Genomic DNA, 113,793 nt, shown 5'->3' on the forward strand with positions numbered 1-113,793 from the left:
GCACTGCTCCAACCAACCTCGTCCTCGCTCCACCCTCTCAACCTGGAAACCCTTTCTTAAAGGGCCTGTGTCTACCAATCATGGCGAATTGTGCCCAAATACTCCACCACATACGTCCCCCCAGAATTCACCATAACAAAAAAGTCAACGTGGAGGGGGGCGGATGGCCCGGCCACAATGGCTTCGCCGAACAGGTGCAGAGGCTGGGGTGCCTACAGGAGGGGCCTTAAGAACCCTGCGGTGGCGTGACTATGATTAAGACGGTTACCTGTAGGCCATTAATGTGGCCAAATGAATGAGTTTAACAATGTAGATGAGAACTGCTATGTGTTTCAGACTGTTTACATTAATGGATTTATCTGAAGGACTCTAAATGACTGTTCTGTCTTTAAAACCATTTACACTGGGTACACTATGTATGTATTTTAAAGATTGTGAATGAGTGTTATAGCTTTGATACTGTTTGCACTAAGCACATCAATGAATTTATTTGAACTTGAACTAAGACAACGTAACATTTGAATTTTAAATTCTATGTTGAGTTGTGATTGAGAATTAATATTGCTATAGCAGATAGTAGGGGAATCAGTTATGTCTAAGACCTTATAACCTGTTTGGGAAGACAATGGTGTTAATCATTTGAAAAAAAGGGAGTGATGTAATGTTTATGGATATGTACAACATTACAGTGATTAATATTTACGACAGTGACATATTGCCGTCATGTGCAGTCATACATTACATGAGTCAGACAGTAATTCACAGTACGGCTGTATGCATTGAACCTGAGCTTCACCAGTAAAGTCCCGCGTTTGCTTAATAAGTTGCCTATTTCTATTACACACGAGAACATCACACTACAGACTCATGCATTACTGTCATTGAAAAAAATATATATGAATTTCACTTTAGTACCCTGAAAGGATTTCACTGAAATGTTCCTAAATTTATACATACAGGCTAACTATAACACTAATTGATTAATCTTACATTTGCAGTTATGACTGTTTCAAAGTAGATGGCCTTGAATCCATTATATCTTTGCATCCGAAGTAATTGCCTGTTGCAGCAGGGTATTTATTTCTGATGGCGTGCTCTTCATCACAACACAAGAGCACGGCTCTCCCCAGCGTTCTACCGTCAAAAACCACTCAAGGGCGATGCAATATGCCACCAGCCTGTTTTGACTAAAACACAAATAAAACATAATTCGTGTAAGGTAAAGAAAATACAAACCAATTGGCCATCACGATTGTATTTACTGTTCCATTATAAACTATGGACTAGTTTAGCACATTTTATCTCCCAAGTTTAGCTTCATAGATAACTTTTTTTTTTTTTACAAATACAGCTTTACAAATAATTTTTCTTATGTCTATGAATGTTCTCATTCATCCAGGTCATGGTTATCCAAAGGAGTTGAATCAAGTGTAACTGGACTTGGCATACACTACCGTTCAAAAGTTTGGGATCACCCAAACAATTTTGTGTTTTCCATGAAAAGTCACACTTATTCACCACCATATGTTGTGAAATGAATAGAAAATAGAGTCAAGACATTGACAAGGTTAGAAATAATGATTTGTATTTGAAATAAGATTTTTTTTACATCAAACTTTGCTTTCGTCAAAGAATCCTCCATTTGCAGCAATTACAGCATTGCAGACCTTTGGCATTCTAGCTGTTAATTTGTTGAGGTAATCTGGAGAAATTGCACCCCACGCTTCCAGAAGCAGCTCCCACAAGTTGGATTGGTTGGATGGGCACTTCTTTGAGCAGATTGAGTTTCTGGAGCATCACATTTGTGGGGTCAATTAAACGCTCAAAATGGCCAGAAAAAGAGAAGTTTCATCTGAAACTCGACAGTCTATTCTTGTTCTTAGAAATGAAGGCTATTCCATGCGAGAAATTGCTAAGAAATTGAAGATTTCCTACACCGGTGTGTACTACTCCCTTCAGAGGACAGCACAAACAGGCTCTAACCAGAGTAGAAAAAGAAGTGGGAGGCCGCGTTGCACAACTGAGCAAGAAGATAAGTACATTAGAGTCTCTAGTTTGAGAAACAGACGCCTCACAGGTCCCCAACTGGCATCTTCATTAAATAGTACCTGTTAGAGCCTGTTTGTGCTGTCCTCTGAAGGGAGTAGTACACACCGGTGTAGGAAATCTTCAATTTCTTAGCAATTTCTCACATGGAATAGCCTTCATTTCTAAGAACAAGAATAGACTGTCGAGTTTCAGATGAAACTTCTCTTTTTCTGGCCATTTTGAGCGTTTAATTGACCCCACAAATGTGATGCTCCAGAAACTCAATCTGCTCAAAGAAGTGCCCATCCAACCAATCCAACTTGTGGGAGCTGCTTCTGGAAGCGTGGGGTGCAATTTCTCCAGATTACCTCAACAAATTAACAGCTAGAATGCCAAAGGTCTGCAATGCTGTAATTGCTGCAAATGGAGGATTCTTTGACGAAAGCAAAGTTTGATGTAAAAAAAATCTTATTTCAAATACAAATCATTATTTCTAACCTTGTCAATGTCTTGACTCTATTTTCTATTCATTTCACAACATATGGTGGTGAATAAGTGTGACTTTTCATGGAAAACACAAAATTGTTTGGGTGATCCCAAACTTTTGAACGGTAGTGTATATCCGTAAATCACGGATTTAAAAAAAATATTTTTAATATATTGCAGCGAATTCGGGGGACAACGCAACCACAGGAACTGCCGCGGCCGGGAAGCGAACCCGTATCGCCCGCACTGCAGGAGACATCACTAACCGCTCGAATGAAGGGTCAGATTCACCAGCTAGCGGCCAGCGTGTCTTCTTATCCATGCACGTTACACTACATTTGGTACTTTTCTTGTGAACATTTCATATGGCGTTTTCTTAGTTCTCCTATTGTAACACCTGTTTCTTATGTATGCTGCCGTCTGCATAGCATACTTCCATAAGTAATTCGACAAACCACTTTCAATAAGTAGGCATCTGATCACCTAGGGTTCCCCACCCTCGCTCCGCTGTGCCGTTCTGGTGAGGGGAGTACGGCGTAGATGTTTCGTGCCTGATCTTATTTTTGGTCATGAACCCTCTGAATTCCTTACTTGTAAATTCAGTACCATTGTTTGACCGAATACATTTAATTTCACCGTAAGGTTACAAAATTTACAAATATATTTACAAATATTTTTTTAAATATCGTTAATGTTACAATAAGTTATATGCGGAGAAAAGCTAGTACGGTTTCATTTTTTCCCCCATAATGGTTATTACTGGAAAAGTTATGGTGTGGAGTTAGAAAACAACGAGACAGGAGACGTGAGAGTAGACGTAGTCGAGGTAGTTTACTAGCTCCAACTTTACATGTCATATATTCGACAACGACACTGAACTCTCTCTGGACCGGAAGCGGAAGTGCATTCTCTCTTAAGTGAATGTCTCTAGTTATATAGATGTGGGTCACCACACAGGCCCCCCCAGAATTCACCTACACAAAACAATGTAAAACAGCAAAAGTGCAAGTCATGGACATAAAAATAGACTCTACAACAGAACAGTCAATGACATAGTGCAAAGTCACGGGGAAAACAGGTGACGAGTCGGAGGGCGGACCCTGCGGCCATAACGGCTGCGCTTCACAGGAGGGGAAACAGATGGGGCCGAAACCCGGGCCATAGGCGGGGCCGAAGCAGGAACAGAGGCAGGTGCCGGGGCCGACCTAGGAGGCGCCCCCGCCGCGGGGGTAGGGCCAATTGCATTGGCTCCCCAATGTCCAAGTGAGCGGGCTTGAGACGGTCTATAGCGACCCGCTCCGGCCTGCCCCCCATGTCCACCACAAAGTTCTTATCCCCCGCCTCCAGGACGCGGAAGGGCCCGTCGTATGGGGGCTGCAGCGGGGACCGATGGCTGTCGTGCCTAATGAAGACGTACCTCGCCGATGGCAGATCCTTGGGGACGTAGGACCAGGGGAGGCAGTGTTGAGACATCGGAACGGGAGCGAAGGCACCGGCAGCGCTCCGGGACGCACTGAGGTGAGAGGCGGCCGACCAGGGAGTCGTAGCATCCGGAAGAAACTCCCCCGGAACTCGCAGGGGCTGGCCATACACCAGCTCAGCGGAGGAGGTCTGGAGGTCTTCCTTCGGGGCCGAACGCAGGCCGAGCATGACCCATGGGAGCCGGTCCATCCAGTCGCAGCCAGTGAGGCTTGCCCGCAGAGCGGCTTTCATGTCCCGATGGAACCGCTCACAAAGTCCGTTGCTCTGCGGGTTGTACGCCGTAGTGCGGTGGATCTTCATCCCCAGGTGCTCAGCGACCGCCGTCCAGAGCTCCGAGGTAAACTGGGAGCCCCGGTCGCTCGTGATGTCACCCGGTGTGCCGAAACGGGCCACCCAGCAGCCGATGAACGCCCGTGCTACCTCTGCTGCCGTCGTGGAGGACAAGGGAATAGCCTCTGGCCACCTGGTGGCCCTGTCCACAATAGTGAGGAGGAACGTATAACCACGGGAGGGGGGCAGGGGACCCACCAGGTCAACATTGACGTGGTCAAACCGCCTCTCTGGAACCACAAACGGCGCCAAAGGGGCCTTGGTATGGCGGTGCACCTTGGCGCGTTGGCACGCCACACAAGAGCCGGCCCAGGCTCTAACATCCTTACGGAGCCCAGGCCAAACAAACTTGACGCTCACCAATTTGGTCGAGGCCTTCACTCCCGGGTGGGAAAGGCCGTGGACGGTGTCGAAAACTCGGCGCCGCCAGGAAGTAGGCACCAGGGGGCGCGGTTGACCGGTGGAGATGTCACAGAGGAGGGTGGTGTTGGCCGCGTCGAACGTCACGTCCTCCAGCCGTAGCGCCGTAGGGGTCGACCGGTAGTCTTGAACGGTCGCGTCCTTGGCTTGGTCCGCTGCCATAGCGGCGTAGTCGAGTCCCAAGTGAACGGCGTTAACAACCGCCCGTGAAAGGCAGTCGGCGACGGAGTTATCCTTGCCCGACACGTGTTGTATGTCCGTGGTAAACTCGGAAACCGCCGCGAGATGACGCTGCTGACGCCCAGACCACGGTTCTGAGGTTTTGGCCATACAGAACGTCAGCGGTTTGTGGTCCACGAAAGCGGTGAACTGTCGGCCCTCCAATAGGAACCTAAAGTGTCTGGTTGCGAGGAAGAGACCCAGTAGCTCCCTATCAAAGGTGCTGTATTTGCGCTCGCTCTCACGGAGTTGTTTACTGAAGAACGCCAACGGCTGCCAGCCCCCCCCCCACCCACTGCTCACACACGGCCCCCACGGCGTAGTCGGAGGCATCCGTTGTAAGGGCTATGGGGGCGGCAGGCGACGGGTGAGCTAGCAGCGCAGCGTTGGCCAGCGCGGTCTTGGCGGCCACAAAAGCCTCGTCCATCCCCGAAGACCAGTGCAGCTCGTCCTTAGACTTCTTACCCCGCAGGGCCTCATACAGGGGACGCATGATGTGGGCGGCACGGGGCAGGAAACGGTTATAAAAGTTCACCATGCCCAGGAATTCCTGCAGCGACTGTACAGTGCGGGGGCGGGGGAACATGGTGACAGCCTCAACCCTGGCAGGGAGGGGAACGGCCCCCTGTGGAGTGATGTGGTGCCCGAGGAAGGTGATGGACGACTCCCCGAACTGACACTTAGCTGGGTTGATGATGAGGCCGTGTTCGCTGAGCCTGTCAAACAGCTGTCTGAGGTGCGTCATGTGTTCCTCCGCCGACGCGCTGGCCACGAGGATGTCGTCTAAGTACACAAACAAAAATGGCATGTCACGGAGCACAGAATCCATAAGGCGCTGAAACGTCTGCGCCGCCCCTTTAAGGCCGAAAGGCATACGTAAAAACTCAAAGAGCCCAAAGGGTGTGATGACAGCCGTTTTTGGGACATCCAGTGGGTGGACCGGCACTTGGTGATACCCCCGCACTAAGTCGATTTTGGAATAGATGGCAGCGCCCGCCAGGTGGGTAGAGAAATCTTTTATGTGCGGTATGGGGTACCGGTCGGGGGTCGTGGCATTGTTTAGGCGACGGTAGTCCCCGCACGGGCGCCAACCCCCGTTGGCCTTAGTAACCATGTGAAGAGGGGAAGCCCACGGGCTGTCAGAACGGCGGACAATGCCGAGGCGCTCCATAGTCGAAAACTCCTCCCTGGCTATTGCGAGCTTGGCCGAGTCGAGGCGTCGGGCCCGGGCGTAAACTGGGGGCCCCACTGTGGTGATATGATGTTCCACGCCGTGCTTGGCCACCGCCGAGGAGAAGGTGGGTGTGGTCAGCTCGGGGAAATTTGCGAGCAGGCGTTGGTATGGATCCCCGGTGGAGAGTGTGTTAGCGAGGCACAGCGCTCCAGCGCCCCCAAGCGTGCAGGGGTATGACGCAAAAGAGACGGCATCAATCACGCGACAGTTTTTAACATCCACCAGCAGGTTGAAAGCACAGAGGAAATCCGCACCTAGGAGCGGGGTGGATACAGCAGCCATCACAAAGTCCCAGCCGAAACGTCGGCCGCCAAAACACACGTCCACATGTCTGATACCGTACGTCCGAATGGACGTGCCGTTGGCGGCGTCCATCTGGGGGCCGTGACTGTCGGTCATCGTGTCCACAGCTTGTGCTGGTAGTATGCTGCGTTGAGCGCCAGAGTCAACCAGCAGCCGCCGGCCCGACAAGGAGTCTCTGATGAACAACAGCTTGCAGTCACGGCCGGCGCCCATAGCCGTTAACAAGCGCCGGCCTTGGCGTTTCCCTGAACCCTGTAACTGCAGGGTTTGCGACACCGTTTTGCTTTTGCCCCAAACCTGGCATGGTAATAACAGAGCCCGTCGTCAGGTTGGCGGCGGGCTGTCACCGCAGCCGCGGTGTCCATATAGTCGTACCCAGGTGGTGGTGGGGCGGTCTGGTGGGGTAGCAGGGCATGCACAAACTGTTGCCGGTTGGCCAGGAAAACCCTGTCTGCTTCAGCAGCCAGAGAACGGTAGTCCTTGGAGGCGGCGAGAGGAGAACTGGCCAGTGCTGTGCGTACAGGTGCGGGGAGCTGCCTCAGAAAAATGTGTGTGAAAAGAAAGGCCGGATCAGCCGATCCCAGCACAGACAGCATTTTTTCCATTAAATCAGACGGTTTGCCGTCGCCGAGGCCATTCGGGGACAGTAAACGGTCTGCCTTCTCCAGCTCCGACAGTTCAAATAGTTTCAGGAGGAATGTCTTTATAGCATTGTACTTGCCAGCAGCTGGCGGAGCTTCCAACAGTGTCATTGCTCGCGCCGTTGTCGATGCGTCTAACGCCGCCACTACGTGGAAGTACTGCGTTGCATCCTGCGTTATCCCTCTCAGCTGGAACTGGGCTTCCACATGTTGAAACCACGGCCGTGGATTATGCTGCCAAAAGTCGGGTAGCTTCACAGTAGCGGTGTAAATGCTAGCGTTAGCAATAGCCATGTTGTTAGCACCGGCGTCGTCGTTGTCAAACATACTCGTATTAGTAGTTCGATCACGTCGGGGTCACCAATGTGGAGTTAGAAAACAACGAGACAGGAGACGTGAGAGTAGACGTAGTCGAGGTAGTTTACTAGCTCCAACTTTACATGTCATATATTCGACAACGACACTGAACTCTCTCTGGACCGGAAGCGGAAGTGCATTCTCTCTTAGGTGAATGTCTCTAGTTATATAGATGTGGGTCACCACAATGGTCAGAAATAAGTGCTGAGACCCTAAAGCAAGTACGTCATTCAAAGAAGGCTTAATCAGTTCATTTGTTGTCTGACATTCTTGTGTAAGAAATCGGGTTGTTGTTGTAGAGTTATTAAATCTAATTCCAAGGCAGCAATTTAATGTTTAAATTACTTTATTAACTTATTCAGCTTCTACGCTTGGCAATCGTAACTATCTAAAACCATTCTACAGTTTCGGGGTTTTTCTTCTTCTTTTGTTCAACCCACAACCACTTACAATACAATGAACCAAGGGCGCCCCTCGAGGAATAAAATGAAACAACATCAAATTACAACACAAGAAACATCACATGCATTATAAACCATAAACATTACAGCCCTCTTTTCCTTATTTTTTCCCAACAATAACTGTTAGCCAGTCCAACTCTAATCTTTCCTTTGCATTATATCTTTCAGCCCGTTCACAATTCAAAATCAGTGAGGTATGACGGGGGTCCTCTGTTTACTCTGACTGGGTATCTACGAACAGGTGACTGCGACTCAGAGGGTTCAGGGGCTAAGGGTTTTGGGGTTTGTTCAGGATGGATTTCAGTCCAGCCCATGACATCTTGCCCGCCATCCTTGACTTTCAACCCATATGACGGAAAGTGATGATTTTTAACCACCGGTAAAGTCTTAAAGTGAGACGAGTTTCTGGCGTTGACATGGTCATTGCATTTGGCTGTCACCAAGTAACCTTTAACAGCAATGACCTGGTATGGGCGGTGACTGTAGGCAGGGCATAGCTTCCCTTCCCTCTTTTGACGACATAGCACCATGTCGCCCACTTGGCATAGCATCCTGGTCGCCAGTGTAGATGTAACGGGGGCAGTCCTATGCTGTTCTTTGCTGGTCAGCCTGCTGCATGCCCGTCACTCTCATCATTAGCTCTGCGTTGTGTTCTATTTTCGGTGGGGTCCCAGGTGTTGTGGGGGGCCCTCAGTCTCTCATCATCATCATCATCATCATGATCAAGGAAGGATGGGGGACACACAGGACTCTATTTGGCCCACCTTGCCATTTATTTTGGTTTCAAACCCTTCGACAAACGTCCAGTCCTCCAGCGGGAGCGGTGTTTCTTACGGACGTGGGGGTCGAAGTTCAACCACTGCCCGGACTTCACGCGTGTGCATTAGAAGGAGAAACCGTCCACGGGACTCCAATGTAAGAAAGGATAAACAAGTATTTTATCCCACAGCTTGCAGTATCTTCTTACAGGGATACTCAAGGTTACGTTCTCCTCAACCAGCAAAACTGTCCTACCGTAAGAAACACGCGTGGTTCGGCTCGATCGCTGCTTGACACTCCTCCCACAAAACAAAAAATGGCCTCTCCCGCGTTCCCTCTTCCGTGTACCCACAAGACCTCTCTCTTAAAGCGACAGTACACGTATATGACGGTCGTTATAAAACATACATAAAAGTAAATAATGACATAAAATAAAATGTAGTAAACACAAATAACAGCACACAGACAGGATTTGGTGATATTTCATACTCAAACAAAATAAAATAAAAACATTCATTTTAACCTGGTTACATTCACCCCTCCTGAAATTCACCAACATCCTGACAGCAGGATAAAAAGAGAAAGAGGAAAGGAAAAGCCCGTCACTGACTACTGGCACAAGTGAAAAAAAGGACCTAGTCCTCCAGTCAACTTAGGAGCTACCTCAGTTACGAGGTTGAGAAAATAATGAGGTTGATCAAGTCTCAGTATTCCCCTAGATCAATGTGACGCCTGATACGCCACACCATGCACTTGGCCCAAAACAACCCTGTCTGATAGACACCTAATAACTCACATTAAACTAGTTTGAATGACTCCAACCTCCATCAAAGTTCAAACCCTCACACTCCGTAGAAATGGCATCTGAGCCATAGATTCTATTAACCTGTTCACTGACCTCACCACCCTCCCTGTGCGTGTCCTAACCCGACCACCGCTCTCTACTTGTGTGCGTGAGACAGTGCGAGCTGCAACATCTGTATCGAGTGAGTGTGGTGCTTCTGTGTGCGAATCAGTGTGAGATATAACACCAACATCGAGTGAGTGTGATGCCTCTATGTGTGGTGCATGTGTGTTGTGTGGTGCGTGTGTGTTGGGTGGAGTCTGAGCAGTGGCCCCCACAGGACTGACTACCAGACTAGACGGAATGAACTCTTCCGCTTCCGCCCACTCAGGTCTAGGCGAGTCTCCAAGTGATGAGACTGCTAGCCCCACTGCATCCCCTGAAACCGTCAGGCCATCTGCACTGTCCTCCTCATCGGACTCTGCGCAGTCAAGCAACTGACTGGTTGTACTGGACTCCTCACCCTGATCTAACTCAGGAAGGGGCAAGAAGTTGACCTCCAACAAACGGTTCCTGTGCACCACCCTGGTGTGCCCCTCTGCATCCTGAATCTTGTAGACATGGATATTGGGGTTGACACCGACAACCGTGTACACTCCGTTCTCCCATTTGTCAGCCAACTTTCTCTTCCCTCGCTCACTCTGGTTCGCAACCAAAACACGATCCCCGACAGACAGGACAGTGCCCTTGGCGTGTCTGTTGTACTGTCGTGCCTGATGCTGCTGCTCAGCCGTGGAGTGCTTCTGAGCGATCTCCATTGCACTCCTTAGACAGGAAAGCAGAGAGTGAGCATAAGAGTCATAGTCAACAACGTGAGGATCATGCAAAACCTGCCTGAACATAACATCCACCGGCAGTCTTGGGACACGCCCATACATCAGGAAGAAAGGCGCATAACCCGTGGTCTCGTGAACAGTGGCATTGTACGCGAGCGTGAGAGAATGGATCTGCTGAGGCCACTGTTGCTTCTGCTGAAGCGGAAGGGAACGGAGCATATTCCCCATCGTGCGATTAAAACGCTCTGTCCCGCCATTACCCATAGGATGGTAGGCCGTCGTGTGGGACTTCGCTACACCCGCCAACTTGAGAAGCTCTGCAATCAGGTTGCTCTCAAAGTTTGTGCCCTGGTTAGAATGTATTCTCTCCGGAAACCCGTAAACACAGAATACATGATCCCAGAGTTTCTTGGCGACCTGCTTCGCTGTCTGATTGGTGCAGGGGAATGCGTGAGCAAGCTTAGTGAAGTGGTCAGTAACCACTAAGACATCGACTGACCGCTGCTTACTGTCCTCAGCGGACCAGAAATCCATACACACAAGCTGCATCGGTGCGGAAGTTTTAATGCTCTCCAGGGGCGCGCAAGCAGCTGGCTCTGGGGTCTTCCCAAACACACATCTCTGACAGCATCTGACATATGCTCTGATATCCCTCTCCATGTCAGGCCAATAAAAACGCTGCCTTGCAAGAGAGAGAGTACGGTCCTGGCCCTGATGACCAGCGTGATCGTGGATGCCAGACAGTGCCTTGTCTTTCAGACTCAGAGGTAAAACATACTGAGACCTCCTCTGCTTGGACACTGGGTCCTTTGTCACCCTGTACAAGACACCATCATTGACTTCCAACTTCTCCCTCTGTTTCAACAGCCTGAGGACCTTCTGGTCAGCACCATGCCTCTCACGTCTCGATGGCCGCTTCCGAACAGCGACAAAGGGCAACACCTTGGAGATGCAGGGGTCCTGCTCCTGACTCAACCTGAGCTCCTCGGTGGATAACATTGACAGTGTATCCTGACCAACCGACAGATGCTGAACGTGCTGGACCAAACTGAGTGCTGTGAATACTGATGCATCAGGCCAGTCACATTTGGCTTGACAAAAAGCCCTGACCTCAGCTGCATCACAAGCAAACCCAGATCGCGCACTACTCACTGTTTGGGACTGGCAACTGAGTCTGAAAACATCCTGAACAGAGTCCCCCTCAACCCCGTCGGCTTCCTGAACAAGGGCCGGGTAGGGCTCCCTAAGTAGCCTCTGACTGACGGGCTTGGAAAAAAGGGTCGCGACTCAAGGCATCCGCCACCACGTTTTTCTTCCCTGGCAGGTGTTTGAGATCAAAAGTGTAAGACGCCAACTTAGACACCCAGCGGATCTCACACGCGTCAAGCTTCGGCTTCGTTAGGAGATAAGTCAGCGGATTATTATCTGTCCAAACGGTGAAGCTTTGACCCTTCAGCCAGTGGCTGAACTTTTCACAAACACTCCACTTCAGCGCCATGAACTCCAATCTATGAGCTGGATACTTCCGCTGTGAGGCACTGAGGGACTTGCTTGCAAAACCAACAGGTCTGGCCTTGGACTCTCCTCGGGGCACTTGAGACAGCACCGCGCCGAGTCCGTCCAAAGACGCATCGACCGACAAAATGAAAGGCACCTCAAAGTCTGGATGGGCAAGCACCACACACTCCAGTAACATCGTCTTCAACAGATCAAATGCTTCCCCACATTCCACCGTCCAGTCTGCGGAGGTAAGCTTACGGAAGCTGCCATGGGGCTTCTTATCCTTAGCCGACCTCCCCCTCCTCTTTTGTCCAGCTGTAAGGGCGAACAGGGGCTTAGCCACGGAGGAGCAGTTCGGGAGGAAATGCTGGTAGTAAAATACCATACCAAGGAAAGATTTGATCCTACGAACAGAAGGCGTGCACCCATCACCTTCCATGAGATCCTGCACTGTCATGTTGGAGATGACCTCTACTTTGGAGGGATCGACAGACACACCTCCGCCATCAACCACGTGGCCCAAAAACCGCACCCGCTTCTGCAGCAGATGACACTTTTTCGGAGCCAGTTTCAAGTTGTTCTCCCTCAACCTCTGAAACACAGTGCGGAGCCTCAACAGAGCCTCAACCTCTGACGGCGCGAAGACAAGAAGATCATCAAGATAGCACAAAAGCTTCGTGAAGTTCAGATCCCCAAAGATCCCAATCATCATTCTCATGAAGGCTGCAGGGCTATTACAAAGGCCCTGTGGCATGCGATTGTATTCATGCAACCCAAGGGGAGTCGTGAAAGCAGTGTACTTCTTGTCATCTTCATGCATTGGGATGTTGAAGAAGCCAGAGGTGAGGTCCATCGTACTAAAGAGGCAGTTACCACCCAGCGCGGCAAGACAGTCCGACTGGTGTGGCAAGGGATGAGCGTCTTTCAAGGTCCGAGCATTCAGCCATCTGAAATCAGTGCAGATCCGAAGCCCGCCATCCTTCTTCCACACCATAACCAGCGGTGAAGCGTAAGCGCTCGAGGACTTCCGGATAATCCCTTTCTCCTCCATATCAGTGAGAACCTGTCTCAACTTCTGATAGTGGGCTGGGGGAACCCTCCTGTAGGGCAAGCGAAAGGGGTGCTCATCCACCAGATGGATGCGATGTGTGTATCCTGTGACCTCGCCACAGTCCAGAGAGTCCCTGGAGAAGATGTCATGGTACTCAGTGAGCAGCTGAGTGAGCTGGGACTTGCATGCCTCACTAACCTGGCAGGAGCTGAGGTCAATGTCACTGAGTCCGAGCTCTGACAAACTCCTAGCCGGCTGGACAGGCGGACAGGCACTATCTGTGGCGTTGGACTCATGCCTCCCTGCAACTGATTGCAGTCCCTGGAAAACATTAGAGTCCTCAATCGCCAAGCATGGAAACACATCAGCCAACTTGCAGTTCCTTTTCAGCGTGATGGCTTTGTCAGATGGATTGACAACAGTCATGGGTACCCACCTATCACCCCAGAGCGGTGTGACAAGTCGACCTACGAGTACACTGCGTGGCATGGCCTTGGAGTCTGTCGGCTCCACAACAACAGTGCTTCCAGCTGACATAGGCACCTTAGCAGGAAGTCTGCCCCAGACTAAGTGCTCGTGCCTCGGTAAGAGTGTCACGGCCTGGGTGAGCTTAACAGTACCTATCTTCTCAGGAACTGCACCACCCCTCCAGCGCTCTACATTCGTGAACATGGACAAGAACTGTTCAACGTCAGGACAAGACGGATGTTCCTGTCCGGACGCGATGTCCCAGTACTCAGTACCACTCTTGAGTACATGGGCCACATGTTTAATGACGTTTGTGCCGACTATCAGATCATCATGCTGACCGGGCACGACCAGAGTGGGTATGACAAAGGAAACACCATAAAGCTGCATGTTGAGGTCATAAAAACCATCAGGCCTAGTCTCCAGACCACCGCAGCCAATCAAGACAATGTTCTCTTCAGGCTGCTGCTTCTCAGGTAAAACACCCCCAGAGCGGAGCTTCTCTACTGCATTTTCACTGATACTGCATGACATAGAGCCAGTATCCAACATGCCATTAAGCTGCACACTCTGGTTGACAAGAACAGGAGCATAGAACAAGTCACTGAAAGCCTGAATCCTCTGTCGCCTGAATGACCATACGCGAACCCTGAGGTGCTTTGGCACACTTGTCTTCATACAAGTGAGCCAGGTCGGAGACATCAGTGAGGGATACATCTACTTTACCCACACCATCCCTCTCTAGGTGTGGGTTTAGTAGTTTAACGGACGAGACTGACGACCAGCTCTTCCACCAGGCTGAGAACGGAGCTGGTTGGGCGGCTGAGGGTGAGGACAGTCCCTCTTCCAATGACCAGGTGACAAACAGTTTATGCATCGGTTCTCCCGGCTGCAGTGGGAAAATGTGGAGTGATCCGGAGACTTACAAATCCTGCACAACCACTGTGGTGCGTCTGGCACCCGCCCTACGGCGTTAGCTGGCGGTTGAGTCAGCGTCGGTGTCCGGACTGCAGCGCTAACTGGAACCTGAGTCTGCACTGTGACCAAACGGTCTAGCAAGCTCACCAAACTCCTCATATAGTCATCACCGCCAGAGACAGGTGCGGGAGACGGTGCGGGAGACGGTGTAGGAGACCTTGCAAAAAATGGTATAGGAGATGACGCATGAGCCGGGACGGGAGATGGCACCACCGGCACGGTCGTGTTCAAGTCAGGAGCCATGTCGACTACAGGGACATGAACCTGTGAATGGAACCTATGCTCTACCGCGCCTGCTTCACGTTGTCCACCTGCAGCAACACGGGACTTCCTCTCCAGCATGTGCTCATCAAGCCTCTCCTGGATCTCGCTAGCAGACCATTTCCCTGCGGACTTGAACTTAAAAACATTGGCAAGAGACTGATCTGGACAGTGTTTGATAAACATCATGCTTACCTCGTGGCTTGGCTCTTCAATACTACGGCCCTGCCACTTCAAGCATTCGTCAGCCACCTCCACTGTCTTATTAAGCCTAATCCAATACTCCATAGCGTCCTCACCTGGCTTGGGCAGCGTACTGTAAAAGTCCACCAGGGGCATGCTCGAGTATGTGAAGTCACTAAAGTGTTGCTTCAGTACATCAAAAATAATGTGGGGGTTCGCTATGTGGTCGACAGATGTGTTGCGCAGCTTTATCCTCACCACGTCCCTTGCTTTCCCCATAAGCTTAGCGAGAATCTCATGTGACTGCTCACTAACTGGAATGGCTCGCTTCCTCAAATACAAAGTCATAAGGCTCTCCCACTCATGAACTGTAAACTTATCAGAGCTATCGCCCCTGAAAATAGGAGGCTCCCTAGCATCTGTCTGCAATACTACTCTAACACTAGGCACTGTCTCCGAACACTGTTCAGCAGACCTAGCACTGTCTGTGTGTGTGTTTCTAAGCATGTGTGTTTCCTGCAGCTTAGCAGTGATTGACTCTCCTATCTTCTCTGCTAACTGAGTAATGAGCATTGCTAACTCACCCACTGGCTGCTCGCTGTTACCTAGCACAGCCCCTTCGCTGATACCTGGCCTGGCCCGTTCTACGTAGCGTGTGGAGGTGAACTGAGGAGTGCCAAATGTGGTCAGGTCTCTAGGTCCTGGTGCTCTGGTGTCTGGTTCCCCGCCCTCTAAGAGCTGCCTGAAACTCCTACCTACACCTAGCCGTAAACCCCCACCCACATCTAACTGGTACCCCCTCTCCATAGCACACTGGCGATCCAAAAGATCCTGATCAGCAATGTTACCCCCACCTACGTACGAACCACCCTCTGCCATGTTCCTACCTCTAACACTCAGATAAAATAACAAATAAAATAAAAAAGTGAAAAGCTCAATTCATTTAAATAATTGAATCTAGAAATCACTAAGAGATTGAAACAATCACACACAATCAACAAATTCACCAATAGATTAATCACATATGCACATATCCAGTAGTTTACATCAATAGATTATTCACACGAGTCCTTCAATCACATCAACATTAACCTTTTTTCCTTTTTCGTGTGTTTTTCTTCCTTCAGTATATACAAATGTCCTGTTCACAAGCCCAGTCCATGGTAACCACAGCTATGACTGTCCAGTGTCCACACAGCTCAACTCCAGTCCACTGTAACATGAGCGTACAGTCTATAGAAATACCTGAGGACGTCTGGGGCTTGATGACGACAGCAGCCTCCCGCGGCGAGCAACTGATGTCACTCTCAGGATCCAGGAGGGTCACGGCACCAATGTAACGGGGGCAGTCCTATGCTGTTCTTTGCTGGTCAGCCTGCTGCACGCTCGTCACTCTCATCATTAGCTCTGCGTTGTGTTCTATTTTCGGTGGGGTCCCAGGTGCTGTGGGGGGCCCTCAGTCTCTCATCATCATCATCATCATCATCATCATGATCAAGGAAGGAGGGGGGACACACAGGACTCTATTTGGCCCACCTTGCCATTTATTTTGGTTTCAAACCCTTCGACAAACGTCCAGTCCTCCAGCGGGAGCGGTGTTTCTTACGGACGTGGGGGTCGAAGTTCAACCACTGCCCGGACTTCACTCGTGTGCATTAGAAGGAGAAACCGTCCACGGGACTCCAATGTAAGAAAGGATAAACAAGTATTTTATCCCACAGCTTGCAGTATCTTCTTACAGGGATACTCAAGGTTACGTTCTCCTCAACCAGCAAAACTGTCCTACAGTAAGAAACACGCGTGGCTCGGCTCGATCGCTGCTTGACACTCCTCCCACAAAACAAAAAATGGCCTCTCCCGCGTTCCCTCTTCCGTGTACCCACAAGACCTCTCTCTTAAAGCGACAGTACACGTATATGACGGTCGTTGTAAAACATACATAAAAGTAAATAATGACATAACATAAAATGTAGTAAACACAAATAACAGCACACAGACAGGATTTGGTGATATTTCATACTCAAACAAAATAAAATAAAAACATTAATTTTAACCTGGTTACATAGAGTGGATCTCATCTCATCTTCAGCCGCTTTTCCGGGGTCGGGTCGCAGTGGCAGCAAGCTAAGTAGGGCACTCCAGACGTCCCTCTCCCCAGCAACGCCCTCCAGCTCCTCCTGGGGGATCCCAAGGTGTTCCCAGGCCAGATTGGACTTGTAGTCCCTCCAGCACCTTCTGGTTCTACCCCGGGGTCTCCTCCAAGTTGGCCGTGCCGTAAACCCCCAAAGGAAGGCGCCCAGGAGGCATCCTAATCAGATGCCCGAACCACCTCAACTGGCTCCTTTCGACGCGAAGGAGCAGCGGCTCTATTCCGAGCACCCTCCGGATGCCCTAGCTCCTCATCCTATCTCTAAGGCTGAGCCAAGACACCCTACGGAGGAAACTAATTTCAGCTGCTTGTATCCGCGATCTCACCCTTTCGGTCACTACCCAAAGCTCATCACCATAGGTGAGGATTGGAACGAAGACTGACTGGTAAATTGAGAGCTTTGACTCCGGGCTCAGCTCATTCCTCACCACAACGGCCCGGCACACCGCAGGCGACAACGTTAACCATTCGACTAAAGGGTCCGACCCGTTAGCCAAGGGCTAACGTGTCTACTTATTCGTATACGTTACACTACCCCCCTCCTTCGGGAAACGCTTCCGATGGGCTCACGGTCCTTCACGATCTCACCATCCCACTTCTGACATCAATGTAGCGAATTCGGGGGGCAGCCCGGCCGGACCGTCACAGCCGGGTCGCGAACTCAGATTTCCCGCACCGCAGGCGACAACGTTAACCAGTCGAATAAAGCGTCCGACTCGTTAGCCAAGGGCTACCGAGCATATTCATCCGTGATCGTTACATTGCCCCCTTCCTTCGGGTAGGGCGTCCCCGGCCGGACCGTCACAGCCGGGGCGCGAACTCGTTTATTCCGCACCGCGGTCGACAACGTTAACCAGTGGGCTAAAGGGTTCGACCCATTAGCCAAGGGCAACAGCGCCTATTCATCCGTGATCGTTACAATATTATAGCGAATTCGGGGGCAGTCCGGAAGACCGTCGCCACAGCCGGGAAGCGAACCCATATCTCCCACTCCACAAGCGACAACGTTAACCAGTCTACTAAAGGTTCCGACCCATTAGTCAAGGACCAACGTGGCTACTTATCGATGCACGTTACACTATCCCCCTCTTTCGGTCGGCTCCCTCACGCCTCTGGGCGCACGCGCTTCCGATGACCTCACGGTCTCACCATCCCACTTCTGACACCAATGTAGCGAATTCGGGGGGCAGTTTGGGAGACCGTCGCCACAGACCGGGACGCGAACCGGGGTCTCTCACTCCGCAAGCGACAACGTTAACCAGTCGACTAAAGCATCCGACCCGTTAGTCAAAGACCAACGTGTCTACTTATCCATGCACGCTACAATATATACAAGTACGTCCAGCTGCAGCCGACAGTAAGGGACGAGGCTACAGGTTAGGGTTAGGGGGCTATACGTGTAGCCCCGCCCGGGGCCGCCCCATGTATAGCCCAGTCTCGTTCCATGAGCTGCAGCCGGGTCCTACTCTATAAATACGGTTGTACCAAATCCGACCGCTTCATGTTTTCTATTGCCACCCCCACCCCCCGTCTCAAAATTGTCATTGTGGTCAGACTATGAAACAGACCATTCATTCATTCTCCAAACCGCTTATCCTGCTCTTAAGGTCGCGGGGATGCTGGAGCCTGTCCCAGCAGCCAGTGGGCGGCAAGCGAGGAGACACCCTGGACAAGCCGTCAGGACATCACAGAACAGAAACAGACCATTCTTTGTGAAAATAATTTTGCAAAGAGTGAAATTATTAATAGGTTGCAGCATCCCCGCGACCCTGAGTAGGATAAGCGGTTTGGATAATGGATGGATGGATGGATGGATGGATATCAGTACCCGGTAGTCTCACCTACGTTACTGTTCATTCTCGTATTGGCGCGCCGGGAAGTTCCCGAGCATGCGCAGTGTCGTGTTTACGTAGGGATTGTTGCGTTAACGAGCAGTATATTTTACCAGTGGCTTAGTTTTCTTCCAGTTGCAAGTTGCACTCTTCTTTTTCAAATTTACCAGAATGGTCAATTTAAAATGTGCCTATCGGTCCTGTCAGAGCACCACGAAGCTGTTTTCATTCCCTACTGACTCTTCGCGGTCTCGCCGATGGCTGCAGATAGTGGGCTACCCAGAGGACACAAAAACAAGCAATTTGCGGGTTTGCGCTAACCATTTCTCACCCGAATGCTTCAGAAACTACACTGAGGTGCAAATGGGATATTCCGTCCGGCTTCGCCTGACCGACGACGCGGTTCCCAGTCCCCCAGAAGGACCTCCGGTGAGTAATGCGTAAAGGTGCATTGAGTGGAAAGACTGCTGTAGTTAGCGGATGAGCAGCATATATGCAAACGATTCAACGATTCACTGATGCTGCATTCAAGTCAACTCGGAACAACTCCACTTAGAAATTTCCGACGTCACGCGTTTACGCTGTTCATTCAAGAGAAAAAAAATCATGGATGTCTGTTGAACGGCTTTATATTTATATGAAAGAATATATTGGATGTATGCAGCATAGCGTACTTGTCTTCCGGAGATGCATTTGGTGCGTGGACATTTTTATTATAGATATAAATGTGTCATTCTGTTCTGTTCTTCTTCAACTATACAGAATGGACGGTTAAAGCGCTTGGAACTTGCTTACTTATGTCTTTATTCACATAAACAGACTGCACGTTACGTCCAGCTCCAGCCAGCTTACTCTTATAGTGTGTCACACTCAAATTGGTCCCCGGAACAACAAACTAGGAACAACAATACTATCGTTATAGCTTTTCTTTCTTTTTTTCCAGTCAAGTCCCTTACTCTTAACATATCACTTATTATCGGTGATCAATATTATCTTTAAACAAAAAAAACTTGCATGCTTAACATCATTACGGATATGAATTTCAGTATCACAACAAATAAAATCCTCTTTTCCAGAAACTACCCTGTCACTTAAATTATAAATACAGATACACATAACTAAACATTGTATTCAAATAAGCGGCATATACATTCCACTTTTTCTTTTTCCTTTTTTTTAAACTTGCTTACTTATGTCTTTATTCAGATAAACAGACTGCACGTTACATTCAGCTCAAGCCAGTTTACTCTTGTAGTGTGTCACACTCAAATTGGACCCCGGAACAACAATACTATTGTTACAATAAATTGTGTGTGGAGTTTGCATTTTCTCCCCGTGTCTGCGTGGGTTTCCTCCGGGTGCTCCGGTTTCCTCCCACAGCCCAAAGACATGTAGGTCAGGTGAATCGCCCGTACTAAATTGTCCCTAGGTGTGAATGTGTTGGCCCTGTGATGGCCTGGCGGCCTGTCCAGGGTGTCTCCCCGCCTGCCTCCCAATGACTGCTGGGATAGGCTCCAGCATCCCCGCGACCCTGAGAGCAGGATAAGCGGTCAGGATAATGGATGGATGGATGGATGGATAAAGTGTCACGTGACTGCAAGCTGCAGTTGTCGGGATCCAAGCACCTGTGCGTGATGTGGACCTTTGTGCAAGTGTGATCCCCGTGACTGCGGTGAAGTTGTTTTTATAGACATTCGGACTTGAGACAGATTTCTCCTCGATGCAACTAAAACGATCCAAATCAATGATATATTTATGATCCACTGGCGAAGGACAAAAGACTAAGTGTGTGTATTCCCCCGAATTAAGGTCGGCAATTCACCGATTGTTATGGATGTTGATATTGAGCACTTAATAAAGATTCATGAACTGAAACACCGATCTCCGTTAAGACCTATCCGACTCTCCGTCCAGACGCCAAGAGACCGTCTCAAAAAAGACACAAAGGAATATGGGGGGGGGGGGGTCAACTCACACTTAAAAAAAGACACACTCTAGTAGTTCTGTAACAAGTAGCCTAATGAAATACCTGAAAGTATACATGGTGAAAAAACCCAGAATAATTACGAAAACAAAAAACAATGCATTCCAATGGTTCCAACAGGTATGCAACAAAATGCACCCCGCTGACGTAAAGATTTTGTCAAATGAAAGTTCTGTCCTTCTATTATTGTTTGATTTTTGACTGGGTCTTTAGTAAAAGTGTAGTAAGGCACTTAATGAATACTATAGCCAGATATGAGAAAAGGAGCAAAGGTACACAACAATAACGGATACAGCCATGAAACAACTTTTCTACTGCTCCCAATACTCCCTTCTATCAGACACAGTCACTAGTTTTCTCAGTTTTTGCTTGTCTCATTATTACATGTGTATAAAGCACCAAATTAATACCATGGCCTATTGTGAGATAATGAGCAAAGGCAACGATAACAGATACAGTCATGAAAAATCTTTTGTACTACACAGAATGCTCCCTTCTCTTTGGCATGGTCTCTAGCAACGGCGTCTCTACATTAGGGGCCGGCACCAGATGTCACCAGTGCACGACATGATCAATTCAGTGTAACAAGTAATAAGAAGTTATATACACTACCGTTCAAAAGTTTGGGATCACCCAAACAATTTTGTGTTTTCCATGAAAAGTCACACTTATTCACCACCATATGTTGTGAAATGAATAGAAAATAGAGTCAAGACATTGACAAGGTTAGAAATAATGATTTGTATTTGAAATAAGATTTTTTTTACATCAAACTTTGCTTTCGTCAAAGAATCCTCCATTTGCAGCAATTACAGCATTGCAGACCTTTGGCATTCTAGCTGTTAATTTGTTGAGGTAATCTGGAGAAATTGCACCCCACGCTTCCAGAAGCAGCTCCCACAAGTTGGATTGGTTGGATGGGCACTTCTTGCGTACCATACGGTCAAGCTGCTCCCACAACAGCTCAATGGGGTTCAGATCTGGTGACTGCGCTGGCCACTCCATTACCGATAGAATACCAGCTGCCTGCTTCTGCTCTAAATAGTTCTTGCACAATTTGGAGGTGTGTTTAGGGTCATTGTCCTGTTGTAGGATGAAATTGGCTCCAATCAAGCGCTGTCCACTGGGTATGGCATGGCGTTGCAAAATGGAGTGATAGCCTTCCTTATTCAGAATCCCTTTTACCCTGTACAAATCTCCCACCTTACCAGCACCAAAGCAACCCCAGACCATCACATTACCTCCACCATGCTTAACAGATGGCGTCAGGCATTCTTCCAGCATCTTTTCATTTGTTCTGCGTCTCACAAACGTTCTTCTTTGTGATCCAAACACCTCAAACTTGGATTCATCCGTCCACAACACTTTTTTCCAGTCTTCCTCTGTCCAATGTCTGTGTTCTTTTGCCCATCTTAATCTTTTTCTTTTATTGGTCAGTCTCAGATATGGCTTTTTCTTTGCCACTCTGCCCTGAAGCCCAGAATCCCGCAGCCGCCTCTTCACTGTAGATGTTGACACTGGTGTTTTGCGGGTACTATTTAATGAAGATGCCAGTTGGGGACCTGTGAGGCGTCTGTTTCTCAAACTAGAGACTCTAATGTACTTATCTTCTTGCTTAGTTGTGCAACGCGGCCTCCCACTTCTTTTTCTACTCTGGTTAGAGCCTGTTTGTGCTGTCCTCTGAAGGGAGTAGTACACACCGGTGTAGGAAATCTTCAATTTCTTAGCAATTTCTCGCATGGAATAGCCTTCATTTCTAAGAACAAGAATAGACTGTCGAGTTTCAGATGAAAGTTCTCTTTTTCTGGCCATTTTGAGCGTTTAATTGACCCCACAAATGTGATGCTCCAGAAACTCAATCTGCTCAAAGGAAGGTCAGTTTTGTAGCTTCTGTAACAAGCTAAACTGTTTTCAGATGTGTGAACATGATTGCACAAGGGTTTTCTAATCATCAATTAGCCTTCTGAGCCAACGAGCAAACACATTGTACCATTAGAACACTGGAGTGATAGTTGCTTGAAATGGGCCTCTATACACCTATGTAGATATTGCACCAAAAACCAGACATTTGCAGCTAGAATAGTCATTTACCACATTAGCAATGTATAGAGTGTATTTCTTTAAAGTTAAGACTAGTTTAAAGTTATCTTCATTGAAAAGTACAGTGCTTTTCCTTCAAAAATATGGACATTTCAATGTGATCCCAAACTTTTGAACGGTAGTGTATATGTGTGTGTGTGCGTGTGTTTGTGTGTGTGTGTGTATTTGGTGGCACGGCGGTGCAGTGGTTAGCGTGGTCACCTCACAGCAAGAAGGTCCTGGGTTTGAGCCCTGGGGTAGTCCAACCTAGGTGGGTCATCCTGGGTCGTCCTCTGTGGGGAGTTTGCATGTTCTCCCCTTGTCTGTGTGGGTTTCCTCTGGGGGCTCCGGTTTCCTCCCACAGTCCAAAGACATGCAAGTCATTTGAACTGGCCATACTAAATTGTCCCTAGGAATGAAATGTGTGTGTGTGTGTGTGTGTGTGTGTGTGTGTGTGGGCCCAGTGTGGCCTGGCGGCCTGTCCAGGGTGTCTCCCCACCCGCCGCCCAATGACTTCTGGAATAGGCTCCAGCATCCCTGCGACCCTGAGAGCAGGATAAGTGGTTAAGATAATGGATGGATGGATGGATGGATATATATACACTACCGTTCAAAAGTTTGGGATCACCCAAACAATTTTGTGTTTTCCATGAAAAGTCACACGTATTCACCACCATATGTTGTGAAATGAATAGAAAATAGAGTCAAGACATTGACAAGGTTAGAAATAATGATTTTTATTTGAAATAAGATTTTTTTTACATCAAACTTTGCTTTCGTCAAAGAATCCTCCATTTGCAGCAATTACAGCATTGCAGACCTTTGGCATTCTAGCTGTTAATTTGTTGAGGTAATCTGGAGAAATTGCACCCCACGCTTCCAGAAGCAGCTCCCACAAGTTGGATTGGTTGGATGGGCACTTCTTTGAGCAGATTGAGTTTCTGGAGCATCACATTTGTGGGGTCAATTAAACGCTCAAAATGGCCAGAAAAAGAGAACTTTCATCTGAAACTCGACAGTCTATTCTTGTTCTTAGAAATGAAGGCTATTCCATGCGAGAAATTGCTAAGAAATTGAAGATTTCCTACACCGGTGTGTACTACTCCCTTCAGAGGACAGCACAAACAGGCTCTAACAGGTACTATTTAATGAAGATGCCAGTTGGGGACCTGTGAGGCGTCTGTTTCTCAAACTAGAGACTCTAATGTACTTATCTTCTTGCTCAGTTGTGCAACGCGGCCTCCCACTTCTTTTTCTACTCTGGTTAGAGCCTGTTTGTGCTGTCCTCTGAAGGGAGTAGTACACACCGGTGTAGGAAATCTTCAATTTCTTAGCAATTTCTCGCATGGAATAGCCTTCATTTCTAAGAACAAGAATAGACTGTCGAGTTTCAGATGAAAGTTCTCTTTTTCTGGCCATTTTGAGCGTTTAATTGACCCCACAAATGTGATGCTCCAGAAACTCAATCTGCTCAAAGAAGTGCCCATCCAACCAATCCAACTTGTGGGAGCTGCTTCTGGAAGCGTGGGGTGCAATTTCTCCAGATTACCTCAACAAATTAACAGCTAGAATGCCAAAGGTCTGCAATGCTGTAATTGCTGCAAATGGAGGATTCTTTGACGAAAGCAAAGTTTGATGTAAAAAAAATCTTATTTCAAATACAAATCATTATTTCTAACCTTGTCAATGTCTTGACTCTATTTTCTATTCATTTCACAACATATGGTGGTGAATAAGTGTGACTTTTCATGGAAAACACAAAATTGTTTGGGTGATCCCAAACTTTTGAACGGTAGTGTATATATTCTTCGTAATTAACATTATTGCGTGTTTATTGCCTATTACAATGATAGCGCTGTCCAATACATTCCAAATGTCTTCCTGTACCTGTTGCGTAAAGGTCAGTACTTCCCCTAACAGTCTTTGTTGATGAGTGTGGGGCCAGTCTGTCAGCATACGTTTAACCAAGTGAGTAGTTGAAAACACTGTGCACATGTTCAACACGCTTTCAATAATGAGCTGTGGGGCACAATCATGTTGGCCCCATGCTGAGAGCAGCCAGTAAAAATAATAGAATGACATAGTTTATGAAATGTCATTTACAGTATCAGCGTTGCTATGCAGCTACAAGCAACACCATCGGACAACAGAGGTTAAATGCACTTGCTGTGTTATCAGTTGAAGATTAATTCATTCATGGATGGTGGATTTAGAAAGAAAAGTTATTGACAAGTTTGCCCAGATGAAAGATTGTCATGCATCTTTTCTTTTCAAGCAATGAACGTCATTGGTAAATCTATTTTGCATGATTACAAGGCGTGTTATTTTGGCTGTAGGTCAAGGCCCGGAAAGCAATAGGTGAAATGTTGCTTTGAATGTTATTACAGTTGCAGACCACAGTGATCGTATACTGCTTGACAGGGATTAAATTGGGCCAGGGCTATCCATATCATGTCATCAGACGGAAAAAAAACAAAACTAAAACATCTTCCGTCAACAATTGATTTATTCATACATTTTACTCTGCCTTTATTGTTAAAAGAATACATATATTATATTATAGGAAAATGTCCTCACCATGGCAGGAGTGAGTATACCACGCAGTTCGTCTGATATTTCCACTAAACAATGTTTCTTCTATCAACATTGATTTTTTTTTTTTTTGCAAACTGCTGCAAACTTTGTTAGCTACAAACCAGCAACCGTGGTCATTCATTATATATCAGCAGCTGGGCAGCATGGTGGCCCAGTGGTTAGTGCAGTTGTCTCACAGCAAGAAGATCCTGGGTTCAAACTCCAGGCCGCCCCAGTTCCTTTCTGTGTGGAGTTTGCATGTTTTCCATGTGTCTGCATGGGTTTCCACTGGGTGTTGCAGTTTCCTCCCACCATCAAAGATCAGAGACATGCATGTTAGGGTTAATACTCCTGCCTGTGCCCTTGACCAAGGCAATAGGAAAAAAGAACTGGAGTTGGTCCCCAGGCTCTGCACTGTGGCTGCCCACTGCTCCTAGCATAGGATGGATGAAATGCAGAAAATGTTCGTTTTATTTATTTTTTTCGTTTCGCTTTACTTATCACTGTACATGCATACAACGAATTTCATTGTATGCATGTACAATGATAAAGTGTCGTTGTCTTCTTCTTCTTCTTCCTCTTCTTCTTTTACTTCACATCATTTTTCTTTTTTTTTAGTTTTAAATCAAGGCAAACTCAGATAAACAAGTAACGTATTTTAGCTAGCTAGATATGGGTAGTAATACGTATCAGTACACCGGCTAAGTTACTCTTCTACTGTATGCAGCCAGTGCCATTTTGCTAGGATTAATTTTGTAAACGTGTGTTGATATGAACCGTTCTATTAATTATGTTGGGCTGGAAGCCAGTATCTGGCGTAAGTGGATGGCCAGGTAGGAAGAAAAATAGGTGAGAAATTGGCAGGTTTGATAACAGACTGTGAATTGCTCTGATATTGTGCTAATACAATGATTTGAGTTTGTGGCAGGTTGCCTCCAATCTTTTGGTAGCCAACAATCTCTATCAGTGGGAGAGAAAGGTTTGGAAATTTGAAAAGGTGTTGATAGCCTGTGCATATTTGTAAGATGTAAATCAATTCCAGATTAATGATACTGTTAAAGAGTCTGTTCTATTCATATTACTTTGTATTATTATTTTCTCTAGTGGCACCAACAGCATTGATACAGATACGCAGGAGAGTGCACTTACAGAAATTTTTTTATCATCATCAGCTGTAGTGTGTTATATTTTATTTACAGTTTGTCAAATGATATCAATCAGATTTTATAGTCTATGTGCACCCATGGCAACCCTGAAACCACAGAACCCCCCACATAGCAAATCCCAATTTAATCCCTGCTGCTTGATAACTTTGGATTTGTAATTTGAGGCTGTATAACAAGGCAATATACCAGTTGTTTGTGATCAAATGCTGTTATTGAAGATGTCACTTATATCCCTGTCTCCACTTCCGCTAACTCCTGCACCATGATACGTTAATGTGCGATTTGTGATTTCATTCATGATGAGGTGCATTTGTATTTGGATTCACTGAGCAAGTAGGTTTGTGTGTAGTTTGATGAGTTGGATGCTGCCCATAAAGAGTTTATTGTGCTCCACCAGGCTTTCCATGCTAGAGACACCCTGATCACTAATTTTCTGTTTTTGCTTGTGTCATTATTACATGTGTATAAGGCACCCAATGACTAACGTAGCCTTTTATAGAAAAAGAGCAAAGTTATGCAACGATAATAGATATAGTCATGAAACAACTTCCCTACTGCTCAGAATACCCCCTTCTATCAGACAAGGTCCCTAGTTTTTGCTTGTGTCATTATTACACATATAAGGCACCCAATGAATAACATAGCCTATTATGAGAAAAAGAACAAAGGTATGCAACAATAATAAATAAATCATGAAACAACTTTTGCACTACTCATAATATTATCTTCTCTTGGACATGGTCCCTAGTTTGTTTGTTTTTTTTTAAAAGTTTGTTTTTTTAATTCATTGTTAATTATGTAATAAGTCACCAAATTAATATAGAAAATGAGCAATGGTATGCATTGGTAATTGCCAGAGAGCTTGGCAGAAAACTAGCACTATTATCACACTGACAGGCTAAATAAACTGGTCAATATAATGCCATAGAAGCAGAATAGATAGATCAATAATTTGTCCTCCATTGGAGGAAATTTGTTGCCAATAACGGGGACTTAGAAGAATACTTATTGTGTCAAACTACAATACCACAAAGAGCATCCTGCACAGCCTCTGGATCAGTCCCACAAATTGCTCCGGTGAAAGTTCTTCCCCCTTTAGAGCATATTATCACGTTGGTTGGAGTTCACACTCCAAGCTGGTCCTTTGCTACAGACACCTGCAGAAATCCTGATCTCGCTGTGCTACAAAGATATATGCACATGTATCTTGGTACATCAGAGTGGAATAGTATGTGTAATAAAGTTTGTTGTAATATGGTATCTTATAAACACACAAACAGGCCACAAATGGAAATATGATGTAACAGCCACTGTTAAAACATGTCTTAATGACTTTCCACTCCTTGTTACATGTGTACTTGGTCAGGTGTAGTCTGACCCCAACCACACTGCAAGACACATACTAAATAGATGTCTTTGAATGTTCAACAATCCAGGTAAGAAAATCAAAGAAAGTTGAATCCGTTCATCTGGACACATTGATTGACAGAAACCTTTCATCACTCATCTAAGTGACCTATTCAGTCTGGCCACACTGAAGGGGTCACTTAGATGAGTGATGAAATGTTTCTGTCAACATTGTGTCAACATGAACTGATTCAACTTTCTTTGATTCTAAATAGATGTTAGTGGTAATTATTGCAGCTTCATCTATGTACCATCACATTCACAGCTGCTTCAAACAGGCTCAGAAACCACACCCCAATACTACAGTATATAGATTCTTAATTAATGCATGAATTTCATGAAACTTATGACCTGTGTCAACTGGTAACACAATGCAATACATTGATATAATTTTTTTTATTGGCTTTGATCATCTAGGAAAATAAGACATGAAATTGTGTTACTATTCAGTATCTTCTACTGAGATTTATTTCCTAATAATAGATAAACGTTTAACAATGTATTAATTTGATTAACATAAAGGTAAAACTCAAAACATCATTAGCTTAACTGTGAGCATTTAAAGGCAATCATAGCCAATATGTGTCCATTTCTCACCTGTGCTATGTTCATTTAGCTAACAGAAATAACAACGCCAATGTGTTTCAGTCCGTTTCTCATATACGCTGTCTGACATGTTCATGCACTTCTTGTGGTACCATCGCTCACATTCATCAGAGCAAATCTGTTTAGAATAAGTATGAGTTATACAGTAGCTAACACCTTCACTCTAGCAGCTACACAGAGTACGATGAATTTAATATAGCCAAATAAAAATGAGTGACAGAAATTGTTATTTTTTGCATTATCTCAGCCCATAAGATTTTTCTTCATTTTGTAATAAGCTATGGGGGAAATTGACAAGGGAGCATAGCTTTTTGGTTTACCTTCTCAATGTTAATTTATTAATACAACAGGGTCCCTTCTAAGTCTAAATCCTGTTTTAAGTTAGAAATGAAATCTAACAAGAGTGTCACGAATTCCCCTAGCTATAAGTTATTTTCATCTGGGGTTTGTTCTCATGCCATGTCACTATGGGGTACTCACACTAGGCACAGTTGCCTTGTACTGTGCCCGAGCACGACTGTGCCCCTCCCCACTTCCCAGCTGGCCTGCACTCACATTGTGCTTAACGTTCCAGGCCTGGGCACGCTTACGTCATCACGATGGGACTTTTTGTGTCAAAGAGATGCGCTTTCACGTAGCACAATGGAGTTTATGATTTTATTTACCTTGTGGCTTATCGTTTTGGGCATGGTGAGACATGACCCTCTCACTTGTCTTATAGATTTATCAATTATGCAGTGCAACAATTTTCAGTAAATTGTGCTGCACGCATAAGGATGTTTTTTAAATGGGATTTTTGCATAATTGATGTTATAGCGTTCTGTGCTCTGACACGGTTAGCGATCACACTAGATGCATACCATGCCCGAGTCCAACTGAACCATGCCTGAGCCCACCTTTTCAAGCAGGCCATGGCACGGTATGGAACGATCACACTAGTCAAATAAACTGGACTTTGGGGTTCAAACGTGCTCAGGCACGGTATGGATCACCTAGTGTGAGTACACCTTAACGCTCATGTCAGTTCAGACCCTGTCATTCCCCCTTGCCATGCAGTCACCTCAAAGCCTTTGGCAAAGGCAAAGGAAAAGGCGTATGGTGAGTTGTATGAGAGGTTAGACACTAAGGAAGGAGAAAAGGTCTTGTACTGATTGGCTAGACAGAGGAACTGAGCTATTAAGGATGTGCAGCAGGTTAGGATGATCAAGGATAGAGATGGAAATGTGTTGACAAGCGAGGAGAGTGTGCTGAGAAGGTGGAAGGAATACTTTGAGGGGCTGATGAATGAAGAAAATGAGAGAGAGAGAAGGTTGGATGATGTAGGGATAGTGAATCAGGAAGAGTGGTGGATTAGCAAGGCGGAAGTGAGGTTAGCAATGAAGAGGATGAAGAGTGGAAAAGCAGTTGGTCCTGATGACATACCTGTGGAAGCATGGAGATGTTTAGGAGAGATGGCAGTGGATTTTTTAACTAGATTGTTTAACACAATCTTGGAAAGTGAGAGGATGCCTGAGGAGTGGAGAAGAAGCATACTGGTACCGATTTTCAAGAGTAAGGGCGATGTGCAGAGCTGTAGCAACTACAGAGGTAGTATAAAGTCAACCAGTCACAGCATGAAGATATGGGAAAGAGTAATAGAAGCTAGGTCAAGAGGAGAGGTGATGCTTAGCGAGCAGCAGTATGGTTTCATGCCACGAAAGAGCACCACAGATGCAATGTTTGCTTTGAGAATGTTGATTGAGAAGTATAGAGAAGGTCAGAAGGAGTTACATTGTGTCTTGTGGATTTAGAGAAAGCATATGACAGGGTGCTGAGAGAGGAGGTGTGGTATTGTATGAGGAAGTTGGGAGTTGCAGAGAAGTATGTAGGAGTGGTGCAGGATATGTATGAGGGAAGTGTGACAGTGGTGAGGTGTGCGGTTGGAATGACAGATGGGTTCAAGGTGGAGGTGGGATTACATCAAGGATTGGCTCTGAGCTCTTTCTTGTTTGCAATGGTGATGGACAGGTTGACTGATGAGACCAGGCAGCAGTCTCCGTGGCCTATGATGTTTGCGAATGACATTGTGATCTGTAGCGAGAGTAGGGTGCAGGTTGAGGAGAGCCTGGAGAGGTGGAGGTATGCACTGGTGAGAAGAGGAATGAAAGTCAGTAGGCGCAAGATGGAATACCTATGCGTGAATGAGAGGGAGGACAGTGGAATGGTCAGGATGCAAGGAGTAGGGGTGACGAAGGCATATGAGTTTAAATACTTGGGGTCAACTGTCCAAAGTAACGGTGAGTGCAGAAGAGAGTGCAGGCAGAGTGGAGTGGCTGGAGACGAGTGTCAGGAGTGCTTTGCAACAGAAGGGTACCAGCAAGACTTAAAGGGAAGGTTTACAATATGGTTGTGAGACCAGCTATGTTGTATGGTTTGTAGACAGTGGCATTGACAAAAAGACAGGAGGCGGAGCTGGAGGTGGCAGAGTTGAAGATGCTAAGATTTTCACTGGGAGTGACGAAGAAGGACAGGATTAGGAACGAGTATATTAGAGGGACAGCTCAGGTTGGACGGTTTGGAGACAAAGCAAGAGAGGCAAGATTGAGATGGCTTGGACATGTGTGGAGGAGAGATGCTGGGTATATTGGGAGAAGGATGCTGAATATGGAGCGGCCAGGGAAGAGGAAAAGAGGAAGACCAACAAGTAGGTTTATGGATGTGGTTAAAGAGGACACGCAGGTGGCTGGTGTGACAGAGGAAGATGCAGAGGACAGGAAGAAATGACAACGGACGATCCACTGTGGCAACCCCTAATGGGAGCAGCCAAAAGTAGTAGTAGTAGTAGTAGAAGATTTATTGAAAAATAGCCTATTCATCATAACACTGTGTCTGAATTTTTAAATTGAAACTCACCCAGTCTGCGTCCTCTAATATCCCAGTCACACAAGTCATACCACCGTGTGAGAAAAGCTCTTTCAGAGATTCTGTAAATTAATTGTTATGGGCATTTCCATATTCTAGTCTTGTTCTGCTTCTTTCGGCTTGTTCCCTTTTTTCCAGGGGTCGCCACAGCGGATTTGATAGTTTCCATTGGTACCCTGTGAGGGCACAGCACTGATGGCAGCCTTGTCAGTCTACATAATGATTGGGCAAAATTTTACGTCGGCTGCCCTTTCTGACACAACCACTAACCCTATTGCCGGGGGCACAGGTAAAGCCGTGGATGCCATATTTTAGTTTATATTCAAGTACTAGAATATGGAAATTTAAAATAATTTCCATATTCTGGTACTTGCATTAAATTATTATAGAGTACCTATACCTGTGCTGATATTCATAGATAGCAGTTACATCACTGCGTCCTGTCCAGAAAATGTAAACTTTTGATATAGAACAGGGTCAATTTACTTTTTTTTTTTTAATAGCAGGAAAAAAAATGCACTTACCCTATACGTTGAACAAATGCTGACATCCAAATCGAGTATTTGCAGTGGTGGGCATTCAGGGTTATCAGAGCCAACTCTGCTGGCCCTGTCAAAATCAAAATGTGTTTTTCATAGTTAAATTGATGTGTGCCTGAAATGTGTCTGAATTCAATTACTTGTTTTCTGGTGGGGCTGTGCAGGGATTTCCTATGTCATCTAAATGCATCACAGCACCTTGGACCAGCACTAGTAGTATTCATTGAAGCTCGAAGCTGTAAACTGATTACAATGACTGACCATATCATCAACCAATCAAATTTTTATGTGTAGTGACAAAATGCCCCGGGGGCCCTGCGATGTATTGGTGCTAGCCCCTGGTGTCATTATCAACTTTGAACCTGAGCGTTTGGCAGGTTGTGAGCAAACTAAGCACAATGGCTGCCGCATTCACAGCTACTGACGATCTTGTTGCCGATCTACTTTGTGTTATTTGCAGATCCGGGAGGATTGTCTGCATTTTTTACACGTTCTCCTAAATGAACTAAATTACTGGATGAATGTTGGATGAATTTTGAGTCTTTCAAGTGAGGTGGAACTTCAACTCCAGGTTGGTGTGCACATTTTTCTTATTGTACTGAAGGTGGTGCACTGACAATATTGTGGCTATAATTTATTGAATTTGTTGAAGTTGCGCAGTGACCACTACATCAGTTGTGGAAACATGTTTTTTTGTCATGTGGTGTGCATGTGCAACCTGGTTGCTGAGTGACATAAAGGAAGATCTGATAGTGATGCTGCAATAGCTGCTATAGTGCACAGTGGTGTGCGTTGTGGTTGTTGAAGATCAGCTGTCTTGTTGGTGTTGGTGGAGTAGTGCATATAGTGTGTGATAGTGTATTTTGTATGTGGCTGTGTTGGCTGTATCGCCACCCATATTAGAAATGTGTGTGTGTGCGTGTGTGTGTGTAGAAGGGGGGTACAGTTTGTTACTGAAGGCCCTGACTGAAACCCTACAGTACGCTACTGCAAGGACTCATGCCCATTCCTATAAATTAATGCATAACATTTTTAGGAAGTCAAGAGCAATTTATCATCTGCAGTAATGTGTTTTGAATGTAGTCACTTGATTACCTGAAATTGTTAGCCTCAATTACCAAACCCACTGCAAGGAAGCTGTTTTATGAGATTGCCACAGGTATAGTACTTAGGTTGCTTGTCCGGGAATGTCACAGCGAATGCCCTGGCTTTGTATATGGGAAACAAACAAAGTGACTCAAACTGAGCCACACAACACTATTACAGCCAATCAGCAACAGGGGGCGTATATGCTCATGCAAAGGATGCGTGTAGCGTTTTTCCAACCCACTTTAGATCAAAGGTCTGTGTGACAAAAGCTCTGATTGGCTAACTCTAACCCCACCATAACCTTAACCAATCAGAGGCAGGCATTCCTGGACCTTAACCAATCAGAGGCAGGTATTCCCAGTGTGGGTTATTAAAAAAAACCTCTTGCACACAGGACAGGGGGAAAGGGGGCAGTAGGAGCGAGAGGGACGGTAAATCTGGCACATGTTAACGAGCTAAACTCCACAACATAATTGTATTGTCAAGGAGAGATAGCCGAGCAACTGCCAAAGAAGAGAAGGTCAGAAGAACAAAAATTGAAAAAGAAGTGCTGTGATCAGGCAAGGGCGAAGAGCACTTTTTATTTTTAACAGCATTTAAAATAAAAACAAAGTACAGAACAAGAGGTCTTGCTTGTTATCATCCAACACCAAAGACAGATATACAGGTACAGGTCATCACACAGGGATTTCAGCAATGTTGCCTAGTGAGAAAGAAGAGAGGGGGGAAAAAAAACCCTGATCAACAACAGTTTCCTTTAAGTGGCAATCCCATTTTTGCAGTATTTTCCCCCTTTGTCTTTCTGTAGACGGAGGATGAAAGTCGTCTTTTCCATGGAGCATATATAATTGACAATTCCAGTAAAAAGGTCCGTATTTGGAGGATTTCTCTGCAGCCAACATTAGTGACAGCTTTTTTTAGATGCTACTAGGACATTTTTCAGACGATAGGCATCACCTTTACATAAGTTTTTTAGGGGGAACACCAAGATACAGAGAGGAAAACACACATCAGTATTAAAACCCAGGATCCTAGATATCAAATGTCCCACTTTTTCCCAAAAAGGTTGAATATGTGGACAGAACCAAAATATGTGGGCATGGTCCACTTGCATTGATCCACTCTCTCTCCAGCAAGGGTGCTGGGTCCCAGGAAACTTGGATGCATTAACATTGTTGAGGCTTTCCAACGGTGGAGAGACCTCCGAGAGTTGAAATGCATGAAGACAGATGCGGAGATTGTGCCGTTTCTGCTTGACAGGTGGTTAACATTAGTTTTGCCAATACTGCCAACTCTCAGGCATTGAGCGTGAGACTCATTCAATTTGCATAGATCTCACAATCTCATGCTACACATGCCTTTTTCACACTATTTGTTTTCACTTCCTCCGATGTAAAATTTGGGATTTTTAAGTGAAGGAACAGCAGTGTGTGCAACAACAAATTATTGTGATGCACATTCTGGTGGAGCAGCCAATCATAATGATTTTGTGGTTGAGCAACTGACCTTCTGATCATGAGTGGAGCAAGGCAGAAGGAAAAAATACACGAAGAAGGTAAGTGCAATGGTCATTTTTTGAATTTTATGAATTTGTCGGGTGTTACTCAAAGTTGTAAAGCTGGCCTACATGGAACAAGGTTAGCAAAGTTGTTGCAGCATTTACAGCACTTATGTGCATTGTTTTATGCTTAAAAACATGGTACCAGTCAAACATCTGGACATGCCCATGGGAGGAGATCCCAGGGTAGACCCAGAACTCGGTGGAAGGACTACATGTCCAATCTGGCCTGGGAATGCCTTGGGATCCCTCAGGAGGAGCTGGAGGGCGTTGATGGGGACAGGGATGTCTGGAGTGCCCTACTTATAGTGAGGGAAAGTTAGGAAAATCTGGGAAGTAAAGCATTACCAAGAAATTTCTTCATGAATGTGTTCATAGAGGTGTGTAATAACATGTATTAAAATGTTGAAATTCAACTCCAGGGGGAAACCCTGAAAAAACCTGATCAAAGTTGGGGTATTGATACCAGTATTTAAAAAAAATCAACTTCCGGTTTAGGAAAAAAGGCTACCAAAACATTTTTGTACATCATTTTCTGAACAAAAAAGTCTCTTGGGGTAAGTCTCTAACTCACTCGTGTGATTTTTTTATGATTTTTAAAAGATTTTTTATTTTTTATTCTTTTTATTTTTTTATCCCGTTCTTAAGGCCCTTTCCATCCACCCCCTCCCAGTGAGAGACCCTTGTTCTTTAATTCATCTATTCTTTTATTTTCATTTTTTGTTTTGAAAATATTGTGGTAAAATAGAGAGGAAGTAGGGGAGGGGGGGAGTCCGGGTGAGGGTGATTTTTTGAAAAAGATTTAGATAAATAATTTTTTATCATAACAAATCACAGCAATGCTGTAGAGACTTACTTTTGTTTTTTTTCACGATTCCGAGTTGATTGCTAGCATTTAATTTTCTCTAGATCTACTCCTTAGTGGAATAACTGCCATGCCAACTTTTGCATATATATTTTTTTGCATTTATTACAATAGTTGCAATAGTCAGAGAAAATCCATGTCAAATGCTTCACAAGTCAATGTCTGAGTCTTCTTCAAGACCATCATGAATACCATTCTTGCATGTAATGCCTTTACAAACTCCACATGCTGAGATGCACTTGACACCATTCTTCTTGCAGCTGCATCGCCTGTTGCTGCAATCTCCATTACAATTACAGCTTGTGAACTGGAGGAGCTCCTCAGGAGCCATTGGGTCTAGTGTTGGAACTGGCTCATAACCATGAACACCGAATGTCCATCCATAGTCACTGGGGTCCAGAGACATGCTCTGTAGAAAAATCCAGTCCCGGGTCTGTAGGTAGGCACGGAGAGAATGCTGTGCAGCCGCACCCTCTGTTGGAGGAAAAGTCTCTGGTTTGATCAGCCCAGCCGCTGCCTTCCGTGAGAACATGGTGTACCGAATTTCACCCAGAGTAGTACCTGGTCCATTGTAAATATATTGGAAGATCGCAGTTCCAGCCTGAACCACTGCACCCTTGGTAGCATGAATGTCCATGAAGATGTCCATATGTTTATCAATGTCCCCTGCACAAAACCTGAAAAAGTGCATTTCAAGGTTTTTTAAAGATATTTCAATATACAAATATTTCACTAAAATACAATTACTTTTATTATTATAGGCCTACTATTATTACCTGTCAAACAGAGTTGTTTTCCCATGGCCAGAAATAGCAGAAACTGTATCACACCCAGTGAACGCATGACAAAAGAGCAGGTAGCGTCTCTTTCTTTCTGAGAGAGCTTCCCGGATCTTCCTGACATCATAAGAGCCCTTGGATGTGGTTAAGAAGAGTGGGTGGTTGGTGCTCGAGCTATGGTGCACCAGCATTACCAGCACGTCTGCGTCTTCTGCTCGCAACTGTAAAGAGAGCATGTGAAAATATTTTTAAAAATCAAAACTCTTATTTTGAAATAGTTACGCAAATGAAAGTTAAATATCTACACAAACTACTGACCTCAACAGAGCCATCTTTAGCAGCAACCAATGCCTCTCTCACAATCGAAATGTCAGCATCATTGTCAGTCTGCTCCACAGTGATGTTAAGTTTTCTGAACGTTGAGGAGAGGAGGTGAAAGAGTTCACTCTTGTTATGGATGTTGTCCAATAACTTTGCTCTTGGTGTCCAGTGCATCATATCTGGTTGAATCTGGAGATCACAGCATGATTTCTTGCTACGTCGGATGTGGTCATGATCTTTTGGTGATCTGTTATAGCCATCAAAGACCACAATAATCCTTTGAGAGTTACAGCCAAGACGCTGCACGTACCTTAGGTAACTGTTGGCAATCTCCTGCCAAGTCTGGCCTTGTTCCCACTTCACCATGTAGAGAAGCCATCCTCCATCAACCACCAAAGTGGAACAGGGTTGGTTAGTGAGTTCAAGTGGATCAGTCAACTCCTTCAGGCTAGTTTTGGAAAACCCTGCCTTGTTTGCCTTGTTCATTTTGTGATCTTTGTTGCCTAAAAGGGACAATGGGATGGGAGTTAGCTCATTCTCCAAGCTTGTCTCAACTGTCATATCCCGTTGAGCAAAAATAATCAGTCGGTTCAACAACTTGAGTGAGTCAAGATGAATCTTCTTCTCATTGATCTTGGGAATCTTTCTGAGTGATGACAGGGCTTGTACGTTTTACTTCACCTCCATGGTTGATGTTGCTGACTGTCCATCCAGCTTTATCTGCATCTCTCTACCTACTTCAGCTGCTCTCTCCGCATTGACTGAGTCATCCCCCGTGTTTGTGAATCCTGTAGAGAAAGATACAAGCATATTCTTGTCTCGATCGTGGTCGAATGGGTTGTTCTCTTCAAACCATTGAAGGGCAAGTTCAACTGCTTCAGCATCCAGCTTCATCTGTGTTTTGCCAAGTGACTTAGGGTGAGCACCCAGCACTTGTGGCTTGAATTACTGTTTCTCATCCTCCCTCTGCTCAGTCCACCTTCTGATTTGGCTACCTTCATTAATGTTTGCTCGATGCAGATGTCACACCAGGTGCCAGACCAATCATGGCTTGAGTAACGTACAACATGGTTTCCATGGGCAGTGAAACTTTCAAAGGTCTCTTTGTAAGCAGGCAAAATTTCAAGTTCCTTCATAAGTTGACAGTACAGCTGTGCGCCTTTAGCATATTGATGATGGCCCGCAGCAGCAAAGATGTCCAGCATCTTGGTAGCAATGCAGGACAGGTGTCCGTTGTAGTCTGCAAGCTGCTCAGTCCGGATGAACATCTTGATCACATCTACCATGTGGTGGTACTGCACCCAGAGTGTGGGCGTTCTTCCTCCTTCAGCAAGTCTTTTGAACTTTTCTTCAAACCTCTGCTCAAACAGTGTCACTCGTGAATCTGTGTCTGGCTCCCATCTTCCCATCAGCAACCTTCTTAATTAAGATCCTCATTTCACCAAGCTCATCCTCGTTGAAGATATGTTTCATGGTGTGTTGATAGATGGCTGCATCAATGAGGAGGTGAGCACGGATTGCCTTGTCAAAACACCCTCCATCCAAGATGTGGCTGGCTGTCGTACTTCCTGGATAAATCAGCTGGACCAGTTCTAGTAATCCAGAATCTTCCATGATATTACCTATGGATCCAAGGTAGGACTTCAGCAGGTGAAATCCGCCCAGCCTCGGCATGACAGGTAGATTGGCCTGCTTTATGATGCCCACAGCCTTCAGCCAGATTGGAAGATCAAACGTCACAATAGTGACCCGGTCTGCAGAGAGTCGCATGCACTCTTTGAGTGTGGTGAAGATGGTGTTGTGGTCATTAGGGTCACCTTCAATGACTGGGAGGTAATCAATCTGTGTGCTCTGTTTAACATTGTCTGCATGGATACTCTTCATCCAGCCATTCCAGTTGGGGTGTGGGAAGTCAGGATGTTGAGCTTTGATCACCCACCCTGCTGCCCAGAGTGTATCACCTGGTGTGAGGAGAGGCTGGTTGTGCATCACAGAAGAGGAGAGCTCAGCAATGGAGAGAAGCGTGATGGAGCTGATTCCTTTCTGTTTCCTGCTGGTGAATGGGAGTATCTTCACTTGAGCTCCTTTCAGGATTTTAGCTTTCTCATGTGCCTTTAATTTCACCCTGTGGACAGCAGCTATAATATGCGGATCTGGCAAAGGTGGTGCTGGAGAGGTGACTTTGATCCAACCCATTGAATGAAACAGTGTGTTTCCACTGACAGAGACAATGTTTAAATCTATATTGTCCTCAACGAACTGAGTGACTGCATTGTTTGCTTCCGCAACCTCCATGGAGACCACCTGATTGTCACTTTCACTAGCGGTCGGAACCGTTGGATCCTCAAGTGCGGCATCAATCGCAGCCTCATCATTGATCTGGTCATCAGTTTCTTCTACAATGGTATCAAGTGTGCCAGATGTATCTGGGATGCCATCTCCATTCCTGTCATTGAGGAAGCAGTATTTGTAGTTTTGTGTCTCTGAGTAAGACTCAGTGTATCCTAGCTGGTGTAACTTGTCGATCATCCATTTTGACCCAAATCTATGATCAAGTTGTATGGCAAGCCCCATTTGGTATGGCAATGCTCCTGATCGAGGCCGACGAGCCTTGATAAAGTTCTGCCCCCAAACAGCTACTCTTTCATCGGTCTTCACTATTGGTCTCAAGAACATCTGGAGGCTCTCAGGAACAAGTGCCAGCTGACTCTGGATATCAACCATACTGTATGCAGTGGGGTATGACTTTGGATCTAGATTAATCATGGCGATGTCCTTGCATATGAACTTTAGTGCTGTCTTTATGATTTGTGTCTTCTCATCTCCTTGCTGAAGATTAGCATGATGCTCTCACAGAATGTTGCTTGTGTTACCTTTGAGGCAGAGTACATCTGACCTTTTCGACTGTGATGTGAAGTACAGTGTGTCATGATATTTCTCTTGAAGTTTCATCCTTAGCCATTTCTTTGAATAAGAGAGGCTCTTATCAGGTGACTGATCAAACTGCTGCATCTTTTCGTGGACTTGGTCAAGCGTCATCACCCCATGCTCGAGTTCTGTGTCTAGCCATTCGCATAATTCAATAAAAACAACCTCTCGCTCATCATCTATTTTCTTTTGTCCTCTCTTCCTTGGTCCTTCATCTGCAGTCTTGGAGTAAGGCCTACCCTTTTCAAAAAGAAGTTTGCAGTGCAAATGATACAAGGTTTCTTCTGCTACTAAGTCATTGATCCCTTCCAGATGTCCAAGGACTTCTGTGCCTCAGTCATCTCCACGACTCCTTGCTATCTTCAGCAAGCTTGCCTTTAGTCTATCTGCAGTCACATTATCAGGCACTCTATATTTCTTTCTAGCGTCTGCTAGTTTATGTTCGTAGAGATGAGCAGGGTTGCAAAGAATGCATACATTCTTGTACAGAAGCTGAACGGACCGTGAACTTGAAGAGGTGCATGCAGTTGATGCACTGAACTCAGAGCAAGTGCGCCTTCACTTCAGCTTTGCTGTCTCTTCCTCTGCCTTTGATGCTTGAGCTGACATCTTGGTGACCTTGACAAACTTGTTGTACAAATAATCTTTACACTTTATGTGGTATCTAAGTCTTCCTTCATTTTCATCCTTCTTCATATGCTCCAAAATTGTAGCATTTTCCATGGCTTCTGCGTGTTTCAATAAAGTAGCATAGCCTTTAGAAGTTCTCTCACCTGGCATTTCCAGGCCTTCACAGAAGAAGCACTTGAGCAGAGGTGGGTTCACATCGTCTTCCATATTAGCCTACTGAAGACCCATAGCCTACACAAAGTAGAATAAAGACCGAATCTGTCATCGAGGCATAGTTTCTGAAATATTGTACTGAGGTTTCAAAGAATAGATTTGCTTAACCGTAACAATAAATCAAAAAAAATTCTGAGGCAGTACAGGCTACACCACTTTAACCTAGCTAGGTAGTTAATGGAGCACACAGCTAGCATTTAACTAAATAAATAAATCAGATGTAGGTTTTGGAGTATAGTACACACATGAGAGTCAGACAACTTATGACAACTATGAGCCAGCTAACAAGTATTGTTAAGCTAGTAATGACAACTTTTAGTGGAAGTTAACATTTACGTTAGCCGATCATATTACTTTCTGTTAGCTAGCTAACAAGAACAAGCAAAGTTATACCTTTTATGTAACAAATGAGAATCATCAGTGTTGTGCAGAGAAACATTTCAGCTTGTTAGAAAAATTGTTGAGAATACGTACGTATCAGGTGTTGAAAGCAGTATATTCAGTCAGCCCGTGATCAATAGAGAAAAAGGATGTAAATGGCTTCAACATGCCGGGTGCCCTCTACGGCATGGGGGGGGCGGGGGGGAATGATGAGTGGGAAAGTGGATGTGAAAATTTTTCTACCAGGGTCTTGGTGAAAAATAAATGCTTGCAATCAACTTAGAATCATGACAAATTCCTAGTTTGACCCCTCAAACGTAAGTTAAGTCCAATTTAAGCTTTTTTCAATTTTCGAAAATCTGTTATCGGTACCCTGACTTTGAGCAATTTTTTCGGAGGTTACCCCCGGGAGTTGAATTTCAACATTTTAATACATGTTACTACACACCTTAAGAAACACATTGGTGAAGAAATTTATTGGTAACACTTCCCAGATTGGTCAAATTCCTGCTAACTTTCTCTCACTATTAGCTTGCTGCCACCACAACCCAACCCCAGCTGACGATGAGATGAGATGAGATGAGATATTAATTTTGATTAAAAAAAATTATCAATCGGCGTCCGGGTAGTATAGTGGTCTATTCCGTCGCCTACCAACATGGGGATCGCCGGTTTGAATCCCCGTGTTACCTCTGGCTTGGTCGGGTGTCCCTACAGACACAGTTGGCCGTATCTGTGGGTGGGAAGCCGGATGTAGGTATGTGTCCTGGTCGCTGCACCAGCGCCTCCTCTGGTCAGTCGGGGCGCCTGTTTGGGGGGAGGAGGAACTGGGGGGGAATAGCGTGATCCTCCCACGCGCTACGTCCCCCTGGTGAAACTCCTCACTGTCAGGTGAAAAGAAGCGGCTGACGACGCAACATGTATTGGAAGAGGTATGTGGTAGTCTGCAGCCCTCCCTGGATCAGCAGAGGGGGTGGAGCAGCGACCGGGACGGCTCGAAAGAGTGGGGTTATTTGGACGGATACAATTGGGGAGAAAAAGGGGGGAAAATAAAAACAATATATCCATCAAAAACTCATCACATAAGCATGTCCTGACTTCTGACTGGTCCTACAAAATTACAAATCAATTTTGCTTGTAGTTGATAGATAAATTTGACTTATCTGTTATAGTGTAGAGCCGAAGGAACGGAGAAGACCGTAGGTTCACACTTTGCCGTGTAGGCAACTTTCTTTAATCAATGGTAAATCAGAGAGACAACAAAACCACAGCTCGACTGAGCGGAGGTGGCAAGAATAATCAGAAAACTGGCTGAACAACCATGACTTAACCCTGCGTTAACCTGCCAGGGCAACCCTGACTTAACCCTTAGTTCCTGGGGGGAATTCTATCCCCAATACGTGTCCACCACATGAGCCCCCCCAGAATTCGCCCTAGTAATCAAAGTCAGGCAGGCGCGGGGGGATGACAGGCCGTCCGCGGCGGCTCCGGGTAACAGGGGCCGGAGTGTCTCTGGGAGGCATTGACGCGGGCCTGTGGAGGTCGGCCTGAGGAGCAGAAGAGGCAGCGCGGGCCTCCACGGGGGGAGGAGGCGGAGCCGGGGGACGACCGCGACAAGGAGGTTGGGCTAACTCCAACGGCTGCGTCAAGTCCAGGTGTGCGGGTTTAACTCGGTCCACTGAAACATGCTCGGCCGTGCCCCCAAAATCCACCACCAAGTGCTTAGTTCCCCGTTCCAGGACGTGGAAGGGGCCGTCATAAGGGGGTTGCAGTGGGGGGCGGTGTGCATTGTGACGGATGAACACGTAGTCCGCTGACTGCAGACCTGGGGGCACCTGGGACACCGGAGCGCCGTGTAGGGCGGTAGGGACGGGTGTGTAAGCTCTGATCCCGTCCAGCAAGGAGGCTCGTTGGTCCACAGCTGACCGGGGACGCGTTGCGTTGGGCATGAAATCGCCTGGGACTCGCAGCAGCGTGCCGTACACCAGCTCCGCAGAGGAGGCTTGTAGGTCTTCCTTCGGGGCGGTCCGCAGGCCCAGCATGACCCATGGGAGCTTGTCGACCCAGTTGCAGTCCTTGAGAGTAGCCCGAAATGCAGCCTTCATGGACCGGTGGAAGCGCTCACATAGGTCGTTCGCCTGAGGGTGGTAGGCGGTAGTGCGGTGAAGCTTGACGCCCAGAGCCTCACCCACAGCACTCCATAGCTCTGAGGTAAACTGTGGCCCGCGGTCAGATGAAAGGTCGGTAGGCATACCGAAACGTGAGACCCACGACCCAATAAAAGCCCGGGCCACATCAGCAGACGTCGTGGATGCCAGGGGAACAGCTTCAGGCCAGCGCGTAGTCCTGTCCACCACAATGAAGAGGTAGGTGAACCCATGGGAGGGGGGTAGGGGACCAACCAGGTCGACGTGGACATGGTCAAATCGTCTCTCCGGCCCTGCGAAGCATTCCAGGGGCGCCTTAATGTGGCAGTGTATCTTAGCCCGCTGACAGGCAACACACGAGTCGGCCCACGCTTTCACGTCTCTCTTAAGTCCCTCCCACACAAACTTAGCAGAGGTCAGGCGCACGGATGGCTTACCGCCTGGATGAGAGAGGCCGTGCACAGCTTCAAGCACGGGGCGTCTCCAGCTGTCCGGGACGATGGGCCTGGGCTGTCCTGTGGAGACGTCACACAGGAGGGTGACACCTGTGTCGCTGAAAGGAACGTCCTGCAGGCGGAGCCCCGTGTCGGAGGTCCGGACGGAGAATGCTCGTGTCCGTGACCTGGTCAGCGGCCATCTGTGCATAGTCCAGGCATAGGTGGACCGCTCCAATCACTGCCCTAGAGAGGCAGTCAGCTACCTGGTTAGACTTACCAGCGACGTGCTGGATGTCGTTAGTGAATTCCGAAATGTAGGAGAGTTGTCGCTGCTGGCGAGCGGACCACGGCTCGGCCATCTTGGACATGGCAAACGTGAGGGGCTTGTGGTCCACGTACGCAGTAAACTCGCAGCCCTCTAGCAGGAACCGGAAATGCCGGATGGCGAGCCAGAGACTGAGGAGTTCCCTGTCAAAAGTACTATACTTGCGCTCTCGGGGTGTAAGCTGGCGACTGAAAAAGGCCAAAGGCTGCCAAGCCCCCCCCACCCACTGCTCATGAACCGCACCAACAGCATAGTCCGATGCATCCGTGGTTATGGAAATAGGCGCTGTAGGTGAAGGATGCGCTAGCAGGGTAGCCTGGGAGAGCGCAGCTTTAGTCTCGGTGAACACACGGTCCCACTCTGCTGTCCAGTCGACCGCCTGGTTGGGGGACTTGCCTTTCAGCGCCTCATACAGTGGCCGGATGATAAAGGCGGCTTGGGGAATGAAGCGGTGGTAGAATGTCACCATCCCGATGAACTCCCTGAGCGCACGAGCTGTTTGGGGGTGCGGAAAGGCCGCCACCGCTTCCACCTTTGAGGGCAGGGGGACCGCCCGTCTCCAGTGATGCAGTGCCCGAGGAAATCAATGGCCGTCAGCCCGAACCGGCACTTCGCCGGGTTGACGATCAGCTCATGCTGGCTGCGGCGTGTGAAGAGGGCGTGAAGATGGGACAGGTGTTCTTCCTCGGAGGCGCTGGCGATGAGTATGTCGTCCAAATAGACGAAGAGGAAAGGAAGGCCACGGAGCACTGAATCCATCAGCCGCTGAAAGGACTGGGCCGCGTTTTTGAGTCCAAATGGCATTCGTAGGAATTCAAATAGGCTGAATGGGGTAGTCGCCGCTGTCTTGGGGATGTCCGAGGGGTGCACGGGAACTTGATGATAACCACGGACCAGGTCGACTTTTGAGAAGACGCGTTTGCCAGACAGGTTTGCAGAAAGGTCCTGGATATGCGGGACAGGATAGCGGTCAGGCGTGGTGGCGTCATTTAGTCGGCGGTAGTCCCCACATGGGTGCCAACCTCCATCAGGCTTAGCGACGATGTGGAGTGGGGACGCCCACGGGCTGTCAGAGCGGCAGATGATCCCCATGCGTTGCAGGTGCTCGAACTCAGACTTGGCAATGGCGAGTTTGGCGGGGTCGAGACGCCTGGCTCTGGCGTAGACCGGGGGCCCCTTCATAGCAATGTGATGCTCCACCCCATGCTTAGCGGTGGGTGCCGAGAAGGTAGGCTGGGTGAGGTCAGGGAACTCAGCGAGGAGGCGGTTGAACTTGTCTGCCTCTGAGAGAGAGTTGGCTAGACCTGCATAGGCCGCTTCCCCCCGCGTACATGCGAAGGAGGAGAAGGTTAAAGCGTCGACCAGACGGCTGTTTTGAATGTCCACTAGCAAACCGTAAGCGCACAAAAAATCAGCTCCGAGGAGGGGAAGCGTTACATTGGCCATGACAAACTCCCACGTGAAACGTTGTCCACCAAAACACAGTTCTACAGACCGCACGCCGTAGGTGTGGATAGGGCTGCCGTCAGCCGTCGCCAACTGGGGCCCCCGCTCCCCGCCCATGATGTCGACGTCAGTAGCAGGGAGCACGCTTCTCTGTGCGCCCATGTCACAGAGAAATCGCCGACCGGAGATGGTGTCAAGGATGAAGAGTAGCCTGCTCGTATCGCCAACACTCATGGCCACAACTGAGTGTTGGCCCTCTCGTTTCCCGTCGGCCTGTAGTTGCAGGGGGAACGGCACCGTTTAGCTTTCGCACCAAATCGAGCGTGGTACATACAGAGTCCAGAGGGCTTGTAGCGGTCTGAAGCTGTGGCACCACCGTCGGGCCACGCCCGCGATGTCGGCGGGGGGCCAGTGAAGGTAGGAGCCATCACCCCGGCATGGGAGGAACGTTGTGTAGCGACGAAGAATCGGTCAGCCTCCTTTGCCAGCTCACGGGGATCAGTGATGGTGGAGTTAGCGAGCGCAGTCTGGACGTGGGGCGGCATGTTGCGCGGAAACAGCTCCATGAACAGGAAACATGGCTTTTCTTGACCCAGTAGGTTTAACATCCTGCTCATTAGCTCCGATGGTTTGCCATCTCCCAAGCCCTGAATTGCGAAGAGGCGTCGTGCTCTCTCCGTTGTTGACAGTTCAAAAGTTTCAAGGAGGAGATTTTTAAGTGCGGCGTATTTACCATCGGCCGGTGGGTTGGTTATGAAACCGCTTATCCTGGAAGCCGTAGCACACCCCAGCGCCGCCACTACGTAGTAGTACCTGGTCTCGTCTGCTGTTATGTCTCTGAGCGCGAACTGTGCCTCAGCCTGCGCGAACCATGTAGTCGCGGAAGACTCCCAAAACTCCGGCAGTTTAATTGCAACGGCGTTCGTAGCCATAATGTGATTGGTTTCAGAAAACTTATCCGAAAACCGACGTCGGGGTCACCAGTGTAGAGCCGAAGGAACGGAGAAGACCGTAGGTTCACACTTTAGCCGTGTAGGCAACTTTCTTTAATCAATGGTAAATCAGAGAGACAACAAAACCACAGCTCGACTGAGCGGAGGCGGCAAGAATAATCAGAAAACTGGCTGAACAACCATGACTTAACCCTGCGTTAACCTGCCAGGGCAACCCTGACTTAACCCTTAGTTCCTGGGGTGATTTCTATCCCCAATACGTGTCCACCACAATAGGATGTTTTCCAAAGTGTCAGGGACAGCTGCAGGGAAGAAAAGGACTCTTTTCTCAATGTGAGCAGCTAATGTGCCCCCCAAGAATTCCTGTGACCTTGAAGCAGATCTGCAGTATGAAAAGACACAAGAGGAAGAACCAGAAAGTCTACCACTGACAGAAAATCCTGAGATGTTAGAGCAGATGGAGATAGATGATCTCTTGGCTCGAATACGCTAAATTTGTTTTGCTTCAACCAAGAGAAAGAGACATACACTTCCACGCTATGTGAGGCTGGAACGTCTAGACCAGGGGTGCCCACAATTTTTTGACTCGTGAGCTACTTTTAATATGACCAGGTCAAAATGATCTACTCATATTAAAAATAATAATAAAAATACTCAATACATGTTTGACATATATATATATATATATATATATGAACATTTATATGCAGTGTGTGTGTTTATATACATGTTGTGTTACATATACAGTATTGCAATGGATTTGCATTTATATTGAACCTTACACAGGCAATAATCATACCAAGCATTTGCTACTACACTATGTTGAAATTGCATCACTGCAAGAACCTTTACAGCTGTGTTAAATAGATTTGTGATCTCTACCTCTCTACTCTGAGGATGACCTGCACTGGAGGGAGTCAGACAGGGTTGCATAGTTCGGACAGTAGCTGCTGGTAGCCAGCCTCAAGCAGGCCTCCAAATGATCATCTGTCATGGTGGAACGGTATTTGGACTTGACAATCTTCATGTGAGAAAAGGCTGACTCACACAAATAAGTAGAGCTGAATAATGTCGTCAAGGAGGTTGCGCATTTCCTCATGTTTGGGTACTTGTCCTCTGTAAGTAAGTTCCAAAACTCTCCATGCGCCCTGGACTTAAGCTGAATGTCAGCCTGTACTGTCAGCATCTCATCCTCCACTGCAGACGAGTTCAGGTGAAACAGTGTTGCCATTTTTGAGGCGAGGGAATCCACCTCTGTATCTTCCCCAAATGGGTAGCACATAAATGTAGCGATTGGCTCGAGCAAAGCAAAGTCTTGAAACCGTTTGTCAAAGTCTGACCGGACATTTTCAATCTGCTCTGTGTAGCGTGCACTGTCAAGTTGTGCACATGCCCTCCCTTGCTTCTCCAGCTCTGCTGCGAGGTTTCGCAAGTTTCCCAAATCACGGCGCTGCAACTTTGAGGACAGAAGTTGCATTTTCCGTTTGAAAGCGTTAACTGAGCTGATCATGTTTACCACGCTTTTGTCTTTTCCTTGCAGCTCTAAAGTAAGCTCGTTCAACATGTTGGTTAAATCAGTTAAAAACACCAAGTCTAGCAGCCACTGATTCTCATTGAGTTGCTTGTGTTCCGCATGTTTAGTGATACGGAGAAACTCCTTAATCTCCGGACAGAGCTCTCGAAATCTCTGCAAGAATCTCCCTCTACTAAGCCATCTCACGTCAGTGTGTAGCAAGAGGTCAGAGTAGTTACAGTCGGCCTCTTCCAAATGTGTACCAAACAACCATCTTTGAAGAGACCTCGCTCGAGTAGAACAGGCGGGTTTGGTTGCCACATCCATGATCTCTTTCATGTTTAGCATTTTTGCGCATAATGCTTGTTGCTGTATTATGCAATGGTAATTAAGGAAGTCAGGGAAAGCATCGTCCTCCCTGCACTTGGCAATAAATCCATTCTAGCGGCCCACCATAGCAGGCACACCGTCCGTGGTGATTGACACCAGTTTACACACTGGGAGCTGGATTTTAGCCACAAAGTTTTTGAAGATCTGAAAAATGTCCTCTCCCCGCGTGTCTTCCTTCATGGGTAGTATTGTTAACAGCTCCTCTTTTGCGGTCATATCTTGAAACACCACCCGAATGAAAATGCACAATTGGGCCGTATCACTTATGTCCGTAGACTCGTCCAATTGTAGTGAGAAACACTCGCAGTCCACGATGTCCCTCCAAAGCTGCTGTGTCAAATCATCGCCCATCACTTCACAGCGCCTTGTGACGGAATCTCTTGATAACTGGAGAGCTTTGATGAAGATATTATTTCTGATTTGTTTTTAAAGTCCCGAAACAACGAATCTGCTGCCTGAAGGAAGGCCTCTTTCATCATCTCTCCACCTTGGAAGGCCTTCTTATGCTTAATGATGGAGTGACTCACCCGTAAAGATGCTTCGGTGGCTGCCTTTGCCTTTGAATTCGGCTGTGTGAAAAGTGACTGCTGCACGATTAACTGCGATTTTAGTTCCCTCACCTTTCTCTTTCTCAGCTCGCTTTTCGGAGGGAAGTCATTGTCATAGTTTTTATGAACAGTTCGAAAGTGCCTCTCCACATTTCCTTTCTTTGGGATAGCAATGCTGGACTGACAGATGAGACAAACGCATTTGGAATAAGACATGGTGAAAAAAAGTCCTCCTCCCATTCCACATGGAAATGGTACGTTTTTTGTTTCTTGCTAGGTCCGGCTCCCCCACTCCTTTTTGTTTTGTTTCACTTTTTAGTAGAGTTTTTTTTTTAGAGATTTGAACTAGCTAGCTCGATACAGTTCTGCGTTAGCTCACGTTGTGGGCATGTGAACTTCAAGGTACGTTAGAGAAGGGCTCTGGTTGTTATGGTAACCTAATGTAACAAAGTTTTAGGTTCCGCTCTAGAAACTTTGGTTTTAGGCAACAGCAGACTGGCCGTCCTTTACGTCAATCAAAAGGCAAATGCCAAATGGAGGACAGATGATAGACTAACGTCTTGAAGAAAAAAAAAAGTTTTTTTGGAATGTCATGGAGATCTACCAGCACTGCCTTCGCGATCTACTGGTCGATCGCGATCGACGTAGTGGGCACCCCTGGTCTAGACCATCTCTACAACCTGTGTCGAGCGTTGGCTCTCATTCTTCATCCAAAAGGTGACATAAACAGTTCCTATTAGATTTGGCTTTTGATTCCTCTTTATATGACCGCTTTAACCTCACAATCTGTTCAAAGTAACAGATTTGTTACATGGTCTATAGTGTTATTTAGAGAACAGAACATGCTGAAGTGTGGGCCCGAGTATTAAAGGATGAAAGGCAAGAGAAAAAAAATAATAATAAATAATTATAGAAATAGATTCTCTTCATTATGCCGATTTCTTTTAAGAACACAAACAATGGCTTATATTTCTCCCCCTCAATACTGAATAAAATTTTAAGATTAAATACTCCCACCCCAAATGTCTTGAGTTCCTCCTTCAGCTTTTCTCTATGTGTTGAGTATTTCTGGCAGTGACAAATAACATGCTCAACAATTTCTTCTGATCCACATTCACAAAGTCCTGATGGATGCTTCCCTAATAGGTGCATGGACAGATGCACACTGTTATATACGCACAGACCACATGTCAATCTCAGCGCATTTCATTGGCGGTTATCATTGTCCATCATCCAGTACCCGCATGTACTCATTAAGTTTGCCTGTGTTAATACAAAAACATAGATTTACTTCTACAGCTGAGAGCATGCTTATTTCTGCTAGCCTGGTAATTAGCAGCTTGCTGAGACAAGAGACCGAGGGTGTAAGAGGTGTCCCAAAAGAGGGGGAGGGGGGCATTCAGATTTTAACTTGATATCTAGCTGTGAAAATGCTATCTAGCTAAATAATGTCAGCTACCATTAGCTTGCATTGTTTATTTACCTATTTCATTTTGTGTTCAGTGACTAATGTTAGCTGACACATCACATAACAAGACAAGGTTACAAAATAAAATTCGATATTACTAACTAGTTAAATAGCCGTTTCATACCTCTGATCTGTTATTCCCTAATACTTTGTCACAGCCAGCAGCGAATGACAGAAGCACAATTTCTGACTGCACGTAACTTCCCCGCACTTCAATTTACTCTTGCCTGGCCGGGTGGGTTGGTCAAATGGCTGTGATTGGCTGGATGGCCGTTCAATCAATCTAACATGTCCAATAGGTTTTCACGTATGGGGAACTCAGTTTTGTTTAATCAACGACTACCTCAAGAAAAAGTGTGTGGGGTACGTCTTGGGATCCCCCTGGAGGAGCTGGGGGCGTTGGTGGGGAGAGATGTCTGAAGTGCCCTACTTAGCTTGCTGCCACCGCGACACGACTCCGGAGAAGCGGCTGATGATGAGATGAGATGAAATAAAACATCTTACATGAGCAGGGAAGAAGACAGAATGCACTGTCATATCATGTGTGAACGGGCGTCCGGGTAGCGTAGCGGTCTATTCCGTTGCCTACCAACACGGGATCGCCGGGTCGAATTCCCGTACCTCCGGCATGGTCGAGCGTCGCTACAGACACAATTGGCCGCGTCTGTGGGTGGGAAGTCGAATTTGGGTATTTGTCCTGGTCGCTGCACTAGCGCCTCCTCTGGTCGGTCGGGGCGCTCCCCGGATCGACAGAGAGGGGGTGGAGCAGCGAACGGGACGGCTCGGGTAATTGGCCAGATACAACTGGGGAGAAAAAGAGGGAAAAATTATATATATATATATATATATATATATATACTACCGTTCAAAAGTTTGGGATCACATTGAAATGTCCATATTTTTGAAGGAAAAGCACTGTACTGTTCAATGAAGATAACTTTAAACTAGTCTTAACTTTAAAGAAATACACTCTATACATTGCTAATGTGGTAAATGACTATTCTAGCTGTAAATGTCTGGTTTTTGGTGCAATATCTACATAGGTGTATAGAGGCCCATTTCAAGCAACTATCACTCCAGTGTTCTAATGGTACAATGTGTTTGCTCATTGGCTCAGAAGGCTAATTGATGATTAGAAAACCCTTGTGCAATCATGTTCACACATCTGAAAACAGTTTAGCTCATTACAGAAGCTACAAAACTGACCTTCCTTTGAGCAGATTGAGTTTCTGGAGCATCACATTTGTGGGGTCAATTAAACGCTCAAAATGGCCAGAAAAAGAGAACTTTCATCTGAAACTCGACAGTCTATTCTTGTTCTTAGAAATGAAGGCTATTCCATGCGAGAAATTGCTAAGAAATTGAAGATTTCCTACACCGGTGTGTACTACTCCCTTCAGAGGACAGCACAAACAGGCTCTAACCAGAGTAGAAAAAGAAGTGGGAGGCCGCGTTGCACAACTGAGCAAGAAGATAAGTACATTAGAGTCTCTAGTTTGAGAAACAGACGCCTCACAGGTCCCCAACTGGCATCTTCATTAAATAGTACCCGCAAAACACCAGTGTCAACATCTACAGTGAAGAGGCGGCTGCGGGATTCTGGGCTTCCGGGCAGAGTGGCAAAGAAAAAGCCATATCTGAGACTGACCAATAAAAGAAAAAGATTAAGATGGGCAAAAGAACACAGACATTGGACAGAGGAAGACTGGAAAAAAGTGTTGTGGACGGATGAATCCAAGTTTGAGGTGTTTGGATCACAAAGAAGAACGTTTGTGAGACGCAGAACAAATGAAAAGATGCTGGAAGAATGCCTGACGCCATCTGTTAAGCATGGTGGAGGTAATGTGATGGTCTGGGGTTGCTTTGGTGCTGGTAAGGTGGGAGATTTGTACAGGGTAAAAGGGATTCTGAATAAGGAAGGCTATCACTCCATTTTGCAACGCCATGCCATACCCAGTGGACAGCGCTTGATTGGAGCCAATTTCATCCTACAACAGGACAATGACCCTAAACACACCTCCAAATTGTGCAAGAACTATTTAGAGCAGAAGCAGGCAGCTGGTATTCTATCGGTAATGGAGTGGCCAGCGCAGTCACCAGATCTGAACCCCATTGAGCTGTTGTGGGAGCAGCTTGACCGTACGGTACGCAAGAAGTGCCCATCCAACCAATCCAACTTGTGGGAGCTGCTTCTGGAAGCGTGGGGTGCAATTTCTCCAGATTACCTCAACAAATTAACAGCTAGAATGCCAAAGGTCTGCAATGCTGTAATTGCTGCAAATGGAGGATTCTTTGACGAAAGCAAAGTTTGATGTAAAAAAAATCTTATTTCAAATACAAATCATTATTTCTAACCTTGTCAATGTCTTGACTCTATTTTCTATTCATTTCACAACATATGGTGGTGAATAAGTGTGACTTTTCATGGAAAACACAAAATTGTTTGGGTGATCCCAAACTTTTGAACGGTAGTGTATATATATATATATATATATATATATATATATATATACACTACATGTGTGAACAAACAGTCTGATTAATGTGGTGGCTAGAAGCTGTAAGAAGAAACCACCAGTAGCGCTGGAAAATTCATTGCAGCAATGTTACCGAATGTATGAAAGCAGCTCACTATCACAAACAGTTAGCTAGCGGTGAGGCCATCGCTGCCACGCTTGAAGAAATCGTTTTCACGACGCAGTTTATAGATCAGGCTGGCAAAATAAATAAATAAATATGTGTATGTGTGTGTGTGTGTATATTGTAACGTGCATGAATAACAAGACACGCTGGTCGCTGGCACGCGGGTCAGACCCTTTAGTCGAGCGGTTAGCGATGCCTCCTGCGGTGCGGGCGATACGGGTTCGCTTCCCGGCCGCGGCAGTTCCTGTGGTTGCGTTGTCCCCCGAATTCGCTACAATATATATATGATACTGTTAATATGGGCTCTAATAATTACTAAACTGAAATTTAAGGAGGGATATTTTAATTCTAATAGCCCCCCCCCTCCCCGTCATTTTTAGTGAATTCACTGACGCTTAGCGGGCTATTTTGCAGTTTCAATCTAAACCTTTCCGCTTCTTCCGTTTCCCAGGGGTCGGTCGACACAGCGGATTTGATAGTTTCCGTCGTCACCATGTGAGTTTCATGGTAAACCACTGAGGGCCTATGGGAAAAAGATGAGCCCCTCCTCTATTCCCGGTGACGCCTCCGGGAGGAGGGGACAAGGTGCAGTGAGCAGGAATTCCGCTGAACCAAGGGGGAGGTTTCAAACGGACTCTTTCAGTTAGATCGTCTCACCAAAAAACAAAAACAAAAAAAAACAGACATGGCCTGTCGATATGTCACAGTAGACGGCGTGATGGGTGATGACACGTTTTTTAACATACTGGCGGAGTCTACCATACAACCGTACATGTACGAGCCGGAGTACACCGAGAAGGAGTTAAGTGAGATGGAGCAGCGGGACGAGCGGCGTAGTTGGAGCTCAGACAGCAGCGATCACAATGAATTCGGGGTAGTATTGCAGGAACGAACGAGTCTAGTTATAATTTTAACTGTTGTCTGATATTGAAACTAACCGAATGACCATGTAATTACCACTCCATTCAGTGTGGAAGTGCTTTCTCATCAGATGTCTTTAGGCATAGCTCCAGGTAAGAAAATCAAAGGAAGTTGAATCAGTTAATCTGGGCACAACGTTTATTTACAGAAACGTGTCATCACTCATCAGAAGAGGTCACTTAGATGAGTGATGAAACGTTTCTGTCAGTAAACATTGTGTCCATACGAGCTGATTCAGCTTTCTTTGATTCTCGTCAGATGTTTTTTCTGTTATGTCGGAGGGAGCGTTACATTATTATTATTATTATTATTATTATTATTATTATTATTATTATTATTTTGCCTAACCAATCGCTGGAGACTGTCGTATTCGGTCGCTGACGTCATTTTCAGGCGACACGCTGCGTTAGTTTAAGCAGGTCTATCAAGGATGTCAATCGACAATTTGAAGTCCGTCGATGTTGATAAAACATGTCGTTTATGCAAAGAAAGTCTGTTGGTTAGAGGGGTGATAACGAATACAAGAATTCTGTTCAGCCTAAACGCCAAAGTGAAACCGTTGCACGAACGGTTCCGAGACATTGGAGTTATTCTCCCTCAAAGACCAGGTGTATGCTCCAGAAGGATTTGCGCCAAATGCTACCGAACATTTGTGGGAGTTGAAGAGGCTGTAGCTGTTTTAAAAACATGGAAAGCGGAACAGAAAACACAAGAGAATGACCTATACATCAAAGTGTGTGCGTTAATACAATCTGAAATCTGTCCCCATGTGTGCGGTGCCCCCAAGTTTTCTATAGCGATTAGGATTTAAGTGTTTTATTGTGTATCCATCTTATCAATTTTAAGCATAAAAATTGCATTTTCATGGTCAGTATTGTGTGTCACATTTTTTTGCTTGTATATATTGTAACTCGTGATTGACACGGCATCCACAATAATGGCAAACTTTCCCTTTCAGTCCAAAATGTTTAGAGAGATGGGGTGCCAGACCAAGGTGATGACTTTCGACGCTGAGTGCCAGACTGAGCCGAGTGAAAACGACTTGCAGTGGCAGACTTCCTCAGCTGACTCGATGCAGTCCCACAAGAAACCATCTAGAAGACGCAAGGGTAAGATTTGTCTACTTTTTTTGTCAAGGTCTTTGTTTTTCAAATATATAAGAAAAGACAAATACAACTTGAACATAGGACAGTTACGTCAAGTTTCTGTCAAGCCCCTCATCTTCCAAGTACTGGACCATTAGTAAATTTGCACAGCCAGATGTCAATACAAAAATATTCCAATATGAATACATTCGTATAGATATGTTCACAGATTCACGTACTCATAGAAATAGTAATGATAAGTAAATTAAGAAAGGAGAAAGGGGGAAAAACATACACATGGGTTACATAGTTATGCCAGTAGCTGCTATGCCTTCAACAAAAGATATAATTGGTTGCCAGGTGGCATATAATTTTCTGGTGGACCTTCTAATAGTATATCAAATATTTTTTCTAGGTGGACATGCCACATAACATCTTTAATCTAATCTCTAAACCTCATAATGTTGGAGGGAGAGAATTCTTCCATTCGAATAGAATAAGCTTTCTGGCCAGCAGGTGGCAAAAGGCCATTATATTCATATTACACACATTGGAAGGAATATACACTGGGGCCACACCAAACAGTGAAATTAGTGAAGATGGGTCTACTGTTTTTCTGCATATTCTTGAAAAAGTCTCAGAAATATATTGGCAAAATCTATACTGCTTGAGACATGACCAGAACATAGGCAGCATATGGCAGGAGCTTGTTTGCATGGAGCATATGTAGGGTCAAAGTCTGTCTTAATCTTAGATAATATATCATTGAACCAATGAAGACGGTGTACAATTTTAAACTGAACTACGGTGTGCCTAAAGCATATTGAAGAGAAGTATTTTTTTTTGCCATATTGCCTCTGAGATTATTGTGTCTAGATCTGTTCCCATTTATATTTAAGACAGTTCAAAGAGGTCAGGTTATGTGTGTTAAGCAATGTATAAACTCTGCTGATAATTTGTTTCATGTCAACTTTACATTTAAAAATTGAGTCCAGCAGAGATGCAGTAGCAGTCTGAATTCAGTGCTACAAAACCTCTGAGCTGTACCTGTTGAAATGTGACCTATGAATATTAAATTTATGCAATAACTGTTCAAAAGAGGTAACCATTTTTTCAATAGAGATTAGATAATGGGCCTAATTCCATTTCATGACCAAGCATGAAATGCTTTGTCCGTTACTGAGGTAGCAAACATGATTTCTTGTCACTGGTGCAGCATGTGAAAGGTCAGTAAGATTAAAGGACCTTCTAAACTGGTTCCAGATTTTAACTGAATGGATAACAGTTGGATTACAGAGGTATAAAGTTGATCAGCCACAGCATGAAGATATTGGAAAGAATAGTGGAAGCGAGGTTAAGAGGAGAGGTGATAATTAGCGATAAACAGTATGGTTTCATACCACGAAAAAGCACTACAGATGCGATGTTTACTTTGAGAATGTTGATGGAGAAGTATAGAGAAAGTCAGAAGGAGTTACACATTGGGCATCTGGGTAGCATAGCGGTCTATTCCATTGCCTACCAATACGGGGATCGCCGGTTCGAATCCCAGCATTACCTCCAGCTTGGTCGGGCGTCCCTACAGACACAATTGGCCGTATCTATGGGTGGGAAGCCGGATGTAAGTATGTGTCCTGGTCGCTGCACCAGCACCTCCTCTGGTCAGTCGGGGCGCCTGTTTGGGGGGAGGAGTAACTGGGGGGAATAGCGTGATCCCCTCATGTGCTACGTCCCCCTGGCGAAACTCCTCACTGTCAGGGGAAAAGAAGCGGCTGGCAACTCCACATGATCTGTAGTGGGGTTAGGGAGCAGGTTGAGGAGAGCCTGGAGAGGTGGAGGTATGCACTGGAGAGAAGAGGAATGAAAGTCAGTGTGAGCAAGACGGAATACATATGCGTGAATGAGAGGGAGAACAGTGGAATGATGAGGATGCAAATAGTGGAGGTGGCAAAGGCGTATGAGTTTAAATACTTGGGGTCAACTGTTCAAAGTAACGGGAAGTGCAAAAGAGAGTGCAGGCAGGGTGGATTGGGTGGAGAAGAGTTTCATGAGTGATTAGCAACTCAAGTGTACCAGTAAGAGTGAAAAGGAAGGTTTACAAGATGGTTGTGAGACCAGCTGTTGTATGGTTTGGAGACGGTGGCAACGACAAAAAGACAGGAGGCGGGGCTGGAGGTGGCAGAGTTGAAGATGCTAAGATTTTCGTTGGGAGTGACGAAGGACAGGATTAGGAATGAGTACAGTAGAGGGACGGCTCAGGTTGGATGGTTTAGAGACAAAGCAAGAGAGGCGAGATTGAGATGGCTTGGACATGTGCGGAGAATTGCTGGGTATATTGAGAGACGGGTGTTGAATATGGAGCTGCCAGGCAAGTCGAAAAGAGAAAGGCCAAAGAAGAGGTTTATGGATGTGGTTAGAGATGACATGCAGGTGGTTGGCGTGACAGAGGAAGATGCAGAGGACAGGAAGAGATGGAAACGCAATATCCACTGTGGCGACCCCTAACGGGAGCAGCCGGAAGAAGCAGAGGATGACAATCAGATTGGAGGTGAAGGTTGAAATTGGCTGTTTAAATGGTAATTAAAGCTACCGGGGGAAGTAGATCCAATGGATGCCCCTTCCAATACTATCCATTTGGGACTGATGACACACCTTTGTTAAAAAAATAGGAGCAGTGGGCTGCTGCAGTGCCTAGGGACCAACTCCAGTTTTTTTTTTTTTTCTGTTGCCTTGGTCAGGGGCACAGTCAGGAGTATTAAACCCTAACATACATGCCTTTTTGATGGTGGGAGGAAACCCATGCAGACACGGGGAGAACATGCAAACTCCGCACAGAGGACTGGGATGGCCAAGGTTTGAACCTCAAATCTTCTTGCTGTGAGGCAGTAGCGCTAACCGCTGGGTCACTGTGCCGCCCACAGATTGGGGAATAGTTGCAATCACAGCATTGTAAGCTGTAAGAATTCTCTGTGAATAGTACACATTGCCATTGCCATCTAGTTAATGGTCGCGGCATTTTGCATATGAGACTGATCATTGTTTTCGGTCATTATGCCACTATATTGTTTATAAGGGTGGGGATACCTGCAGTCATTTGAGACTGAAGAGGTCACTTAGATGAGTGATGGAATGTTTCTCTCAGTAAACGTGTCCAGATGAACTGATTCAACTGATTTCCTTACCTGGGTTATTGAGCATGCATAAATACAAGTTCAGACACCAGTTTACATAAACGATGTCCTTGTTTAAATTGAGAAGAACTTCAGATTTGGTTTCTTAACATCAGTTGTATCATTAAGACTGCACAACAGAGACGTCTTAGAAAATTCAGAATGTCCAAAATAACCGTGGTCAGTCTATCAGACTGCATACTGGTGTTATGTGACAAAATAAGTGCATTTAGGCCGAGCTAACAGGCCCTCATTTTTGTTTCCTCTAATCAGTAAAACAATATACACATTTTAGATTGTTTATAATTGAGACAAAATAAGTACACTTAGGCGGGGTTAACAGCCTTTGTTTAGGGGTTTTTTCCCCCTCTCATCAGTAAAACAACCAGAATGTGCGCTAGCCTTTCATAATGAAATCAATGTTATAAGTACAATGAGAACAATACGAACATTCAGTACTAACAAAAACATGCTTTTTGTGGAACGTTTTTTGAAATGCTCGTTTCTATTATCAGAACAAGTAGGCTTGTGTTTAAGTGCAGCTATTTTTTCCCCCCTTTTTCTCCCCAATTGTATCTGGCCAATTACCCCACTCTTCTGAGCCGTCCCAATCTCTGCTGATGCGGGGAGGGCTGCAGACTACCACATGCCTCCTCTGATACATGTGGAGTCACCAGCCGCTTCTTTTCTCCTGACAGTGAGGAGTTTCGCCAGGGGACGTAGTGCGTGGGAGGATCACATTATTCCCCCCGGTTCCCCCTCCCCCCCGAACAGGCGCCCCGATAAACCAGAGGAGGCGCTAGTGCAGTGACCAGAACACATACCCACATCCAGCTTCCCTACCTCAGACACGACCAATTTTGTCTGTAGGGACACCCAACCAAGCTGGAGGTAACATGGAGATTCAAATTGGTGATCCCCGTGTTGGTAGGCAACAGAATAGACCACCACGCTACCCTGACGCCCAAGTGCAGCTATTATTAAACAGTCAATCAATTTGTTAACCACATCAGGTCTGTTCCACGTCAAATCTCATTAGGCCCATTATTTGCTATTTACTTAAGTTGAATATTATCGTTTTAGGCCAACTCCAAATATACAATTGTACATATTAGTTTTACTTACACATTGCTAGTGTGATAGGTAAGCCTGCTTGCTTTTTAGTATTGCATTTCAGTTTGGTGTACAAGAGGAGAGTGCAACACAATGTTCAGTCCATTTCTGGCAGAAACTTGAGTGTGGTAGAATTACCAACAAACTCCCTCATGTGACTCAAAGGTGTACTGTAGATACACATCTTATGGTCGAAATTATCCAAATTTATATGGCAACCCAACCCAGTCTCTGGGAACAACTGATCTAGAGCACACCCCCTGACTGAGGAGCAGGAAGAGACTAGAAATCCAAGCTGAACTTGCTCGTAGTGCTTCCTAGTCACTCATTATGTCACTGACATGTCAAATGATGGTGCTGGTGCCAGAAGAACACATTTTGCAACTACGTCCCAGAGACACAGAACATTGACAACAACTGCAAACGTTTTTCACACTATATCCCCAATTCGGATAGATAGAGATAACGTTGAAAATCAGCGAAGCAGTCCTTTAAACATCTGATTATCTGCAGTTAAGGGGGGGCAGCATAGGACCACAAGACACTGAAAACCACAGCCATATAAGGGATATAGAAAGATTCTCTCTAAGAGCTTCCCTATATGATTTATCTCATGACAGTTCCTAGTAGTATCACAGAACATAGGTAGAGAAAAGACAGCTTCCCAACCCCCCCCATCTCAAACATTCCTCACTCTGGGGAGTTCAGAGAGACTCAAATATCACACCCAGAGACTTATACAGAAACCTTTTCAGACTTTATGAATAGATAACTAAGTGTTTAATGGTAATTTTCAAATCACCATAATGTTAAAGGCCATTTTTGTAAAGGTGAAATGCCATCTATATTTGAAAAACCTTTCAACTGTTTTCAGTGGAAGCTGGCCAAATCAGACTGTACACTTTCTTGACATATCCTGTCTTAACATTTTGAAAGTTCTGAATCCAAACTAAGTTCTTTTTGTCTGAAGTTGAGAGAACACACCAACCCAGTGTAATTATTTCATTCAAGCTGTGTTGGCACAGGGGCTCACTGTTTAACTCTGAGGACAATTGCTCCACACCATAGCAATCGAAAACAAATGTCAACTCAAGCATGAGCAATTACTTTATCCACAATCAGAAATGGCAGATAAAATGTAAAAGCAACAACAGGTTTCCTTTGCATTATACTGTACGCCAGCAACTTGTCACCGTTTTCTGGTCTTGGTATTTATCTCTGGTGTAAGATTCAAAAGATATGTAACTGTCCCTATTTTGCACAGTCTCCAACTCAGGATTGTTTTTTATGGCTGTGGGGCATTTACAGTTTTTTGTTTGTTTTTTATTATAATTTTAAAAACTTTGACTGCTGGGATAGACTTCAGCATCCCGTAACCCTAATTAGGATAAGCGCTTGGATAATGGATGGATGGATGGATGCTCAGTTGGTTTGAATTCCACTTCTGATCTGGCAGTCAGAATATATTATCAAAAATGGTAAATGAGCGTCCGGGTAGCATAACGGTCTATGCCATTGCCTACCAACACGGGAAACGCCAGTTCCAATCCCCGTGTTATCTCCAGCTTGGTTGGGCTTCCCTACAGACACAATTGGCCGTATCTGTGGGTGGGAAGCTGGATGTGGGTATGTGTCCTGGTCGCTGCACTAGTGCCTCCTGTGGTCGGTCAGGGCACCTGTTCGGGAGGTAGGGTGAACTGGGGGGAATAGCGTGAGCCTCCCATGCGCTATGTACCCCTGGGGAAACTCCTCACTGTCAGGTGAAAAGAAGCGGCTGGCAATGCCACATGTATCGGAGGAGGCATGTGGTAGTCTGCAGCCCTCCCCGAATCGGCAGAGGGGGTGGAGCAGCGACCAGGATGGCTCAGAAGAGTGGTGTAATTGGCTGGATACAATTGGGTAGAAAAAGGGGGTTAAAAGTCCTAAAAAAAAGAAATGGTAAATGAACATCTAGGCAGTACAGCAGAATGAGTTGCCAAATAGGAAGATGTTATGTTATTTTGCCACTTTGGGGAATCTCCTTGTGAAGTCTGTCCAATATCCTACTGCATTTATATTTTATTTATTTATGGTGATATTTATGTATGAAATAGTGTCATTTTACTTTTCCCCCCCCCCCCAGGTTCTCCTTCCACATTATATGATGATTGTGACTGGAAATCCCCTGTTAAAATGGAGAACCAGTCAGATTGCCAGGCAGAGTTTGGGCAACACAAGAGAAGCAAGCATGTTGTAAACACACAGTTAAAAGGTAAAAAAAAAAATGCACTGCACTAGAAATTACTGTATTAACTACACCTTGGTTGATTTAAAAAAATACTGTTAGAGCAAAACAAAGAAAAGCACCAGATATGTATGTTTAACTATGGATAAATTTAAAGTATATTTGTGATATATGAAAAGTAAGTTTATACTTATTCTCATAATTAAATGTTTGTTTTGCTGGCTCACACATGTGTAAAATAAAAGTACTTATAAAAGTACATGGAGAAATCAAAGTGCATAGAACAAGATACATGTTCAAAATAGTCAGTGCAGACACTCTGAATGTACTTTGTTGGACGGTGTGCTACAGTAGACAATATCTGTACAATAATAAAGTCTTTACAGTAGCAATAGTATTGTAAACAGTAAACTGGTGCAGTCAGTAATCGTAACCATAAAGAACAGGTATTGCGACAGTAAAAAGTGCAAATAGCAGATGGCGCAGTCAGTGACCGCAACCTTAATAAAACGGGTATTGTAAGTAGTAAACTTGTGCGAATAGCAGATTGTGCAGTCGGTAACAGTAGCCATATTAAGTGTGCATTTTCAATAATAAAGGGGAAGCCTGTGATTGAGTGATCAGTTTAAGAGTTTGATGGCTTGGAGAGAGGAGCTGTCTTGAAACTTGTCTGCCCAATACTTGATACTCCGGTACCGCTTCAAAACTTCAGCACAAACAAGAGTATTGAGAACATACATAGTAAATGGGCCTAGTAAACTGCTGGCTTTGCAGAATCTTTAAACGACACAAAAAATAGACCAAATATTATATGTTTTATTTAAGTAACAAGGAATTCAACTAGGTTTGCTCCCAGTATCAACGCAGAAAGCACAAATCCTTTTTTTCTTTTAAGCAAGGAGGGAAAAAATGCTGGCTTTCCTCCATAGAAGGCTTAAATGAGATTATGCACCCGAACTGACGGCATAACTGCCATCCTGTATCAGTTACTGTCTGATGTTCTAATTTGACATGTTTAGCAGTGCTAAATTGAACAGTGACTGTACTCCATGTTGCAAAGTTTTACATTTAAATTAATTGTGAGAAACTGATCAAATATGACCAACCCCACTTGTCTTGCGACTCTTCGCTAATCAATTTGAATGCCTGTGTGCACTCGCACTCATGCAGACGCAAGCGCTGATCAAAAGTATCGGAGAACATATTTCTTTGATAACGAGCGCTATATTTTTTTTTTTAGGTACCCAACTTTTGTTTTGTTTCAACTGTTTGCTGGGAGTGTTTTCACGTGGATCAAGGAGTATGAAATTAAGGATAAAGGCATTCTTCCTTTGTAGGAGGTTTAACCGTCCATTGGTTTACAACAGAAAAACTTTCACTTTTGATTAAGACTGAAAGAAAAAAAAAATTGAACAAGAATTTTATTTTATTTTCTTAATAGCTAAACTAACTCTGTCATTCATTCATGCTTGTTATATTGTCATTCATGTCATTCATTCTCTTTCATTTACAAGTCAAAACTTACAAATTACAGCAGAAGATATTTTATTTCATTTTTTGTGCGTTTACTTAAAACAAGAGGTTGACAATTTTTTTTTAGGAAGGATATGTTCCAGTCCATTGGTTAATTATTTGGACTTAGGTAGCATACTACTACCAGACCCTGGAATAAATGTCCTATTACAGTACAGTTTAAATCTGGTCTCATCTTGATTTATTTGTATTTAAAGAGGGACAAATAGATACTTGGTTACATACTGAATAAGGGAAAAAATGGCTGATACTCAGTGCAAGCGCTGGTCAAAACACATGATAAAAAATTAAAATATAATGAAACCGGCACTTATGCCAATAATCACAGTCTGATTTGGACACCTTAAAATGAAACGATTTTCAGCGTTGTAATTAAGGTTATTATTTATATTTGTTTAAACATTTAGTACATTTGTACATTTGTTAACATTTAACCAGATACCCAGGTTGAAGTTTGGCCTTTTACACGTCCTGTCAAGTTTGGACTAAATGACATCAATTCAGGAGTACTTTTAGTGATAGACTCATTCTGTCGAAGTGAACTACAGATCGCCGCAGGAGGTCATTCTTGCCTGTGGTCATCAAACTTTACAACTCTTCCCTCAGAGTATTGGACACTCTGAGTCAGTATTCATTAGACTGGCCCTTCGACTTATTTTACCCTGTCGGGTGTTTGTGCTGCAGTGGTGCAGTGTAGGTAGGGTGTTGTATGCTGGAGCATGGTGCACATATGTTTGTATATTTTATCTTCTATTTCTGTTTTTCTTGTTCTCTTGTGTCTTGATGGTTTTTCTTGCTAGAGTGTGACTGTCTGCAATTTCCCCTCAGGGATGAATAAAGTATTTCTGATTAGCCTAATTTTCCATTTGCTGTTGGTTGTGATATACCAACAATTGGTGGCTGTAGTTTATACTATACACAGCAATGGTGTAGTGGTGAAAACCTCCGTTTGTGGAGCCCAAAGGGTCCTGCTGCCATGGAATTGAGCCCCCCCCCCCCCCCACACACACACACACAGACACACTTTTCTCTCCTATTGAAAGACCAGGCTGTTCTCTTTCCATCAAAAAGAAAGACAAAAAAATCTCACTTTATCGAGACTAATGCTTTATTTGTTTTACAGTTTGTGAACTGCTTTAGAATTGATTTTTCTGCTAATTGCTGGGGATGTTGTAAGTTAGCCACAAAGCATTGGGCCAGAAGCTTAGCATTCTCTGAAATAAAGACATTTAATCATAAGCTAAGACTGTCTGCTTTTACCCATCTTGATTGTGTGTGTGTTTTGTTTTTTGTTTTTTTATCTGTAAATATGGGATGTATTTCATTTTTTGTCTTCTTTCACATGCTAGTTGTCAGGACAGCCAGTAACTGTTGTATATCTGATTTTGTGTTGACAGATCACTTGCGGATCTCCCATGACAAGATGATGGAAACCACTGGCGGATATGGAACAACAGTTTGTTCAGAATTTGATAAGGTTTGATGTCATTATGGCTACCAAACTAACAGGCGAATTCACAAAAGGATCACATGATTTTTGCGGCCGCAAAACCTTTACAAATAAGACAAGAAGAAACAGTGTAATTCTCAAAGCACCCGCAAATGGTGAAATGCATCCCTCACTGTGCTGCCAAGCAAATAGCGTCTCGGTGCTCCGGTGCTATTTGCATGTATTTAAATTAGGTAATATTTATACATTTGATGCAAAATTGGCCCCTTTCTATGCAAATGAGCCCCATTGCAAAAAAAAAAGCCCAATTCACAAACACTAGCGCTAATATCCACACGCAGTTAGAATTTTTTTTTTTTCTGTAGGATATTTTCCCCTTTTCTCCCCAATTGTACCTGGCCAATCACCCCGCTCTCTGAGCCATCCCGGTCGCTGCTCCACCCCCTCTGCCAATTCGGAGAGAGCTGCAGACTACCACACGCTTCCTCCAATACATGTGGAGTCACCAGCTGCTTCTTTTCACCTGAAAGTGAGGATTTTCGCCAGGGGGATGTAGCACATGGGAGGATCAAGCTATTCCCCCCAGTTCTCCCTCCCCCCTGAACAGGCACCCCGACTGACCAGAGGAAGCGCTTGTGCAGCAACCAGGACACATACCCACATCCCACCTGCAGACACGGCCAATTGTGTCTGTAGGGATGCCCGACCAAGTCAGAGGTAACACGGAGATTCGAACTGGCAATCCCCATGTTGGTAGGCAACGGAATATACCGCTACGCTACCTGGATGCCCAGAATAAAAATTATTAGGGTCTTTAGAGTTGGTAACTGATGCCCAGACTTTCCAGTGATCATGGCAGTAGTTATTGTAGCCAGGAGTGCTCGTGAGTGGATATTTTTAAAGGAGAATATCAGGTTTTCATTTAACTGAGACCGAAATCCTTGGCAGATACCAGTTGCCAGGTCAAACAAGTCTTGCTGTACTTGATCACATCAAGGATAACATTGAGCCTGCCACATAAAGATGCCATGTCATTTTCAAACTGCTTTGTCAATGTCACCTTTCATTTTCAAACTGCTTTCAACACTCCAGGTTCTTATGTCTGGCTCCTTCCAGACACCTATCGTGGGTGCTTCTGGGCTATCGTAACCATCCATCAGCAGGGCCATGTGGGATGTTGTACCAGTCATTGCTCGTAGAGTGGTGAGATACATCAGATTTCCCCAAAACAGATGGGTAATTAAGGGGACAAAGTAAGAATTATTTTAATGTTGCCGGCTTCCCCAATGTTGTGGGTGGTATTGACTGTACACACATCCCTCTAGTTACCACCATGGAACAACAGAAATGTTTTTAGAAATAGGAAGCACACGTATTCAATCAACGTCCAGGTAGTCCCCAATAACATCATGATGAACGCGGTTGTCAAATTCCCTGAGTCTGTGCATGACAACTATGTTTCTAGGAACAGCACTCTCTACAGAATGGTGCAAAACATGGATGACAGCTACTGGGTAAGAAAGTTGTTTTGAGAAAACGTTTGTGCTGTAATATTGATTGCAAAGCTGTGGAAAAAAAATGTGCTTTTCCTATTACAGGTGACAGCGGCTACAGATAACGCCATTGTGCAATCCAACAAATGAGGAGGAAGCGGCTTACAACCAGGCACACATCAAAACACATGGTGTGAGGCGTCCGGGTGGCGTGAGTCTATTCTGTTTCCTACCAACACGGGGACTGCTTGTTCAAATCCCTGTGTTACCTCCGGCTTGGTTGGGTGTCCCTACAGACACAATTGGCCGTGTCTATGGGTGGGAAGCCGGATGTGGGTATGTGTCCTTGTCACTACACTAGCGCCTCCCCTGGTCGGTCAGGGCACCTGTTCGGGGGGGGGGGCTGGGGGGAATAGCGTGATCGTCACGTCATACACAGTTGCAGAGGATTTAATATTGCCTGCAGTGAGTGATATGTGCAAAACAATGTTTGGGAATGATGGGTACGTTGATAAACTGAAAAGCATTCCGTTGTCGGACACAACCATTGCTCGCCGTATTGATGACATGGCATCTGATGTGAGGGTGCAGCTAGTAGAGAAACCGAGGTTGGCAGAGTCTTTTGCATTACAATTGGATGAATCCACGGACATGTCAAACGATGCTCAGCTTTTGGCGTTTGTGCGGTTTGTCAACCAAATTGAAATGCAGGAGGAATTTTTGTGTTGTAAGCAGCTGCCTGAACACACAACAAGTTCTGAAATTTTCCAGGTGATGGATGTTTTTTTCCCAGAGAAAATTACATCCTGGGCAAAATGTGTTGCAATGTGCACTGATGGTGCAAGAGCCGTAGCTGTTTAAAAAGTGGACTGATAGCTTTTGTCAAAGCTGTGGCTTCCAAAGTGACATGGATGCATTGCATGCTACATAGGGAGTCTCTCATTGCCAAAGAAATGCGTGCTGAATTGTCAGACGTTGTGGACTCTGTTGTGAAAGCTATTAATATTGTCAAGAAGTGTGCTTTGCGAACGCGTCTCTTTTCCTCTCTCTGTGCTGCTGCGGGAGAGGAACACTACCTCACTACTTTACCATTATGGGATTCGATGGCTTTTGCGTGGAGCAGTGCTGTCATGCGTGTTTGAGTTACGTATGTCTATTCAGGAGTTTATACTTTGCCAAAATTGCGCGGAGCTGGCTGCAAATGTCAGTGACGATGCCTGGGTTACTAAACTTGCATATCTTGCAGACATTTACTCTTAAGCTGAACAGACTCAAAAATTCTTTGCAAGGCCGCAATACACATGCCATCCAGCTGTATGACAGAATAGGAGGCTTTCTGAAGAAAAACCAAAGATGGAGGGAGCAAGTCAGGAAGGGCACTTTTTCCATGTTTCCATCAGTGGATGAGTTGGGAGATTCTGCAGTGCTCTTGCCTCACATAACACGCAATTGTTGCACACTTTGAGGCACTCGAGGGTCAGTTTGGGAAATACTTTTCTGAGGCTGACCCCTGGCGCAGGACAAGACATGGATACAGTTTCCATTCAGAGATAATGCAGCAGATGGCTCAAACTTGACAGTGATAGAAGAGGATCAACTCTTTGAACTATTCACTGACAGTACATACAGAAACATGTATGAGACAAGACCACTCATCCAGTTCTGGATCTCTTGCCAGAAAGACTTCCCACAATTGACAGCAAAAGCAATGAAGCTTTGCGAGAGTGGATTTTTCTCCCTTACCTACCTGAAAAGCAAGTACAGGTCAAGACCGCAGCCTGAAGCTGATATGGCCTTCTGCCTGACAACTTCCGTCTGCCCTAGAATAGACAAGCTGTGTGCCACTCACCAGGGTCAGACCTCTCACTAAGGCAGGAGCTGTACCATCCACACAAAGTTAAGCTTAATGCTTCATTGTCCCTCTCCCATTAAAATTGTGAAATTGTAAATGTAAAAAATGTCAATATAGAATTAAAACATGTTGTATAAAGCATGCCACTGTTATAGATAATGTATATAGTTCTGTTTACTTAAACATATGTATATGGGAGTATAGCTGTGTGTGTGCGTGTGTGTGCGTGTGTGTGTGTGTGTGTGTGTGTGTGTGTGTGTGTATATATAAAATTTGTGGGGGTTTTTTTATCTTCCACTTATTCAGTTCACTTCTGTACAAGTAATGTAAGTCAATATGCATTCTTGAGTTTCGTAAATAAATTTTTTTTACCAAAAACACGTTCTAAAATATATGAGTCTGTCAATAATTATTATTTTAATGGCTTAACATTGTATACATCATTACAATTACTTTTATACATAGCACTATAAGCCGCCCTACACATTATTGTTGGCACGGTTTAATAAGCAACACAATTTTATATGATGTGTAATAGGGGGTCCTTCTGCCGTGTCTCTATCAGCCAAGGGGTCCTTGGTCTGAAAAACATTGAAGATCCCTGGATTTTTTTATTTTTTTATTTATTTATTTTTACATGATGATGCTGGTCGCATGGCTTGGGTCCTGGACTGTTCCGATGGCGTCTGGACACTGCTTGGCATCCTGCGCATCATATTCTTCATAAATGTTATATGTCCATTATAATTCCGTTATCCTATTTCAATGTTGTATTGTGTAAATTGCGTAAACACAACATCTATTGCACGCTGTCTGTCTTGGGAGAGAGATCCCTCCTCTGTTGCTCTCCCTGAGGTTTCTTCCTATTTTTTCTCCCTGTTAAAGGGTTTTCTTTGGGGGAGTTGTTCCTTATCTGATGAGAGGGTCCAAAGACAGGATGTTGTGTTGCTGTTAAGCCCACTGAGGCAAATTTGTGATATTGGACTATACAAATAAAATTGATTTGATTTGATTAAATCATCCCAAGGCAGCGTATGACACTAGACTATGGCAATATTTGTGTTCATGGAAAACCACACAAGCAGACAGCACACCAGTTATTACTGATACATAATGTGACTGACTAGGAATAGGCTTACAGCAATGCCATCATAAGGTAATCACACAGCACAGCTGAATGCAGGTTTCAAAATAAAGCTCACCAAGTAAACTAGTCCACTTCACACAACTGCAAAGACCAACATATAATGAACTTGACAAACTGACTCCAATATAGCAGCACCACACCAGTGATGGAATACACATGTAAACAGCATATCAAATAAACTCATCCAGCATATCAAATAAACTCAGCATATCAAATAAACTCATATTAAATAATCAGCATATCAAACAAACCAGCAAATACCAAACAAACCAGCAAGTAAACTCATATCAAATAATACTCATATCAAATACTCATCAAATAATACTCAAATACGCATATCAAATAATACTCATATCAAATCAAATAATTATCTCATATCAAATATCAAAACTCATATCAAATCTCATACATAAAGTCATCAAAACTCATATCAAATTAAATAACTCATCAAATAATTACTCATCAAATGATAATCAAATACTCATATCAAATAAAACTCATACCAAACAAACCAGCAAATAAACTCATATCAAATAATCAGCATATCAAACAAACCAGCATATCAAATAAACTCATCCACAAAATATACAGTAACACACAATCACAACAGATAATACTGCTCAATGCAGACAACATAATCAAATGGTTCTTACCTTTAGAAGTTCTTCCTCCTTGACTTTGTTTGCAAACTCTATGATCAAGTTCTCAAAATCCAGCTCCCACACAAAACAGGCAGTGTGTCACTGCTGGAGTGAAAGACTTCCAAGCTGGCTAATGTTTTCGTTGCTAGCTCTCTGAGGCTGTGCATTGCTGCAACCGATGGTGGATGCTTCCAGGCTATTGTTACTACTTGCTAGCTCAACATCTTCCATCAGAATGCCTTCTTCACTTTATTTAGCTTTTTTGAAAAACTACTTATCAGCGGGACATTTTTTTTTGTGTCCGCTTCTTTCACTTCCTTTTCCTTTCTTTTGGCTGCCCCGCTGGGCTTTTAGTTAACGCCGTCCATTTTCTGCTGCTTGGCAATTTTTCCCACACATTTCTCACTGGTACAACCTAACTGATAGTGGGTCAGGTAAAAATTAATTCCACTGTTTTTAACTTTGACTTGGCTTAGGAAAAACTGATCTTGAATCTGTGCAATGTAAGCCATCTGTTCTCTATGTCCACCCACCTTGACTGTTAGCCAATCTGTATAGTGTATTGCCGCTTGCTCGTCAGTCACCACTTGCTCAGCCATCTCACTAATGTAATAATCAATCATGAGACTTAATTTTCTTGGAAAAAAACTTTTATTTCATTCTGATTGGATATTTATCAAGAGAATGGGTCAAGCTTTGTGTCATATCTGTGGAGCCCGACATAAAAAAAAGCATACTTTTTTTTCTCCCATCGCGGAGGGCCTTTTTACGCTTAGGGGCCCCTGGGCACATGCCCATGTTGCCCATATGGTAGATCCGGCGTAGCCAGTGAAGCATTGCAAGAGTGGGAGTGATGTGTACATGTCTCATGGAATTAGTTAACAGTCTAGCAGCTGAGTTTTGGACCAACTGGAGGTGGGAAATTGACTTTTGACTGAGCCCTGAATAGAGTTACAATAATTCAGACGTGATGAGATGAATGCGTGGCTGATTTTTTTCAAGGTCTGTTTGAAATAGAACATTTTTAACTTTTGCGATGCCTCGAAATCCCTTGTGTGGTCATTAAGCCATAGGAGGGCATTATGTTTGACATGTTTAACTTTGATAGGGGCAATGCCATCAAGGATCACCCAACAGATATTGAAATTATCCAATAAATCATTTACAGAGAGATCCTTCTGGTTAAGGGTGTTATTAGCCGGAGCCAATAAAAACTTTTCTACTAGTACTAGCTGACTTGGAATTAAAAAACCGAGAACACATACAGTTAGATGGCTTGTGAGCAGGGAGCAGGAGCAGGGTGTGAAAAATCACAGCTTTGTGGTCAGAGACAATCTACCTCACCTCCTCACCTAGGTCATCTGTCAGGACGCCCCAATCGGGTTTTGGTTGCACATGTTTGTTTAAAGCATGGGGTGCTACTCTACATGCAGTTCTATGGTTCACTGCTAACTGGAGATTTTGTGCCTTTCCATTGTCAAGATGCATAGATCATCTGCAAAGCCACGATGTCCCCTGGTCCATGCACATATGACTACTGCTACCCATAGGAATAGCAGGATTTATTACTGAAGTTTACTCCTCTAGAGCCGCCGTGTTCTGCTCTGTCGTCTCCTGACAACATTAACAGGATTACCGTGAGCAGGGTGTGGCTCTTTGCCACGTACTGATGGTCATTCATCATGGAGAGGCTATATTTTGCGCTTCACATGATGCTGAGGTGTATGGAGACCAGTCTAGGATGCCACGAAAGGCCATCTAGGAAAGGCACTACTCCTATTCTTTACCCCTTAACCCCAAATCTAGACAATCTAGCAGTTCAAGATTACTAAGAGAAACACAAGACAACACCAGATCAAGAGTATGCCCCTTATTATGAGTTGGCTCCTTAACAAATTGTTAAAGGTTAAAACACTCAAAGAGGTTGATAAAATCAGTGATAAAACAAGACATGGAAGGGCAGAAAACATGTATATTAAAATCAAGGATAAGAACGCTGTCATATTTACCTATAATAAAAGAAAAGTTAAGAAAATTCTTGAATAAAACTAGTGTTAGTCTTAGGTGGTCTATAGATTAAAAAACAGTATCAGATGGTGGCCATTTAAAAGAAAACCCAGAGATTCAAAAGGAGAAAAAGTATTAAGAGACAGGGAAGTATTTGTAATTGACAGCTACCCCAGCTCCACAGCCAGACAGCCTTGGTTGATTAAAACAGGAGTATTTGGGGGGACATGCCTCAGTTAGCGGGATAGTGTATCCAGGGCTTAACCAGGACTCTGAATGAATACCAAAAAAAAAAACAAAAAAAAACAAAACATTATTGGTAATGATAAAATCTTAGCATAAAAAAAGACTTGTTAGCAAGGGACCTTGCATTCAGCAAACAAAACATCAGCAATAGTTTCAACAGTAGATGCAGTCAAAGGCTGTGCTGTTGAAGGGAAGATATACCTGATTTTGTTGTTAGAGCGGATGAAATGGAAACCAAGTTTGCGCTTATTGTAAATTTAGTAGTACCTCTGGGTCTATAGGTGGTACGGTTTAAGGTAATCCTAATGGGAATAGGAATAATGTTGATGAAAGAGTGTTCAGCAGGACCCAAGGAGAGATGCCGTATGGGGGAAACTCGCGACGAGAGGGTCAATGACATATGAGGCCAGTGGAGGGAGTCAGCAGGCAGAACAGTACTGTCGAGTGCCTCCGCTTCTGTCTGTGGTGGCACTCGTGGTATGTAAACAGAGTGCTGACAAAAAAACGCCCATAGACTGCCATGTTAAACTGAGCTCCGAAGTTTTTGTCAAAAACAGATGGCAATTTTTAAACTGCGACAGCTCCTATAAAACATGAACAGTAGGTACACCTAAGCGTCTAAACTGAAGCCTTGTGATGATCCTCATTATAAAAATATTCTCTCAGTACAACTTGTACTTTTCGAGCTATGAGGGCAGCAAGCAGCAGGCACACTCTAAATTTCTCCAGAAATTTTCAAGTTATTACTAGAGAACTTTTCAACACAACTCAATTTCCCACTCTGAAAATAGCAATTCACTATCCTCATCTCACTAACCAGCACAGTGGGCTTTATTTTGGCCGAAAGATTCGGGACCATGAAAAGCTCCACTTATGCTATAAATACTGGTAAATGAACTGCATTTATATAGTGCTTTTCTAGTCTACTGACCACTCAAAGTGCTTTACAATCTATGCCTCACATTTACCCATTCATACACGGATGTTGTGAAAAATGAATGAATACATTTCCCCTACATGCCATTTTTGAAAATACATGCGAAAAAAAATGAAGGAAAAATCTATTAATGAGTAAAATTATTTCTTCCCTTTCTCCTTCATTTTCACAGTGTTGGATTTTCAAAGTTTACCAACTTTGTGGAAAAAAATATATATACACAGACCTGCCGCTCTGTGATTGCTCCTAAAATTGCATATATTTCCATTAAAATGTTTTAGATCAATTGCACACATAAAAAAAGTTGTAAGGTCTACCTAAAACGACCGTGAGCTGTCAAAAAGGCGGCTCGTAATTTGCGCGTGATCATGAGCGTCATGTCACTATTTACGACGTGTGTTGGTCACATCATTTCCATCGTGAAGTTCATTGCTCTGTCCTAGAAACACACTAGCGTTCTCCAGTGCAGAGTAATAGTCTAACTTGATTTTTGATTATTGCCAACATGTCTAGTTACAGACACCGTTTCAGACACAACATGACTATCACCGAGGCGTTGCAGTATTTACAAGCATCGGACAGTGGCCATTTTAAATTTTTCAAAAAATAGTATTACTACTACTACTTTCGGCTGCTCCCGTTAGGGGTCGCCACAGCGGATCATCCTTCCATTTCTTCCTGTCTTCTGCGTCTTCCTCTGTCACACCAGCCACCTGCATGTCTTCCCTCACCACATCCATAAACCTCCTCTTTGGCCTTCCTCTTCTCCTCTTCCCTGGCAGCTCCATATTCAGCATCCTTCTCCCAATATACTCAGCATCTCTCCTCCACACATGTCCAAGCCATCTCAATCTTGCCTCTCTTGCTTTGTCTCCAAACCGTCCAACCTGAGCGGTCCCTCTAATATAATCGTTCCTAATCCTGTCCTTCTTCGTTACTCCCAGTGAAAATCTTAGCATCTTCAACTCTGCCACCTCCAGCTCCGCCTCCTGTCTTTTCGTCAGTGCCACTGTCTCCAAACCATATAACATAGCTGGTCTCACAACCATCTTGTAAACTTTCCCTTTAACTCTTGCTGATACCCTTCTGTCGCAAATCACTCCTGACACACTTCTCCACCCACTCCAACCTGCCTGCACTCTCTTTTTCACCTCTCTACTGCACTCCCCGTTACTTTGGACAGTTTACCCCAAGTATTTAAACTCAAATGCCTTTGTCACCTCCACTCCTTGCATCCTGACCATTCCGCTGTCCTCCCTCTCATTCATGCATAGGTATTCCATCTTGTTCCTACTGACTTTCATTCCTCTTCTCTCCAGTGCATACCTCCACTTCTCCAGGCTCTCCTCAACCTGCACCCTACTCTCGCTACAGATCACAATGTCATCCGCGAACATCATCGTCCATGGAGACTCCTGCCTGATCTTGTCCGTCAACCTGTCCATCACCATTGCAAACAAGAAAGGGCTAAGAGCCGATCCTTGATGTAATCCCACCTCCACCTTGAACCCATCTGTCATTCCAACCGCACACCTCACCATTGTCACACTTCCCTCATACGTATCCTGCACCACTCCTACATACTTCTCTGCAACTCCTGACTTCCTCATACAATACCACACCTCCTCTCTCGGCACTCTGTCATAAGCTTTCTCTAAATCTACAAAGACACAATGCAACTCTTTCTGGCCTTCTCTATACTTCTCAATCAACATTCTCAAAGCAAACATCGCATCTGTGGTGCTCTTTCGTGGCATGAAACCATACTGCTGCTCGCTGATTGTCACCTCTCCTCTTAACCTAGCTTCTATTACTCTTTCCCAAATCTTCATGCTGTGGCTGATCAACTTTATACCTCTGTAGTTGTTACAGTTCTGCACATCGCCCTTGTTCTTGAAAATCGGTACCAGTATGCTTCTTCTCCACTCCTCAGGCATCCTCTCACTTTCCAGGATTGTGTTAAACAATCTAGTTAAAAAATCCACTGCCATCTCTCCTAAACATCTCCATGCCTCCACAGGTATGTCATCAGGACCAACTGCCTTTCCATTCTTCATCCTCTTCATAGCTGCCCTCACTTCCTCCTTGCTAATCCGCTGAACTTCCTGATTCACTATCCCTACATCATCCAACCTTCTCTCTCTCTCATTTTCTTCATTCATCAGCCCCTCAAAGTATTCCTTCCACCTTCTTAGCACACTCTCCTCGCTTGTCAGCACATTTCCATCTATATCCTTGATCGCCCTAACTTGCTGCACATCCTTTGCAGCTTGGTCCCTCTGTCTAGCCAATCGGTACAAGTCCTTTTCTCCTTCCTTAGTGTCTAATCTGTCGTACAACTCACCATACGCCTTTTCCTTTGCCTTTGCCACCTCTCTCTTTGCTTTACGCTGCATCTCCTTGTACTCCTGTCTACTTTCTTCATCTCTCTTACTATCCCACTTCTTCTTTGCCAACCTTTTCCTCTGTATAATTTGCTGTACTTCCTCATTCCACCACCAAGTCTCCTTGTCTTCCTTCCTCTGTCCTGATGACACACCAAGTACCTTCCTAGCTGTCTCCCTCACTATTTCTGCAGTGGTTGTCCAGCCATCTGGCAACTCTTCACCACCACCCAGTGCCTGTCTTAACTCCTGCCTGAACTCCACACAACAGTCTTCCTTCTTCAACTTCCACCATTTGATCTTCGGCTGTGTCTTCACTCGCTTCCTCTTCTTGGTCTCCAAAGTCATCCTACAGACCACCATCCGATGCTGCCTAGCTACGTTCTCCCCTGTCACCACCTTGCAGTCTCCAATCCCTTTTAGATGGCGCCTTCTACATAAGATATAGTCCACCTGTGTGCACTTTCCTCCACTCTTGTACATCACCCTGTGTTCCTCCCTCTTTTTGAAATATGTATTCACCACAGCCATTTCCATCCTTTTCGCAAAATCGACCACCATCTGTCCTTCCACATTTCTCTTCTTGACTCCATACCTTCCCATCACCTCCTCATCACCTCTGTTCCCTTCACCAACATGTCCATTGAAGTCGGCTCCAATCACCACTCTCTCCTCCTTGGGTACCCTCTCCACCATGTCGTCCAACTCACTCCAGAATTCTTCTTTTTCATCCATCTCACACCCAACTTGCGGGGCATATGCGCTGACAACATTCAGCAATAAACCTTCAATTTCCAGCTTCATAATCATCACTCTGTCTGACACTCTCTTCACCTCCAGCACGCTCTTGACATACTCTTCCTTCAGAATGACCCCTACCCCATTACTCCTCCCATTCACACCATGGTAGAAGAGTTTGAACCCACCTCCGATACTGCTGGCCTTACTCCCCTTCCACCTGGTCTCTTGCACACACAGTATGCCTACCTTTCTTCTTTCCATCATGTCAGCCAGCTCTCTCCCTTTACCAGTCATAGTGCCAACATTCAAAGTTCCAACTCTCACCTCCACATGCCTACCCTTCCTCCTCTCTGGACATGCTTTCCCCCTCTCCTTCTCCTTCGCCCAACAGTAGCATAGTTTCCACCGACACCTTGCTGGTTAACAGTACCGGTGGCGGTCGTTGGTAACCCGGGCCTCGACCGATCCGGTATGTAAGTCTTATTTATGATCCGCATATTTGATTTGGCAAAGATTTTACGCCGGATGCCCTTCCTGACGCAACCCTCCCCATTTGTCTGGGCTTGGGACCGGCACTAAGGATGCACTGGCTTGTGCATCCTCAGTGGCTGGGTTTTTCAAAAAATAGTATTAAAGTTGTTAAAATTTTAATTTTGGTGTCAGTCATTGCTTAACAGACATACTAGCATATGCAATGCATTAATATCTCGATTGGGTATTTATCTTGACTGAATATAGAGTTCGTTCTAGTAGTTTTTAAGTTCCGGTCGTTGTTTGGGACCGTTTCAATATTTATTTTCAGTTCTTTTTTTTACATTTCACGTTGTATAGGCCTTGTTATTTTTGTTAGATTAGCAAGATGTGTTTTCCGTTTTGTTTTTCAGGTAATATTTTCACTTTCAATTTGCTATTCAAGTTTGACCATGTCTCTCTGAAGTTTAACTTCTTTAAAAATAATATTATAGTTTCTAAAATTTTAATTTTGGTTTCATTCGTTTCCTAACAGACATACTAACATATGCAATGCATTAATATCTCAATTGAATATTTATCTTGACAGAATATAGAATTTAAAAACCGGCCGTGATTTTGATGGCCCATGGTTGTTTTAGGTAGGAGTGAAATCCTGGTCGTTCCAGTGCTAAATTTTATATTTTTAGACAAACTATCCCCAGTTAAACAAATAAAACATGCTGCATACAGAAAAATGGCAGTTTTTTTTAACATAGGATCCTACAGCCTAAAAAATAATAAGAATAATAAACATTTCTTCAAAGTCCTTTAAAAGACACTCACCTGTGTCAATTCCCTCCAGGCCAAGAACTTACAAGTTTGCTGCACAATTTCCTCAATGCTATTTAAAGTCTGTTCTTGAGATGGACCTCCGCCTGTTTGAGAAGCTTGTGAGGTGTTGAGTGATATCTTGAGTTCTCCGCTTCAAATAATGCCATCTTCTTTTACAGTCTGAAGGTGTGTGCTTGAAAACACCAACAGCACGGACAGACTGGGATATTAAATCCCAAATATGGTTTCTCTCTGTCACATTTAAATCCATTGCCTTAAGTTTTGAGGAATGCCTCTGCACCTCATCGGTCAGGGCTTGAAAACTTCATTTTTCTTTCTTTCTGGCATTGTTCTGCCTACTGTGTTCTTGGCGCAAAGCCGCCATTCTTTGCCACATGGACAATTGCAATCAAATGCAAAACAGCAAATTGCAATCAAATGCAAAACAGCAAATTGCAGTCGACTGCAAAACTTGATATGCATGTTTGCGCTGTAGTATCATTAGCACAATATCTTTTGTGAATTGGACCTTGAGATGGAGTAGATAACAGTTGCAAGTGATGTGCAATTCATGGTGCTATCAGTGGCCGCAATCCATTCTTTTGTGAATTCGCCTGTAATTCTTTACGTGTGATGTTTCCCTTGAGAAATTTCCCCAGAAAATTAGATTAAAATGTAGTTTACCAATTAGTTGTTTAACCAAGTACAACATTGGTTCTTTTTATAACAGTTTAAAAACCTTTGTCAAAATGTTAGGGTATGATGAATAAACTTATATAGGCAGCGAAGGCATCTTTAACGTCATGTTCTTTTTTATGGCCTGTAGGAGTGTGAATCATTGCATGGGCAACTACAAGTTAAGGTGGAGACAGAAGAAGTTCACATACAAGATGTCCACCACGCATTTATGGAAATTAAGCCTGTTAAAGTAAAAGAGGAGCCTGATGACTGCCCTTCTTCCTCCACATCCAATATATATGGAGTCATTGAGCAGGTTGGTAGAGCCACGGGTCTGTGACATCTTTGTAAATTAAGTGGAAAGAACATGGGGAACATTTGTAATATTTCCCATTTGGGAATCTGAATGTGTAATGTCATTCTCTAAAAAGATTTTTAAGTTAATGTTTACCTTTTCAGGCACTGCCTTCACCAGGACATTTAAAACAGGAGGAAGAGGAGCCTGAAGCTGTCACCCAGTATGAAGACATTGTAAAAGTTGTTGTAAAGCAGGAAGATGAAAAGTTGATTTTGGTTAAAGAAGAAGATAAAATATCAGAATTTTAAGACCCTTGGACTCTTTCTTACAAAAAAATGAAGTTGAAAACATGAAAATGTTGATCTAAAGCTGAATGAAACTGTCTAACTGATCAAAATGTAATTTTTGTGTTCTCCTTGCTCCCCCCCACCCCATTTTACCACTTATCGAAGATTGTCATCAACAGTGAAAGGTAGTCCAAATTGTTACAATCGCTACTGGGTAGCAAAACTTTGTATGAGCAGCATTCTGGTGGCATGGTAGCCCAGTGGTTAGCACTGTTGCCTCACAGCAAGGTCCTGGGTTCAGAATCAGAAACACTTTGTAATTTCATTTTCATTCAAATGAAAGTTCAAATTAAATGAAACATCGGTTCCCCCAGCCCACAGCAGTGCAACACAAAGACAAAAACACATATCCAAAAACTACAAAAACACATATATCCAAACTAACACATATATCTAAACTAAACAACAACAAAAAAAATCACTGTCCTGGGGAACGAACGCCAGCCAGGATGACTGTTGAAACTGCCAGTCTGCATGGGCTAGCAGTTAGCTTAGCCTGCCCCTCTTTCCCGTCCTGTCAGATCACCTTCGATGTTTCCTCTTCAGGTGCAGCTCCGGTCAGGGCTGTGGTCCTTGGGCCTACAAGACAGCAGACCAAGCTCCCTCAGCTGATCCTATGCTAGCTGTCCCAGCCAGACACCTTCGACACACCTCCCCGCACTCCACATGACGACACTAAAAACACAGTCAAGGGTAGGTGAGGCTGCCACCAGACTGCCCTCAGTATTATCGGAACTGCCGGTCTGCATGGGCTAGCAGTTAGCTTAGTCTGCCCCACTTCCACGTCCTGTCAGACCGCCCTCGGTGTTACTTCTTCGGACACAGCTCCAGGCAGGGCCATGGTCCCTGGGCTCACAGGACGCAGCAGACCAAGCTCTCCCAGCCGATCCATCGCCAGCTCTCTCAGCCATCAAACAAAAACAAACTTAGGCGTGGACAAAGACACTGCATGGACAGTACTGGGTGAGGCAGCTTCAAACGGGAATTTGCGCCGCCATCTTCCCACACCAAAAGTGGAAGTGGAATATCAAACCCCAGGCCGTCCCAGGTCCTTTATGTGTGGAGTTTGCATGTTCCCCGTGTCTACATGGGTTTCCTTCAGGTGCTTCGGTTTCCTCCCACCATTTAAAAAAAAAAAAGGACATACATGTTAGGGTTGATCAGAATCAGAATATTTTAGTCATCCCCGAGGGGAAATTGGGTCTTATTAAAGACACTCATGCTCTAGTAAAGAATAAAACTAAAAACTAACAAGATAAAGAAAATAGAAACAAGAAAAACAGAAACAAATAGAAATAAGAGGAAAATATAAACATATGTGCACCATGCTACCAATACTCCTGCCTGTGCCCCTGACCAAGGCAATAAGAAAAAGAACTGGAGTTGGTCCCCGGTTCCTGCAGCGGCCCACTGCTGCTATACAATAGGATGGTTTAAATGCAAAAACAAATGTCATTGTAATCCTCAATGACAAAATAAAGTAGCTTTTTCATCTTCTAATAGTTTAAATCAATGGACTAAATTTCCTCTTACTGTGCATTTAACCGAATGCTAAGCAAAATCCTCGTATGGGTTTGATCGCATGCCTGAAAAAAATTAACAAGCAAATTTCGTGGCACGTCACAGCAATTTTGATTACACCAATGCTGCTAGCAAGTTTGCTAGACCCTATAGAAGACAGCTAAGTAACAGCGATGGGAATTCAAACTCTTTTTAGTGAGCCAGATCATTTGGCTCAGCTCAGCAATAAGAGCCAAATAATGTATAATAAACATTGTAAAAACATCACATTACATACTATTAAACTATTACACGTGTATTGAAATGTTTTGTATGGTGGTGACTGGCGCAACATACAAGTCTCACCATGCTTGGCTCTTAATGTTATTACCAAACGTAAAAACGGCTCGACGGGAGCCAGCTCCCATTGTTCACTTAAAGGTGCCGGAGTCTGCTCCTTCACGACCAACACATTACTACTAAAAAGTAAGTCATAGGTTCATCCTAAGTTATCTTGAAATCTTATCTCATGATCATGGATCAGCGACAGCAAGTCCGTGCTGTGGCTGTGCTTGGAAGTCTCACCGGCCCCAGCATTGGCAGTCATTTTGGGTGCATAGTATTGTAGCATTCACTGCTATTAAAAAACACTTCAAAACATGTGTTGCTTTATTCACGGCTGTTGCCGGCCACAGCCATGCCGTACACACCGCCATTAAACCCCACTCAAGGTCTGTCTCTCCCTCCAAAACCCCGACCCACTAACCCATGACCCAGCAACTGTGTACCTACCCCCTAAGAACTGCAAAACATCTCCCCCAACCAACTATGTACAACTAATACTTATACGCTAGACTACCCCTCCCCCCTTATTAAAGTCCTCGAACCTGAGGACAAAGCCTGTAAACCTCAGAGAAGTTGTCCGCCGCCTTCTCGGTTGCCTCGTAGGCATTCTGGTTGGTCTTCCCCTGGCTCTGTTCAGGGTCGCCCCGCCCCCCAAGGAGGTGAACTGGGCACTGAGGCAGCAGATTGGGTCCCACTTACTGCATCATCAGGACTGGCTGCTACAACCCCCACTTCCCCAGATGTCACAGCAGGTGACACGGGTGCCCTCCCCCCCCCCTTCTAGTTGCCCGAGACATTGCAGAGCCCCTGTATAGGGCTAGCAAGTCACAGTATAGTGCTACTTCGTGGCCCCATAGAGGCAACTGTACCCAACAGACAACCTCTCCTAGCCGCTCCAAGACCAAACAAGGCCCCACCCAGTGGCTGTCCAGTTTAGGGCACCTGGCCCTTCTTCCAGGTTGGGGTGTAGACCCAAACTAGTTCTTTGACTGTAAAGTGTTGTCTCCTGGCACGTACATCATAATTCCTTTTCTGCCGCACCCCTGCACTCTGCATTTCCCTCAAGGCATATGCTTGTGCAGTGTCCGAACAGTCCTGAAGTTGTCTGGTGTAGCTCGGACTTGCAGGGGCAGATGATGCATCCAGGGCCAGTCCAAAGGCCAACGCCGCAGGGGTCCTCATTTCCCTGTCCAACATGGGGCAGAATTGGATAGCTTTCAGAATATCTCATGCTATATATATATATATATAAATCCATCCATTATCCAAACCGCTTATCCTGCTCTCAGGGTCCTGGGGATGCTGGAGCCTATCCCAGCAGTGATTGGGCGGCAGGCAAGGAGAAACCCTGGACAGGCCACCAGATTCTCTCTCTCTCTCTTTTGTACTGCAATGTATTAAGTTTTTTTTCCCTACATGTATCTTATAATATATATATATATATATATATATATATATATATATATATATATATATATATATATATATATATGCATAGCAGCTCCTCATTTGTTGAGCACTTTTATCTACACCATTGATGGTTTCCGGGGGGCGGGGGGTGATGGTATATATATACTATATAGAGAGAGAGAGTTTGGAATTTTTTTAAATTTTGTTTAGGTAAACCAGGGCTTATTTTAATGTGATACCAACCTAAATTGACATTTATTGACATTACAACAGGAAACTTGTTTCAACATTATACATAAGTATTCAATTCTTGAAGAAACATTCAACAAATGAGGTGAGATTAAAATGGGAGAAATAATCTGGATTTGTCATTTCAGAGGATGACTGGTTGAATATGTGCTCTGTATAGTCTACTTCCCCCATTTCGAGTTTTTGGAGAGGATTCTGTTGGCCCTAACCCTCTAACTCTAACTGAAATTTGATTGACTATTTTATAACCCCCAAGTTAAAATGTGTACAGACAGGTGAGGTGGGAAGGGGTTTATGCTGGGGGAAATGTGGAGAACATCTGGCAGATCATTTCCATATATTGGTGCTGCCCAGCCATTTGGTCATACTGCCAGGAGGTAATACGGGCAATACAGAACATTTTTGGTGACGGAATCAACTATGCTTTCTCTACAATCTCTTTGGGCAATATTGCAACTCATTTATTGGTGCAAGACAAATATCTATTTAAGATATTATTGGCAGTCACCAAGAATGCTGTAACACAAAAAATGGTTACAGACCGAACCTCCAACAAAGACTGACTGGATAGATATTGTGGACTAATATTCAAAGTATGGAGAGAGTGACTTTTTAGTTAAATATACAGGTCGATAAATTCTTGCAAAACTGGGGAGAATGGATTGTGTTTGTGACTTCATGAGATGATCACTGTATGCGCTAATGTGCATTTCTATCAGTATAACATCTGTATGAATGCATAGGTGACTGTTTTACTATGTTTTGTTGTATTTCTATGATTTTTATAAAAATAAAGTATTAAAAAAAAGTAGTCCAAATCTACTGTACTACAACTGGACCCCTGGAATCAAATGAAAGATTGGAATAAATTAGGTGATGGCAGTCTATACACTACTTCTACTGGAGGACCAGATTAACAAAGCCCTCTTTGAGATGGATGTCACAACAGAAAATACAAAAATATGAAGTGAAAGGGCGAAAATAATTTTTTTAATAGTTAAAGGATAATTCTGGATTCATACAACCTGGATCTTATAGTTTTTGCCATCGGTTATGTTATTTTACTCACAGGCGACCTTGTGGAGATTTTGGATGTGGGCTCACTGCTGGACACAACTTTACAAAAATGTCTGAGGCCACTGAACACGAGTGCCAGACATGTTTCGACAAGTCCAATTCAACCCAATTGTCTAAAGACTGGAGGAAGGTGCACACAAGTGGATTATGTCTTATGCAGAAGGTGCAGTCTGAAAGGGATTGGAGACTGCAAGAATTAGCAAGGAGGAAGTGAGGGCAGCTATGAAGAGGATGAAGCGTGGAAAGGCAGTTGGGTCCAGATGACATACCTGTGGAGGCATGGAGGTGTTTAGGAAAGATGGCAGGGGAGTTTTTAACTAGGTTGTTTAACACAATCTTAGAAAGTTAGAGGATGGCCTAAGGCAGTGTTTCTCAACCGGGGGTCCGTGGACCCCTAGTGGTCCGTGGTGTAATTGCAAGGGGTCCGTGAAAATAAAATATCTTTAAAAAAAAGATCCTATGACATTTATAGAAATAGGATTATTTTACTCAAATGTGACTGAGACCTTTATCTACCTAAACTATAAAGGGTAACAGGACTTTTTTCTCTAATTACACCTGTTTCACAAGTATAATGTATTGTATTTTAATAAGAGATCTCGCTCCCGTTTGCATTGTTAAAAGTTACTGCATAAAAATTCTGTTGTTACATATATCTGAAAGTTACTGAATACATATTCTGTTTTGTTACATATATCTGAAAGTTACTGCATACGAATTCTGTTTTGTTAACTATATCTAAGTTACAACTGAAAGCTCTTATTTTTGCCCCAAAGAGTGAATAAATGCTATAATGCAATTTAAAATGAACACTTTCATGTTCATAGTTCACAACTTTGAACTAAGTCCACAGTCCCAAAAAATGAACTAGTTCTCACTCATTTCTTCTGTTTTTTTTTTTTTTAATGAGCTACTTTGATGGTCAGATGCTTCAACTCACTGTGTCGTTTCAAATTCGTTGCCAATGCTCAGACTTGTTTGATTTGTTCATAAAACACCTTCAAATATTCATGTGAACTGGTTTCAGCAGTACTGGTAGCTGCATCTGAATGCCAGTTGCACTAACCATGCCGGGTTTTGTAAAACAGTGCATGAGCGTCGTTCACTCCCGCATTCATTAGTTGCAAACTGGTAGGTTCAGTTCACTAAAAACATGAGCACGTTCAATGCGTTCATGCATAACACCATTTGTGTGTGTGTGTAGTTTATGTGGCTGCCATGCCAGGCTATGTTCAAGTGTTTCTTGCTAGTGCCCAGGACAAGATGTTCTCCACAATTAACCTCTCCTTTGAACACACCAATCAAATCACCACAACTACCTTTTCCACCTTAAAAAAACAAAAACATGGCTCATCTCCACCAATCACTCTTTGCTGCTGAAACTTTGATCCATGCCTTCATCACATCCGGAATTAACAAATGCAACAGCATACTTTACAGATCAAAGTCCTAAACAAGCTGCAGTATATCCAAGATTCAAGGTCCTTTATTTGTTATGTCTCATTATACAAGTACAAGAGATAAAATTCTTGCATTTCAGCAGAGGTGGAAAAAGTACAAAAATATTGTACTCAAGTAAAAGTACCAATACTTTGATGAAATATTACTCAAGTAGAAGTAAAAGTACTCATCTGAAAATGTACTCAAGTAAAAGTAAAAAGTAGTTCATTTGAAATGTACTTTAAGTAAAAGTTACTTAGTTACTTTCTTTGTGTGGGGTGTGAGGGTAGTAAAAATAGGACAAGGGGTCAGAAATCCATAACTATTTTGTTTTAAATTAAAGAACAAGTGTAACAAATGTAAGCGCAATAACAATAACTTCACAACAACTGAACTTCTTGTTCAGTTTAAGTAGCATCTTCAAGTTAGTTGAGCTCATCCATTTAGTGGTACAACATTAAACATGCTTACTCTCACGTTTTCTCTCTCTCACGCTCTCTCTCACATGCACACACTCTCCCTCTCTCTCCCTCTCACCCTCTCTCTCTCTCTCTCTCACACACAGGTAAAAAGTACAAAGTAATGCCCACATGATGACGCTCATAAGTGTTGCTACAAAGTCAAACTGACGTAAAGGAGCAGCAATATTCCAGAGGAGACATGCTTGTGTGTGTGTGTGTGTGTGTGTGTGTGTGTGTTTGTTAACCGTCAAAGAATGAGAATGTGGTAATGCCATCTCCACAGCTGCAAGAGCGCTATAGAGGGCATGTGTGTGTAAGTGCGATAACAACAAAGAATACCTACACAAATGTAAGTGTAATTACAACAACATACATGTCAACACCAACAGCAACAGCTGTTATACTGCAAATCAAGGCCGCTAGTTTTGTGACACCCTGAATCACCTGTAACCTAGTCTACAAACTTCTTGTTCAGTTTAAGCAGCTGCTGATTTTCAAAGTTAATTGAGCTCATCCATTTAGTGGTAAAAACATTAAACAGGCTTGTGCACGCCTACTTTCTCTCTCTGTCTCTCTCTCTCAGAGAGGTACAAACTACAAAGTAATGTCCACATGATGATGCTCACAAGTGTTACAAAATTAAAGGAACTAACATAAAAGAGCAGCAATATTCCAGAGAGGAATATTGCAAATCAAGGCCACTAGTTTTGTGACACCCTAAATCACCTATAACCTAGTCTACAAACTTCTTGTTCAGTTTAAGCAGCAGCTGATTTTCAAAGTTAGTTGAGCTCATCCTTGCTCGCTTTGCAGTGAACAGTAATCCAGCACAACTGAAAAGCCGCTCGCAGGCAGCTGAAGCAGGCAGGCCAGTGTTGAGTTTCAGAGAGAGTTTTTTTAAATTTGGAAAGGAGTTTAGCAGATCCATATCGTTTGGGATACAGGCTAGGTACCCTTCCAACTCCCCTGTACCTTCTGGACTTTATTGAGGAGAAGAAATCATCTTCATCTGAGGAATGTTGTCCAACTTGCTCCACTTCTACCTCTGCCATCTGGTCAAGGTGTTGTCTGACATAAGCCAGACCTGTCGAGTGACAAACAACACATTTCTGACAATTAAGACTTGATTAATTTACCAAGAGTGCACCATAATGCATAATGCCTTATAGCACTGACCGCATTGTATTGAGTATAAAACAAAGTAGATCTCCAATAAACTGTTGAAAAGCAGTTTATTATAAGATGCAATCATACCTGTTTCTATGACATCAGGCCTCTCTGTCCAGGTGGTCTTGAACTTCGGTAGAAGTATTGCTGCCGCAATCAGTTCTGGGTCCATCATCATCTCACCAAAACGCTTTTGGACACCATCCTGAATGGCTTTGATGAGTGGTAGACACATCTTGGATGAGGTCTCCTGCCTTTTGAGTTTTGCTTGTAGCTGACATATCACTGGAAGAAGCCACCCTAAGTGTGTGTTGGTCTCTGACTGAAGTATGTTCAAGGCCTTTACCAGAGGTTTCATCACCGAGCAGTAATCAGTCAGGAAAGCAATTTCTGCTTGAGTCAGCCTGGCATAAATAGAATACAAACAATTGTTAGGAAATCAAGCAGGAAAAGTTAAGTTTCAAGTATGTAAACACACATTCACACTTTCATACTGTTGAAGTGCAAATTAAAACTTACGTTTTCAATTTGAATTCTTCACAAATATTCCTGATTGCCTCCTCCCCTTTCTCTTGTATGATCCGTATGATTCTCTCCACAGCCATGAATGTTGAATTCCACCGCGTTTGATTTGGTCGGATGAGCTGGAGTCGGCAATGATCTTCCACAACTTCTGCTGCCATGTATGAACGACCTGTATTGTTCCACATGGCTTGACATTTCCCAAAGGCTGCACGTGATAGTCTCTTGTATGTGTCCATCTTCTTTTCTGCTATCTCAGCATCTGTTATGGCAACTAAGTTGAGAAGATGGCATGCACACCTTTGGTGTGTAGGAAGTTGGTACTCCAGGCCATTATCTTGCTCCAGGATGCTGAATGTGTCCAGGTAGTTGGCTGTGGGCTCATCATCAATTGAATCTCTGTCCGACTCAGCATCTGATTCTGCATCCTCAGACTGGCTCTGTTCTCCGAAGACACTAAAAGCTTTAACGAAGTTTGAGCCACTATCTGTTGTGGTTCTCACCACTTTGCCCCTAATTCTATACTGACAGTGTATGTCGTCAAGTGCCCCTGCAAGGACATCAAAGGTGTGGGACCCTCTTAACCAAGGCTAATTTCCCCGAGTCCACTCAAGACTACTAGCAACTAACAGCTAGCCTTTACACACTCAAGTACCAGGGGCTAGCTGTTATGCAAATTTAGCCAATGTTCTAAAGACTTAAACAGACTGCAAATATACATTACGCGTTTTGTATCTGTTTGAAGTACGATAAACATGCGGATTGTCGGCTGGAGCGAGTTCATTTGGTACTTAATGATGTGTCACGTTTGATTATGTTAGCATAGCAGCTAATTAGAATGTGCTGGCTAGCTGTGGGTTTCTTCTACTGTCAATGGTTGCAGGTGCTAGCATAAAAATGCCCACGAAATGGGGTGAGCCTGGGTTGGCTATATTAAATAAAACTACTAATGAGACAGCAGAAATACTTACCAAAACATGCTTCTGCAGATTTGAAGTGGAGTTGTTGAAAGCAGACAGGTACTTCACTGCTGGGAGGCACATCTTGCACTGCATGATGATGCTGTTACCTTTCCTACGCTTGAACAAAAAGAAATCTTCCAAATGTGGCCAAGGATTTTTTTCTGCATCTAGTTCTACAGACTTCGATGTTTCAGCTTGAGCTTCATCTATTATTTCTAGGTCCGGGTCTTCTGGACCGCTGGCCGCTGGCCGTGCCTGCTTTGTCGACCTCCATTCTAGCACTACAAACTTCGCGCCCACTAACCTAGCTTGTCCACACGTGCCCTCTATGTTCACGCACCAGTGCTAATCACATCATCATTTGTCACTGTTGGTTCTGGCCATTGGTTTACTGTCTATGGTGCTGGCGTGTATTTTTCCCCTGTAGGTTGAATTGTTATTTTTACTCAGTAACGGATAGGATTTATAAAGTAACTAAGTACAATACTTGAGTCAAAACGTACTCAAGTAAAATACAAAATACCGATTTTAAATTGTACTTAAAAAATACAAAATACACAAAAAAAGTATTCAATACAGTAACTTGAGTAAATGTATTTCGTTACTTTCCACCTCTGCATTTCAGCTCCTCAACACTGCAGCAACGGTAGCAATAAAACAACAGAACAAAGAACAGTAATAATAAATAGTGTGCGGTGTATGTGAGGTGGTGTGTGTAGGCCCTGCCTTAACAAATGTGCATATGTGTGTAGTTGTTTGCATATTTGTGTGTGTTTCTGTATGCCACACTACGTATGTATGTGTGTGTGCAAACTGATGATCCGCTGAAGACCACAGGTCAGTACCAGTCAGTCCAGTAACAGGCTTAGTGTCTTTAATGTTCTTTGTTCAACAGCCTGGTTGCTTGGTGGAAAAAGCTGTTCCGGAGCCTACTGGCCCGGGCTTTGAGGCTGCGATACCGCTTGGGTAGTAGCAGCTGAAACAGTCCATAGTTGGGGTGGCTGGGGTCTTTGATAATCCTACGGGCTTTGCTGACACAACGTCCATTGTATATGTCCTGGATGGAGCGAAACTCACATCCACTGATGTCCTGAGCCATATGCACAACCCTCTGCAGCGTTTTAAGGTTATGGGCAGTACAGTTCCCATGCCAGGCGTTGATGCATCTTGGACCCCATGCCGAATTTCTTCTGTCACCTGAGGTGAAAGAGGCATTGCTGTGCCTTTTTTACCACATGGCCGGTGTGTTCATCGCAGGTGATGTCCTTGGTAATGTGGACACCGAGGAACTTGAAGCTCTTGACTCTCTCTACAGTAGTCCCGTTGATGGTGATGGGATCCAGCCTCCCCCCTCTCTTCCTATAGTCCACAATCCAGAACTCTGCTGCTCATCTGCTCACCCACTCCCATGACCACATCACCCATATCCTTCAGAACCTCCACTGGCTCCCTGTCCCACAACGGATCTAATTCAAAGTCCTTCTCCTCACTCAGAAAGCCCTTAATAACCGGGACCCCGCCGCCCTGCGACACTACCATATTCCTACCCACAGCCTTCGGTCCTCCAATGTCAACCTCCTATCTCTACCACACAGGACCAAGCACCAGACCTGGGGTGACAGAGTCTTCTTCACTGCTACCCCCTCCCTCTGGAACGCTTTCCCCAAACACACCAGAGACTGTACCGATCTTGTCCCCTTTCAAATCATTAATCAAAACTCACCCTTTCAGAATTGATTTCAATGTGTTTTATTTTATTTATTTATTTATTTATTTATTTTGGTGTGTTAATTTTATGTTTATTTTAACTTATGCAAGTGTCTGAGTACTCGGAAAAGCTTTCCGTAAATAAAATGTGTTATTATTATAATAAATGCAACAAAAACCTTACCCAATTCGTCATTGGCAGTCCAGATTCAGGAGGCTTGCCATGGAACACATGGCACAGTTATTGGGCAAATCTAACACTCAAATATGAGTACATATTGAAATAAATTGGTAATACTAACATCAGCTATTTATTGTTAAATACAGTGGTGGGCAAACTAACATCTTCAGCTCATGTTCTACATTAGCTGAACAACTAGCTTCCAACACTTAAAATACTGCAAATACTGCATTAATTTCTCCTTAACAGTTATTGAACAACAAATATAAATACAAATAATTTCGAAACGCAGCATTTCAAGTTGTGGTAAACATTTAAATCAGCCCTTAAAACTGTGAATTACATGCTGTGACTATAACAGAGTAGGTAAGCTGTGTCACGATATGAACCGGGGTCAGTTGAGTAACCCTTCCTCTATTTCTCTATGGTTGCTCTGTGTATCTCAGTGCAGATCCCATACCTCCAGCCCCCCATGCCTCAGCCCAATCATCTGGTTTCTCCATTCCCACTCTGCTGGCCTGCTCTGCCTCACCTATGCACTGCTCCCCAGCTAATCAGCCATTAGCCTTCCCCATTCACCTGCTCACCTGCCACACTTACCTCATAGATCATTTAGTATATATACCCGTCTGTTATTAGAATTTGCCAGAGTCTCTTACCTGTGTGTAATTCCAGCCTTTTTGGACATGTATTATCACTACAGTTTTGTGATACTTGCTGGCTATTTTGCTTGCTATTTTTTGGCTCCTGTTGTTGATAGATTTGGCTGGATTGGTTCGTTTCTCTGGCTTTCACCTATACCGTGTACTGGCTTTTGGATTCTTGGCTTAGTAAATGACTGTACAAGAAAATGTATTACCTAGTAGTTTTAGTTTTTTTTATTCAAGTAGTCTTCTGTGTCCTGATTAAGTTCCTGCATTTCTATATGACATTAAGCTCTGTATCTCTGTGCTGAGACACACCATTTTACATTGATTAACAGATCCCTCTGCAGGGACAGACTGGGACACAAAAAAAAAATCAGGCCAGGAATCTCACACCTACCTAAGGCCAGCTCATAGACCATGGGTACTCAAATAGGCTTAATCCGGTCCAGATCCGGACCCAAACACATAAATCTGGACTAAGACATAAATCTATATGATTATTCTCCCACATATGTAAGGCTACTTTTTAAATAAGCACACACAAGCTTCTGCACAGCCAAATCTTCAAAGCATGTCACGTAGATGCTCTCATTTCATCTCTCAATCACAGCAGTATAATACCACAACTACAAAATTAAACTGACTGAAAACCATATTAAGCTACAAGCAGAATAATGGTTGAGTCAGCAAAACAACAAGAGTGGGAAATGGAGGCCTAAGTCGCAACACAAGAAGCCCTTCTATGAAAATGTTTGAGCGAAGACAAAAGGCGCAACTTTTCCCATTGAAATGTGCTTTTTGAACATAGTTTGTAGCCTCGGCTACTCTTGTTGTGCACGTTCCGTGCATGGGACTTAAGGCTATTTGCACCATTGACCTGTGGACCTTTGATCTAGTGGAAATTTGGTAAGTGGACCCCCCCCAAGACTTATCTTTGAGTACCCCCATCATAGACCAACAACACATTGTGAGACCACTGACCATCCAGTGTAATATATTGCAAAAAGAAAGCATATTTATTTTGAGTCTGTTAAATCCAAACTTAACTCATGTTTTGCCCTGGCCTAGAATTAGTTGCCTTTAAGTTAAGTACTTCACAACCTGTAGTGCATGGAGGGTCGGTTTCTGTCTCAATGTTTACTAAACACTGTTCTGCCGATGAGTGTCTAGATTATGACTAATTGATGGCTTAATGGATTGACTAATGACGATTGCAAACTGTTCTCTCACACGTCTTTTCTCTCTCTCTGGATGATGTCTTCTCCTTTTCTGCATGGGAATGGTGTCATGTGAGCCTTCCTTGTGTGCACGTGCAGTCGGTCCTCCTTCCAGGTCTACGTAGTGATGGTGGTCGCCACCTGGACGCTGCTTGGCATCCCCCTCATCACATTCTTTTTATACATCTTATTGTTACGTTCCCCATTAAAGGTCCAGGGGATGAAGGGAAGTAAAGAAAATAAAAGCATCCTGGGGGAATAAGAAAGGCGGGAGGCGCAACCAGGTGTAAAGACAGATTTATTAACAAAAACTAACCCTAAGTTAATATATACAACAAAAAGGGCAACTGAAGAGCTGGCTCTTAACCAACCAGGCTTAGATAACAAAAACTCGGATCAGACCTAAAAAAGAGAAAACAAGAACAATAACACAGCTTTCACCCTCCTTCTCAATGAGTATTGATCGTTAACACAAGAGCTCTCTCTCTGGCTGCCAACAATGGCCCACTGGCTGTGTCTGTGTGTCTCTCTCTCTGGCTGCCAACAATGGCCCACTGGCACTGCTGGGCATCTCTCGCGAAGTTATATATCCAGCTGATGGATGGGAATCACCTGGGCTCAACCAGCAGCAGCTCCACAAGGGACAGGGCATTACCTGGAGAGAGAAAATTACACAGACACCCAACACACAGCGCCAGGGCTGTAACACTTATAAATCAATATTTTGTTTTCCTGTTTCAATCTTATAGCCTTCTCTCATCAAGATGTGTGACTTTTTTTTTTTTTTAACATGATGATGCTGGTCGCGTGGCTTGGGTCCTGGGCTGTTCCGGTGGTGTCTGGACACCACTTGGCATCTTGCACATCATGTTCTTCATACATTTTATAATTCCATTGTAATTGTTATCCTCTTTCAATGTTGTATTCTGTAAATATTGTAAACCACATCCATTGCGCGTTGTCCGTCTTGGGAGAGAGATCCCTCCTCTGTTGCCCTTCCTAATGTTTTTTCCTATTTGTTCTCCCTGTTAAAGGTTTTTTTTGGGGGGGGGTGTTCCTTATCCGATGTGAGGGTCTAAGGACAGGATGTTGTGTTGCTGTAAAGCCCCTTGAGGCAAATTTGTAATATTGAGCTATACAAATAAAACTGACTGGACTGGGAAGGTGTGGGACTGCAGGTTCCGGGTAAGTCCTAGACCGCGCTACAGTGGCGAGGAGTCTGGGTTAGCTCCAGATCGTTAAGGTTTTTGGCCCGCTCTTCTGGAGGAATTGCATCCATTACCGCATGGCTGTTAGAGGTAGGGTGACCAGATTTTCAAAAACCCAAACCGAGACCCTAAAAAGTGTACCGCACGTTCGTGCACGCGCACACGTATATGCACGCGCTCACAAGCTTGTCTGTCTCGCCGGACATGAAACATGAAATGATTTTTATCCCCCCCACCAAAAAAAGACAGGCTAGAGTAGCAGTTGTTTTTTTGTTTTTTTTTAACTTCACACACCTTAGTCCTAAAACACACTGAATAAGTGTTGGCTATAATTTAGCTTGCTATTCTTTTTCGCCATGATCAAACGTCCAAACGTCGCTTGCGCACCTAGCGAGGGCACCTCTCAACACCATGGACAGCGCCTCAGCAGACGAAGGAAAAAATCTGTTGCCGCCAAAAATCCACCAAAACCTAGCTTATTTGGAGACTACATAATAACACTAGTAAACACAAAATACCAGGACTGCACTGGTGCAATATAAAATATTTATTGATTTCTCAGTAAACCTTTAAAACAAAACACGAGGTCTTTGGCAGTGTGTTCCACGAGCCCAGGCTGCTGCCGGCTAAATGGCCGACTAGCGACACATTCTTAGCCAGCTTCTTTTCTTTTTTTAAACAAATAAAAGGACCAATCTCTTTAATCTAAAAAATGTGGGTTTGTTTTTTTAATATTTTACATAACTTGCAGATAATCTTGGCAACGCAACGAACTGGTCACGGTCAGTTGTGCACTGCTCTCAACGCTCTCCATACATTCCGGTGGGCCTACAAATATGTACATGTACTTTCACGTGGTACTCGGTAATCTGCTGGCTTGGATCGTTATCTTCAAACCACAAAAACCTGAGGAAGTCTTGATGGTCTCCCTGAATGATGAAGCAGTCGAACATTTGCCGCTACTGCCACGGGCTCTTTGAGGAAACGTATGAGGACCCCTAGTAATGCGTTGTTCATGTGTGGTCCTCTGAGAAGGACATCGTTGAGAGAGACGCCTTCGTGCTTAGCACTGGAATCAGATATTATGCGTGTCTGGTCTTTTTCTGCGGGTGGTAAACACCAAACATTGTTAAGTACCTGCGGTCTTGTTGCGCAGTCAGTGCTGGAACTAGTTCTGCTTGGTCCGTGTCAAACATTGTTTGCATGAACTTGGAGAAGTGTTCTTTCATATTACGTTTCTTTTCCAACACGCGGCATAGGGATGAGAGTTGGCTGACTGCTTGTTTGCTGTTAAGCAGTCGCAGCCTGTTTGGCCTGAATAGCAGAGGTGCTACCCAGTAGTTAATATGGTAGTACGTAAGGACACATGTGGGTACCCGTCATTTCATGTGACTAGAGTGACAAACAAGTGTGGCAAGTAGCACAAGGCCATATAACCATGACATAACGTCAGTAGAAGATAAACTTGTTTATGCCCAAAAGTATGATAAGTGACATTCCATCATGTAAGTGTAACCATTATTACGCAGAAAACAGAAGTAGCAGTAGTAGTAGCATATCAAGACAACCATTAGACTGTCAAAGGGCGATGACTGAAGACATCCTAACGTCATCCTTGCATCGATAGACAGGCTCCTACTCCGCCAACATGTCCTGATCAACAAGGTCCCTGATTAACAGCAGGACATTGACTGACGCAAGTAGATTGTTCACTAGATTTGTAAATGGTATAAAGACAGGGAGGCTTTTGTCTGATTTTGAGTCACTCTGCAGATCTGACTCAGACTTTGTTGATTCGTCAATAAAAGTCTTATTTTGAAGGATCCTCGTCTCACTGAGTTTTTTTTTTTTGCAAGTTCTCTGTATCACTGGCCACCACATTAGCTTCATTCATGAAAACTTTTGTCCATGAGCTCGAGAAACAGCTCATCCTCAACGGACATGCCAAGTTTATCGTCATGGATGGTTGTTTGAAACATTTCTTTTGAGGCCGTCTGTAACACTATTGTAATTAGTAGCATGTGAGACTCTTGGAGAGGTGTGGGATGAGACAGAGTTGAAGATTTTCTCTCTCACAATCACGCAGGGTGCAAAGCGGCGCCCATTGGTCGGCACATTGGTCCTGAAAACATTAACACTGGCTGTTTTGTGCATTCTTCCAAGACACACATCACCTACCATGACCCACCCAAGGTCGAGTCGCTGGACAAATTGTGCATTGTGAGGCCTATTACATTGCTCTCGAACCTTCTGGGTCCAAAGCTGGAATGTTATCTGCAACGCACTTGTGGTGAGGATGACGTCTGGCTATCTCTGGCTAGGGAATTCCAGACATGTCATCTGGCAACATGTCGTTTTCGATGCGAGCAGCCAGAGGAATTTGGGTGTTACCATCTAGTGACTCCACAGTGAAGCCGCTAGAGCATCGCCGTACAGTCTCAACCACTCCCGAGCATGTCTTAGAGTGTAGCTTGTTCCTGCTCCTTTGATACTGAAGTGTTCAAAGAATCCTGATCTAGCTAGTGACTTGTTGCTTTGCTCATCGAGAATAGCGTAAGACTACATAGCTTGAGCTCTCTGCCCCGTGGGATACATCCAGACCAGACTGATATTGGAGCAAGATTTTGAAGGGTTTGAAGTCCCTCAGATTTCTGTGCATTTGGATGCCACAGATGAAATGGCCTTCAATAGCTGCTCCCCACCTTGATCCGTAGTACTTACTTGGACATCAGTTTTCCACAGAGCGGGTCCTGGATGTAGTACTAAGGACTGTTTGCTGCTGTTGCACTCCTTACACTGTGCAAGCTTGTCACAGTCCTTAGCGATGTCGGTCGACAATGCACAGCACTTGAAACATATTTTTGTCTTTCAGATACACCTTTCTTTCTGACTCTGCAGCACTTGCTCAATGGATGAGGCTTGTTATGTAGTGGGCACTGCTTATCAGGGTCACCATCCTCCTGACTGCTATAGCGCTGCCACTTTCTTCATTTGTTGAGATTTCTGTCTTTCTTATGGCTACTGATGTTTTCATATGATGGCTGGATGAGACACTTCTTTCCATTTTGGCAGTAACCAAGGTTCCTGTTGTTATGCTGGCAAAGCTTGGGTCATTGCGTGCCTTTGCCTGTTCAAAAACAAACTTAAAGGCTGAGAATGGAGGATATGGCACTTGTGTGTTCCTTATAACATGATCCTACTGTAATCAAATTTTCTTGGTTATTTGGGAGTTTCTGGATTATCGGAGTGACCCCACATGAAGTATTGAGATACGAGAGACTAGGGGTCTCATTTATAACTGTTGCATATGCACAAAACTGAGACTGACAGAGGCGTACAGCACTTCCCATGCAAGATTTTTGATTAATAAAAACAAACTTGATGGGAGAATTGCTCAGCTGTACATAAGCTCTATAGTGCACACTATTGTATTTAGAAATCACGTCAGGACACAGCGCTGTCGCTCGACACAACCGCTACGTTGCATTCTTTATTTAGACTGACACAGCATCACAGGCAGACCCAATCAAACAACCCAGAGCCCGCAGGCATCACCAATCGATCCCAGCACAATAGAACAGCACCAAATCAAATGCAGCACTGTCGATGTGCGCAGACATAACATTTCCCCCCCGGCAGGATTTCAAACATGAAAGGTTGACACAAAGTCCTCTAGGTGGCCAGGGCGTAAACGTGTGCGAACAGGTCGCGGGGCGGCCTGAGGCTGGGCAGGCCGAGGTGGGGAGGGAGAAGGCAGGGGAAGCTGAGGCCCAGGAATGTCTGGGGCCCATGTAGGAGCTGCATGAAGCCCCGGGGCGTCTCGCCATACTGAGGGAATGGCTAAGGTTGTGTCACCAGCTGTGTGTGGCGGAGCTGACACCTTCCGTAGACGACTGGAGTTCCACCGAGTGCCATCACTGAGGAGGTAAGTGGCTGGGCCCAGCTGACGGGTGACTTGGAGAGGAGAGGACCAGTATGAAGCCATTTTATTGTCCCTGTGGGGCCTGCGGACCCTGACCCAGTCTGACACATTGATGTCTGGCACCCTGGTTCGTTTTGACTGGTCAAATCGTTGCTTCATCCGCGTTTGCTGACGAGTTACTGAGGCTCTGACCCCAGAGGGAGGTGCCTGAGGTGTGGAGGGGCGGAGCCTGTCAAGGGGCATGCACAGTTCCCGGCCTAGCATGAGAGAGGCTGGGGAGACGCCTGTGGTCGAGTGCTGTGTGGCCCGATAGTGCAGCAGAGTGTGACGGATGGCCTGCGTGAAAGAGCACCCTTGGGCCATGTGTGCTCTGAGGCTGTTCTTCAGTGACTGGTGAAAACGTTCAACGCCGCCATTGGCCTGGGGGTGGTAGTACGCAGTGCGTATATGACGGATGCCCTTGCTTTTGAGATAAGCAGTGAACTCCGCAGAGACCAGCTGAGGGCCGTTGTCAGTGGTGATGGTCTTTGGGAGGCCCCAGCGAGAGAAAAGAGAGTCCAGGAAGTCGATGATGATCTGTGAGGTCACAGTGCCGGAAGTGGTGAGTTCAGGCCATTTTGAGTGTAGATCGTAGGCGACCACCATGAAGCGTTGGTGGTGGGGAACTCCATGGATCTCACCACAAATGTCCAACTGCAGGTGTTCCCAGGGCTGAGAGGGCCAGGCGAGAGGTTGCAGGGGTGGGGGAGCCTGGTGGCCAGTCTTGCCACTCACAAGGCAGGCAGAACAGTCCTTCACCAGAGCCTCAATATCTCCGTCTAGCCCTGGCCACCACACCAGGTCTCGGCAGCGCTGTTTCAGTTTCACAATGCCCAGGTGGCCTTCATGAGCCATATTCAAAACACATGCACGGAGAGCAGCTGGGACCACTGTGCAAAACCCACGTGCCACGCAGGTGTCGTTCCAGCAGGAGAGCTCCTGTCTGACTCGGGCGAACGCAGCCAGCTCCTCTGGGACCTTGTGAGGCCAGCCGTTCTGGATGTAGGTGCGGAGCTGGGAGAGGACAGGGTCCTGTTTGGAGGCTGCCCTCAGCTCCTGCAGAGAGACAGTGGCCTGAAGGGGTGTGTGTAGCATTTGGACAATGTCCTTTTCCACACAGTCAGTGTCCGTCTGTGGAACTGGGGTGGAGACAGAGCGAGAGAGCAGGTCGGCGACAACATTGTCTCTGCCTGGGGTGAACTGCAGGCTGAAGTTGTACTGGTGGAGGCGGTCAGACCAGCGGTGCAACCTCAGGGGTTTGTGGCCTGTCCCAGATGTGGACAGCAGCGCTGTCAGGGCCTGGTGATCTGTCCTGAGGGTGAAGGAGCGGCCATAGAGGTAGAGGTGCCACCTTTCACAAGCCCAGATACAGGCTAACGCCTCACGCTCACCCACGGAGTACCGCTGCTCGGTCAGGTTGAGGGCACGGGAGGCGAAGGCGATGGGCTTCTCCACACCGTTCTGGGTTTGAGACAGCACAGCCGCTATCGCTGTGGCTGATGCGTCACAGGTCACAAAGGTGGAGCTGGAGAAGTCGAAGTGAGCCAACGCTGGTGGTGAAGTCAGTTGAGTCTTGAGATCACACACAGCGTCACTGCATGCCTTTGACCACACCCATGGCTCGTCCTTACGCAGCAGCTGGCGCAGGGGGGCTGTGGTCACAGAGTACTGGGGAAGAAACCTCAGGTAGTAACTTGTCATACCCAGGAAGGAGGCGACCTGGGCGGCCGAGCTGGGCTCAGGGATGGCCTGAATGGCGTCCACGTTGGATTGTAGTGGAGTTACACCGCTCGCTGACAGCCGGAACCCCACGAAGTCGATGGCTGGCACAGAGAGGACACATTTCTTAGCATTGAGAGTTAGCTTGTGCTTGGACAGGGCTGCGAAGACCATGTTGAGGCGCTTGTCGTGGATTTCACTGGTGGGCCCGTGTACCACTATATCATCCAGATAAATGGCCACGCCCAGTATGCCAGCCAGCACGGAGACCATGATTTTCTGGAAGCAGCTAGGGGCGGAGCTGAGACCGAAAGGCATCCTGGTGTAGCGAAACACTCCTGCATGTGTCACAAAGGCTGTGAGGTTTCGGCTGCTGGGGTGGAGGGGCACCTGTAAGTACCCCTGTCTGAGGTCGAGCTTGGAGAACACCTCAGAGCCATAGAACTGAGCAGTGAGTTCTTCTGAGGTGGGCAGTGGATACTTATCAGGGACCACTGCCTTATTTACTGCACGTAGATCAACGCAGACACGCAGCCCCCCCCCGGCTTCTTCTCAGCCACCACGAGGTTTGAGACCCAAGGGGACGCGTCCACCGGTTCAATGATGCCAGCTTCCAGCAGTTGTTGCAGCTCGGCGGAGACCCCATCACGGAGAGCCAACGGGATGCAGCGCAGTGGTTGGATGACAGATTTCACAGCAGGGTTGAGGAGAGGTTGATGGGCGAAGGCAGAGAGGCAGCCCAGCACCATAAACAGCGATGGCCACTTCTGCTGCCAAGGTGTGGCAACAGTCAGGATTGCTGCCCCCCTTGTGTCTAAGAGGGAGAACAGGTCCAGGCCCATCAGGTTGGCCCCACGGCGTGCCACATGAAAAACTGCATTGGGCACCAGCTTGGTTCCATAGCGGACAGTCACTTGGAGAGAGCCAACCAGATCGATTTTGGAGTCACCATACCCACAGAGGACAGCTGAGGGTGCAGACAGTGGCAGTGAACCGAAAAATTGACTGTAGGTATCAACATTCAGGAGAGACACACCTGCACCGGTGTCCAACAGCAGGGGGATGCACACATCATTAATGTTGACTGTGCATGATTTGAATGACACTGGCCCAGAGCTCACCTTGTGAATGACGGCGGTTGAAGACTGGGGGGTGTGGCCCTCTGACCCAGCCGGGGAAGATCGACAGACGTTGGCAAAGTGATTGTGCTTACCGCAGCTACGGCATGTCTGGCCACGGGCAGGGCAGTTCTGAGCCCTTGAAACATGAGACCGAGATCCACAGTTACCACAGGACTGTTGAGGGCGGGGCCGAGAACGCCGTCGTTGCAGTTGCAAGACGTCCCCAGTGGAGTCGGCGCCCGCCTCGCTCTGGCTGGGTTGCGTCCCGAGGGGCAGCCGTGAGTAGAGGGAGGAGTCGTTGGCAGCTTGACTGGAGGTGGCCACTTACTGTGTATTTAGCATAGCAGCACACTCAGCTGCTCCCTCAAACTGTAGTGCAATGGTAATTGCTCTGGACAGCAGCAGATCGTCTTTTTCCAGCAGGAGAGTCTCACGCACCTTTGCGTTGTTGGTGTGTTCGATTAGCTGGTCGCGAACCATCTCGTCCTGAAGCGCGCCAAACTTGCATGAGCTAGCTAGCCCTCACAAATTAGCTACATACTGCTGCACAGACTCACCAGGCAGTTGGTGTCGCTGACGGAATATAAATCGCCGAAGGAGGGCACTCTGTGGAGCAGCGAAATGGGTGCTCATAAGTCCCACAGCTTCGTCAAAGTTTGTGACGTTCCCCAGAGTCCCGAGCACACGATGGCCCTCTGCTCCCAAGCAGTGTAGCAACAGAGCCGTCTTCCTAGCCTGGCTCACGTCGTCGAGCCCTGAGGCGATGATGTAATTTTCAAAACTATGTAGCCAGCGAGTCCATGGTACCGGAGGCTCGCCAGGTAATGCCAGGAAGGGGGCAGTTGGTGGGAGAGAGATAACAGCCATCCTCGTCGCCAATATTGTATTTAGAAATCACGTCAGGACACAGCGCTGTCGCTCGACACAACTGCTACGTTGCATTCTTTATTTAGACTGACACAGCATCACAGGCAGACCCAATCAAACAACCCAGAGCCCGCAGGCATCACCAATCGATCCCAGCACAATAGAACAGCACCAAATCAAATGCAGCACTGTCGATGTGTGCAGCCATAACACACACCATTTTCGGCTTTAGTGTGCATGTACACTTTTAGTAAGGATCCTATGCACTGTCAGGTAGGTACCCATTTGCCATGGCTGCCTCCAGTTCCATAGGGGTGTCTTCTCCTAGTTCCCTTAGCTTGCGGTTATCCCTGGCTGTGATTTTGGAGAAGTCAGCTTTTGAGGAGCATGTTTTCAATCATTTCAGGTGAGCCATAAGCATCTTCCAGTCTCTTCCACACCATCCTGAGATCTATACTCATAGTGTGAATGTACGCCACTCTGATTTTCTTAGCTTGCTCAGACGATGGTGGTCCAAGCCATTTGCACAGTAAGTCAAGCTCTTCTAAGGGTGGAGTGTTTCAAGTCATTAGTGGAGCTGAGGAAGGATGTTTTCCAGGATGATCGTCAAACTTCAGTAGGCCTCAACTCACCATTTCCCACCGCATTAGGAACCTTGTCAGGTCCATTGCAAAAAAAAGAAAGTTGCCTATCATTACCAATTGTCCCAACAGAACCCAACTGAACAGCCATTCAAATGTGAGCTTTGTGGAAAAACCTTTGCGCCGACTAAGTATCTCAAAGAACACGAGAAAAGGCATCAGCAGAAAATGAACACTCAAAGCAATGCACAGCTTGCTCTAAAATTAATTCAAGTGTTCTCAGTGTCCCCTTACATTTCACACAGCCCAACATCTGTCCATGCATATGAGAATGCATTCTGAACAAAAAGTTGGGGGAATATCGTTGTGATGTGTTACAAGTCATTTAGCCATTTGTCTCTTCTCGGGCAGCACCAGGAAAGCCAGGTTGGGCAGGTTGTATACAAAGCTTTTGCCCCCCCCCCACCCCCCCACTCCACCTCCTGGAGGAACATCAGCAGACTCATGCTGGACCCTCTCTGATTGATAATGCTACCTTTTAACCTTGTTACCTCCACCCTATAAATTAGCTGAAATGTATCTTAATGAATTTTGACCAACTACACTGACTTAAAATCCATCCCCTGCCTCATTGCTCATTTAGTTAATCCATTTTCAGTTGCCAGAGAAAGCAGATTTGTAGTGTTATCCATCAGCTCTGAATATTTGACACATTTTTATGACAGGGTGTCGACTTCGGTTTATTTTGAATTCTTGTATTGAAATCTAATTTTTTTTAAAAAAAAAAACCCAAAATATATGCATTTACTTACGTTGGTCATCATCATTTGACTTCTAATACAAAATTGTCTAGCATTTAGATAGTCTAAATATAAATATTAAAAACAAAATGCATGATGAGTCAAGTCAAATTATTTGCATAGCCTAATATCACAAATTTGCATTAGGGGGCTTTAAAGCAACACATCCTGTCCTTAGACCCTCGCATCAGATAAGGAACAACTCCCTAAAAAAAAACCTTTTACAGAGAAAAAAAAATAGGAAGACGCCTCAGGGAGAGCAGAGGAGGGATCCCTCTCCCAAGCTGGACAGATGTGCAATGGATGTTGTGCTTTACACAATTTACAGAATACAACATTGAAAGAGGATAACATAACTCTAATGGAATTATAAAATATAAGGATATGATGAGGACGAAAAAAGGAAAAAATAGATTGTGACTGATAGACAAGCAACATATGGATATGGTGTAATATGGCATTTGCTGCCGGAGGAGATATTGCTGGGCCACCAGGAGGCGCCCTTCCCTCTGCACCCAAAAGAACTACAGCGTCAACACTGCGCAGCAGAAGGTGCCTCCTTATGATGAAACTGAGGATCCTGGTTCCCTTGTCAATTCTCATTAAAATAAAAAGTTGATGACGGTAATTGCGCCATCATAGTAAAAGCGGACCTGTCAGAGGACATGGAAGACATAACTACAACAGCCTCTGGCCACAACATGTAGAATCACCAGCATGGAGATATGTTTTTTTGTAAAATGTTACAAGTGGCTCTTTCATCGCATTTTAGTAATGTGTACCAACTGACATGAGGACATGTTTAACTTCAATAAACATGTTAATTTTGACCGATCCTGCCGTCCTTCCAGATTAATAGTATATGGTCCTGTGGTGGACACGAATTGGGGACAGAATTCAACCCAGGAACTAAGGGTTAAGTCATGGTTGCCCTGGCAGGTTAACGCAGGGTTAAGTTATGGTTGTCCAGCCAGTTTTCTGGTTATTCTTGCCACCTCCGCTCAGTCGAGCTGTGGTTTGGTTGTCTCTCTGATTTACCGTGGATTAAAGAAAGTTGCCTACACGGCTAAAGTGTGAACCTACGCTCTTCTCCGTTCCTTCGGCTCTACACTGGTGACCGCGACGTCGGTTTTCGGATAAGTTTTCTGAAACCACACACATTATGGCTACGAACGCCGTTGTAATTAAACTGCCGGAGTTTTGGGAGTCTTCCGCGGCTACATGGTTCGCGCAGGCTGAGGCACAGTTCGCGCTCAGAGACATAACAGCAGACGAGACCAGGTACTACTACGTAGTGGCAGCGCTGGGGGGCGCTACGGCTTCCAGGATAAGCGGTTTCATAACCAACCCACCGGCCGATGGTAAATACGCCGCACTTACCCTTACCAAAAAGTATGATACGTATAGTATACTTTTTATAAACTAAGTATACTTTAAGTATACTTTTCATAATCTTATACTTGTATAAGTATACTTTAAATTAACTATTCATGAGTATACTTAAACCAAAGTATACTTGTTATAATCTTATACTTGTGTAAGTATACTTTAAGTTAACTTTGAATTTACTATTCAGGAGTATACTTAAACCAAAGTATACTAAAAGTATAACTAATGTATACTTGGCCTATTATAAACTGACACAGAATAAGTCGAAGTATACTTTAAGTATAGCTATAATTTATAAATAAGTGTATAAGCCTAAGCCAGTACTTTCAGTAAATCAGCCCTCCCTGCTGAAAAAAATCTTACAAACCATTAGCCATTTCCCATAAGGAAATATCTGAGAATCTTAAAGGGGACCAAATATGCCAAAGTAACACACCAAATATGTTGTTCTTGCCTAAAAAATGTGTTATCTTATGTCCTTTCGTCAGAACAGACATTTTTTGGTCCTGTTTCGACCATTTCTTTACCCCATTTTCTGACCTCAAGTTCAACCGTCCTGATTTTATGAGCATTAATAAGGGGAAAGACTTCTGCTGCAGACAGGCCTTAAACATGTGACCCTATGTTTTCAAGTTGGTAGATTTTAAAAAATCAGATTGTTATACCTGTGATTAGCTAGTTTTAAGTTCTGTGGTCCCATGATGACATCACACTGAGACAGAAAATAGAATGGGGCCAAGGAGATGGGGCATTTATCTCAGCCTGGAAATCGTACTGAAGCTGGGATTTTTTAGCTCTGAAAATCTGGTGGCTTAAAATCGACAAAGACAAAAATGAAAAAGACTACTACATTTGTAAGTGAGTTTAGGCATCTGTGGTCATGCAAGATCTGTGCTAAAGTACTTGTATACTATTTACAAACCAAATTTACTACCATCATGGATATTACTTAACTAAAGTATACAATACATAAAAGTACAAGTGTGCTGTATCCTAGTTGCATGCATGCAGGCAAACTATCCAACTATTTCATGCATGTAACATTTTAAAAACAGATACACATGGTTCCTCTTTTTACGTTTTTATTGAGCATTATTGACCATTCAATTCACGTTCAGTTTACATAGTCCTTCGGCAGGAACTTAATCAAAGTGACTTACAAAAATCCATTCAAAGTGGGACAAGATGAGTCACATTTCAAGTGGAGAAAGTCATTACATTTGCAGTGTGCAATTGATCAGATTAAACAAGTACACATATCTGCTGCTTCAATTAGAGCAGTGTTTTCTGCTCTAGCCTAATATGGTCAACTACTCTTTATTCTGTGCATCTTAATTAAAGGGCCCCACACATCCCAAATTAACATACCTCAAATCTGTAGTTTTAGCCTAAAAAATGTGTTATGTAATGTCCTTTGGTCACCATAAGAAGATCTTCATGTAGGTTTCTTGTGTTGCTCGCGACTTAGCAGTTTGGGTTCGGCAGATCTAGCATAGAACCGTTTTCCGAGAGACACCTTCTGTCCCTCGTCTCTCAAATACGAAATATTTACAAATGATGGAAGTGCTGCTTGGGAACCAATTTGACAACTTGAATGCTCTTGCATTTCTTGTTAAGCGACGTGAACGAGTCGCGTGAATGACAAGTAGCCATGTGTTTCTGGCTGTCTCCTTGCCCGCGCGAGTTGTTGCAACCACTTTTGATTGGAGAGCAAGGATTCATACACGTAGCAACGTGATTCTGATTGGTTAGCAAGACTGTCGGTCATAAACGCTGTTCCTGCATTTCATAGTAGTGTGAAATAATCGCAGCTTTTGCTATGTGCAAATGAAGAAGGCTACTACATGAAAGTGAATTTAGGTTGTGTGGGCCCCTTTAAGATACTATGCATCTCACATACACAAGTTGCTAGTCACGTTCATGCACATTTGGCAATTGCATGATATACAATTGATCAGTTTCAACAAGAACACATTTCTTTTTCACCATATATGGCCAGATTGCACAGACATTGCCAGTCTTCTCAACTACATGGATGAAACGACTCTCTGCCCCAACTTGGGCATCATTACACACTGGTCTCCTGTTTGTTTTGAGCATCTCAACTAATATGCAGCAATGTTTCTCACATTCACAAGTGGCAGGTGGGCTTTGATGTTCACAGTTGATTTTAAAAACCACAAGATCACCAACCAAGCAAAATGTACCATCATTCAAGCATGCACCATTGTTACGTCTTTTTTTAAGCCTGTCATATGTTTCACTATGGTACAGAACCCCATCTATCAAAAAACGTCTATGTGACCAAAAGCAGTCAGCTACAGTGAAGTTACCAATTGATCTACACAAGTTGTCGATGGCATGTCTATTTGGGACATTTGCTCGCACAGGAGGGTGCCCAAATCCTGTGACAGTCTCATTCAGTACCTCACACTTTTTAGTTTGTCGTTCTTTTGAGTAGAGCTTTTCCACAAAGGAGTGCACATTTGGACTTGTAATCTGTTTGATTTTCCGAGGCAACTCTCTCCACAAGATAAACTTTCTGACTATTTGTGAGGGGACATATTGGGTTCCATGAAAGTAACGAAGCAGAGTGCCCATATTTGATTCAAATGGAAACGTTGACGTAGCCCATAATGGACCCCAATGTCTAACACTTTGAGGGACGTGCGTGAGCAAATGTATGTTAAACGTCATGTTTTGTTCTCCATAAAGCCTCTGGAATTCTATGACAAATTTCTTCAGAGACAGTTCAGACACAAATGTACAGCTGGTCTTGACCTGATCCTCTAGTAGCGTATATATGCTAAAAACAAGTAGGAAAAGGTGATTCCAAAATCTAGCAGGGAGTATGCCTTTTAAGGCAGGAAGAGCATAGAAAAGCAGAAACGCTCGCCACTCTGAAGCTTTCCAGAACTTTCTGTCATTAAGAGATCTTGGGGTTCGAGTAATCTCAGCAGGATGTTGGATATTTTCAAGTCGCTTGCTCACCTCTGCTATTTCCCTACCGATATACAATGGGCTCTGATGGTTTTCGGTGTCGAACCACAATCCTGCCATCTGTCGTGTCACTCCTAAGCAAACATTATGTTGGTACTCAGGGACAAACCCATTTACCATCTGAAAGTGTTTTAACTTCATTAACGGAGATGGCCCTTTGACACCAAACACTGGGTTCAACTCTGTAGCAGCCATTGCATGATCAAAATGATCCTTTTCATTTCTAAGGGGAGGTTCAGGTTGTTTGTACGGATATTTTTTATCACCCCCTTCATGGTAACAGAAGTCACAACCATAGTTGCCGTTAAACTGCTTTGTGTTACGTAGCATCGGACGAGCAACCGAGTCACAGCTGGAGATGAGTACAAACACTTTAGAAATGTGAGAGTTTCCCTGAGCATCCTGCCATTCCACTCCTTCTTTCTCCAAGAGTGAGGCCTCTTTGACAAAGGGTTCAAGCAATGTAAAAACAGATGGTTTGCCTGGCCCAAACCATAAAGCTGACATTAGCACATGTTTTTTCCTAAGTTCTGGTTTGAGCTCTATTACCTGACACTGGATAGGCCAAATGCTGCATTTAGAACTTTTAAAAACAGGGGCACCATCGCAATTCCAAATGAGTGACAAATCATCTTTGCCCAACACTCCAGTGTCACACAACTTTTGATATTCTTGACCAGACTGCATGTCAGATAACACCCCAGTGGTACTAGTTTTCTCATTAAGACTGACATCATGTTCTTCTAGAAGTTGCTTAATCTGGTCATGCAAGGGCAAAAAAAGGAAGTAAATACCATTCTTTAGATTTGTTTCAGCTTCAAATACAGTGTTGCATGAATTACAGTGTGAAGGACAGTTGGCTCGAATGCCAAGGTAAGCCGAACATTTTTCACAATAAAAGTGAACCTCACAATCTGACGAACTTCCAAACTCTTTTTTGAAAAGGTAATGTGACGATGGGATGAGACCTGGAAACATAATGTTGAACATTTCTAACAAGTGACTGACTGCTTCGCCTGTTAAATTAAGACGCAATATATAAGACATCAACATCAATACACTTTCATTTCTTGTAAGACTTGCCCCTGGATACAAGAGATCTGCATCATCATCTGCTTGATCTTCTGGAGGCACAGGAATGATGTCAACGTCAGCTTCAGCCTGTATTAAGTCTTCCACATCTCCTTGGTTTCCTGCCATCAAACCCTCATCAGACAGGTTCTCTTCATCAGATACACCCTCGTTCTGCAGGATGACAGGAAAATGCAATTTAGTTTCATTAACCCCAAAACCTGAACATAGTCTAGCTTTGTGCAAGTGTTTCTCGGGGGACGGGGGGGCTGATGCCAGTGGGGATATGTCACCCATGGCTGGCATATCCTGTTGGGCAATTGGAATACACAATGGGGTAAAAGGGTGAGGGAGGGATGTAGTAGTTCCTTTCTTGTCCTGGTGTCTTATCCGGCTTTAGGGACATCCAAATGAACATCTGAGGTGGATTCTACTAATTCTCCGCTTTCCAACATGGTATTGGGGTGACATAAACAAAACGGCCTGGCGAGCGGTGAGACACATTTTGGTCACGACCCACAAGGTTGAAGTACTAGGCTAGGCTCCTCTTGGTTAATGTTAACGTTACTGCTTTACTTAGTAAAGGCACACCCAGGCGAAGACAGAAGCTATTATAATCAGAAATCCCAAATATGCTATAAATCGGTCCAGAGGAATCATAACTATCTGACTATACAGAAAAAAGAGCCAACAGTGTAGTGGCTGTTGGGCAGGCGATCAATTCCAAATGTAAACAAATGAGGGCCGGCACAGCCCTATCCAATGCATGTTTATGCAGTATGTTGACATCACTTGCAAAATGTGGTAACAGCATTATTATGCCATCTACAAGCGTGTAACTTTAAAGGGCCATTGGTTGGGGTTTTTTTTTCAAACAGGAAGTGGAATTTTTCACATGCGCAATGCTAAAAGAGCATGCAGAATGCTGGTTTCCATTTAAAAACCCTTACAAACAGCAGCACAGACCTGCTTAACCCATTGATGCAGAGGCAGTTTTTTTAGGATTTAAGTCTTGATACAGTTTAGAAATGTATACAGTCCGTTCATTTTAAGACGGCTACTGAAGCAAAAGTTGAGGACGCACCTCTGAAGATCCAGGTAAGCTCTCTTCTTCAGGTTCATCAAACATCGAGTCTCCACTGGCTCCTTCGTTGCTGTCCTCCACACACTCAACAGGCAGATTCTCCTCAACTGGCAAGCTGTCCTCAAAACCAGCTGCATCTTCCTCAATCTTAAGAGTTAACACAGGAAAAAATATGATTGAGTTCATCCATTACATTTCTAACCATTGTTGTTTAATAGGATTTATGCAGAACATGAGTACTTCCTGAAACTAAACCGGCAACTACTACAACAATCCTAGGAAGATTCGACAGGAAGAGTCACAAGGGGCGTGGATTACCTCCATTGGAGAGGGGAGCATGCTGAGTAGAAACCTCTACATTGCACTTACTGCTTTCTGCTGGCCCGGTGTGCGAGAGCCATGAGGCGCCCACAGCTCTCACTGTTCTCTGCTGGCCTGGTGTGTAAGTGCAGTGTAGAGGTTTCTACTGAGCATGCTCCCCTTTCCAATGGAGGTGAACCACACCCCCTGTGAAAGAGTCGAATCTTCTTAGCAAAAATTGATGGGACAGGAGGTGGAGCTATCCCCAGAACGCGGTGCTACAGAGAGAATCCAGCTTAGGCCCACATCAAACTCAAGTCCCAGTAGATGGCGTGAGAGTCGCAAGAGCAATTAATGAGGAATGTTTGTTTTACATCACAAAAATGCCCTTTTGCTGAACCTGTCAGTGGTTTTGCACCACCAGCTTTTTATGCACACAAGCCTCGGACAAGGCCGTTCATAGCCTAGTAGGCTATTGTAGCCTCAGGGACAAACATGAAACAAAGGTAAAAGTCACCTGTGTAGGCTGAGTAATGTGACATTCAGTAAGTAACTGGTCAACCCATGCATTGCAAGAGTTTTTATTCAAGCTTGATTGGTTTTGGTGGTGTCTCAATTGTGGCCCTTTGAGGATGTTGACAACCCCCTTTCTCGCCCTAATTTTTTGTCATAGTCTTGCACTATTGGATGAAATGATCAGATGACACACGTTAAGCATGTTATGTTAGCCATTGCATACTCGACACCCTTACAATTTATTGTGTAGATAACACCAGAGACACTTGTGCGAGACAGCTCCCTCTCCTGCCATCTTTGTAATAGCAGGGCACTCCGTCGAGCATGCTCAGAAGACACGTGTCTTCTGGGCATACTCGACATAGTGCCCTCGGGCTATGACCAATCACATTACGAGGGCGTGTCAGGCTTCTGTAATGTGATTGGTCAGAGTGTGAATAGAGTGCCATCTTTGATCTCCACCCCTATTACAGTAAAATCCATTCAAAATTATACGAGCGAGAAATCTTCTAATATAATATCTTTGATAACACTTACAATACTGCTACTAGATCCAGGCAGGCTCTCTTCATCAGATTCACCCAACATCAAGTCTTTACTGGCTCTTTTGTCACCAATGCTCGTGCCCTCAACAGGATCAACTGATTCTTCCTACAGGTCAAAACAGGAAAATGTTTAATTTTGTATTCTTCAATTCCTTGCTATAGCGCAGGGATGCAAACCTAGCACCATTGAAAACTGACATCAATGTCAAAAAGAGGTGACAAATAGGAACAGGAAGACTCAATATTATCAGTCTGTCGATATTGTCGGACGATAATAGCATTAAAATGTAATCAATAACATACAAATAATTACGCATTTTGCATTTAAAAGGCTTGCACCCCTGATAGTGTAGGCTGATAGGCTGTCTCTGTTTTGGAGCCCATTTATACCAGCCGTCCCTGATTGGTACAGTCATGGTAATATCAATCCCCGCTGAGCCAGTCAGGTCTTTTCCACTACCATCCTTTGCTCTGATTCAGTCATAGGTACACAAAGCCACAGACCGAGTACCAAAGATTATCACGCCTATAGTATCCTCAGCTCCCCGCACTGTTGGCACAAAAGCTACTCATACGCTGAGTTGGCGGCACCCGGGATCAAACTCACAACCTTGCGATCCATAGGCGAGAGCTCTACCGACTGAGCTACGCCCGGGTACAATTGCCCAAGGAGCATAGGCTTACTATATTACATTCAGACACAGACGAGCCAGCTCACCTACTCGGCGAGGCGCATTTTCCTCGATAAGTGACACATTTCACGCATAAATATCAGAGAACTACCAGGGTGGGTTATGCGCCCAAATATAGGCTATAGCCTAATAAGTTGAAATTGGTTTAGTGTCGAAAGTTTCCACATACTTTAGCCAACCTGGACTTTGTGAATTCGTTTTTGTGATATAAAAATAGAAATCGTATGATTCATTGTCTTCTTAATAATCTGCCCTAAATAATGCATTATTGAAAATGCACTTTTTGCGCCAAACAGCGTCAAACCTGCTGACCGGGGAACATAGGACCTTTCTTTATAAAAAGGGTCCTATGTTCCCCGGGTGCCCTAGGGGAACATAGGACCCTTTTTATAAAGAAAGGTCCTATGTTCCCCTGGACATACAAAACGGGGAACATGGGACCCTTTTGGGGAAAAGTGGGGAATATAGGGGGCCGTGCCTATAGTCCCCGGGTCCTATATTCCCCGGGTCCTATGTTCCCCGATCGGGGAACATAGGACCCTTTCGAAAAAAAAGGGTCCCATATTCCCCGTTTTCCCCTAAAAAGGTCCTATAATCCCCGTTGCAACAGACACCGGGGAACATAGGACCCTCTTTTGGAAAAAGGGTCCTATATTCCCCGCTGTTTCCAGGGGAAAATAGGACCTTTTTCCAAATAAAGGGTCCTATATTCCCCGCTATTGCCAATCGAGGAACAAACCGGGGAACTTAGAACCCTTTTTGCAAATTATTTCCTTAACGGGTCCAAAATAATCAAAACTGGGGTCATGGCTGAGATGTAGGCTACGACAATCTATTCCTCCGCTGATTAAATTAGGCCGTATTACCATTGTTGGCTGTTGTATATCGCAGGCCACCTTGAGTGCGTATCCAAATCGGGCCTAGAGGAGGCTGTAATTTGCTTTATTGTTATTTCTTACCAATATTTACTGCAGTAGGCCTAGTTAGTTGGCTCTCCGGCTCAGCATGGACAGTCGGCAATCAACGCAAGTTTGTCTTGCAGTAGGCCCGCCTACCAGTATAACCAGTAGCCATTTCCACCTTCGCTCAAAGTTCAATTTGCACAGCACTGGACACTTCAGCCACTTTCTTGTTACTTTGCAGATCGTTTTCCATATTAAATCACTTGGCAGACTTTCTTTCAAAAAGACTTTAATGATGAACTTTTTAGGCAGAGAACTTAGACCAGGACTTGAAATTTAGGACCAGCACAAAGTATCCATCAACGGGGGCCGCTTACCTTACACAATAGGCTAATTGCCTAATAATAATAATATGTGCTTCTCAAACAACTAAAGGCTTGTGGAGGTGCTAAACCAAAAACATGAATCAAAGACGAACATCAAAGGATGTAAGGTAACACTCACCAAATGGTAAAGAAATAACAGAGGCAGTCCTCTATTTCACCATTTTATTGTTTGGCATCAGTCATTAAGGTTTCTGAAGAAGACCACCCGGCCAAGTTAATGACTGATGCCAAACAATGAAATGGTAAAATAGAGAATTGTGTCTTTTTTTCATTTGATGAGTGCTACCTTACATCCTTTGATGTTCTTCTTTAATAATAATAATAATAATAATAATAATAGTAATATTAATAATATCAATAATAATAATAAATAATACATAATAATAATAATAATTACAGCCTAATAATAATAATGATAATAATAATAATAATAGCCTAATTATAAAAGAGGCCTAATAACAAATAACAATTGCAGGCATAATACTATCAATAGTAATGCTGATAATAGGCTATTAATAACAAAATGCTTCTAGTAAAAGCTTGGCTGAAAAAGGGTTGGTCTATGGCAGAAGCCCCCCAGAAAAGGCATGGTCTAAAACAAAAATCTCCAAGGCCTAACTAGGCTAACGTTAAGGCTTTTTTCTTCTTCAAAAAATAAAAATGAGTAGTCCTAGTCCATTAGGCTACTCAGCAAAGAGGGGCTAAAACCCTGGATTTGACATTGCCGACGCTGCAGGACCCTTTGCGCATTATAGATCCTTCTGATTGGGACTGTTGGCTCCCTCGCAACTTCTGCAACCACCCCCTGTCGGAATTCTGCACGGTGCACCATTTCTCCGTCAGGGGGATGCACGTGTTCCCCAACATCGTGCACAATAATGTTAGCATCCACGTCCTCCACTTCAGATCTATTTGTGATCAGTGGCACTCTACAGTTCCACCTCCAGCACCTCCATCTAATGGTGTCTTGATTGGTGCGGTGCTTCTGATATCTGAAGTTCTCATGTACCAACACTTTGCCCCCTCGATCACCATCCATAACTATCGCCATTGTTTGTCTTCTTGTAGGCTAGTAAGCACATGACAGTGAGTCCACGAGTTATCACCGATAACAACCGATTGTTGCAAATTGTTGCAAGTTGGCGGGCGGTTTAGACATTAGTGAATTTTGATCATGTGGTTTAGAACACCAGGGAACTTGCGTGCAGATGACCACACATCCTCGACAAGTCTTAAATATTTCCAAACTCGAAATCATGTGTGCATTTGGCTATTTATAAATTATTTTTCGAGCAATATGTGTTTTGTGATTCAGCTTTAGCGTTGTTGATTAGCCTTTCATTCATATTTTGTCAAAAAGGCGTATTCATTAGCCTAGGCCTATGTCCCGTTATTTCTGTAGCATACAGCATCTTAGAATCTTAAGAGACCAGGCAGATATTATTATTTTATTGTTATTACCATGCTATATTAGCCTACTTTATAATTATAAATATTTCAATTATCCAATTTTTAGCATTTCTAATATAAGGCTATATTGTTATTATTATTATTATTATCATCATCATCATCATCATCATCATTATTATTATTAGGCTATTATTATTATCATTATTATTGTCATTATTATTATGTTATTATTATTATCATTGCAATTATGATGCTTAAAGGGCCTTACTGAGCAGATGGTTTCTATCTAATATCTGTCAGATGCTTTTCCCAATAAGCTGGTGTGGTTATGATGGGAACGACGGCTTTCTAGCGAACATAGAAGAAGTGGGTAGGAATTGGCCTATTGTGGGTATCAGCTAGCTTACGCAGGAGTCTATCCCTGGTACAATGCACTAGACCTCTGGGAGATGGACTGCTGAGGACGGAACACAACACCTATCCTCAGCTCCCAGCACTTCTCGCACAATGTGCTACTCATACGCTGAGTTGGCGGCACCCGGGATCGAACTCACGACCTTGCGATCCATAGGCGAGAGCTCTACCGGCTGAGCTACGCCCGGGTACAATTGCCCAAGGAGCACAGGCTTACTATATTACATTCAGACACAGACGAGCCAGCTCACCTCCTCGGCGAGGAGCATTTTCCTCGGTAAGTGACACATTTCACGCATAAATATCAGAGAACTACCGAGGTGGGTTATGCGCCCAAATGTAGGCTATAGCCTAATAAATTGAAATTGGTGTAGTGTCGAAAGTTTCCACATACTTTAGCCCACCTGGACTTTGTGAATTCGTTTTTGTGATATAAAAATAGAAATCGTATGATTCATTGTCTTCTTAATAATCTGCCCTAAATAACGCATTATTGAAAATGCACTTTTTGCGCCAAACAGCGTCAAACCTGCTGACCGGGGAACATAGGACCTTTCTTTATAAAAAGGGTCCTATGTTCCCCTAGGGCCCCCGGGGAACATAGGACCCTTTTTTATAAAGAAAGGTCCTATGTTCCCCTGCACATACAAAACGGGGAACATAGGACCCTTTTGGGGAAAAGTGGGGAATATAGGGCCCTCTGTATACAAAAAGGTCCGATATTCCCCGGTCTCATACA

The 113,793-nt window shown here is 44.7% G+C and overlaps 2 protein-coding genes across 6 annotated transcripts; one reads left to right on the forward strand and one right to left on the reverse strand.

Moving 5' to 3' along the window:
* The first annotated feature begins 18,839 nt into the window (after positions 1 to 18,839).
* On the forward strand, positions 18,840 to 78,234 carry LOC130110415 (uncharacterized). Of its 5 annotated transcripts, none has more exons than XM_056277506.1 (6): positions 18,840 to 19,191; positions 54,532 to 54,682; positions 61,064 to 61,192; positions 64,096 to 64,175; positions 77,707 to 77,874; positions 78,018 to 78,234. In XM_056277506.1, exons 1-6 carry the CDS (start codon positions 18,934 to 18,936, stop codon positions 78,162 to 78,164), a joined length of 933 nt encoding a protein of 310 aa, XP_056133481.1. In that variant the 5' UTR covers positions 18,840 to 18,933; the 3' UTR covers positions 78,165 to 78,234. The 5 variants fall into 5 exon arrangements, with proteins under 5 accessions (XP_056133481.1, XP_056133482.1, XP_056133484.1 ...); XM_056277507.1 differs by lacking the exon at positions 18,840 to 19,191 and adding an exon at positions 53,286 to 53,526; XM_056277509.1 differs by lacking the exon at positions 18,840 to 19,191 and adding an exon at positions 53,329 to 53,453.
* Positions 78,235 to 85,388: 7,154 nt separating this feature from the next.
* LOC130110771 (uncharacterized) lies at positions 85,389 to 87,561 on the reverse strand. Its single transcript, XM_056277952.1, has 4 exons — positions 87,346 to 87,561; positions 86,372 to 86,814; positions 85,940 to 86,256; positions 85,389 to 85,769 (listed from the first exon to the last, which is right to left on the reverse strand). The coding sequence occupies exons 1-4, from the start codon at positions 87,427 to 87,429 to the stop codon at positions 85,468 to 85,470; spliced, it is 1,146 nt and encodes a 381-aa protein (XP_056133927.1). The 5' UTR covers positions 87,430 to 87,561; the 3' UTR covers positions 85,389 to 85,467.
* Between the last annotated feature and the right edge of the window lie 26,232 nt (positions 87,562 to 113,793).

Source organism: Lampris incognitus, chromosome 3, assembly GCF_029633865.1.
Source record: "Lampris incognitus isolate fLamInc1 chromosome 3, fLamInc1.hap2, whole genome shotgun sequence".
Lineage (NCBI taxonomy): Eukaryota > Metazoa > Chordata > Actinopteri > Lampriformes > Lampridae > Lampris > Lampris incognitus.

Coding starts and splice junctions, on each gene's coding strand:
- LOC130110771 (XM_056277952.1), bottom strand. CDS start 87,429: ATGCAGTGCAAGATGTGCCTCCCAGCAGTGAAGTACCTGTCTGCTTTC. Junction 86,815..87,345: donor ATCTGCAGAAGCATGTTTTG/GTAAGTATTTCT, acceptor TTCGGAGAACAG/AGCCAGTCTGAGGATGCAGA. Junction 85,770..85,939: donor GCCTGATGTCATAGAAACAG/GTATGATTGCAT, acceptor GTCACTCGACAG/GTCTGGCTTATGTCAGACAA.
- LOC130110415 (XM_056277505.1), top strand. CDS start 54,004: ATGTCAATCGACAATTTGAAGTCCGTCGATGTTGATAAAACATGTCGT. Junction 61,193..64,095: donor TGTAAACACACAGTTAAAAG/GTAAAAAAAAAA, acceptor TTGTGTTGACAG/ATCACTTGCGGATCTCCCAT. Junction 77,875..78,017: donor TATATGGAGTCATTGAGCAG/GTTGGTAGAGCC, acceptor TTACCTTTTCAG/GCACTGCCTTCACCAGGACA.